This window comes from Strix aluco, chromosome 19 (genome assembly GCF_031877795.1).
Source record: "Strix aluco isolate bStrAlu1 chromosome 19, bStrAlu1.hap1, whole genome shotgun sequence".
NCBI lineage: Eukaryota > Metazoa > Chordata > Aves > Strigiformes > Strigidae > Strix > Strix aluco.
The window spans coordinates 2,858,620-2,982,707 of record NC_133949.1 but is presented as its reverse complement, the minus strand read 5'-3'; the positions used below and the strand labels follow the sequence as shown (position 1 = coordinate 2,982,707).

Sequence of the window (124,088 nt, the reverse complement as noted above, 5' to 3'; positions counted from 1 at the left end):
ACCTTCTCCATGGTAAATCTTACTGTATTTCATTTCCTCTGTGCTTCTGTGACTGCAGCTGGAGCAAGAGAATGAAGTTCTGTCGGGTAAAGTGGCTGAGATGGAGAGAGTAAGGAGCTCTGACCAGGAGAAGCTGAGCTTGTGTGAAGGAACAAATGAAGAGCTCAGTGCAGAGAAAGCCCACCTGGAGCAGCTGCTGAAGAAAGTGGAGGAGCAACGGGAGGGGCTGCAGGAAGAGCTGAGGATACTGGCAGAGGAGAAGGCAGAAACCCAAGAGCAGCTCAGTCAGGTGAGACCAAACACCTGGTGCTTTCCGGGTGGGCTTTTGGCTGCTCGGCTCAGTGAAGCTCCGTCTGTTGGATTCTGCGGTGGTTTTGTCAAGGAGACACTTGGTAGTGCTGGAGGTCAGAAGCTTTGTTTACTGCCTTTTGGAAATGTGTTGGTGGCTGGCAGAGCTGTTCTGCAATTCTCTCAGTTGTCCTCTGCTGCTACAGATGACGTCAACCCACCTGCCTGTGGTGGCCTCTCTTTTGGCTTTTGATAAGCTGCAGAGAGATGATTTGTCTTTCCCATGAATCTGAGTGAGGCTGTTACTCCCCCATGTGGCAAAAGAAGCAAACAGCGTAGCTCTTCACCCTTTTTCTGAGTCAAAAAACCCCGGGGTTGCATGTTTCTATTTATGCTTTTTGTTGTGAAGTCTGCAACTTTCAAAACTCCATTTGTTCAAGCCTGGAGAGCGGGACAAAGCTGCAGGTCAGTGTCTGCTGTCTTGTACTGCTAAGAACGGGCATGAGATCTTGAAATTGTTGAAATTGTATCTTAAGACATACATGCAACTTTGTGGCTGGAAATATGCCTGGGGGAAAAGGACCTGGGGGTGCTGGTCAGCAGCTGGCTGATTATGAGCTGGCAGTGTGCCCAGGTGGCCAAGAAGGCCAATGGCATCCTGGCTTGTGTCCGAACTAGTGTGGCCAGCAGGGACAGGGAAGGGGTTGTCCCTCTGTGCTCAGCACTGGTGAGGCCACACCTTGAGTACTGTGTTCAGTTTTGGGCCCCTCACTACAAGAAAGAGTTTGAGATGCTGGAGCGTGTCCGGAGAAGGGCAACAAAGCTGGTGAATGGTTTAGAGCACAAGTTTTATGAGGAGCAGCTGAGGGAACTGAGGGTGTTTAGTCTGAAGAAGAGGCTGAGGGGAGACCTCATTGCCCTCTACAACTACCCGAGAGGTTGTAGCAAGGTGGGTGTCGGTCTCTTTTCCCAAGTAACAAGTGATAGGACAAGAGGAAAAGGACTCAAGTTGCACCAGCGGAGGTTTAGGTTGGATGTTAGGAAAAACTTCTTCATGGAAAGAGTTGTCAGGCCTTGGAACAGGCTGCCCAGGGAAGTGGTTGAGTCACCATCCCTGGAGATACTTAAAAGCCATGTCGATGTGGTGCTTAGGGACATGGTTAGTGGTGGGCTTGGCAGTGTTGGGTTAAGAGTTGGACTTGATGATTTTAGAGGTCTTTTCCAGCCTAAATGGTTCTGATTCTGTGAGCTGTTAGAGCCTCTTCAGGTTGTGAGGAAGATGAGAAAGAGGTGATCACACAAGACTCTTCACTCGGGACTAACTGATTTTGATACCCTGGAAAAAGAGCTTGGGAGAATCATGTCACTGAAGGAGACCAGGGAGTTTGTCATCATTTAAATGTCAGTTTCATGATGTACAATCTTGGATATTATGGGATAACTTTGAGAGAATTGTTTGTTTCTGATGGTCTGTTCTCTGTTAGATAGTCAGTCTTGGAGTCCACGGTATGTTTGGCAAATACCCAGCAGAGGTGTTATATTGAAGAAAAAAGCTAAAAAATCATGGTTAATCTTCAAGTTTGAATACCAGCAAGGTATATTAGACAACTTCTTTGTGTGAAACAAGCAGACAGTGTTGTTGACATGAACTACTGTACGAATAGAGTCTACCATCTCTCTGGCCGCATCAGCCAGACTTTCATAACTCACCCCAAGGGCTGTTTCCCTGCCCAGCATCACCTCATTGCAGCCAATACACTTGGAGAGGAGAAACCATGTGTATTTTCACTTTCTTCAGCGAGCAAAGTTGGTTTTGCTCAAACTTTTCTGAAAATTTCCAGCACTAGGCTAGATTCTGATAGAATTCCAGTTTGCAAGTGGCAGTTCTGGAAGATGCCGTATTTTTGCGTGCGAACACGTAGTCTGGTGTATTTATGTTTGCTGTGAAGGGGCTGTGTGGTCCCAGGCAGCCCAGCGTGGCCTTACTCATCACTTTCAAGTTAACAGTCCCAGTGCCTTTCGGCAGCCCAGGGTATTAGCGTGGTATGGAGCAGATGCTCTTAAACTTCCAGCCCGCAGTACAGGAGCTCTTTCTCCTCCAGCTGATGCAGAAGTGGCACTGGCTGGCTCTGCACAGAACTCCAGAGAAAGGGCTCTAACTGCCTTTTGTCCTGCTTTCAGGTTTACCGCCAGCAAGAGTCAGCTCGCAGCGGTCTGAGCAGCTGCGCCAGGAGTCCTCTCACCAGGGGCATGCACTGGCCATGGTGTCCAAAGAGAAGGAGTTCCTGGTGCACGAGAAGGCTGCCCTAGAGGTGCGACTGGCAGCCCTGCAGCGGGACAGACAAGGCCTGTCAGAGCAGCTGGCAGAGGCCAGGTAAGGGCGGGGAGGAAACCCTAGGCAGGACATTAGATAATGGCTGTAATTATAAAGGTGGTAATCATTCCATGAAGATTTACTGCATCCTGTGTGCTTTTCAAATGTTTTCACCTTCCACGGGCAGAAAATGAAAGAATCTTGAGCAAAATGAAAAAAAGAATACTATGATTTTAATGTTGTTTTCCTGACAGCTAAAACTAGCAAACATCTCCTGGGCCTCGGGCTCAGGTTTATGCCCCCTTGCACATTCCTGTGTAAAGTCCAAAGCAAGGCAGCTTGGCTCTGAGTTGAGTAATAATTAAACCCTGCAGGCGTTTACTGAAACTGAAGTTTCTCTCTGGTTTTGGTTTCTTGTTCTATGCATTTGAACATAGATCTTTCCTTATCAAGTAGTTTGGCTGTCGATGGCTGTTCCATGCAGACGTTGTGAGTAGGACACTGCCATCTAGGGTGGAGCCAGAGGCTGGTGCTGCAGATCTCGAGGGCCTTCTGGTTGGAAGCTAACTCTTGTTACCTGTGGTGCAGGACCCAGGGCTGGTTACACCAGCAGCTGGGAAACCTCTTTTGAATCCTCACGTCTTTGAGGATTCTTGCCCATCACTGATGTCTGTGCCCTGTACTCCTTACCACCTGCTGTTTAGAGACAGATGTCGTGGAGAAGTTACACAGGGAAGGAGCAAGATTCTGTCCTTCTGCCTTTCTAAGATCATATGTGACAAGTTCTGCTCAGAAAAAAAAAAAAAAAAGTTGTTTGTCCTCCTTGTAGGTGTTTTTTAGAAGACTCCTGAACTTGCAGAGCTGTACAAATGATGTTTTAGACATTGTTTTTCATGTTTATTGACTTTTACACTGCGTTACTCCAAAGTACATCGTTAGGGTGGCTGATAAACACCCATTTTGACTCAGTGTGTTTCTTGAGAGCTGCTGCTTCTTCTGGGCTCCAGCTTCTCTTATTTGATCCAGCTGAGTTACATTTGGTCAATTATTGGGCTGTTACTAAACTCTTAAATGTTCAGCTCCTTTTTAAAATTTTTTTTGAAAAGGGATGCATTATTTTTTTTAAAAAGATACATTAGTTATGAAGAACCTTTGACAATAGATAAAAATCCAGCAACTGTTCTTGCCAGATGTTGTTCTCAAGAGCCTTTTGTTGTCATAGTTTTGGACTCTATCTTTTCTGTTTGGTTTTAGGTTTTTATGGCACTCCCGTCCTAGCGAGGCAGTGCTGTGTGTTATGGGAACCTGGCACACAGGGCGCTGTGTTAGATCAGGGAGGTCACTTCAGCTCCTGGTTCCAGAACCCTGCGTGTCATACGCAGCAGTTGGTTGAAGTCTGTGGCTGTAAGAATTTGGCTCTGCAGTACTACAGCTTCCATTTTAAAGAGCAACAAGTAACTTGGGCTACTGCCTCCTTAGTTAGCAACACTTAGAGAAAAGCAGCAAGTTTTTCTCTTGAACTTTCAACAGTTGAAACTGAAGGCTGCCCGTCTCTCCTTTCAGTGGTCCTTGTTCAGATAAAATCTAGTTCAGGTTTCTTACGAGTGCTGCTCCAGGCGAGAGGTCTTACTATATCATCTGATGTATTTCTTGAGTCCCTTTTAAATACAAGGAGTCTGGAAAGTTACTTACCTATAGCTACACTGTGAACAGCATTCAAAAAGTCACGGGTCATCCAGGGAAATACTCTTGTTCTGTCCCCCTGCAGAGCAGCTTGGAAGCGCTGATGAGCTGAGGGCTGTGAGCAGAGACCGGGCTTTTGCTTGTTGGCCCAGACTTTGGGCACAGCTACCCGCGTGTCAGCCAACAGCAATTCCAGATTTGGCCGTTGAGATCAAATTCGGCTGGGCTTTCTGTGTTGTGCTGGGTCATAAGCAAAGCCTGGGCATCCCCCGGAGGGGCCTGCATTGCTATTTTAAGTGGCAGAAATAGGCTTTCTGTATACAAGTTTCCTTGCAACCCATTTTCCGTACTCAGGGGTAGGGATCTTGAATGACTTCTTACTGGAATAACTCTTAGTGGGTGTCAGGAGCAGCAAACTCATTTCTCTCTGTATTCACAACTCACAGGTCAGTGAAGGAGATGCCGGAATCCAGCCTGTTTGAAGCTCAGCGGCACTTCTCTCAGCTGGAGTCAGCTTGAAATCCACCTTCACACAGTCACGCAGGCCGAGGAGGTGATACAAGGTGAGAGCCTCCTGTCTCTGGTGATCCCCCTGCTAGGGAAGATGGTATAAAAATAGCTCTGTGTCCGCAGTGCTTCTGAGGAGTGAAGGAGATGGAGGCAGATCTCTCCTGCACTGAAGTGCAGATGGCTTAAGGTCAGTGAAGTCAGAACCATTGTGTAGACTCTGAATCTTGCCGTTTGTCCTGTCCAGGGGAAGTGAAGTGCCTTCAGTGTGAGCTGGAAGCAGAGCGATTTCTAATGAGGCAGGAACGGGAAAACATGGCACAACAGCTCCTGCAGACAGAACAGCAGTATAACAATACCCTCAAACTGCAGCAAACTGATCATGAAGTAGAAATAAACCAGCTCCCGCAAGAGCTGGTAGGAAACAACGTGCTTCTGAATTCTTCAAGCAAGCTTTGTGGGCTGGCTTTAGAAGAGTAATAGCCTGAGTGTGTGAAATGGGAGAAACCATCTGTCATAGGTCACACCTTGCTGGGCCAGACAGATAATCCTAACCCTTAACCCCTAACCCGTAACACTAACCCCTATCCCCTGACCATAACGCCTAACCCCCAACTCCTAACCCCTACCCCCCAACCTCTGACACTCTACCCCCAGCCACTAACTCCTACCCCTAACCCCTAACCCTGACCCCTAACCCCTACCCCCGGCCCCTAACCTGTAAACCCTAACCCCTAATCCCCACCCCTAACTCCCAACCCCTAAACCCTGACCCCTACCCTTAACCCCCACCCTCAGCCTCTTACCTCCTAACCCTAATCCCCAACCCATAACCCTAACCCCCAACTCCTAAACCCAACCCCTAACCCCCACCCATCACACCTAACCCTGAACCCCAACCCCTAACCCCCATAAATAAACCCTAACCCTTACCCTTAACCCCAAACCTCAGCCCCTAACCCCAACCCATAACCCCTATCTCTAACCCCAATCCCCAACCCCTAACCCCCACCCCCCACCTAACCCCAAGCCCTTAAGCCCCTAACCCCCAACCCCTACTCCCCCACCCCCCAACCCCCCCCTGCCAACTGCAGTCACGGGAACTTTCTCCCTTTCTTTCTGTCCTGTCACCGTTGTCAGAGGTGTTATCTCTGGGCTTGAAGCATGTGGAACAGGCCCCTTGTTCCTGGTACTTCCGTTCGTGGCCTGTCTTGTGACTGGGGCATCAGGGTACCGGTCTCTTTCTCACCCTGCAGTCCATCTACATCTTTTCACTGATGGAAAGGGATGTGAACTTTGAAAATAGACTCTAAGAATAGAGAGAAATCCTGAGGAGACAGGTGCTAGGAAACAGGCAGCCATCGGAGAGAGGAAGGTAACATCTCCTTTTCATAATGGTTGGACTCAATGCTCTTAAAGGTCTTTTCCAACCTAAATGATTCTATGATTCTTCCACCTGCTGACCCACCTTTTAAGTTCCTTGACAGGACGTGATTTATGGAGAGCACAAAGCCATTGTTGTGCACTGTTGAGGTGGGGGGTTGCGGGAGGGATGAAGCTTCACATTTGTTTTGAGGAGCGTGGCTGGGACTTCACCTTGAAGTCTTTCCCTCCACTCCTCAGGCAAGCGAGCAGGAGGGGCATCAGTCAGAGCTGCAGAAGATACTGGAGCAACGGGAAAAAGAGAAGGCGGAGACAGAAGGGGAGCACGAGGAGAAGCTGTTTGATATGAAGCAGAAAGCTGCTCCCATGCGAGCTCAACAAGAGGAACGAACCAGAGTCGAAAATGCCAAGCAAGAGGTAAAGACTGAAAGGAGAATTTGTGTAGCTTTTTTGCAAGACTAGAGCCGTGGGAGATGTCTGGATGTTGGGCTGTGTGGAGCATGCCCTACATGCTTTCTACATTGAATTTGGTGAGGTGAAAGGCAAGCAGGGTTCTCTTTGGGACTAGGAGTGAGACCTGTCAGAGGAAGCCGGGCAGAAGCATCCCCTTTCAGTTGAGATTTTTGTGCTGCTGTTGTGCTGGGTTTTTTAAGACTTACCTCAGAGTATCTTCACAGTTCTCTTAACAGTTCTCTTTTGATCTTTACTGATACATGCTTATAACCTTAACTCCATTAAAGACCAAACTGAATTTGTAGGACTGAATCCCCATGAGGATGGGGTTTTTGTCTGGGGGGGACAGGGGGACATGGCAAGATTGTTGACAAAAGAAAAAAAAAATTTAAAGACTCCTCTGAAATATTTCTGAGCAGTAAAACAGGGGTGTCTTCTGGGCTGTTTTAAGTCACTTGCTGGTAAGCTCTTTTGTGCCCAGATCTCCTGTGCAACCCTGTCACACAGTGAGAGTCCTCCTTGTGTCCCACCCAAAGTCCTCTTCACGGAGTCTGCCTGGGGACAGCAGTACCCCCAACTGTGTCTACAGGCATTGAAATGCCAGGGCAGTGCTCAGAGATGACAGTGTGTCCCTGTGATGTCAGTACTTTACCAAAGTCTAATGAATACCTTAAAAATGAAGTAATTTTCACCGAACCCCACTTGAAATACATGAGTTTTCTGAAGGAGCTGCTCGCTTCAGCCCTCTGGCAGCCCTGCATTTTCTCTGCTGCTAACTAGGTGCAAAAGTTGCTATTGAAAGACAAACAGGACACAGCAGAAGATGAGGGACACCCTCACCAGCAAGGCGAGACATTTGAGAAGTGCCACACGTTTTCCTGTTAGGTGTTGGATGTTTGTAGGAGGTTCAGTCACAGGGGGACTGTGGCTGGACCACGTTCATACGGCCAGTCTCACTTAGGAAGCTGTGTCTGCAAGTGGGCAGAGTCTGCTGCCTGGGAGAGCAGCAACACAGCGCTTTGAGAACGCGTCAGCCCGTCGGTGTTGGAGCCTTGCCACACAAATTCTGTGTGGGAAGTTTAAACCTGTCTTCTCTTTGTTTCTGTGCAGGTCCTGCAAGAAGAGGAGCGTGAGAAGAGTGCTTTGTTAGAGACACTACTTCAGCCTCAGGGAGAGCTAAGAGAAGCCAACCAGCAGCTGGAGCAGCTCAGGCAGGAGGTGAAAGAGCAGCGCGAGGATGGGCAGGTAAGTCTGACTAGTAGGGTGGGTTGAAGGAAGAGGCCGTTGGCAACTGGACGTAAGCTGAGAGAGGCCGAGAGACCCAGGTAACAGAGTGAAGGGCAGTAACAAGGAAATAAAGCCTAAGTGCTGTGACTGAGGAGGCAGGGACTGGTGCAGGCACTGAAAGCCCAGAGCCTGATGAGCTCCAGAGATCAGCAACAGGAAGGAAGTGTTACAGTGGAAGCAGAGCTGGGTAGAAAAGCAGAAGTGGCTGAATGAATGTGATTTTGAGACAGAAAGAAGAGAAAGCTGAACCTGATGGCAGGTCCCAGCAGCTTGCTCTCCATTTGTGTTTGCAGAACATCCAGAAAAACTGCAAGCAGAGCTGCAGGAAACTCAGAGTAAGATCAAGGCAGTGGAGAAGAGGCACAAGGAAGAAATCAAAACCATGAAAGAAGAAACTAATGTTCTCCTTCAGCAGAGGGATGTTCTACAAAACCAGGTGAGTGAAACAGCAATAGCCACTGCAGTCATCAGCCAGGTGGTCTCTCCCCATGGCAGAGCAGCAGGGGATGGGGTGAGTCCCTCTGGCTGCCATCACACTGTGGTCTCCATCTCAGCTGGGCTGAAGGAGACTGACCGGCCAGCAGCTGCCCTGGACAGATGGGCTGCTCTTTGTGCCTGTTTGCCAGCACTCATCAGAATGGATTTCTGCTGGCCTGTTACTGCCAGCCTTGTTTTTTAAGGTGCTTTTTCAGATGAACATGGTGACCCACTTGGATTTTTAAACAAGCCAGGTGTATCCATTGTGAATCTGGTACTTTCATGAAAGGGTGAAATTTAAAGTTGTTCTTTCCCTTTCCTCACAGTATATGATATGGCTGAAATGGCTGACAGTGGCAAGCTGTAGCCTTTGACTGCTTTGTTGTGTTTTACTTGAGGTGGAAGAGTTGACATCTCAACTAGCAGCCTCCAAAGAGTCCCAGCAAGTGATTGGCCGCAAAGCTCGGCAAGATCTGAGTGAGGCACAGGAACTGTCAAGGCAGAAGGTGCTGGAGGTTGTGCAGCTCCAGAAGATCCTGGAGGAGAAGAGGAGTCAATGGGAGAAGGTAGAACATCAGAACAAAATGCTGCAAGTGTGTTTGCAGTCTTTGGAGGGGGAGAGGAGTCGATGAGGAGAAGTGGAGCGTCACAACACAGAATTTCAGGCTTTGATGAAGGTCCTAGAGAATGAAAAAGCCAGGTAAATGAAAGTCTGTGAAACTCTCTGTTCTGTTTAATGGATTCCCTCTTTCAGATCTTCACATATGCAAGTGGCTCTGGCAGCATTTCCTAAAAAACAGAGTTCTGAACTATCCATGCAGATATGTTTCATTCTCTTGATGTGGTGTTTCATTTTCTTTTCTTTTAATCCTTCAGTTACAGTGTTTCTGAAGACAGTGGCTTTTGGAGTAGTCCTTTCCTTAAAATGAGGTGTTGTTTTGTGAGGTCGGCATGTTAATGCTGTTAAATGAAACTTTCAGGGGTTTCAAACCTGAAACACACCAAAGGAGGCAGAACGAGCTGCAGTGTAATGAGCTGGATACATCCATCAGCTCTGTCTTGGGTCTAGTAAATTTTAAACATTTGGGATCTGTATCAGTTACCTTTGGTTAAAACCATGATTTTGAACTAAGCCAGATTCCCCTCTGAGGCACCCAAGAAATAAGCATGTTTCTTATTGCCATCTGTTTCCTTATTCCTCAGAAAATCCCAACGGGTGTCTGGAAGGGTGTAGGGAGTGGCGCTCGGAAGATCTCGCGATGTACGGAAGGAATAGCTGTAGCCCCCCTTGTTATGAGGTAAGGTGATGGATAGGCTTGTAACACTAAGGGCACGCCCACGAAGGAGGTGCTTGGCGAAGGTATATAGGTAAGATACAAAATGTCCGTTTATTAAACTGTGTATCCACCACATTGGCGTTTGTACTGATGTCCCCGAGAAGGTTTTAACCTCCTGCAGTATTAGTCTCTGCGATCTGAGCGCCACTGACACGTGGAGAGGCAGGTTTAAAGAGGCAGAGCTAACTGCGACAAATGGCGACCCCGACATGGTTTATGATGTGATTTGAGGAGAAACGAACTGTGGCAGTTGGCGGTGCAGAGCAGGAGGTGAAGGAGCTCCACGCAGGACGGGAGACTCCACGACGCGCCATAGATGTCACAGTTAAGGTACTGAAAAGATGGGGTAAACAAGATAAGACTTCTATGAAGTCGAGAACATTAAAAGCAATGCTGCGAAGATTGATAAGGCTCGGCGTTTTAGCAGAGCTGATAGACTGTATGAAGCCAGAGCTCTGGCCACGAATAGAGGCGGAATTAGCAGAACAAGCGAAATTAGGAAAGCCAGAGCGTTTAATGGCTTGGGGGGAGATGCAGGGGGTGGAGACTGAGGTGCGTAGGGGAGAACTAGCAGAAAAATGGAAGGCGTACATGCAGCGTTGGGGGGCGGAGATGTGGGAGGCATTGGCCTGTCAGCCTTGCACAGCCTGTGAGAAAGTGCTGGGCTTTGATGAAAAACAGGCCTTGGATGAAAGATAAGAGGCTGCTGAGTTATGCCAAGGTGGCAGGGAAAAACAACGGACAGCTGCAACACTGAACTGTGGAAAAGTACTGAACCGCGAGAAGATGCTACCGCGAGAACAGCGCATGAATGAGAGGGTGATTGGCCTGCAAGTGCAGAGTTGGCGGTGGCGGCCCCGGGCCTTCCCGAGCCCCCCCCCACTGCCAGAAGTGGCAGTTTTTACGGAAGGTGCTGACACTGGGATGCGGCGTCCCTTGTGTGCCAAGACCACATAATCATTAAGCAATGGCTTTATATATTCTTAACAGCGTTTTGATGTTTGCAGCGTTTATCATTTTATGTTGTGTAAGTAATAAGTGTAAGAGGCCTCTTTGTGTGATTGTTTTGCATGTGCAAGACGCGGCAGCTGCGGACTGCGGACTTCTTTGACAGAATGCCATAGTACCCGCTGGGTCATCAGTGCTGCCTGTTTGTTTGGGCTAAGTGTTTTAAGTGTCATTAGGTGAAATATCTCCTCTAGCAGGAGGCAGTAATTCTGTATTAATTGTTGTCTTGAATTTAGGTGCATGCTCTGTGGGGAGAGTGCACCCTTGTACCATCTATCTGAGAAGGGTATTGTCACAAAAATCATCTACAACCTTACAGGGGTTGTTTGTTTTACCAGAGGTCAAACTTATTCAGCTGCTTTATTTTACTACAGCTGGGGTGACTCAGGATTTGGATCAGCACGTACTCCTCAAACATTTTGAGCTCAGACAGGGAGACAAAGTCGACCTCTGATAAAATGTAACCTCACTAAAGCAGAAGAATCTGTTGAACTGACAGGCATTTTACATACTGGTGCGGATGTGACTGTAATATCTGCGAGCTTCGGTAACTCGAGTGCTTTTCAGGGTTGGTGGTCATGCTGTAACATTTCAAAGCAAAGATCTCATTCATGTAAGGGGCCCAGAAAACTGGGTAGCAAATATTCATGCATTTATATTGGAAACCCCTATTACATTATGGGGTCGTGACTGTATGGCTCAATGGGGAACTCAAATTGGATCAAATTTGTCTTAATTGCCAGCACAGCCCACCCTGAAACCCACCCTGAAACTAACCTGGAAAACAGAATCACCTGTGTGGGTGGGTCAGTGGCCCTCGCCAATGGAAAAGTTGTGAGGATACGGGTACGTTACAGCCAGGAATGCCCTCCCCAACAATGATTCCCTGAAACTGGCATCTTGCAATAATTGATCTAAAGGATTGGTATTTACCATTCTCTTGCATCCAGATGATGCACCGAAATTTGCCTTTTCTGTTCCCAGTATTAATGTTAGTGAACCTGCAAGACGATACCACTGGGTTGTTTTGCCACAAGGCATGAAAAACAGCCCCACGATGTGTCAGTGGTTTGTTGCAAAGGCTTTGAGCCCTGTTAGAACGCAGGTCCCCCAGGCTGTTATATATCATTATATGGCTGACATCCTCATGGAAAAGGCTCTTGCTTTGACCAAAGACTCAGTATCTCAAATGGGGTTGCAAATAGCACCTGAAAAGGTACAGAGATCATCACCGTGGCAGTACCTGGGGTGGAGAATTTGTGAACAGACCATTGTCCCACAACAGGTTGAACTTAAAACTGATGTTAAGACTTTAAATGATTTACAGAAACTGTTTGGAACTATAAATTGGATACAGCCGTTGTTGGGCCTAACTAATGATGATGATCTGCATAGCTTGTTTGATATTTTGTGAGGAGATTCTTCACTGACATCACCCAGAGTACTTACAGAGAAAGCAAAACAAGATCTCCACCAGATAGCTAACGCCATCTCAGAAACACAGGCATCGCGGTGAGTGCCCGGCCATCCATATCAACTGATGTTATTTAATCCTCCAGGGCAGCCCTATGCTCTGCTGTTTCACTGGGATGAAACACTTAGTGACCCTCTTGTTATTATTGAATGGATTTTTTTGTCACACCAAATGGACAAGACGGTCACTACTCGTCCAGAAATGTTTGCCAAACTGATCATGAAAGGTGCCACCAATATTGCATCACTTCTCATCGCAGATACCAGATCAACAAGAAGTCCAGGGCAAGGTTCAAGTCCTGGAAGGTGTTAACTGGGAAGGACCACATCTTTTAATAACCTGGGGAAGAGGTTATGCTTGTGTCTCCACAGGCCACAGTCCCGGTGGTTACCAGCAAGCTGTGTGCGACCACACCCGAGGCGTGAGAGGCAGCTTTTGGTGGACACCCAGGAGCTGGCTGTGGGTGCTGTGGGTGCCCCTGTGCCGACAGTTTGCAGTCACTTCGACTGATCATTTAAGCAGAATGAATGGGTAATGCTTGCTGCTGCAATGGGACAAAACACACTACCGTTGCCAATTCTTTTCAGAGAAAATGCTAACAGTAATTGCAACTTCTTAATGAAATATATAAGCCTATTAATCACCAGTGAAAGATGTAGCTTAGACAAAATGTAGGATGAAATGCTGTAAGAATGTGTGTATTCAACTTTCCTTGTTTAGCAATATTAAGAATTAAGAACTCAAGTGTTTAACCTTATTAGAAACTCCCTTGGTTTTCCCCCTTGAGTGGAGGCCAGGCTCTGGGTGGAACCCAACAGGAGGATGAGATCAGATGTTTCCGCTCAAAGAAAATTGCCAGTTATTTTTGCCTGTTGATTTAGAGGCTGGACCTGCTTGCAGCGATGTTGGATGCCTCACCTACGGATGGACACATCGCGTAGGATTTCCGCTTTGCGAGGAAGGGCACTCTAAATTCTCGCTGCATCCAGGGTTCCCCAGCAATTGCGGATCTGAATGTTAGTACCCCATTAAGTAAGTGTGCTATTCTGTATTTTCCTTACTGTTTATTTTTGTAGTATTTAGTCATATCCCTTAGTTATGGGTAGCGAAATTAGCCTACTCCTTTTAACTAGTAACTGTAACTGCTGTATTGTTTCTAGCCTTCTGTGGAACTATTTTGAGTATGCTGTGTTTTTTCAAGTTTGCTTAACCCTTAATTGATAAAGTCTTGAAATAAGTCTTGCAGGTGCAGCTGCAAAACAAAGCAAAAGCCCACTGTGGGAGGCAGGTGTCAATCCACAGGGTCTCTCTTCCAATCAGATATGGCAAACTGATGTAACAGTATGTGAATTGTTAAAACCAAATAAGTATCTCATAGTAACCATTGACACCTTTAGCTCTACAATATTAGCCACAATGGCTCGTAAGCAAACAGCCAGACACATTCTTGTTCATTGGGAGGGTGTTATCGCCTTGTTAGGGAAGCCACAAGAGATCAAACAGATAACGGCCCTTGTTTTGTTGCTAGGCGCACAAAAGAATGGTGTGCATTGTGGGACATCAAATTAGTACAGGGCCTTCCTTATAACAGTCAAGGACAAGCAATGGTGGAACGTGCACATCGCACCCTGAAAGCAAAGCTCCAACAGCTTGGGGAGGGGGAAGGTCATAGAGGGACAATACCCATAGACCGCCAACAGGCTCTTTTGTCACACGCTTTGTATACCTTAAATCATTTTGTTCGAGGCGATGAGTCTACACCTCCCCTGTGGAAACACTTTATACCAGCCCAGGCGACGAAAAACTATCCTTTGGTCCAGATCAGGGAACCGGGCGCGATAGCTGGGGAGTCAGGGTGGTCACTGAGGGTGTTTGGGCGTGGGTACGCAGCAGTGGAAAAGGACGGCCTACTCAAATGGATACCTGCATGGTGTGTAAAACCTGATCTAACATAAGATGGAGTTTTGTGTTACAGTGTTGGTGGTGGATCACCCTCCTTGGTTGCGTGTTGCCAACTCACGCAGGATATTGGAGAGAGCGGGCACGAGCACATCACCGCGAAGACGTCTGTTTTCCTCTGGATACAGGGGCAGAATCTTGCTATGTCTTCATCACAGCCACCTTTGTAAAACCAGAATGGTTTGGGTGGCTTGACAACGTGTGGGCTTGGATTACTAGTTGGCTTAGTTGGGATTGGCTCATTTGGGGAATTATTAGAATATGTGGTGTGCTTCTTGCTACTTGTATCGCCTTTACATGTATTAGTGCCGTAATTCGTAGATTGTTTAAGAAGGTTAATGTTTTGTTTTTAGACCGACATATGGGTCTTGCTCATCACCGCTTGGAACAGCGCAATAATGACAATCAACCAAGAATAATGATGTTATAAAGCATGGGGAGGGGGAAGTGTAGGGAGTGGCGCTCGGAAGATCTCGCGATGTACGGAAGGAATAGCTGTAGCCCTCCCTTGTTACGAGGTAAGGTGATGGATAGGCTTGTAACACTAAGGGCACACCCACGAAGGAGGTGCTTGGCGAAGGTATATAGGTAAGATACACAGTTTAATAAACGGACATTTTGTATCCACCACATTGGCGTTTGTACTGATGTCCCCGAGAAGGTTTTAACCTCCTGCAGTATTAGTCTCTGCGATCTGAGCGCCACTGACACGTGGAGAGGCAGGTTTAAAGAGGCAGAGCTAACTGCAACACTGGGATATATTGGGGAGTGCTAGGAAGCTCATTGGGACATAGTAGGGGGCACTGGGAGGGTCTCTGATATGTACTGGGGGCACTGGGACATAGTGGGGCAGTTACTGGGATGTACTGCAGAGCACTGGGACATACTGGGATATATTGGGGAGTGCTAGGAGAGTTATTGGCATATACTGGGTGGCACTGGGACATACTGGGGCCACTGGGATGTTTACTGGGACATCCCAGTATGTCCCAGTGCCCTACAATATATGTTAGGGAGCACTAAGAGGGTCATTGGGACATACTGGGGGCACTGGGTGTCGCAGTTGATGGTATTGACGCGGTGATGGTTTAGCAGGAAATCTGGATTTATTAATAACTAACAGCAATTTATCATTACAAAATAATTCAGAGATGCTGAAAGAAAGAAAAGCGACTGATTCACAGACTCTGAACTGCCCAGATTCACACTCCCTCCCTCACCGGTGCCTTCACTGACCCATCGATCCCTGCGCAACCACCAACAGACAGACACCCAGAAACGAGGGTCCGTCCCCCCCGTGAGCAGAGACCGAGCGGGTGACAGAGCAGCGAGCTCAGAGAACATCTCCCTCCTCTCGAGGGCAGAGCCAATCCTCCCGAGGCCTCGGCATTCCCCGACGGGCCATCCCTGAGCCTCGAGCGGGGGGACCTCGCCCCGGCCTGCCCTCAGCTCTGGCAGCAGACGACACCTCCAGGGTCTGGTCCCTGCGAGGCTCCAGCTCAGGGGAGATGCTGGTCACAGGCCGCTGGGATCCAGGGGAGCTCCAAGGGTCTCCCTGGGGGGCGCAGTTTAGAGGGTCCAAGATCATTGACTTTTGCCAGGTCCCTTCTGGTGCCATCCAGCAGCTGCACAAGAACTTGATGAGGGTGCAGCTCTGTTCTTGTTCCCATCTGGCCCCATCCCAGGCCCAGGTGTGCCCGGCCCTGAGGAGATGAGGGGCCATTAGAGCCGATCCCCAGCAGGGGGGAGGGCAGGAGCCAGGCTCGGTGACGTTCTCAGTCCTTATCTCCACAGACCGGGCACAGCTGGGGGAGGTGGGGGGAATCACACCCAGCACCAAGCACCCAACCAGGAGGGGCAGGGAGGGGTGAGAATTGCACCCCCACACCCAGTTATCCCAGTTGTTGAGACAGGAGACAGCAACAATCAGTCACAAACGAGCTGCCGGAGCATCACAGGAGCTCATGGCACTGACACCAAGTCCAAGTGCGCTCTCTGCCAGCCCCGTGCCCTGTCCCTGCGCCAGCCCCCCGCTGCAGAGGATTCCCCAGAACCAACGGGATCGAGCAGCTCCCCACCCCTGCCCCTTCCCTGCTCCCAATGAACACCGCCCCAGCACACCCGCTCCTCTGAGCTCCTCACCCAGCGCAGAGCCCAGCCAGTGCCCCAGGAACAGCACTGCGATGGTTCCAGCAGCGTCACCGCCGTCCCTCTGCAGGACGGGCCGTGGCCTTGAGTGAGCCCTGTCTGATGGCACCGAGGGACTCCTGGTGTGGGGCTCTGCCTGGCTTTTGAGAGGACAGAGGGCAAGAGGCTGATCCAGGGTAATTCTAGTGGTGTAACACAGAAGGAAAATAGCCCCCTTCGAACCACATTAACGCTTCATATTTAAAGTCACATGGGTTGTTTGGTTTTTAATTATCCTACTCAGGTCTGAACGCTCAGGCCAGCAAAACCCCTCTGCACCCCACAGCTTGTTCCCTTCAGACAGCACCACAGCACCTTTCACAGCAATAACTGATTGCCGCGGTTCTCCAGAAGCACTTTTGCTTTGGGGCTCACGACATCACCCTGGAGACTCATTGTAGCTGATAACAAAGGGGTCCCACCGCCGCGCGTACCCGGGGGGGCGGGCAGGGCCGGGCAGCGATCCCTGCTCCAACCATCCGCTGCCCTCCCCGCTCTCTCCTGCAGCGGGGTAAGAAAACCCAACCCCAGCCCGGGAAAGCGCTGCCCGGAGCGGGAGCAGCAGTTCAGTTCCCCCCAGGCCCCGAACTCACAGACACGCCCGCAACGAACTTCGTACTTCTACCCGCCCCCCCGCGGCACCTCCACTCGCGGCCGGCACCGAGGGCACGGACGGGGCGTGCGGCGGCACCGGCACCGGCTGCCCGAGCGACGGCGGGGTGGGAGGGCCGTGCCGGGGGTGGGGAACAAGCTTCCCCGAGCGCGCTGAGCCCGGCTCCGAGAGCCTCGGCCGGCGCCTCGACGGCCCCAGCCGTCCCGGCGGGCTCCCCCCGCCCTCCCCGTGCCGGCAGGGCCGCGACACCGGGGACCGGTCCCGGGGCCAGCAGCGCCGTCGGGGTCCCGTCCCGAGGTGGGCAGTGCGGCACCGGGATCCGGTCCTGAGGCGGGCAGCGCGGTACCGGGATTCGTTCCCCGGGCGGGCAGCGCGGAACCGGGGACCGGTACTGAACCGGCAGCGCGGTGCCGGGGTTCGGTTCCGGGGCGGGGAGCGCGGAACGCGGGGACGTCCCGCTGCCGGCTTCAGTACCGGCCCCCGGTTCCGCCGACGCCTCCTGCTGTGTCGTTCAGAGAGGAAAGGCGCGGGCGTGCAGAAAGGGAGCGATTTGATAGAAACCGAACCCGCAGCCTCCGCGAAGCGCGCACGAACGCCCCGAACGGACTCGTTGACAGCGCGGAAAAAGTGTCGCGCTGCCCGCCCCGGAACCGAACCCCGGTACCGCGCTGCCGGTTCAGTACCGGTCCCCGGTTCCACGCTGCCCGCCCCGGGAACGAACCCTGGTGACGCGCTGCCCGCCTCGGGACCGGACCCCGGTGCCGCGCTGTCCTCCACCGGGACGGGACCGCGACGACGCTGCCCGCCCCGGGACCGGGCCCCGGTGCCACGCTGCCCGCCACGCGACGGGATCCCGACGGCTCTGCCCGCCCCGGGACCGGCCCCCGACGGCGCTGTCCGTCCCGGGACCGGACTCCGACGCCACTACCGGCCCCGGGACCGGACCGCGACGGCGCTGACGGCCCCGGGACCGGCCCCCGGTTCCGCGCTTCCCGTCCCGGGACCGAAACCCGGTGCCGCGCTACCCGCCCCGGGACCGGCCTCCGGTGCCGCGCTGCCCCCCCCCCCCTCCCCTCCCGGACAGGACCCCGACGGCTCTGCCGGCCCCGGGAATGGACCGCGACGGCTCTGGCGCCCACGGGACAGGACCCCGGTGCCGCGCTGCTCGCCCCGGGACCGGCCCCCGCAGCTACTCTGCCGGCCCCGGGACCGTCCCCCAGTACCGCGCTGACCGCCCCAGACGGGACCCCGACGGCGCTGCCGGCCCCGGGACCGACCCTCGGTGCCGCGTTCCCCGCCCCGGGACCGGACCACGGCGCTACAGGCCCCGGAACCGGCCCCCGGGACCGCGCTGTCCCCCCCCACCCCCGGGACGGGACCCCGACGGCGCTGCCCGTCCCGGGACCGGTCGCATTAGCTGCGCTGTCGGCCCCGGGACCGGCCCCCGGTTCCGCGCTGAACAACGCGCGGACTGACTTCGTCGGCGCCTCCTGCTGTGTCGTTCAGGAAAGGCGCGGGCGTGCAGAAAGGGAGCGATTTGACAGAAACCGAACCCGCAGCCTCCGCGAAGCGCGCACGAACGCCCCGAACGGACTCGTTGACAGCGCGGAAAAGGACGGGCGAGCCAGAAACTCCGCGCAGCTGCCGCCCGTCGCAGCGCGGCCTCCCCCACCTACCGAGGTCTGGCCCCCGGCCCCCGCCGCGCTTCCCCCCGCACCCCCCGGGGCTCGTCTTCCGCGCTGCCGCCGGGGACCGACGACCGCTCCGGCGCCGCAGCTCCGCCGGCGCCCGCGGACCCTCCGCCGCTGCCGCCTCCGGGCCGGCGGCGGGGGTGTGGGGCGGGCCGGGGTGTCCGGCGGTGTCCCCGGCCCCCCCGCTCTGCCCGCCGGGCCGGGCCGGGCCGTGCCGCGGCTGGGCTGGCGGTCGCGCCGTGCCTGGTCGCGGCCAGAAACCCCCCCAAGCCCCGCTTGCCTCGCCGTGGCAGCGGCTGTGGGGGCGTCAGGACTGAACTCCAGCGAGGTGCCGTCCGGGCTTAGGTCGGGTTTAGCGCGGGACAAACGGATTATCCCGGGGCTCGGCCCCGCCCCTCGCTCAGTGACGGTCCTGCAGAATCGGCTCCGAGGATTTGAAACAAGGATCAGGGCTTTTAGGGGGAGAAGAACACGGGGCTTGTCCTTCCCTGCAGCTGCTCGAGAGCAGAATTCCCTTTTCCCAAACGGACCGTGTTTAGGCACGGACGGACCAGTCTCCGTTTGCTTTCCTGGGACTCCGCGACGCGTCTCGCATCTCTCGTCAGGCGGAGCTGAAACAAAGGGGGGGCGGGGGGAGATGGAAACACAACGGCGAGTTTAATTAAAGACACCTGGTTAATTAAAGACACCCCGAGGCGCGGGGGTTAATTAGCCCCGCCCGGGGGTGTCGGGCTCTATTTCGGCACCGGAGAAGGGCCCCGGGCGGCTCCGATGCTCCTTTTCCGGCTGAATGAGGAAGGTTTTCTGGCGGCACCCCCCGCCCTGCAGCTGCCTCGCTGCTCCCCCCCTGCGCCCCCGGGGTCCGGGGGATCGCGCTCGGGCTCTGGGCGGCAGCAGGACGGACAAACCGCTCCCGCGGGCCCCGCGCTCCGCCGCCTCCGCCGGGTTTGCTCAGGCGGCGGTGTAGGTCGGGTCTTTGTTTAGGCGGGGGCGGCGGGGGGAGGCTGTGGCAAGCGGGGAAGGTGAACGCGGGGGGGGGTGTGTGTGTGTGTGTCTCGCCGTTTTTTTTGTCGCTGCTGTTGTTGTTGTTGCCGTCTGTGTTCCCCCCCCCCCCCCCGGAGATAACGCTCCCGCGGCGCGCAGGCGGGTTTTGCGCGGGGGGTGAGGCCGCCGAGGCAGGTCCCCGCGCCGCCGAGCCACCCGCTGGGGAACAGAAACTTTCGCTGCCGGCGCTGGGAGCAGAGACCCGGAGCGGGGTCCCGGGGCCGCCCGGGGGATGCGGTAGGGCCGGGCCGTGGGGTGGCAGCGCGACCCGCTGCTGCTCTGCGGCTGGAGGACAAGGACCTGCCCGCGCTCCCCCGCAGCCCGCCCCGACGCGGACTCCTGCTCTCCCCCCGCCGCCCGGTCGCCCTCCTGCTCGCCGCGGTCCGTTGCCTCGGGCCGCGGCCCCGGCCAGTGCGTCTGCAGCATCTGCGGCCTGAGATGGTGGACAAGGACCTGCTGAAGGGGGGAGCGGGGCAGGGGCGCCCGGACCCCGACGGCGCTGCCGGCCTCGGGACAGAACCCCGATGCCTCGCTGCCCGCCCCGGGACCCGACCCGGACGGCGTGCCCGTTCCCGGACCGGACCCCGACGGCGCTGCCGGCCCCGGGACCGGTCCCCGGTGTCGCGGCCCTGCCGGCACGGGGAGGGCGGGGGGAGCCCGCCGGGACGGCTGGGGCTGTCGAGGCGCCGGCCGAGGCTCTCGGAGCCGGGCTCGGCGGGCTCGGGGAAGCTTGTTCCCCACCCCCGGCACGGCCCTCCCCCCGCGCCGTCGCTCGGGCAGCCGGTGCCGCCGCACGCCCCGTCCATGCCCTCGGTGCCGGCCGCGAGTGGAGGTGCCACCGGGGGGTGGGTAGAAGTACGAAGTTCGTTGCGGGCGTGTCTGTGAGTTCGGGGCCTGGGGGGAACTAAACTGCTGCTCCCGCTCCGGGCAGCGCTTTCCCGGGCTGGGGTTGGGTTTTCTTACCCTGCTGCAGGAGAGAGCGGGGAGGGCAGCGGATAGTTGGAGCAGGGATCGCTGCCCGGCCCTGCCCGCCCCCCCGGGTACGCGCGGCGGTGGGACCCCTTTGTTATCAGCTACAATGAGTCTCCAGGGTGATGTCGTGAGCCTCAAAGCAAAAGTGCTTCTGGAGAACCGCGGCAATCAGTTATTGCTGTGAAAGGTGCTGTGGTGCTGTCTGAAGGGAACAAGCTGTGGGGTGCAGAGGGGTTTTGCTGGCCTGAACGTTCAGACCTGAGTAGAATAATTAAAAACCAAACAAACCATGTGACTTTAAATATGAAGCGTTAATGTGGTTCGAAAGGGGCTATTTTCCTTCTGTGTTACACCACTAGAATTACCCTGGATCAGCCTCTTGCCCTCTGTCCTCTCAAAAGCCAGGCAGAGCCCCACACCAGGAGTCCCTCGATGCCATCAGACAGGGCTCACCCAAGGCCATGGCCCGTCCTGCAGAGGGACGGCGGTGACGCTGCTGGAACCATCGCAGTGCTGTTCCTGGGGCACTGGCTGGGCTCTGCGCTGGGTGAGGAGCTCAGAGGAGCAGGTGTGCTGGGGCGGTGTTCATTGGGAGCAGGGAAGGGGCAGGGGTGGGGAGCTGCTCGATCCTGTTGGTTCTAGGGAATCCTCTGCAGCGGGGGGCTGGCGCAGGGGCAGGGCACGGGGCTGGCAGAGAGCGCACTTGGACTTGGGGCCAGTGCCATGAGCTCCTGTGATGCTCCAGTAGCTCGTTTGTGACTGATTGTTGCTGTCTCCTGTCTCAACAACTGGGATAACGTGGCTTGGAGCAAGACACCTCTAAACGATTTAGCCCTAAATGAGCTGTTGGTGCTCCCTGCGCAGGCAGAGGAAGGGATCCGTGCTGATCAGCTGGCACCTTGTGACCATCAGCAGCGCGTCGTCCAACCGAGCCCTGCCGATTGATGAGAGCATAGACTGGCGACATCGGGGGGGCGACTCAGAGCAGTGGGTGTCCTGTTCCACGGAAAAGCGTTGGCTTCCGCAGGCCGGGGGCGAGATGAGCGCGGTGAGGCCGGGCCGTCGGCTCGTGCTCTGCAGAGCGCTGGGGGTCTGGGGGGGGCCTGGGTGGACCCCGTGCGGGCCGGGCCTGGGCCTGGCCCCGGCGCTGCAGCCCTGGAGAAATGCTCGAAGGATCGGCTCGGTGACAGCTGTTACCAACAGCGCCGCGTTACGCCGTGGTGTAAATCTGTCAGCGTGCGGAAGATGGCTGCCAGCAGGGTGACAGTTGGGAGAGGGTTGGGCGACTGCAAACCGCGGTGTCACAGCCTGAAGAATGGCTGAAACGGGGGATTCCAGCGTCAGGGCTGGAGCCGAGACCTCGCTTTCTCTGCGGTTGGTCTGGCAGCGTCTGGTGAAGGGCACATCCCGAATTATCTCAGATCTGCTGCTCTGCCATAGGCAACGTGTGAGCTGTTTGCTATGAGATGAGACATTGGCTCATAAAATTTTTTTAAAAAAAGTAAATCTATGCTTAGTCATTGTTTGGTTTACAAAATTCCTCCTATGCAGCATGCCCTTACCCAAAGGGTTATTGCTTAACTTTTACGGTCACTTGCAGTCTTGGGTTTTCAAAGTATTCAGGTTATTTAGCTGATGTGTGATGTGCAATGTCTGCGCGACAGAGTTCTCTTTATAGGAAAGAAGAAAAAAAATAATTGCACTCAATTTATTTGCTGAAAAATTATATGTGAGTTTTGAAAACTGCTGATTTCTGCTGCTTTCCATGACTCTGCCTGGTTTCACTATGGATGTTACATTCTAAAGAATTGTTGAATTTGTTGTCAAAACAACTGCTGAGATTTTGAAACTCGCACTTTGTTCACTTTGCTTTAGCAGAAACCTGGTAAATCAAGATGTGGTTCATGGTTTATTTCCATTTGACAGACTTTTTTTTTCCCCTCCGATACTCTCATGCTAAAATTTCATATCACTTTGCAAAGTCTGTTCATGGTGAGGCAGGACTTTGTACAGACTGGGAAATAAAAGGGTGTAAGTTAGCTGCCTCCCCGAGGTCAGGCGAGGCCAAAACTTGCTCTGTCACTCTAATGCTCTGACAACAGAACTGGGCACAAAATATCTCTGTGGAACTTGAATCTCTTGCTTCCTCTTCTGGTGCTTTTAATTACAAAACCATGAAAGTTTATTCTGAAAACTCCATCAAATTAGTTAACCCTTAATATGCGTGCTGTAGGAAAAATGTTTTGCCTTGAAGATAGATTTCCTGTGAGTCATGGTAGGTGTAACTTTTGGCCATGGATGGATGGAAAAAACAGCTTTTGTAAATACAAACTATAATATTGGTAGCACAAAGCTTGAGGGGTGTTTTTCTTTTACGTTTTTGCAGGTAAACGACCTCTGCTGGCACGTGCGCTGTCTCTCGTGCAGGGTTTGCAGAACGTCTCTAGGAAGACGTACCAGCTGTTACATCAAAGATATCTTCTGCAAACCTGATTATTTCAGGTGTATCATACAGGAATATAATTTTATTAGACAACATGTTACACTTGCTTATTGCTTTTCACTTAAGCCGCAACTAAAATGCAATCCCAGCTCTTTGGTTTAATTTGCCAGGTTTATTTTCAGTAGTTAAACTCTGGCATCTCTTGCAGAGGGACTTGGGAAACCCCAAGTCGATCTGATGTAACCACTAAACTGTGCCCCCCTCCCCCCCCTGACTCGCCCTGGTCCTCGGTCCCTTCCCTCACACCCCTCCTGGCTGACCCCTCGCCCGCAAGCTCCATAGGCTGCCCCTTCCCCATCCACCCCAGACCCCCTAGAGCCCCCTCCCTCAGCTGCCACCCCCATCCCACTCTATCTGCCCCCCCCCCCCCCCCCGCTCCCATCACCCCTCCCTGTGCCTTGTCACCCCCCTGCCCTTTGCTAACGCCAGCAACCATCCCTGCCCCAGGCCACCTCCCCTCCTCACTCTCCAGTGACCCCTCCCTCCCAAGCTCCCTTGAACCTGCTGCTCCACCCATGGCCTGGCCTCCACCTCCTGACTCTGCTCTGGCCATCCCTGCATCGTCTTCCCCTGCAAATCCTCCCTCGTCCAGGTCCTCCTCTCCCTCAGGTGCACCACCCAACTCGTATTCCCTTCTGAATCCTCTCTCCTCCATGTCCTCCTCTTCATCAGAAATCTCAATCGGTACGAAGTCTATCCCTGCAAATGCTCCCTCCTCCAGGTCCTCCACTCCCACAGACAGAGCACTGGCCACATCTTTCCCTTCAAATCCTCCCTCCTCCAGGTCCTCCTCTCCTTCAGACACAGCACTTGCCACATCATCCTCCCCTGAAAAACCTCCCGCCTTCATTTTCTCCTCTCCCTCCGACTCCTCTACCTCTGAGTCCTCCTCATCACTCTCAGGTCCTCAGCCACCCCCCGCCCCTGAGGGCTGCATTCTGCCTTCCTCCCAGCCAAGCTCTTCCCCTGCCCCTGAAGCTCTTCTTCCCGAGGTCCCTGCTCTTCGAGTTCTGCCTCGCTCTCCATCCCCTCCACCAGAACTCCCTGTTCCCCAGCACCAAACTCCCTTCCTTTCCCTGTCCCTTGTCCTTTGGGATCTCCCTCTGCCATGGCACTCTCCTCGGGTGCAGATTCCTCAGCACAGGCTGGCCTTCTGCTTGCAGCACAGCCACTGCTTCTTCCTCGGGCAGCAAATCTCCCACCCATTCCACTTCTCCTGCCTCTTGGGTGCAAACTTCTTCCTCTTCAACAAAATCTGCCTCCTCAAGTGCTTGTGTCTCCCCTACCGTCTGCCCTTCTCGTGCCACTTTTTCTGCTGCTTCCTGCACATCAAGTGTTCTTGTTCCTTCTGCCAAGAAAGTTCCATCTGGTGCTATTAAAAAATAATCAAAATAATAGTTTTATTGAGAATTGTGTTAGTGTTAAGGCTGTTTTACAGGGTTATTATTAAAGATGCTCTCTCTCCCAAGCAATGAGGGGACATCAGCATGGTGACAAGAAGAAAACTTGCTGTGCTGCTTCTCATCATGCACCTTTGCTCTGACTACGTTTGTAGTGCTGCTGTTCTGGCATCTGGCATAACTAATTTAAGCCAAAATGCCGATGCATGACAGCTCTGTCTGCCCTCCGTACTCTCCCCCCTTCCCTCACCTGCCTAGCAGGGAGCCCAGGTGTGTCTACGAAGTAGCTATAAGCTTGACAGTAACGTTCAAAAGTTAAGAAATAGGTGGTAAATTGCTCACGTAAAATACGCACACACAGGAAAAGGAATACTCAGCCATTTGTGTAATTGCTTCCCATGGTGTCCTGGTTTAGCCAGGACAGGGTTAAGTTTCCCCAGCAGTGGGGGGGAAGCTCTAGCCGGGTTATTCATATATCGTGCTGACGTCACATCCTGGCGCGAGCGCGGGAAGAATCGGTGATCGCGTGGGTTGGCGCAGCCGGTTCTCTCTTTGCTGTATCGGTATATACTTTGCTCTGTTCATTGTTATCACTGTTATTGTTGTTGTTTGTTGTGTTGCTGTTGCACTGTTGTATTAAACCTCTCCTTATCTCAGCCCCGGGGCTTTGTATTTCACTCCCTTTGTGGGGGAGGGGCAGCGGCCGTGTGGTCTCAGACCCCGGCAGGGGCTAAACCATCACACACGGACTCTGTAATTACGTCAGGGCAATAACACAAGGTCGATTCCTGCCCCCTGGGAATGTCACGGCAATGCCCTCACTGAATTCGGTCTGTGGGGTCTGTCCCGGGGCAGCCCCCCCAGCAGCCTGTGCTGCTGCACCAGTGTTCTGTACAAACAGGGCAGGTTCCGGTTCTTTAAGAAAAGAGAAGTTTTGTGCCACCAAAAGGGACAAGAGCAATGTCTTTGCCAAACTGCACAAAGGCTGTCTTGCCCCAAATCATCTCCCACTCTTTTTGATTTGTTTTACCCTCCTGCACTAATGCTGCACTCCACAGTTACTGCTTTCTGCTGCTTGCTGGCACAGCCGCCTGTGCAGCCAGAGCCCGTCTCTGGGGCGGCAGACAGAGAAGACTCCAGGCCTGGAGGACACTATTTGCCCGGCCCGTCTCTGCCAGCCGAGTGGAGCTTGTGTCCGGCTTGCCACATCCCTCCCCCTGGCCCCGCTGCTCCCCGTGCCCACTCCTCCCTTCCTGCCCTTCAGAGCCGGGCTGGACTCGCTCCCAGGTCTCCGCAGAGGGAAGGGGAAGGTGCACAAGGCAGCTCAGGTGGCTGCGGACAGTGCAGGAACCAGGAGGAGGAAGGACAGGCTGGGCAGAGAGTTTCCAGAGAGAGAAGGGAGGTCGGGGAAGGAGAGGAGAGAGCCCAGCAGGTTGCTTCCTCCCACCAGAGCCCACATCGCTGAACACTGGACCACACCTCAAAATTAAAAACTCTACATTTTGCAATACAAGAAATCATGCCTTCGTCCAAGACGCATCTTGCACCAGGTTTGTTGCTTATGCTTACTGCTAGCTTTCTGTACCTTATCTTTTAAATTTTTTCTTCTTTTATACATATATACATCTTATATACATATATACATTATACATCTATACATAGGTAGTCTCCTGGCAGCAGAGATGATGCAGGACTGGACTAAGAAGTAAACGCTGTTACCTACTTACCCTTCGGACTGTCTATCTGTATTGGATAGAGGATCTGTTCAAGCCTAGAGCCATGAAACCGTGTGTGTTGGGTGTAAGCACACAGGAATTGTGCTAATAAAGAACACCACTATTGTCTTAGGCCAGCTCAGTACCAGGTTACTAGCTTGACACATTCCATTGATCTTTCCTTGGCTCTGTATTAGAGCATAATATTCTGTCCTCTAGGTTTTTAAGGTTCTTTCTTCTTCAGTAGTCCTTGCTCAACTCATCTGAGCCTCGTGGTGAAAGTGCCTAAACTGAAGTTTCTCTCACACAAGAGAGGGGTTCCGGAAGCAAACATCTTTGAAGGCTTCAGCATTATTCAATGAACAGCACGTTACTGTCTTTACTGTCTCCGTTCTGAATGCCAACCAAAACAAAAGCAACGCGCAAGACAGTCAGAGCAACCCAGCAGCAACTGCCTGGCAGAGCATTAAGCAGCAGCATTCCAATTGTTTATGCCACACAAGACTATCTTAGATGCACTGCAGTGAACTGACAGCAATAGAAACAGAACCAAAACCTTCTGTTAAAATCAAGGAAACGCACTCTACAGTCCACTGCAAATCCAGCACACAAAGAGACAAGTGAAAGTTTCATCTACCATGGCTTGTGGCTCTCCTTTATGCCAGCACCAGTGCTGACAACTATTCTTTTATGCTGCCTGATTTAACAGCACCTAGGACATTCCCCTGTGACCTGGATGACATTGCAAAACAAGGGCTTACATTTCTTCCCATCCCACAGACACAATAACACAAAGCCTTGCTCATGTGGCCAGCCTTTTATGAATTGCCCCTTATCCGTACAGGTAAGGCTGAAACTGCAAGATGCCCGTTTTATCAACAGTAAAAACGAGGCGTTGCACAACTAATTGATTTGCTCCTCCCCAAGAAATCCACGACAGAGTGAAGCAACACAACCATGGATCAACTGACATAGTTTTGATCTTCATCTGCTGCACTGATTCACACGGTAAGTTTTGGTTTCTTTTTGGATCTAGTATTTCGACATTATAAACAGATTCCCCCAACCTGGCCTACAGACTCTCCTACAGGTAATCAATCACGTTGGGATTTCACAATAATTGCATGACACGTGAACCCCAGCTGCTGGAGTGACAAAGAATAGCCAAAGCCTTACACTGGAAACACTAGAAAAGAAACAACAAACCAAGGCTACGTTCTGGGTGGGTATTTAGCTCACAGCCGTAGAGAGTATTCTAGTAGCCTGAAACCGGCCCAGAAGTGCCTTCCCCGTGCTGCGCCAGGACCTGCTGTACAGACACAGCCACCCTGGGGTGCACTGGGCACTCAGGGCTGTGCAGGTTTGGACTGTTCTCTGCGTAACAGAAAAGAGCTGGAGGAGTCTGTGTATTATAAAAAGCTCCCGCAACTGACTGTAAATAGATCAACCTAAGTTACAAATAGATTGTAAGTAGATAAAACTAAGTTTTGCAGCACCAGTCACTTCAGTTGCCCGAGGGCACTCACAGAATTGCAGTCTGCCGTTGAAGTCTTCATTCGTCGTCGTCCCATCTTAGAGCAGTGCAACAGGTAAGAACTGCGTTTTCTACTTTTGTTTTTAAGAAAAAGGGGGGAGGACCAAAGACACACTTGCCTAGAGCTCTTTGGGCAAAAGGCTTAGGTTTCTGAGATGGTCTACAATAAATAGCACCTCCAGGTCCTGTGTCCACAGACTCTGTTTGGCTCTTCTGCAGGTGGTACCTGGCCCCAAATTGCGGGGCATGACGTCATTGTTTCAGTACGGGGTTTCTTAGATTGGTCAGACCGCCTTGATGATGATTTTTTAGATTCTGAGGATTTTGGCTTGCTGACTATGGTCAGTGTCCATGTCTGTAACAGAGGCAAAAGTTCTCTTTGACATAAGAACGTCGAGAAGCATTCCAGAACGAAAAGAATGGGAGAAATCCTGTCACTTAGTGTCAAAGAAATAACAAAGAACTAAACAGCTGACAAGAATGATTTCAAACAAACAAACCAACCCCAAACTAAACACACAGTGTACAATTTTCCATCAAAACCGTATCGGTATTCCTTTAAACGTCTGCAGAGCTGGTGACTGATGACAGTTCTTACACTTTCATGGGATTTTAACCCATTACAGTGATGAAGACCTTTTTTTTGAGAGGAGGTGTGAGCAGTGGCACATTCCAGTGCTGGCCTGGGGAGATCCGGAGGAGCTGTTTGGCCCATCTTTCCACTCCTGGGAACCGCACACCTCTGAGGATGGGATGCAGCTCCTGCTCACCCGCCCGGGCTCCCCGCCGGCAGCTGAGCCCAGCCCAGCCCAGCCCAGCCCTGCCCGCGGCTCCCACGCGTGTTCCCGGGCGGCGCTGCCCGCGCTGCCGCTGGGCGCCGGCGGTCCCTCAGCGCGGGGCTCCCCGCGGCGGATGCTCCGCTCCGCGGCCGCGGACGGGCGGGCCGGGCAGGTGCGCGCTGCGGCCCCCGCTGCCCCCCCCCAGGTACGGCCCGGAGAGCCCGGGGGGGGGCGGGGGGGGGGCGTGTGTGTCTGTGTGCGCGGGGATGTGCGCGGGGGGTGCGCGCCCGGGCGGCCCCGTCCGGCTGCCGATCCCAGCGGCGGAGGCGGCGGCAGCAGCCGCGGAAGTTCCCGCCGGGGCCGGGGCCGGCGCTGGCGGGGGGGGCTTGGCCGGCAGCGGCGGCGGGGCCGGGAGGGCGGGGGGGGCCGGGACGCTGAGCCCCGGGCGCCGGCGGGGGGAGCGGAGCGGGCGGAGCGGAGCGGCTCTCTCGGTGCCGGCGGCGGCGAACCGGCCGCCTTTGCCGGGCAGAAGCTGCGTCCCGGCCCCGCGCCGAGACACCCCCCCCTGCCGCCCCCACAGCCCCGGCCCCGGGAGGGGGCAGCGGGGAAACTGCCCCCCCCGCGCCCGGCGCCCTCCGAGGGAGCGAAGCGCCGCTCCGTCCTGCTCCCCCCCAGCCCCCGCCGCCTCCGGCCCCCCCGTGGGGACCCCCGGGAGGAGGGAGCCTCGCCCGGCCCCTGCGAGGGAGCAGCCGCTCTGGGTGAGTACAGCGGGACCCTGGAACGGCGGGAGGTTTGGGGGGGAAAAGGGAAAAAAACCAGAAAAGCGGCTTCACCCCCCCTCGGGCTGTCCGGTGGCTCTTGGTGCTGAATTCCCGGGGGAAGCTGAAATGGCGGGGGGGGGGGGGGGGGGGGAAGCAGCGGTTTGGGGCTGGAAAGGCAACGTCCTTCAGCACTGTCCTGGTGGAGGAGCGACCCAGCCTCATCTGGCCGCTTTAATTACATTTTGCCTCTGTCACTGTAAATCCCTGAGCCCGGGAGGTATCTCCAGCAGGTGCCTTTAGTTACAAACTGCTTCCGATGGATTCCGGAGTGAGACTGGGATTGCTGGGAAAGGCCTGAAGGAAACTGCTCTGCTGCCAGATGGCCTTGGCTGGGCACTGGGAGCAGCTTCCCATCCCTACTGCGGCACGGGGTGAGATATTGGTGTGGGGGAAGGAGCCAGTTTATGGTTGAATCCCATCGCTGATGGCAGACAGAGCCCAAGGGAAAAACTGCCTGGGCTGCTTCTCCTGCCAGAGCTTAGGGCAGAGTTTGTCTAATTTTTATGGCATCAGAGTCTAATTAAAAGTTTGAAGTTTCTAGAATTTAAAAACCCAGAGGAAAGGAATAACAAAATCCCTGCCAATGTACCTGTGACAGTTGTATATTACATTTTCTTCCCATTGGTGATCCAAAACAACAACACAGGAGTATTTCACTCTTGTAAAAAGTGCCAATAGCACGTTGCTCCTGACCTGTGCAGCAGTTCCATTCTCAGCTTGTTGAGGTTCAAACGCTTCCTCTCCAGGCCCCAGGATCACACCCAGCCCTGGCTGGCTGGATGCACAGCGTGTCGCTGTCCCAGCTTCAGCCGCGCACGGACTGAGGGGCAACTTTCACTTCAGACCCTAAAAAACGGGCACTTATTAAGCTTCCAGTGAAGGTGAAGCTCAGAACATGGAGTCTGTCCATGAGCTCGGTGGCATTTGTGCACCAAACAAGTGAATTTAGTACTTAAGGTCCAGGCTTCTGCAGTCCCTTCTTTGGACCCAAATTGCGTGAGAGGATTTATGGTGTATGGGTGAGTGGAGTCAGAGGTGGGGGTTTGTGATGGCTGTGTCGGAAATGAGAAGTAGGAATTCTGCTGGGGTGTCTGAAGAGCTGTTGGGAGGCCTGTGCTGAGAGGGGTCTGGATGGCAGGACTGCTGCATCTGATCTGCCTCCACGAGGAGCTGAGGCTTTACTCACCTGCAGGGGTTTGTCTCTGCAACAAGTGTCTCAGGTGTGCGTGTGAGAGAGAACGTGGGGTGTTCTTGTGTCGGTGATACTGGAGGCAGAGAGAGAGGAGTACAACCTGGATAGCATTATAGAAATGAAGTTTTTGGAGCTCTACATCCCTAAGCAGGTTTTGTTCGTGTCAGAAAATAAATAAAAGCAGAGCCTTGCTCCTCTGGCCCAGAGAAGCTGCTCCTCCCTTACGAGGTGACCAAAAGGGAGGGTGGAACTTCCTTGGTAACTTGTGGAAATTACCTGCAGCTTCCTTACTAGATATAATCTGCCCTGGGGAAATAATTTGGGAATGACTGTGATTCACTCAGGTCAGTACTTTGTATTTGCGAGTGCCTGGAAGTTTGTGTTTCTGAGGAGGGGACAAAACCCCTCTGAGGACGGTTATGGAGCAATTGTAGAGATGGGAAGATTTTTTCTTGACTAGAGCACTCAGCTTGGCCCTGTGCTTTGCAGTACTTTCTATCTCTTCCATTAAAGATGTGTAGCAAGTGTTTGGGGATATTTCTTCTCTTCCTGAAAATAATCTCATTAGAATTCATATTTCTGCCATGCTCTGTTATGTGTAGAAATAGGTAAATGGTGAATGTTAATTTTCCTACTGAAAACTCGCAGGAAGAAGATAACCCAAACATGCTTTTTCTTGTTCGGAAAAGACCTCTAATCTTTATGAAGATGAGATTGCTCTCTTTACTGGTGTAGTGCAGTTTGCTGTGTTACAAACACAGACAGATTGATCCAGGTCTCGTGTCTGACTGCAGTGACACTACGGTTGTTGCTGCTGTTCCTGTTTGTGGCTCCTGGTGGCGGATGCTGCACAGGCAGGTTGGTATCACTGCTTTGATGTGTCTGTGCTCTTGGCCAGGCTGTGCTGCCCAGCGCAGGTGTGATCTCTGCTGGAACTGGAAGAAAATGTTGCAGCTGGAGGGTGGTGGTGGTGACGGAAATGAAGCAGCAACTGCACAGTGCCTGTGCTGCTTCAGAAGTGGTGGTGGGGAAGGTAAAAGGAAATGCAAAAGACTGAAAGTGAATCTACCAGCAGCGTATGTGGGTTTTGCGGGTCCTCTGTAGACACCATCCTGTGTTGTGGAGACGTTGCAGACAGTTGCAGAAACAAAGTGCCGAAGCTGGGTGTCTCCCCGGCTCCATTCTGACCGAGAAGCAAACCCAAGAAATGGAAAACCACCTGCCTTCAGTTCTCTCTGTCATGTGTTTCGGCCTTCTCTCAACCTGGCAACAAATGCCCAAGCTGTCATCCTCTGGCGTCTGTCTGTGAGCTTTCCTCTCCCGCATTCCCCGTGCCCGCTGAATTATCTCTGTCCACACGCCTTCCACAGCCACCCGCTGCTGGGGTGCCTGATGCTTGACGTGACAAACCAGAGCTCTTCAGTATCAGAATACTTTCTTTTGTAACGTCTCTGCGGTATTTTGCTCTCTGTTCCGGAGGAGACAATGTTCTGAACTGTGTGCAGAGGTGGAGAATGTGCAGGTTTACATCTATAGAGGGGAATCTGGAGTTTGTGTGTTGGGAGCGCACGCTGGCGCTGGGGCCAGGGACTCCTTCGCCTGAGCTGAGCCCTTTGCTTTTCTGTTCCTGCTGGCATCAGCTACGCACAGAGTATCCCGTGCAGACCCTGGTGATGGAGTTGCACTCTGGGGGATGCAGGGAAGTGTCTGCCGTTTCCCAGGAATAATCCCAAACACTCGTTGTTCCCACAGCCAAATGCTGTGTGGCACTTGGTTTAGGATCTAATGTCCTACAATAAGAAACCATCTTCTGCTGCCGGGAGCAAGGGACTCGCAGCTCTGTGTGCCGAGGGTGGCATTTCAGCTTTGCTCCCCTTGTTAGAATGCTTTCTGTACCTTTGAGGTTTGGTGGTTTTTTTCAGTTTTCTAAGTTCCCACCCCGCCTTCCCCTGCAGGATACATCCCATCTCAGTGTGCACAGGTTAACGGAATTTGAAACTGCTCCCAACCTCCTGCTCACCGCAGGGCTGGCTTCTAACAGCCGTAGTATGTTCACAGATGGTAAAGAAAGGTAGGGGACATTTTCCAGTTTTCAGAATTTTGTTTCCAGTTTGGTTCATCACTTTCACAATGTTTATGCAAGGGGCTTGGACATGCTGGAAGGCAGGACTTTGGTTTCAGGAGGCATGTTGGGGCCGTTGGTTTAGTCCTTTACTGGTATGAAGACAAAGACTTGTGAAAAAATCATACCATAAAATAGAAAAAAACACCTCGTTTATCTTGTTAACTAGTTACTTGCAATGTGGAAAAAGCACTTTTTTTCAAATTGAAATAATCTGTATAGTGGTAGTTTGTTCTCGTCTCAAAGGGAAGACACAGTTGTCTGGTTTATATTGACCTGGTTCATCTGCCTTTGTCGTGCTCCCTGTTATATAGAAGCTCTCTCAACTGTTTGGTGCCAGGCTTCTTTCTTGTCCTTTCAATTCAAAAATCTTTATTCCCTCAAGTCACATTCAGTGCTTGAAATCCTTTTAGTTTTCTTGTTCTTTTCTTCCTCAGGATGATGCCATGGAATTAATTTGTTATACATTACCTTGTGAGGTAGAATATTTTGGGTTCTCTCGTAGACATAACATTGAAAGAGAATTTGGAATTCCTCTGATGTTGATCTCTCAGAGGATTAGGATACACACATGATGTGTAGGAACAACTTCCAAGAGCTGACGCACTTTTTGCTCATTTCATCCCTTCCTTTATTTAACTCTGTTGTTCAGCTGTGATTGTTACTTTCTTCAGTATTATTGTCTGATTAATTTGCATCATTATTAGGAATGACCATATGATTTCTCTGTGAATCCAGACAGCGAGGTGCAAATGGTAAAGCTGAAGAGTTCTTTCTGTGACACTGTCAGGAATTACAGGAGAGTATTTCCTGCAGCAGACCTGTAAAACTGGAGAAGTGCAGGACTTGTGTCCCATCTGTTTGTACCAAAGGGAAGTCAGATCCTCCTCTCCTCTTGGCTATGGGGATTAATAAGCAGATCATCATGGGCTCTGAAAAGGATAACTGCTTTGGAATAAAAGACCATAAACTCTGGGGAAGGAAGCCAGCTAATTATTGCTGTCTTTGCTTTGTAGCATCTTCCTGGGAATGCACCCATCTGTTAGATGTGGGAACCTGCTCTGTCCTCTTCCTTTTTCTTTCTGTGTGCATCGATCCTTCTGTTTACATGGCAGTGACTTGCCTTAGTAGCTATTTCTTCAGATTTATTTGATGTTTGTGAGAGACAGTCATGCCTCGTTACCCCTGTTTTGTTTCCACTCTGGAAGCCAATACCTGTTCTTTCATGCCTTCTTCCCCCGCCATCCCCCACCCCCTATCATCCCCCAGAGACTGAAGGTTTTGTTCTGGATTGGTTTGTTCAACCCTTTAGAAATGAAAAACACTCCCAAGAGATGAGGTAGGAGACCTGAGGCACAGAGCTCGTTGCCTTAGGGATGTTTTAAGACTGGGCTCCTGAGATCCTGTTGGAGTGGGACTGGTCAGATGGTGCCCGGAAGGTCTTAAGTGGATGCATCAGCCCAGCTGGGCGTTTCCCCTGGTAGTCCTGCGTGCATCATGCAGGTGTGCTCTGCCTCCTGAGCTCCTGTGCCTGATTTTTTCTGTCATTTGCACTCTGTTCTTTTGGGAAATGGCACAACATGGTTGAGGAATGGAAGTCCAGATCTAGACGTGTAGCCTGGAAACCCTAGTTCCTTCTTTCCCCCGTTGCATTTGCCAGAAGTTGTTGCTTGAAAGTTGAAATCGTGTTCCTCATCATCAGCCGTAAAGCATTCCTTATTCACAGGTCACACCTGGAAACAGAAACATCACCGATTTCTCCCCCACCAGTGCTGTCCATTCCTGGACCAATTGTGTAGAAATGAGAAAACAGTTCGGTTTCTGTGTCTGCTCATCTCTTGATCTCTTCACCCTCTTCTCTCTCTCTCTCAAAACAAAAATCAAGAGCTACTTAGATTATGGTCAGTGGCACTGTGCAAAATACCTCTGGCCAATATTTTCAAACTGCACCTTGAACATAACGAGATCTTTAATACTGAGACAGGCTTCACTCTTCGCTGGCTGTGCAGAGAGGGCTGTGAAAGGCAGGAGAAGAGCGGGACAGGTTGCGGTGGGCAGAGCCCCGCAGTTCTCTGGGCTTCCCCTGCAGGGGCTGACAGAGCAGTGGTGGCTCCTGAGCTCTAGGAGATGTCTGGGATGGATTTATGAAACCACACTGCCTTTACTGGGCTTTGGGTTAAGAGGCAGTTCGTACGTGAGCGGTTGACAGCTCTTACAAAATGATTTGGCAACCGCTGTGGTAAAGGTGTTCTCTCAGTGTCATCTACTGAAGCGTTTGATACAAATATTTACAGCATCCACAGTATCTAGAGCCTTTGTCTCTCATGTGCTTGATGTTAACAGCACTCCTTGTGTGCTACCAGAGGAAAAGCAGACATGAAATGATTGATTGAATCAGGGGAAAATTATTAAAAGCTTCTGAGTCATTTAGAAATCAAAGGTGACTTAAGTATTGAAAAATAAGGCTTTGACTAGGCAATTAGGAAAAAAAAAAGCTCAGGCCTTTCTCAAATGTTTCTATACAGGATAAATAAAGAACAAGATGTTCATCTTGTGAGGTGTGTTCCTTGTTCTCCTCAAGATTCAGTGACTGACGAAGACTTATAGCTCCTGGAAATAGGTGCCATTCCTCTGTATTTGAGGCCCTGCTGCCCAGGTGAGCTGAGCTGAAAACACGTGCCCTGGTGCTATGTGGGTACCTGCCCAGGTGTCATCAAGTTCCACTTGAAGAACCTGGATTTTCCTGAGGTTTCCCTCTCTCTCTTCCTCACCCGTTGCTCTTGAAGAAGGGCACGTTTCCCCTTGCTCTGCCTTAAGCCTTAGTAGCCCCTGAAACCCTTTTGCTGAAGTTCAGTTTAGTGAGATGAGGCTTCAGGCACAGCCCTGGTTGGGTTCTGTGTCTCAGCCAGAGAAGTTGGCTTTAAACCAGCCGGCAGGCGGCAGGGGAAGGGCAGTGATGTGCGGCCTTGCCTGTCGGCAGGGGATAACTGGCCTTCAGAGCCTTAATGCCGGGGCGATGGCAGCTCCTCTGCCTGCTCTGGGATCTCTTTCAGCACTGGCTGGCAGAGCTGGAGATCTTCGCTGGGATCTTCCCAGCTGCCGTCCATGAGTGTGAACACACTGGAACCACCAACAGTTTCACACCCAGACATGGTGAGGCCGCTGTGAATGCTGATGAAGGGTGGGAAGTGGAGGGGGGAGCCTGTGCAGAACAACGGCACAGCCACGCAGAGAAGTGCTGGAGCTTTTGCCTTCAGGCGTTACAGGAGGAAAGTTCACTTCCTTAGGTTGCATTAATTTTCTCTCGCTCAGCCATGTACAACGGAATGCCAAACTGTCCCCATGTCCCCCCACGGTCCCCATGTCCCACACTGTCCCCACATCCCCATATCCCCCACGGTCCCTGTGCCCCCCAGGTGATCACCTTCAGCCCCAGCCCGGTGCCCACGGCCACCTCCCCTGGCACCACCACTGTCCCCAGTGTCCAGCCTGTGGTCAAACTGGTGTCAGCAGTGCCCACGGTCCCCAGTGCCACTGTCACCGGCAGCGTCCAGAAGTACATCGTGGTGTCCCTGCCCCCCACCAGTGACACCAAGGGGGACACTGGGACCCCCATGGGTGCCCCCACCCCAGGACCCAAACTGTTCCCCTCTGCCACCACGTCCCCCCCTGTCCCCCCCAAATCAGAGCCTGGGACAGTCCACAACCACCCCCCTCCTCCGCTGGGAAAGCCAACAGGACCCCCAGGTGGTGGCACAGTGCCCCCAGTCTGCCCAGTGACCCCACTGGCACCACACTGCTGGGGACCTGGGGGTCCACCGCTGTCCCTGTGTCCCCTCTGCAGTGTTCCCAAGTGTCCCAGGACCTCTCTATGGGGATGGGGGTGGCCTGGGTGGCCCCCAGTGTCCCCCCCAGTGTCTCCCAGTGTCCTGGGACCCCTCTATGGGGACAGGGGGTGGCCTGGTGGTCCATCAGTGTCCTCATGTTCCCCCCCTGCAGTGTCTCCATGTGTCTTAGGGGTACCCATGTGTTCCTGGGACCCCTCTATGAGGACGGGGGTGGTCAGGGGATGTCCCTCAGTGTCTCTGTGGGTCCCCCAGTGTCCCAGGACCTCTCTATGGAGATGCAGAGGGTGGCCTGGCTGTCTCCAGAGTGTCCCTGGATGTCCTGCAGTGTCCCCGTGTCCCCCCCTCAATGTCCCCAGTGTCACTCAGTGTGCTGAGACCCCTCTGGAGGGGGATAGGGGGTTACCTGGGTGCCCCCCTGTGATGGTTTAGCCCCTGCCGGGGTCTGAGACCACATGGCCGCTGCCCCTCCCCCACAAAGGGAGTGAAATACAAAGCCCCGGGGCTGAGATAAGGAGAGGTTTAATACAACAGAGCAACAGCAACACAACAAACAACAATAACAATAACAGTGATAACAATGAACAGAGCAAGATACGTACTGATACAGCAGTAAGGAGAGCGATGGCACGAAACACACATTCACCGATGCTCCCATGCTTCAGTGCACGGAGGTGATGTCAGCATGGTATTGAATAACCCGGCTAGAGCTTCCCCCCACTGCTGGGGAAACTTAACCCTATCCTAGCTGAACCAGGGCACCCCCATGTCCCCAAGGGTCCCGGGACCCCCTTCACTGGCCACCCACCCCAGGGGACCCCCTGTAAATACCTGTGCCCACATGCTGTTAATAACTCAACAAACTCCCAGTGCCCTCTGGTTCATTCCAGTTCATCCCAGTGCCCCCCAGAGCTGCCCAGTGCCCAGCAGTTCATCCCAGTGCCCTCCAGTGCTCTACAGTACATCCCTGTGCCACATTCTGTCAGAGGGCTGTGACACTTTCCTGTAGATATCAGTAGTTAGGAGCTACAGAGGCAGAAGAGATCCTGGTTCTAACCTGTGTGGATGGTATTAATGCACTTAGAATGCACTTTTCAGCTCAGGTTGAGGGTAAATCCTTGAATTCCATAGAAATCTGGATCATGTCAATTATTTCCTGTAAAAGGGTTTTAGCATGTGCTGGATTTGGTTGTTCAGGTAAACCAGTAAGTTTCAGACCCAGGGTGGATGACCCAGAGCAATCAGGATCCTACAGGCCTGTAGTGGGAATGAGAATTGTATCATCATCTTTAGTTTGATTATGGCTTCCTGCAGAATACCCGGTTAGTCTGTCTGCGAACATCCACATAATGTTGGAGTCTTCAGTGCAGGAGAATAATGGACTTGCCAACTCTATGAGCGTTATATCAAGCAAAGCCGTTTATTTTTCCAGTAGTACATACTTATGCTCTTGCCAGAGCTCTTACTTCATAATTAGCAAATCAGCAATTAGACAGCTATCAACCTTTTCTCCTACCAGCATCAGACCACTCTAACACGCGCTGTGCAGACCAATCACCCTCTCGTTCACGCGCTGTTCACGCGGCGGTAACTTCTCACAGCTCAGCACTTTCCCACAGCTCAGTGTTGCAGCTGGCCGTTGTTTTTCCCTGCCACCTCAGCACAACTCGGCAGTTTCTGATCTTTCTCCCAAGGCCTGTTTCTCATCAAAGCCTTGCTGCTTCTCAGGGGCTGTGCAGGGCTGACAGGCCGATGTATCCCACATCTCCCCCTTCTTTGTTTTACAGCTGCACCTGCAAGACTTGTTTCAGAGCTTTATCAATTAAGGTTTAGACAAACTTCAAAAAAACCCACAGTAGACATAAAATAATTCTACAAAAGGCTAAAGATAATACAGCAGTTACAGTTACTAGTTGAAAAGAGTAGGACAGTCTTTTTCACCATCACATTTCCAGGACACAGGGATACACTGGGTTGGCTGAGGACCACAGCTGATTTCATTTACCCAGCATGTTCCCCTATGGCACAGTTCAGCACTCTCATCAGACCCATCCTCGCAGTCCAGATCCCCAGCACACTGCCATCTGTTAGGCACACACTGACCACTGGTGCACACAAAATCAGATTCAGCACACGTCTTCTTCACACAAGCACTCTCATCACTGCCATAAAGCATATGACTAAGTGTTACAAAATAAGGAAGATACAGAATAGCACACTTACTTAATGGGGCACTAATATTCAGATCCGCAATTGCTGGGGAACCCTGGATGCAGCGAGAATTTAGAGTGCCCTTCCTCGCAAACCGGAAATCCTACGCGATGTGTCCATCCGTAGGTGAGGCATCCAACATCGCTGCAAGCAGGTCCAGCCTCTAAATCAACAGGCCAAAATAACTGGCAATTTTCTTTGAGCGGAAATATCTGATCTCATCCTCCTGTTGGGTTCCACCCAGAGCCTGGCCTCCACTCAAGGGGGAAAACCAAGGGAGTTTCTAATAAGGTTTCTCATCAAAGCCTTGAGAAACACTTGAGTTCTTAATTCTTAATATTGTTAAACAAAGAAAGTTGAATACACACATTCTTATACCATTTCATCCTTATTACTAACTATATTTTGTCTAAGCTACATCTTTCACTAGTGACTAGTAAGCCTATATATTTCATTAGGGAGTTGCAATTACCATTAGCATTTTCTCTAAAAAGAGTTGGCAACCGTAGTGTGATTAAGGACAGAGATGGTGTATTTTGACCTATTGCAGTAGCAAGCATTACCCATCCATTCTGCTTAAATGATCAGTCGAAGAGACCACAAACTGTTGGCACAGGGGCACCCACAGCACCCACAGCTGGCTCCTGTGACTTGCGGAAACACGACTCCACAAGCTATAAGGTTATAAAGTAGGTATGTTTATTCAGCGCTGAGACACACGGGGCATCGCTTCACCACAAAACGTGTGCCCCTCCCATGGCACCTTGTCTTGGCTTTATGCTACAAAGCATCACATATTCATAATACACCTATACATATGCATGACCTATCCCCACTTCGTATTATAATGAGCCTGAAAGTCTTTTTCATACGTTCCGCCCCGGTCTCCTCCTAGTCGCGCCTGCGCAGTGTGTCCCGGTGGTCGTGGGCTGGGGTCGCAGAGATGAAGTAGCTCCTCTTCCTCACTGTTGAACTTTTTACTTCCGTTCCTTGCGCAGTCTCTGTCGCCTCCTGGACTCAGGCCGGACCGTAGGGTTGGTTTTGACCAGTTTTTAGGGCTGTCTTCCTATTCCATCAGGAAGCGTTCCCTCACAGCTTCCATTAATCGAGGTTTCCATATTGTTCTGCTCTCTGGCCCATCGACATCTGGAGCACATGTCTTATGAGGAACAGCTGAGGGAACTGGGGTTGTTTAGTCTAGAGAAGAGGAGGCTGAGGGGAGACCTCATTGCCCTCTACAGCTACCTGACAGGAGGTTGCAGAGAGCTGGGGACGAGTCTCTTTAACCAAGTAACAAGTGATAGGACAAGAGGGAATGGCCTCAAATTGTGCCAGGGAAGGTTTAGACTGGATATTAGGAAGCATTTCTTTACAGAACAGGTAGTCAGGCATTGGAATGGGCTGCCCAGGGAGGTGGTGGAGTCCCCATCCCTGGAGGTGTTTAAGAGTAAAGTTGACTTAGCGCTTAGGGATCTGGTGTAGTTGGGAACTGTCAGTGTTAGGTCAATGGTTGGACTGGATGATCTTCTAGGTCTTTTCCAACCTAGACGATTTTGTGTGATTCTGTGTGTGACTATGATCTATTATCCTATTCTATCTTAGTTATCTTTTAAGTAATGGGCCTCTAGCCCCCAGCCTGATCTCTAAGTCTTCCATCTTTATCTCGAAACTAAGTTATACCTTCATTTCCTGAGTGCCTAATTTCTATATCCTATTTTAATTTCCTAGCTCCTTATCTCACCTGAGTGTCCACCAAAAGCTGCCTCTCACGCCTCAGGTATGGTTGCACCCACCTAGTGGTGAAGGGAAGGCAGTGGATGTAGTTTTTGTGGATTCTAGTAAAAGTTTTTGATAGTGTCCCTCACAGCATCCTTCTGGACAAGTCGTCCAACTGTGGGATGAGCAGGTTCACGGTGCACTGGGTGAAGAACTGGCTCAAAGCCTTGTAGTGACTGAGGCTACATCTGGTTGGAGACAAGCCACCATGGGCGTTCCTCAGGATTCAGTCCTAGGGCCAGCTCTGTTCAGTGTTTTATCAATGATCTGGATGGAGGAGTTGAACGTACCATTCGCCAGTTTGCCAGTGATACCAAACTGGGAGGTGCTGACGACTCTCTTGAGGGCCAGGAGGCCTTGCAGAGGGATCTAGATAGATTGGAGCACTGGGCAATCATTAATGGGATGAAATTTAACAAATGAAAATGCCGGATTCTGCACTTGGGAGGGCGCTATGGCAGGCACAAGCATAATGGGGAGAGGAGTGGCTGGAGAGCATCCCTGCAGGAAGGGATGCAGGGGCGCTGGCGGACAGCAGGCTCAGTGTGAGCCAGCAGCGTGCACCCTGGCAGCCAAGAGGGCAAACCGCCCCCGGGGGTGCATCAACCACAGCATGAGCAGCCGGGCAAAAGAGGGGATTATCCCGCTGTACTCAGCGTTGGTGCGGCCTCACCTCGAGTGCTGTGGCAGTTCTGGGACCCACCATTTGGGAAGGCTGTGAAGGTCCTGGAATGTGTCTCGAGGAGGGCACCCAAGCTGGTGAAAGGTCTGGAAGGACTGTCCTGTGAGGAGCAGCTGGGGACTTTGGGTTTGTCTAGCTTGGTGAGAAGGAGGCTGAGGGGTGATCTCATTGCTCTCTAGAGCTTCCTGAGGAGGGGAAGGGGAGGGGGAGGTGCTGATCTCTTCTCCCTGGTAATCAGGGACAGGGTGTGTGGGTATGTGAAGGAATTTTCCCCCGGGGCACATTGGTGGGTCAATTCGACCCCTGCTTGGGGGGCCGCCTGGTGCTTGGTGTGATTCCAACCCCTCTCCTGGGCCACACACTAGCCGAGGGTGGTGTGGATTGTACATGGCAGGGAACTAAAGCCTGCAGCTCGTCGAGGCTGAACTGGAGTTCAACTGCCCCTTGGCCAGGATCCCGCAGTCCTCGTCATGATGGTGCCTGGGACACACACACACACAGAGTGACAGAGGGGGGTGTCTTGGGAGGAACCAGGCACCTGGGGAGTCCCCAGCCCCACTCTGAGGAGACCCAGGTGTCCGGGGGGTATCCTGGTGTGTATGTGTAATGGGCAGGTTTTGAGATGATTTGTGGGGATACGGGGAGATATGGAGGGTTTGGACGAGGTTGGGTGGATATGGGGGGTTTGAGGGCATATGGGGATGTTTTTGGGGTGATTTAGGGGATGTGGGGAGGTTTTGGGGTGATCTGGGGGATATAGAGGATGTTTGGGGGTAATATAAGGGATATGGGGAAGTTTTTGGTGTGATTTGGGGGCTTATGGGGTTTTTGGGTGATTTGGTGGGATATGGGGGTGTTTGGTGGAGATATGGTGTGATTTGGGGGCATAAGGGGGGGTTTAGGGGTGATTTGGGGGGATATGGGGGTTTGGGGGGATATTGCAGGGTGATTTGGGGAGGTATGGGTAGTTTTTGGGGTGATTTGGGGGGATATGGGTGGGTTTGGGGCCATATGGGGAGGTTTTGGGGTTGATTTAGGGTATATAAGGGGTTTTCGAGGTTTGGGGGAATATGCGGGGATATGGGAGGGGTTGGAGGGATATGGCCGGTGATTTGGGGGGATATGGGTGGTTTTGGGGGTGATTTGGTGGGATATGAGGAGGTTTGGGGGGATATCGGGTGGTGATTTGGGGGTGATATGGGGGTGTTTGGGGGTATATGGGGGATAGAAGTGGTATTTTGGAAGGATATGGGGGATTTGGGGTGATATGGAAGGTTTTGAGGTGATTTGGGTGTATTTGGGGAGATATGGGGGATTTAGGGGGGATTTGGTGAGATACGGGGGGGTTTGGGGGCATATGGGGAGGTTTGGGGGGTGATTTAGGGGATATGGGGGGTTTTGGGTTGATTTGGGGCTATAGGGGAGGTTTAGGGGGTATAGTAAGTTTGGGGGTGATATGGGGGTGGTTGAGGGGATATAGGGTTTTTTGGGGGTGATTTGGGGTTTATGGGGGTTTTGGGGGCATATGGGGGTGGTTGAGGGGATATGGGGAATTTTAGGGGTGATTTGAGTGTATATGGGGGGTTTGTGGTGATATGGGGGTATGTGGGGGGGTTGGGGGTATATGGAGGTTATTTGGGGGCATATGGGGTGTTTTGGGGTGATTTGGTTGGATATGGAGTGGTTTGGGGGGATATGTGGGATATAAGAGCTGTTTTGAAATGTTTTGGGGAGGTTTATCCTCCACAAGATCCCTCCCAGTACCTTAGTAGCCCCCACTGGACCCTTCTTGCACCCCATTACTGACCCCCAGGACCCCAATATCTCCCTCAGAAACTACTCCCAGGAGCCTATTAGACACCACCCCCCCAACCCCCCACCTCGGACACCAATATCTCCCTCAAGACCCCCCCCGAGGACCCCAAATACCTTCCCAAACCCCTCCAGGACACCCCCCCCCCCCCCCCCCCAACTCCATTACACTGCCTCTAGGACCAAAATACCCCCCCCAGGACCCCAATAACCCCCACAGAACCCCAATAACACACCCCCAATAATCCCCACAGGTCCCCAATCCCCCCTCACGGCACAGGCAGGAGTGTGGGCAGGTGCTGGGGGGGGACAATGTGCTGGAGCCCCCCTGGGGGTCCCCCTGGCCCCCACAGGGCCTACTTCCTGCCGACAGTCTGCCAGGGCTCTATGGTCTGCAGTGAGGTGGCTGTAAGGAACTGTGTTAGACTTTGTTTGTCTCAACATTGCTGCTTCACGACTACCACTTCTTGGCCTCAGCATCCTGTTGCTCTGAGGAAGGGCGCTTTGGAGGAGATGCAGAGTCCTGGTTGAAACCACGACATCCGCTCAAAGCAAGAACAACGACAGCCTTGGCAGTGCCTGCCAAGCTGTACCTGCGCGCGAGCTGGGTGAAGAGGAAGTCGGGACGAGGAAGATGTGCAAAGGCTGAAGGCACCGCAGGTTGACCCCCCCCTGCCAGCACGGCCACCATGAACACCTGGCACGCGTGCATGGAGGACCATGGGGCGGCACATATTACAATGAGCTCCGTGGAAATGGGCGGACTCTTCGGAGAAATCGTGGGGACTGGGACAATAAAAGGACTGCGTACTCCTCTCTTGGGGCAACCTTCTTTGACACCTGTTACCTGGAGGCGGGACTTCAGCGGAGCTTGGAGCTTGGAGCACCATCACCTGCAACGAGCCCGGGCCAACGGAACATCGCTGGATCCCTGGTGGTGGCGGTAATTAGCTGCATATCTACCGTTTTCTTGCTCAGGGATTCTGACTTTCCCTTCCTCTTCCTCTCTGTCCTATCACTATTATCAATTGTTATAGAAAATAAAGTTCACAAGGTTATACAGCATCTGACCTTGTTTGTGTCTTAATCTCGCTCTTGGGATCGTTTAAGAACCTGCCCCGATATTGGATTGGGACAGCGGCCTAGGCAGGAGGTCCTCCAGCTCTCTGTGGTCTGCACTGAGGGATGTTCCAGGCAGAGATTTGGTTCACCCAGCAAGTGGGAATTCCTCCTTTTAAACACTCGCTTTGTTCTGGATGGCTGAAGGAATTTTTCTCCTGCAAAGGTGGCACCAGCCCCAGCCCCAGCCCCAGCCCCAGTGGTGGTGTCCCCGGCCTAGCAGTGGGTGAGTGCAGGGCCTGGGGCCGATTTCCCTGGAGGGGGTGGTGGGATCACTGGGGAAGGGGAAAGCTTTCGTCTAAAAACCCAAACTTTTTCATGGTTCTGAATTTTTTTCAAAAAAAGGTTTGTTGTCACAGTTGGGGCTGTGCAGACGTTCTGATGTGTGACTGTGCTTGTCCTTTTACCTTGAACTTGGTGGTTTTGCTGTCTGTAAGGGCCTGTTGTGTCTGCGGGGTTTATCTGTCAGGTTACCCCAGGGAAGTGAATTTTAGCCCTTTATTTTTACTTCAAGTGTGACAGAAGTGACGCATTTAATATTTTCTGCTCTCTGTGGTGATTTGGGCTGGGTGGGTTCAGTCTGATGAAACCCCTCAGAGTGGTGCTTCAGAGGGTGCCAGTCACCAGAGCCAAGAGGTGCTGATCAGACATCGGCATTAAGCCCGAGGGCGAGAGCTGGCCCAGGCGGGCTCTTGCCTTCTGGCTGTGGGACAGTTTTTCCCAGCTCGGAGGTGCTGGGAGAGATGTGGGGGGGTGAGCAGGGGGGTGTGCTGGAGCCCAGCCCCTTTGCAGAGCCCTGCTGCTCCTCTGGCTTTCTGGACAAAGTTCAGGTTCTGAGCTGAGCTTCTAATTTGCACCTTTCCCAAAAGACAAATCCTGTTTGTTTCAAGCTGGAACGACCTGCTCCGCTTTCAGAAAAGTATCTCTTGAGATCTGCAGGCAGAGCAGAAGTCTCACACAATGAAGGTACAAGAAGTAATTGAAAAGCAATTAAAGGACAAGTTTCTGTGTGCTGGGATCCTGGGAGTGCTTCTGGTTGGGAAATCCGGCAGCACCACTTGCTCTGAGCCTGCAAACAGCCGGCAGAGCTCCTGCCGTGGGTGGCACTGCTTCAGCCTCCCCCGTCAGCTGCTCCTTCACCTCCACCTCTCTGCTCTGCACCAGCTCTGCAGAAAATAGTCGCTTTTCACTGCCTGTGGCTGTGGATTGCTGTAAATGTCCTGTAACCGGTTGCCATCGTGTTTCTTTGCCAGCTTGTCCCGCCCGATGTGCTGTCAGTCTGCAGATCGTCACCTCGTTCCTAGGTGAGTGTTGGGGCTTCTCCTGGGGTCTCCTGTGCATCTTCTTAAATGTTGACAAAATGTCCATGTGAAAATAGAATTAATCACCAGAATAATTGATAAGTAAGAATTAATCAAGATTTAAACAAAAGCAGGCTCCTGTCCAGAACACTTGTGTAGTTCATCTTATGAAGAATATGGTGGTGATTCGTGTTAAAATATGATGACTTTGTTAAAGAGTTTACCATGTACACAAGTTAAAGGAGATTTGTCATAGTTTTATTGTTGAAAGAAGTTTGGAGGTTTTTTTTCCTTAGTGACAGATGCTAAGCAGGTGGAAAATTACTGGCGGGACCCCTGTCAGAAGTCCCCAGCAACACCGGATTGCGCAGGTGAAATATGATTGGAGGAATCCCTGCCAGGAGCACCAGCAACATCAGAAAGCCCGGGAAAGTTTGAGGGACCCTGCTGCGCATGTGAAGGAGGGACTATAAAAGAGAGTGACGTAGCACCACCCAGTGCTCATCGGTGCGGAGTGGGAACCCCCCCCTGCCCCCTGGCGTGCCTAGTTTTTTTTGCTTGTTCTTATTGCAAATAAATTTATTAAAGATATTTTCGCCTCTGCCTCGGCATTTATAACAATTTGGTGACCCCGACGTGATACTTCGGGACCCGTGGAGTGTTGGTTTTCAGGGGTGGCGCCCCACCTTTTAGGTGGCCCCTGGACTCCGGTACTTCCTCGGACCGACAGTATCACGAACAGAAGGCAATAAGAACAAGCAAAAGAAAATCGGGATTCCCAGACGACGCTCCCCGGAGATTCCCCGCGAAGGATCCAGGCGAAGACCTCGGACTGTGAGTGACGCCTGGTGCGGGAGGGTTTTCTGCCTGAGTGAGTGTGGTGTGACTGAGACGTGACTGCGTCACGAAGCGAGTGTGGAGCCCTTCTAGCCGCGTTTCCAGAGTCTCGCGAGAGGCCTGGCCGGCGAAGGGGCGAAGCGAAAGGAGTGAGTGCGGTGTGACTGAGACGTGACAGTGTCACAAAGCGAGTGTGGAGCCCTTCTAGCCGCGGTTCCAGAGTCTCGCGAGAGGCCTGGCCGGCGAAGGGGCAAAGCGAAAGAAAAAAAAAGGTTTGAAAGGACTCAGGCAAGGGTTTTCAGGATAGGCATTATCCTAGGGTTGATATGGGATTAGTTTTATCCCAGGGTTGCCGGCAAGAGATTCGGGATAGGTTTTATCCCAGGGTTAATATGGGCCAGAAAGGGAGTAAATCCCGCGGCTCGGGGAACCCATGGAGAGGTTCCCAGAGAGGGAGCGATTTGCTCGATATTTCTCAGGACAGTCCCCTGGGTTGTATGCTAAAAAATTGGAATAATTGGCCTGAAACAAAAGGAAAAAGCAAAGAAAAAATGATTCAGTATTGCATGATCGAGTGGACTAAAGAACCTATTAAATCTGATCATTTATTTTGGCCAAAATTTGGAACTACTGACGATTGGACATGTCAGGCATTAAATTCATATGTAAGCAATAAAAAACCCTATAATCAAGAAGAATGTAACTATGCTCAGGTGTGGAGAGGTTCCCGAATAACATCAAAAATCCTATTACTAAAGAATAAAAACACTAATAACAAAACTTTCTAAGAAAAAGAATGGGAACCTTTAGAAAATCTTCCTCCTCCTCAAGAGGGAAGCTCAGAGGATGAGGAACCAAAGCCTACCGCTCCTTCCCCTCCATCAACTAGCAGAACCAGCAACCAAGAAAAACAGAAACAAACAACAAATAGTGGGGTAGAGGTTTGGGAAGGCGTTGGCGGCGGCGGGCGGCCCCTAGGACCGCGGCACGACCCCGCACCAGGACCCGGCCCCCCCCGCGGCACCACAGGGAGGGGGCCCAACGGCGGCTGCACCCCCGCAGGGGCTGCGCCGAGCGCTGCGGTCTGAGCGCGGTGCTGGAGGAGCCCGGCCGGGGAATAAAGCAGAGAGCGAGCAACAGATTCTACAAATATGTTCGGGGGTAGACCCGACCTCCCCGGTGGGAGAGGCTTTACTAAAAATTCAATTCGTAGCCAAATCGTGGGGTGATATCAGAAAGAAATTAGAAAAGTTAGACGACTGGCAAGATCGGGGTCTGCAGGAGCTGTTGAGAGAAGCACAGAAGGTGTATGTTAGAAGGGACGAAGAAAAGCAGAAAGTGAAGGCGAAGATATTTGTTGCAGCAGTCAGAGAAACTCAGCGGAGAGAGGAGAAGCCTCAGAAATCTCGCTCTAATGAATCACCTGGAGCATTAGGTGGTGAAAAGAGAGGGACAGTAATTAGGGAAAACACATTAGCCTGCTATTATTGTGGAAAGAAGGGACATTTACAACAGAATTGTAGAAAGCAGAGTGGGATGAAAGGATGTTTAAAGAAGAATAGGGGTGTCAGGGGCTCTATTTCCTGGGGACAAAGACATCAGAGGAGCCCTTGATAAAATTGAAATTAGGTCCCCAGGGAGAAGAGTTTGAGTTTTTAGTAGATACGGGTGCTGAGAAATCAACTGTAAAAAGTATTCCGAGGGGATGTAAAGTAAAAAAAAAAGAAACTGCTCTAGTAATAGGAGCTAAAGAGGAACCATTTAAAGTACCAATTGTCAGGGATGTAGAAATAGAATCCCAACACCGTATCATTATAGGGGATTTATTGTTGCTACCAGAGGCTGAAAATAACCTTCTGGGAAGAGATTTAATTACGGAGTTAAAATTAATAATAATACAAGAAAAAGAAATAAAAATTTATACATTAACGGAAAAAGACGAACAACAAATAGATCCGAAGGTCTGGTATACAAAAGGAGAGACTGGAAAACCTGAAATAAAACCTATTAAAATTAATTTAATTGATCCGGAGACACCAATTCGGATAAAACAATACCCCATTCCCCTAAAGGGTCGAGAGGGGTTGAAACCAATAATAGACGAATTACTAAGTAAAGGCACATTGGAACCTTGCATGTCTCCACATAATACACCTATTTTACCAGTTCTAAAATCAGACGGATCTTACAGATCGGTGCAAGATTTAAGGGCTGTGAATCAGCGAACTGTGGCTCATTTCCCTGTGGTAGCAAACCCCTATATGCTACTTAACCAACTATCCCCTGACTATATTTGGTAAAGTAATGATTAAAACCTGGAAGGAGGAAAGCTTATCTTCTAGGTGGGAAGGACCATTCCTGGTATTGTTGACTACGGAGACAGCTGTAAGAACTGCTGAAAGAGGATGGACTCATATTTCCAGGGTGAAAGGACCAGTCACAGGTGAATCAAATTGGAAGATCGAGTCAACGCCTGGAGATTTGAAGCTCCGAATGCGACGGAGTTAAAATAGGACTGGACTTACCAAGGCAGACAGAGCGACATCAACAGTAGTAAAGATCTTGAATCGTCCACATGAAACCTGTGTGTATGTATATATGTTAAAAAGTTGTAACATTCACAGGTTTTTTTTTTTCAGTTTTAGACTGTTTTGCATGAAAACATAAGTCAGTTTATATAGTTGGACAAAGAAACTGAAAGAAAAGGGAAGTAATAGAGTGAGGGAAAAGCTGAGAGTAAGTCCAAGTGGGGGCAAGACCGGATTGGCCCCATTTTTGCTGTTAAGAAGACACAAACTCGACCGTTGGCAGCAACCCAATGGGTCCAGGGATAAACAGAAAAATGTGCCATACCGGACCTCACTATGGCGACTGGCTTTTTCTCCTCATTTTGTGTGTTGGCCTCATGATGGCTAAAAAGGGTCAAAACACTACCAGCTTATATGACCCCTTTGAAGAGAATGAGTTTGTTCTGTTAGCGAAAACTATAAGTAAAACTTTCAATTTAAGTCATTGCTGGGTTTGTGGGGGACCTTTGGGATTGTCAAGTTGGTCGTGGGTTTCTGTGCCGCTTTCCCCATCACAAATTGTAAGTAACTATAGTGATGTTAATAATACTACCTGGGAAGATAGTGAAAAATGGCCAGTTCAATTTCCTAACAAGGGTAAATTTTGTCTGAACCGAACTCAGAAAGGAGGAGTTGATGTGGGAGAGAGTAAGTGTCAATGGACACTTACACATAAATTAATTAACAAAGATAGAGGTATCTATATATGGTTGTGGCTTAATGAACAAGGACGCAGCAGAGGATTCAAGGGGTTCTGGTCAGACAAAAATGAAACCGAATATGCCAAACTACGAGGAAACAGTTTTTATAATCGAACTTGCGAATGGAAAAATGACACTGGGTCCTGGTATTGTACTATACGGATAAATAACAATTTAAACGAAGTTTTCAGCCCTTTGGGTGACAAAAATACGACTTATTTTCAAACCCCAAGGACTGCAGAGGGACCATTTGCCAAAGGTACGAAGGCCAAAAAAGGCCACTATTGGATATGCAGACATACTGCCTACAAACAATTACCGACAAACTGGTCAGGAATTTGTTATACAGGGATTATCCGACCTCTATTTTTCCTTCTTCCAGAGGCGGATGGCCCCCAATTAGGAATAAAATTATATGATAAATTAGGAAATAAGAGTATTACCCGTCGTAAGTGATCCATTGATTTCAAAATAGGTGGAACACAAAAGTGGGGGGAAAATGAGTGGCCTCCTGAGAGAATAATTAAACACTATGGACCTGCCACCTGGAACCCTAATGAACCAATATCAGGGGCAAGAGAACCAATTTATAATTTGAATCGTATAATTAGACTGCAAGCAGTTTTAGAAATTATTACGAATAAAACTGCTAATGCCATAGATCTTTTAGCTCAACAGGCTCAACAGATGCGCACCGCGATCCTCCAACATCGCATGGTCCTGGACTACCTGCTTGCTGAAGAGGGAGGGGTATGTGGAAAATTAAATGTCTCCAATTGTTGCCTAGAAATAGATGATGTAGGAGAAGTGGTCCTTCAATTGACCACAGATATCAGAAAACTGGCTCATGTCCATGTCCAAACATGGAGTGGCTGGAATGGCGATCTATGGTCCTGGTTACCTGGAGCCCCGTGGGTAAAACAGCTTTTATTTTACTTGTTGTGTGCATTTGCTGCCCTAATGTTTATACCATGTATGATTCCATGTTTTATTAGATTGATTCATTCAGTTGTTCAAGGGATGCAAATCTCTGCAATACCAATAGATCCTGAATTAGCCAAAGGAGGAGAGGTACACCCACTAATGATAGTTGAAATAAAGAAAACAGAATACCCAAATCCCATACAACAAACCCTAGCACGTTTTGAAACCGAAACACGAATCAATTTAATAAAACAAAAGGCGAGGGATTGTGAAGAATATGGTGGTGATTCGTGTTAAAATATGATGACTTTGTTAAAGAGTTTACCATGTACACAAGTTAAAGGAGATTTGTCATAGTTTTATTGTTGAAAGAAGTTTGGAGGTTTTTTTTCCTTAGTGACAGATGCTAAGCAGGTGGAAAATTACTGGCGGGACCCCTGTCAGAAGTCCCCAGCAACACCGGATTGCGCAGGTGAAATATGATTGGAGGAATCCCTGCCAGGAGCCCCAGCAACATCAGAAAGCCCGGGAAAGTTTGAGGGACCCTGCTGCGCATGTGAAGGAGGGACTATAAAAGAGAGTGACGTAGCACCACCCGGTGCTTGTCGGTGTGGAGTGGGAACCCCCGCCTGCCCCCCGGCGTGCCTAGTCTTTTTTGCTTGTTCTTATTGCAAATAAATTTATTAAAGATATTTTCGCCTCTGCCTCGGCATTTATAACAAAAGGGTCCGAAATCTCCACGACGAACAGCAGACGAGCCCCAGATGTCTTCAGCACAGGGTTGGCTGGATTATTCACAGCCAGGGAATCAGCTAAATGCAGTTTAACTCATTTGCCTGCTTAATCCAGAGCGCTTTTAAATCCCCATAGAGTGATCCAAGTTGCCAGAGGTATTTTAATCCCTGAGACCCCAAGATGCTAAAGTGGTTAAGAAAGCAATTTTTAATATACAAATCAAATTTCCTTCAGTGTTGACGTAACTCTGAATGAACTGCTCATCTATCCTGGCTACCAGGTCTTGCTAGAGGAAAATTTATTTGGTTCCATCTTGCTTAAAATACTGAGCTGAATCAGCAGATCCTGTCCTGGAGGTAACCTGCCCTGAACCTCTGTGCATCATGCAGCCCCAATCTGCTGCTCCAGATTAAGGGCCAGAAGCAGAACAGAAACAGGACAAAGAATAAACTGACAAACTGCTGGATTTGGAGGCCTGGTATCCCCCTCCCCAAAGACACGTCCAAAGACACCTGGGCTAAAGGATTGTTCCTTCAAGTACAAGAGGTAATACAGGAAACCCTCTTGTCTTCTGAATTTGGTCACCAGAGCGCTGCCCACCAGCCCCTGCCCAGAAGAGCACACATCCTAATTAAGGGCAACACGTCAAAGCCCAAAGCAACAAACGTAGAGATTCATTGGTGGCATTTGGCAAGTGACAAAGATACAGCAGCTTTTGGTAACAATTCCTTGAAGGGAAAGCCAGAGTTGATAGGCATCCCCGCTGGAAGGCTCTTACAGAGGAGAGTGTTAAATAGCGTCAACTGGCAGGTTTAAGCATTGTCTGGGAAATGTCAAACACTGTCAAGATACCACAGAGCTCTCTGCAGCCAAGCCCCAGCGAGGGACTCCTGTGGGCTCATCTCTGAGAACACAGACTGATGGGCCACCAGCCCTGCCGACAGAAAACACCTTATTAGCAGCTGGTGCAGAGAGTACAGCACCCTCAAAACCACCAAACCAGCCAGGTCAGCCCACCCAGACACCCAGCATCTCCCCGCAGTACCTGCAGCCACATCTGCAGCCCAGCCCTGCTGTCAGGAGTCCTCTCAGACAGGTCGGGTCAGCGCTCCCAGCCTTCCAAACCCTGGCCTTCTGGGAGCTGCACTCAGCCCAGCTCAGGGAAGAAAGACAAAGACACCCCTTAACTCCATTTGGAGACTTCCAGGAATTCTCCCACCTCAGGGAAAAGGAAATGGAACAAAAATTTTTGTTCAGTTTTTGCAAAGCAAAATAAAACCCAACCACTGCCGCAGCGAGACAGCTGTCACAGCAGTCGAGATCTTCAAAGCCCTGAAATAAATAGTCTTGCCTCTGGCTTCCAGCTGCATGGGATTGCTTTATAGCACCTTACACAAAACCCACAATAAAATACCTCCAGCAGGTTATCAAACAAACAGCATTAAGGCTGTCCACGGGATTAGGCATTGGCTTCTAAACCCCCCATTCTTTGGTACCTTCAGAAAAACGCCAGCTCTGATTCAGCCCTCGGCTGGTTTTCTGAAAGGGTGACAAAAGCAGCTTCAGCAAGATCAGAGTCAGACCACAAAATCTGCTTCCTTTAGAGATCAGGCCCTGCTGGCTCTGAGCAGCTCAGATCCCCCAACAGCCGCTGGGCCTGCAGGAACTGAACAGCTCGAGTCTGACCAGGGGACGAGGCAAAGCCTGGGGAAGAAGGCCAGCTGTGAAACAGTCTGACAGAGAAGAGGGGAGAGAGAAAATGTGGGGCAATAGAGCTTCCAAAGGAGATTAAAAGAATCAGGGCTTCGTGAACCCAATCCATGAACTAGAGGTTTTGTATCTGTACAGATGTTACTGTACTCGGAATGGCAGAACACTAAAATCCACTGCCCAGGGGAACAGAGAAGCTTTGGAGATGAGCACAGAGCACAGCGCTGCCAACTCTTTAACAGCCAGCAGAGCACACCTCCTCCCAGGGGGGGCAGCTCTAACTGCCACACTGCTGCCCAGGGAGGACAGGGGAGGAGAGTCAGGACAGCTGCAAAAAGTCCATGAGACTTCTCAAAGGGGAAAAAAAGGAAAGAGAAGATAACCAAGATCTTTTTACCAGGCTGTCTGTGACACGAGCCATCAAAACATGAGAGTGGGTGATGGACAGCTGGGGAGAACAGTCAGGATTCGACAAAACAGTTCAGACAGCATGAAATCAGAAGGAAAATGAACATTCATTAAAAAAATCTCAGTATTTTGCTTTGCCCGAGAGATACCTCTGTGTCACAAGGTAAATATCCCATTCCACTGCCCAGATGCAGATTTATTCCAACAGAGAATTATTCCACTAACCGAGGGCTTTTCTGCACAATAACCTCTGCAGCCTGGGGCAATGCAGCCGTGCATTCGAGTACATGCACACCCAGTGTGTGCAGGCTGGCAGCTCAAACCTTTGCATACTTCTCTCTTCATTGCTGCTGAAACATTTTGACTCCCCAACCCTACACTCTGGTTCTGCAACAATTCCCCACACGGTCAAACTACAGTTTCAGGCACATCCCATCGCCTGCCCAGGATGGAATCCCCAAAGTGCGACTGTTCCCAATTCCATTTTTCCCGTAGGAAACAACGGGATAGAGAGGAATGTGTGCAGGCACTTCAGCAATGCACACAGCCGAACCACACAGGAACAGCTGGTGTGAGGTGGAAGGTGGTGAGACAGGAGCGAGACCTCTGGGGTTGTCAGCTGCCAATTCAACACCTGGGAATGACAGAAGTGGTAGAGGAAATTCAACTGCTTTTAAAATACCAAGAAATAACTGCTACTTGCCTGAGGTTTAGAGTGGAAAATCCCTTTATAACACAAAATTAATCTTCATGATGTCCTGGTGACCCTGTGTGACCCCTCTTCAAACAAATCACCATTCTGAAACCCCTCAGCTGCTTCTCCTGTGACACTGAACACCTGACAACTCTTTCACTGCCAGTGGTCCTGCTGCCTCTCCTGATCCATCACATTTTCATCACCACCTTCAGATGCCTGCCTGGCTACATGAAATCGGGATGAGAACGAGCAGAGACGCAGGGCACAGCAGAACTGAACAGGAGCTTGAAGGCGACAGGAAGAAAAAACAGGCAAGATGAACTACACTGGTGTTCTCGACAGGAGCCTGCTTTTGTTTAAATCTTGATGAATTCTTCCTTATCAATTATTCTGATGATTAATTCTATTTCCACACTGGCATTTTGTCAACATTTAAGAAGATGCACAGGAGACCCCAGGAGAAGCCCCAACACTCACCTAGGAACGAGGTGACAATCTGCAGACTGACAGCACATCGGGCAGGACAAGCTGGCAAAGAAACACGATGGCAACCGGTTACATCACATTTACAGCAATCCACAGCCACAGGCAGTGAAAAGCGACTATTTTCTGCAGAGCTGGTGCAGAGCAGAGAGGTGGAGGTGAAGGAGCAGCTGACGGGGGAGGCTGAAGCAGTGCCACCCACGGCAGGAGCTCTGCCGGCTGTTTGCAGGCTCAGAGCAAGTGGTGCTGCCGGATTTCCCAACCAGAAGCACTCCCAGGATCCCAGCACACAGAAACTTGTCCTTTAATTGCTTTTCAATTACTTCTTGTACCTTCATTGTGTGAGACTTCTGCTCTGCCTGCAGATCTCAAGAGATACTTTTCTGAAAGCGGAGCAGGTCGTTCCAGCTTGAAACAAACAGGATTTGTCTTTTGGGAAAGGTGCAAATTAGAAGCTCAGCTCAGAACCTGAACTTTGTCCAGAAAGCCAGAGGAGCAGCAGGGCTCTGCAAAGGGGCTGGGCTCCAGCACACCCCCCTGCTCACCCCCCCACATCTCTCCCAGCACCTCCGAGCTGGGAAAAACTGTCCCACAGCCAGAAGGCAAGAGCCCGCCTGGGCCAGCTCTCGCCCTCGGGCTTAATGCCGATGTCTGATCAGCACCTCTTGGCTCTGGTGACTGGCACCCTCTGAAGCACCACTCTGAGGGGTTTCATCAGACTGAACCCACCCAGCCCAAATCACCACAGAGAGCAGAAAATATTAAATGCGTCACTTCTGTCACACTTGAAGTAAAAATAAAGGGCTAAAATTCACTTCCCTGGGGTAACCTGACAGATAAACCCCGCAGACACAACAGGCCCTTACAGACAGCAAAACCCACCAAGTTCAAGGTAAAAGGACAAGCACAGTCACACATCAGAACGTCTGAACAGCCCCAACTGTGACAACAAACCTCTTTTTGAAAAAAATTCAGAACCATGAAAAAGTTTGGGTGTTTAGACGAAAGCTTTCCCCTTCCCCAGCGATCCCACCACCCCCTCCAGGGGAATCGGCCCCAGCCCCTGCACTCACCCACTGCTAGGCCAGGGACACCACCACTAGTGCTGGGGCTGGGGCTGGGGCTGGGGCTGGTGCCACCTTTGCAGGAGAAAAATTCCTTCAGCCATCCAGAACAAAGCGAGTGTTTAAAAGGAGGAATTCCCACTTGCTGGGTGAACCAAGTCTCTGCCTGGAACATCCCTCAGTGCAGACCACAGAGAGCTGGAGGACCTCCTGCCTAGGCCGCCTCACTGCAGACCATAGAGCCCTGGCAGACTGTCGGCAGGAAGTAGGCCCTGTGGGGGCCAGGGGGACCCCCGGGGGGGCTCCAGCACGTTGTCCCCCCCCCAGCACCTGCCCACACTCCTGCCTGTGCCGTGAGGGGGGATTGGGGACCTGTGGGGATTCTTGGGGGGGTGTTATTGGGGTTCTGTGGGAGTTGTGGGGTTTATTGGGGTCCTGGGGGTGTTATTTGGGTCCTAGAGGGAGTGTAATGGAGTCGTGGGTGGGTGGGGGTCCTGGAGGGATTTGGGAGGGTTATTGGTGTCTTGGGGGGGGTCTTAAGGGAGATATTGGTGTCCTAGGTGGGGGGACTGGGGACATCCTGGAGGGGGTTCTGGGGGAGGTATTGGAGTCCTGGGGGTGTCATGAGGGAGGTATTGGGGTCTGGGGGGAGGGTCTTGCTGCTTGGGGGGTGTTATTGGGGTCCTGGGGGTCTCCTGGGGGGCTAATGGAGCTTAGGGGAGTCTTGGAGGTGGGCTGGTAGGGTCCCAGGGAGATATTTGGGGTTTTAGGGGGTTAAATGGAGAACTGGGGGGCAATAGGATCTGGGGGGGCACTAATGCGGTTGGGGGGGTTTGGTGGGACTGAGGGTGTTTTGGAGGGACCTGTGGGTGGCAAATGCAGTTTGGGTGGATTGCAGGGGGGATTTAGGATTCCTGGGGGTCCCAGGGGTACCTGTCCCCCCTCACGCGGGAGCTGCTGCCCCAGGGGTACCCCGAGAGCGTCAGCCCTGACTGCCTCCAGTACCAGTGCTGGGACGCCGTGGGGGTGGGGGATGGCACCTCCACCATCACCGGGGCCACCCTCACCTGGGTGCTGCGGGGTGAGTCCCCCCAATTCCACCACCCCCCTTTTCACCCCAAAATGGTCCTTGGTCCCCAGATCGATGTTTGACCACCAAATCCCCCAGTTTTACCCCAGAATTTCTGTTTGACCTGATTTGCGGAAACAGACTCTACAACTCAGAGAGAGTTATACAGCAGGTATGTTTACTCTGGCGCCGGGGTGCAAGGGGATTTCTCCACAAAGCTTGCACCCCAACAGCACATTTTACCAGAAACTTATCGAGTGTGGATATACATATTCATTGATTACATAACACAAATACCCATATGCATGAGTGAGGCTGGGTTAGCTCTAGAGGCTGGTGTCAGCAGTTTATGTTCTATTTGTGCCTGCGCATTGCCTCCTGGTGGGCGTCTTCGGGGGTCTGTTGGAGGAAGGCTCACAGTCCTCCTCACCTTGTACTTTTCCTCGGAGCATGTGCAGATTCTCTTAGCCAATTTCTTGAACAACAAGAGTGGTTCCCACTGGTTTACCACCTCTATCTTATCTAAAAGCACCAGTCTATTAGTTTCTACCACCCATATATGTCTATCTATCCACTACAAAGACTAAACTTGTTAGAACCCATCTGCTTTCCAAGAACATGTCTCTTATTTTTGCTGAACATTGTAGTTCTCTGTAAGTTTCCACAGAACAGTCAGGGCAAGCAGGATTATTAAGCAATATTCAGAAAACATTGTAAGTTGCTATAAGTTGCTATAAGTAAATAAGGTGCAAAGCAGGTGATCATTTCCTTGTATCAGTACACTTCTCCCCTGCCCGTGGTTTGAGAATAAGTCAGCTGTATCAGAAAGCAAGTCCCTAGGAGCCTCACTTTAATCTTAGGTCTAGTAAGGGGCAGGAAGAGGAAGGGGCAGCCTGAAAGCTGAGACAGTTGAAGGTGATGTGGAAAGGCTTCTGTCAGCGCCTTTGCCGTGGTGTCCCTCTGGATGCACTTTAGAACCTCTAGTTCATTCTCCCCTGGTCCTGTTCCTCTCTGACCACTCAGCCCCAGACGTTGCGGAAGGGACGCACGCTGTCAGCTTGATGTAAGGTGAGTAGGGGCTGTGCTGTGAACGTGCAGACTGCTTTGTAAAATAACCCCTGGGTGATGTATTGCGCACCTCGCCTGTGACACTGAGCTCCTGAGAAGTGTTCCTTAGCCTGGGCTTCCTCGTGCAGACATTTGGACAGACTTCATGTGCCCAGCGAATGAGCCTTTGCGGGGATGACTGTCCCCTGAGAATAGACTCTCAGTGGGCTGCGGCACAGTTCTGACAAGGGGTCTGCAGCACTGAAAACTGTCCCATAAGGTATCTGGCAGCCCCTCAGGCACAGTAGAAAATCAAAATAAGGAAGGCTAGTGCGCACTGTCAGATGTGGACTGAACTTTTTTGATTTCTCTGGATGTTAACCAGTGATGAGATAGCTACAGAAATCTCTGACTTTTCTTCCTCACTGCCAAGGTAAGTGCCTTACCAGCACTGACACTGATGGCTCGTTGTGCACCGCTGGTTCATTACAGCACAGGATCAGCCTCTGAATCTCTTGGCTAAGGAACTTTTTAAAGCCAGTATTAGACCGTATTAGTGCCATACTGCTTGCAGCTTGCTAAGAATTTTTTTGGTTCAGAAGCAATTCAGTCTTTATACTAAGTAGTTTAGCAGTGTAAATTCTGTAGTTTATCACAGTTTAGGAAGAACATGAAAGTAGCAAAAAATATTTTCTTACACAGTTATCTGCTCCTTTATAGGCAGTTGAAGATGCGTATGTACCCGTTGTCAAGTTTGAGTTTGATGGCGTTGAGGTAAGCATGTTGGTTTTTTTCTTCCTTTGGAACAGGAGAACTTCTCCAGGGAGCTGTGACCATGCTGTTTTACAAGGTTATTGATACTTTATTTAGGAAACTGTAACTAAACGGCCTGACCACAGCCTGTCCCAGGAGAAGATGCTGCAGTAAAATGGGAGCTGATAGAAAAATAAGCCCCCAGGAAGCCTGGCAGGTGGGGGGACATGAGGGACACCCCTTTCTGCCCTGTGCTTAGAGCGGGGGAGCCTGCTGGAACGGCACTTACCTCCCAGGGACTGTGCAGAGTGGGAGCAGAGGCAGGGTCCTTGCTGACTCCTCCCAGCTCTGAGAAGCTGGCTTTCGACAGAGGGATGGGTGTGGGGTAGTTCACTGCGTGAATCATGTCAGCAGACTAAATGCTTTGTTGCGAATCAAAAATGAAGTGGTCATGAGACAAACAATCTGGAAAATGGCAAGTAAAATACTCATGTGACTACTGCCTGGGTTTGTCAGCTGCAGGAATCCTTGTATCTTGACTGCCTCTTATACGGTGACTGGAGACCTGCGTGCTGTAGTACCTAAGCAAGTCACTGCTTGGTACCACTCTCATGAAGTCACTTGTTCCGTGACCTTCTTGTGGCCTTTGTCTGGTGCAGACATTCACAAAATAACTTTCTTGCCTCAGTCTGTGCTATGAACCAGGTGCTTCAGGATCAAAAGGGCTTACTGCATAGAGAAAATGCTCTCTCCTTTGCTGAAGTACAGCTGAGATGATTGAACTTACGTCTTAATTCTATGATTAATTTTAAGTTCCCTTCTAATGGAAATTCTAAGTTTAGAGTAATCTTTTTCAACTTAAAAACCCTTCCTTTCCCTAGCTTAAAAAGAAAGGGGGGCTTGTAAATGAAGGGTTTTGTAAATAAAATATGAAACTTCTAGCAATTTTCTTAATTTTTTTGGCAAATAAATCTCTTGGGAGATGTATCTATAGTCACATAGTTCTAAATACAAATGTTAACCACTCTTTTTAGACTTGACTAACTGTCCCCCACTGGTCTGCCGTTCACAAACAGTGCAGCATTCTAACTCACAGTTGGCACTTTTTCTCCTCTTAAGATTGATCTGGTGTTTGCAAGACCGTCTGTGCAAACTGTTTCTGATACTCTTGATCTCGGAGATGACTGGCAGCTGAGAAGCCTGGATAGGAGATGTATACTGAGCTTAAATGGTGAGCATATTTACACATCTTTAAGAAGAAAGTGTTACCTAAGTTGGTCTAGAATGCACGTGACACAACTCCAGTTTCTGTACAAGGTGCATAAGCTGATCTCCTGTGTACTTGAGATCTGAGGAGGTGCCGAGTGGGCATAAATTTAGATGTTTCAAGGAGCTGTGTGTTCAGATAGACCTGTATTTCATGTTTCTTGGATCAGGGTGTGTGCATTGTTCCAGTTTGCCGCAGAGACTGCTTCAGATGAATAGGCAGAGCACTTGATAGAGAAGAATGTGTGGTAGTTCATACAAAAAATAAAGATATTTAAAATACCCGAAGCCTAACTTGCTCACTGTTTAACAGTGACTGGTTTAATTGCTCCTGGCTGTCAAAAGAAACCTGGCTTTTGGAATCCTCTAGAACGGCCTTATTAAAAATGGTTGGCGATAGTCTATAAACTATGACAAAGCTGTTGAGGGCACCAGTTACCTGGAGGGATACTGAATGTTATGTGTAATCTGTAATTTTTAATGTTCTACAAAGTGAGTAATCTAAACTTGTTTTCATAGATTTGAACAATAAACTGTAAGCTATTGATCCAGCCTAGCATAAAACAGACCTGTACCTCTTACTAGGAACTTCTGTCCTTCAACTCTTTTCTTAGAGTTACCGATGAAATGCTACCTCTAGTGTCAAGTGAAGAGAACTTCAGGCTCACACTCCGTGCAATTAAACTGTGGGCAAAACGTGAGTAAGGTGATTGTTTGTAATCTTTAAGCTTTTGAGAGGCACCTCATGCTGAAAAGATAAGACCGTTAGAAGTACTTCAGCCATGCATAGCCACTTCAATGAGAGTTTTCAAACAAAAGCCAGTTTTTTAGTTTAGATTCAAGGTCTGTCCGTGGGGTAGGGTGGGTGTGTTTTTTAATGGGAGTAGAGTGGGGAGAAGAGGGGAGTGCCTGCAAGACAAGGTGCTTTACTGCTTATCAGGAACCTGACTACAGATGATAAAAAAGCCAAGTTAAGTATAAAAGCTTGATCTGTAAGGAATAAGAAAGTATTGTTTGTGCATGTGACTAGAGCAAGTACTAGAAGAATGGCAGAATTTTTTTCTTAAGGGAAGTTGGAGTGAAGCAGTAGCTGTAGCAGTGTAGGCAAATTTCAGAGTAGCAGTATTTTGGGAAGTGGTGTGGTAATGATTCTTCTTCTCATCCCTGTTAAGGGCCAACAGTTTTGGCCTCATCGCACTGCAGTAACAACTGACTTTGAGGCTGAAGTGTACTGAGTATTCTATAGGTTGTGAAGTTGGTGCTGCAAATTTGAAGGAATATCCTTGGGTATTGAAAGACTGCAGGCTAACTCCAGTGTGTCCGCTCTAGGACATGGCATTTACTCCAACATGCTGGGACTTCTTGGTGGGGTTTCCTGGGCAATGCTGGTAGCAAGCACATGTCCACTCTATCCAAATGCTTTGGCTTCTGCTCTTGTGAACAAGTTCTTTTTTTTTTTTTTTTTTTTTCAAAATTATAAGAGCTATTGTTTATTTTAATTTGCAGAAAGAAGTAACACTTCTAGAGGTAGTTCTTCATATAAGATTTATGTCGACAACATTCAGTCCTACCCTGAATTACATGGCAGAGTTTTAGATGGACAGTTACTGGGTTTTCTTATATAGGAAATGGCCAAATCCTGCACTGCTGAAGCAACCCAAAGACAGCAATCTTGATTTACCACTGTAGGACCCTAGGGTGTGTAAATTGAATTCAGAAGCCTTTAAACTTTTTTCTAACCTAAACTGATGCTAAGCACAATTGTTTTAACATCCCAGGTGAACCCCTCAGACCAGTACCATGTAACGGGGATCCTCGTCCCAGGCTTTCCACAGCAGAACTCTGCACACAAGGGATCTGCATCAATGCCAGCGGTAACGGGAGAGGAGTTCAAACATGGTAAAGTCCTTCCCGTGCTTGTTAACTGGTTAAAAAGTGTAATTCTTGCTATAGGAAACCACATTATCTGAGTTGGTACCTAAGCACAATTCACAAGTGAAACAATCCTGCCAGCATAGCGCTTTTTGCTATCAAAATACTTGATCAGTAACAGTTCAGTGTTTCAAACAAGAGGACATCAGAGCAATTAAAAAGTGAAGAGGGAACATGTATCTTGAAAGGCAGTGCCTGCAGAGGCAGTTAATTTGGAGGAAGGAGAGATTGGAAAAGATCTCCAGGCCCATCAAAAGGTTACTGAACCCCATAGTAAGCAATAAGGGGTTGGCTGGTTACTTCCTCCTTTCTTTCTTTCCCTTGGAAGGCTCTTGCAGAACCCAAGTCTTCTAAGCATTAAAGTTTTCTTCCAGTTTGCAGCTTAAAGTTACTCCGGGCCAGGCAGTACACACTTTTTATGGTGCCCACACGCTTCAATGTTAGTAACTGTTCTCCCTAAGTGTTATTTCCCTCTTCTGCATTTACAGCAGTCACCCCACTCTTCTCCCACTTGCTTTTCTAGCCTAAGCAAATCCCGCACTCCTGACGTCAGCACGCGTGTCCATCTCCCATGTCCCAGCGATCTCCGCAGCTCTCCTCGACAGTTCTTCCAGGGACAGTTCATCGTTCGGTACGTGAAGGACCAGCAGGGCCACCACGTCAGACGAGCTGTGCTCTCGTCAGTGGCATTAACTCTGCTCTGCAGTTCCTGAAAACACTGTGCCTGACACACGGCAGTGCACCGCTGCCTTATGCCCCCATCATGCTGTTGGCTCCCAGATGCTCTCTTGTGCTTCCCTTGAGCTCCCTGTAGGGCTTCTTCCCCCTCCTCAGTTTTGGACAGCCAAAGAACATCCAACTTATGACTCTCAAATTCTTTCCACTCTTCTAAATATCTTCTTGGGGGTCTCAGCCTTCTGCCCTTCAGATCAGTAGCTTATCATAACAGGAGAAGGATAGCACTGTTTTTCTCCAAGTAAGCAAATACTTAAACTGTTTGTTTAAATATAAAAATTAAGAGGAAGGGAAAAAACATAACAGCCAAGTGGAAAATGAGAGTTTAATTTGGTGCTGAAACAACTTGAATACTGCTGCAGCTGTAGCAGGGGGCTGGCACTTAGATGTGTGATCAGGATAAAAGCAAAAATCCTTCCACTAAGGTTTCAAATTACAAAATAACTTCATCTAAGGGAAGACAAAATGTCTATATGTAAATATTGCGGTATGTTCATAGTGCTTTCTCAGCACAATGCTTCTCTTACGACACCAAGAACTTACTGGTATGAAAAGTTAAGAATTTTAAGTGTTACTTTGAAGCAATTTACACTTAAATCAGCAGTAGTGAGAAAATAGTCAAGAATTTGACTTGCAGAATGAGAGATGATTCGTGACTTTCTCCACAGCTTTTACTATGAATGAAGTTTACAGCTTTCACTGTTTGGGAATGCCAGACTTTGTTAGTAGTAGTCTGGTTAGGAACTCAGCAGGCTGCCTTGTTCATCATTGCGATTTTTCAATCCGAGGAACGACAGAAAGAAGGCTGGCAGGTCCCAGTTTCAGCTGACTTTTACCTGGGTGCAGAGTGAAGCTTCTTTCTGAAAACAAAAATTGTGTCTCTGTCAGGATATTGGCTGTTATAGGAAGTGTCTTTTTCCACCCTTTGCTTCACCAAAAAGCTTTTTGGCCCAGATGGTTTTCTCCTGATGCAGAAATGTGCAAGTACTGAGAATCTTGCACATTTGTATAGGAAAGTTGTTGCCCACTGAGCTCTGTAGCCATGAGGGTAGATGCTGCGATGGTCATGTCCACTTGCAATGGCAGTTGTCTTTGTCTTGTGCCCTCACATACCACAGGTGAGCATGTCATGAGGAAAACAGGCTCAATAGCAGCGTCGTGGCTGGGTGAGCAGGGACACCATCAGCGGGTCTGCTGGCCAGAAGCTGTCAGACCCCGGCGGTGACACCGGACTGGCCTCTGCCAGTGGTGATGCCTGGGGCAGGTGCTCCCACCCAATGAAAACAGGGCTTCTTGGCTGCTCAGGGGTAGCAGCTGCTGATTGCCTTTGTTCTCAGGGCTTCGTGGCAGTTGGGGTGCTGGGGTTATGCAGTGCTGGGGTAACGGTTTTTGAGGGTTATTATACACTAGTTTTAGGGAGAGCCAGTGTGTGGCATCTCTGGAGAACAACGGACATGTTGTGAGCAATCCAGACCAAGGGGCCTCACTGTAACAGCAAGCTGCAGCTGTGTTCAAGGACATAAACAAGGCTGAGACGGCCTGAGAAACTACATTCCTGCCCAACAGATAAAGATGTTGGAATGTCAAAAACAGGGGGCCTACCTGGTGGGAGAGCAGCGCGTGGACACCACACCGGGACCAATCATAGAGGGAAAAAGGGCGCATGAACAAGTAGCTTTAGCCTATTAGCAATAATAGCGGCGCGTGAAGCCTGTGATAGTGTATAAATTGCTGTGTAGCCTTTAATAAAGTGGCATCAACTTGATCATGTTGGTCGTCTAAGTTGTGTCCAAGACTTCCGTGTTCAGCACCAGTGTTATTGGGTGCTAGGGTTATGGGGGTGTAGGCTTACAGTGAGCTGGGGTTATGGGGTGTTAGGGTTAGGGGATACCAGAGTGTAGGTAGAATAGTGTTAAAGTGTGTTATTTTTAGGGACAAAATCTGGTAAGGCCGCACCTTGAATACTGTGTTCAGTTTTGGGCCCCTCACTACAAAAAGGACATTGAATTACTCGAGCGTGTCCAGAGAAGGGCAACGGAGCTGGTGCAGGGTCTGGAGCACAGGTCTGATGGGGAGCGGCTGAGGGAACAGGGGGGGTTTAGTTTGGAGAAGAGGAGGCTGAGGGGAGACCTCATCGCCCTCTACAACTCCCTGAAAGGAGGTTGCAGAGAGCTGGGGATGAGTCTCTTTAACCAAGTAATGAGAGATAAGACAAGAGGGAATGGCCTCAAGTTGCGCCAGGGAAGGTTTAGACTGGATATTAGGAAGTATTTCTTTACAGAACGGGTAGTCAGGCATTGGAATGGGCTGCCCAAGGAGGTGGTGGAGTCCCCATCCCTGGAGGTGTTTAAGAGTAGGATCGACATAGCGCTGAGGGATATGGTGTAGTTCGAAACTGTCAGTGCTAGGTTAACGGTTGGACTAGATGATCTTCAAGGTCCTTTCCAACCTAGATGATTCTGTGATTCTGTGATATAGTGAATTATTTCAGGATGTGCTATTTCCACATGCATTTCCCTTGTGAGGTCCTTTGCAAAGAGTAAAACACGGTCTTAAAATGCACAGGCTACCCATTCGTTTTCAAGTGTAACTCAAAACACAGGTTTCAGATTATAAATTCCATGTAGCGTGAAATCCTTGCTACTTAAAGACTGCTTTTTCCTTAAAAGCCATCTGGACCGGGTGCCCTCCTGGCAAGGGAATTTGTCTCTAGCCTCGCTCTGCCTGCTGATCCATTAGATCCACATTTGGACACATGCAAGGATCTGTCTCATCACACTGAGCTTGCATCAAAATGTTGAGAATCTGTAACTGAGTAGACATAGTCTGGCAGCTTTTTGCACTCAATGCACCAGTTTTGCAAACTAATTACCAAGTGTGTGCTAGAAGATTGTTCTTCATAGTTTCAATTATTAATTAAAAAAACAAACAATGAAGTTCCTTTGTATCTGAATGATGTCGTCAGTAAATTCATCACACTGATGTTCTCAGATAGTTTCAGATGGGCATATAAAAGCCAAGATCTTCAGTCCTTCTTTGCAGCTATCTTCCAGGTGCGTAGGGACTCTTAGAGAGAGGCAGTTGCTCTTCAGTGTCAGATGGCCACCTCCTTACCCACATCAGCATTACCAGCAACAACCTTCCTCTTCACTAAATGCCTGCCGAATTAATTTAAAACTCGGTGACCTTTATTCACACTCCTGAAGAGTAAAGCGTATCCCCACAGACAGCAGTGCCATAAACTGCATCGCACTGACCCACCAGTGTTTTGTCTCTTGGAGCTTTTTCAGCACCTGAGGTGATTTGGCTCTTTCTCCCATGAAACTTCCTAAATGGGAGCTCAGTTAATGCCAGCCTGTGGTTATTTTCTTCCCTAGGAGGCAGACATCCATTTTGAAAGTGACTGGACTGACACCACCTGTTGTGAGAGGATATTGGACCTGCACAACTCTATGAGAGTTATAACAAGCAAAGCCGTTTATTTTTCCAGTAGTACATACTTATGCTCTTGCCAGAGCTCTTACTTCATAATTAGCAAATCAGCAATTAGACAGCTATCAACCTTTTCTCCTATCAGCATCAGACCACTCTAACACGCGCTGTGCCGACCAATCACCTTCTCGTTCACGTGCTGTTCACGCAGCAGTAACTTCTCACAGCTCAGCACTTTCCCACAGCTCAGTGTTGCAGCTGTCCGTTGTTTTTCCCCGCCACCTTGGCACAGCTCAGCAGTTTCTTATCTTTCTCCCAAGGCCTGTTTTTCATCAAAGCCTTTCTGTTTCTCAGAGGCTGTGCGAAGCTGACAGGCCGCGGTCTCCCACATCTCCCCCTTTTTGTTTTACAGCTGCTCCTGCTGACTTGCGGAAAAAGAACTTTACAACTTTGGAGTTGTAAAGCAGGTATGTTTATTCAGCGCTGGGCGCACGGGGGATCACTCCTCCACAAGCATGCGCGCGCTCCTGTAGTTATTGCCTTGCTTTTATGGTACAAAGTATTGTATATTCATAAGACGCCTATACATATTCATAGCCTATCACTGTCTCCCCTCGCTTCTCATGGTAATTAGGTCTCCTCCCCTTGCGCCTGCGCATTTGACCTCCTCAAGTCCCGGGCAGTGGTCGTAAATTCCTGGGCGGGGGTCGTATAGATGAAGTATCTCCTCTTCCTTGCTGGTGAACTTTTCACCCAGTCGTTCTGCGCAGCCTCAGTCATTCCCTGTTCCCTGGCCAAACTACCGGGCCAGTTTGTACCGGAATCCGGGGTAATCTTGCTGCTGACACACACATCTTCAAGGCTTCTGCCCGGACCAGGAGATAGTAGCCTAGCAACACTATCAGCACCTGGTATGTCTCTGCACATAGCCCTCCTTGTCTCTGCACGAGTCCCTCTGTCTTGTGCCATCTAACTACAATTTGTTTGCATTCCCTGTCTCACTGCAAGACTTGTTTCAGAGCTTTTTCAGTTAAGGGTTAGGCAAACTTCAAAAAACACAGCATGCTTAAAATAATGTCACAGAAAGCTAGAAACAATACAGCAGTTACAGCTACTAGTTAAAAGGAGTAGGCTAATTTCACTACCCATAATTAGGAGATATGACTAAATACTACAAAAATAAACAGTAAGGAAAATACAGAATAGCACACTTACTTAATGGGGCACTAATATTCAGATCCGCAATTGCTGGGGAACCCTGGATGCAGCGAGAATTTAGAGTGCCCTTCCTCGCAAAGCGGAAATCCTACGTGATGTGTCCATCCGTAGGTGAGGCATCCAACATCGCTGCAAGCAGGTCCAGCCTCTAAATCAACAGGCCAAAATAACTGGCAATTTTCTTTGAGCGGAAACATCTGATCTCATCCTCCTGTTGGGTTCCACCCAGAGCCTGGCCTCCACTCAAGGGGGAAAACCAAGGGAGTTTCTAATAAGGTTAAACACTTGAGTTCTTAATTCTTAATATTGCTAAACGATGTTGAATACACACAATCTTATAGCATTTCATCCTTATTAATAACTACGTTTTGTCTAAGCTACATCTTTCGCTAATGACTAGTAAACTTACAGGTTTCATTAATGATCAAATACTCTTTCATTGAGGGGTCCGTGGCATCGGATGGGAGGGTTATTCCTTCCACCTCACGATATGGCTTGACCTTCCTTGCCGGCATCCACCGGGGACCTGTGGGCGACAAAACACAAACATACCCCTCCCCCATACCCACAGATCCACTCTCCAGGTCGGGCCTCCTTCGGGATCCTTATACAAGACCCGTAGTTTGGTTGTAGAATCTGTTATAGTGGTAAAATGATGTTCTGTTGCTGTCAAAACAGAATGATTTCTGTTAAGGAAGTTAAGAGTATATGAAGTCATTGGCAGTTGATTATGTGGTGTGCCCAAAGAATTCCCCCTTCTTTGTTTTAAAATCGAGGCCTTTAATGTACTGACCATCTGAAAGATTTAAAGTGAGTCCTTTTAGAGTATGTATACCTGTTATATATTCAGAACCAGGGGGAAATATGACTAAATGCAATTATCTGGGGGGATTTCCTGCTTTCGTTTCTCCTGAGATTCCCACGTGTTTGTGCGGAGGTGCAACCCAGGGCTTTATCCATTTAGCTGGTAGCCATCGCGTCCCGTGATCTGTCATAACACAAGCATACCCTCGTCCCCATGTTATCAACTGAAAAGGACCTTCCCATTGGTTAGTTTCTGAGTTTCTCACCTTTACTTGGACATTTCTTACAAGGTCAAACAATTCCCCTGTCATGCCTTGCACATGTTTTACCATGGGTGGCACCATTTCCCCATCTGCCAGGCGCAGATAATTTAGCACATAGATTGCTTTTTGAAGTCATTCAGGAGGAGATGCGGCAGGCTCTCCCCCTTTTTGTTTTTGCAATTGTCTCTTTAAAGTTTGATTCATGCGCTCGATGATGGCTTGCCCTGTTGGGAAGTGGGGAATACCAGTGATATGGGAAACTCGCCACAGATTGAGAAACTGTCGAATTGATTGTGCTATATAACATGGGCCATTGTCTGTTTTAATACAAACGGGAATACCAAGTACTGCAAAGGCGGATTTCAGGTGGCGTTGAACGTGGCGACTTGACTCTCCTGTTTGAGCAGTGGCCCACATGACTGCTGAAAAGCAGTCAACTGAGAGGTGTACATATTTGAGCTTTTCAAATTCTGGGACATAAGTAACGTCCATCTGCCAGAGTTGGAGCGAGTGCAGGCCCCGAGGATTTACCGCCCCGGGCATGGAGGTTCCAATGATCTGGCAATCTGGACATGTTTGTATTATTGCTTTGGCATCTCCAATGGATATGCCGAATTGTTTCACAAGCACTTTTGCAGACTGGTGAAAGAATGCATGTGATTTTTTAGCTTGACCCAATTTATGTGGTGTTGGACCCATCCATGCTGGAGCCACCAACTGATCCGCCATTGCATTACCTTCTGCTATTTCACCTGGTAAATTAGTATGGCTCCTAATGTGCGTAATGAAGTAGGGATTTTGTCTGTTGTTTAATAAGTACCACAGCATCCGAAACTGGTGATATAACTGTTGTTGTTTGCAATGTTTCAATACTGCTCTTTCTATTCGTTGAACAACCCCTACCACGTGTAGAGAGTCAGAGACAACATTAAGAGGTGTGTGTTCCCACAGTTTAAAAGCCTCTATTACTGCTTGTAATTCTACTTGCTGCACAGAGCCAGAGGATTGGACTACGTGTTTTTCCCATTGTTCTCCATTCCGCCAAACCACTGCTGCCTTTCCAGTCTTACCACCTCCGTCGGTAAACACTGTTGGTCCATCAACTGGCTGCAAGCTGTGCATGGGCATTCGTTCTAGCCCAGTGTTTTTGAGAAAGGTGAACATGCGATGTGCAGGATAATGGATGCTTATCGTTCCTGTATATCCCTTTAATGCAATCTACAATTCCATTGAATTTTGTAAACCCCATTCGAGATAGTCTTGCTGCAATGGGAGCAATAGTGTTGCTGGTTCTTCTCCTGATATTTCTACAATTCGAGACCGACCTTTGATTATGAGTGATGACAGTATCTCTAATCTTGTTCTAATGGTTTGTTTTGGCTGAAAGGGAACAAAGACCCATTCTAATATTCGCAAGGGATCTGCGTCTGTCTCCAACCATTGCATAATAATAGCATATGGGTGCTGATCATGGTTTACCAATGCTAATTTTAGATCCTTGTTTGGCTCTCGTCTGTCTCCTTAGGTGGTTTTCAATCGTGCTACAATGTTCTTTAATGCTCTTTCTGCTTCAGGTATTAAGTTTCTAGGCAAATTTAAGTCACCATCTCCTGCTAAAAGGGATATTAATGGGCCTAATTCCTCATTCGTGACTCCACAAATGTTTTGAACCCAGTTCAGGTCACCTACTAATTTTTGAACGTCATTCAGGGTCTTTACATTAGTTCTAATTTGTATTTTTTGTGGAAAGACAGCGGTCTGTGTGATTTTCCACCCTAGATAGCTCCATGGCGTCTGTTGTTGAATTTTTTCTGGTGCAATCTGCAACCCGCCTTTGCTCAATTCATTTGTTAACTCCTTGATTAATTGGTCTTTGTCTAGTTTATTTCCTGCAATCAGTATATCATCCATATAATGATAGATGAGGTATTGAGGCCATTGTCTCCTAATTGGTCCCAGTGCCCAATCCACATAAATTTGGCACATCGTGGGTGAATTTTTCATGCCTTGTGGCAATACTGTCCAATGATATCTTTTCATCGGCTCAGCCTTATTAATTGTTGGCATAGAGAAGGCGAAGCACTCGGCGTCCTGCTTGTGTAAAGGTATTGTGAAAAAACAATCTTTAAAATCTATTATCAATATGTCCCAATTTCGGGGAATCATGCTGGGGGATGGTAGGCCAGGTTGCAATGCTCCCATGTCGTCAATGACCTCGTTTACTTTTCTTAAGTCATGCAGAAGTCTCCATTTACCAGTCTTTTTTGGGATAACAAATACGGGCATGTTCCATGGACTCGTAGTGGCCTTAATGTGACCCTTAGCCAATTGTTCTTGTACCAATTCCTGCAATTTAGCGGCCATCGATCCACCCAAACCAGAGTGTCAGTTTTCCACTTCAGTTTAAGTATTGGTCACTTTTCAATGCCCGCTCCGCAAAATGTTCCAGGTTGCTTACAATGGTGCAATTCATCTGACCCAAGACATCCCGGCCCAGAAGGCTGATTGGTATAGGAGCAACATAGGGCCACACTGAGCAGACAAGGCCGTCAGGGTTTTCACACAATAGTGTAACCATGCTCTGCATTGTGGTTGACACTCCGCCCACCCCCATTAGCCCATGAGCAGGATTAATCAGTGGCCATGTACTAGGCCATTCTGTTTGTGCTATAATTGTGCTATAATCTGCTCCAGTATCAACCAAAATACCACACACCAAAACCTTTGGCTGAGCCTGGGGGAGCGTAAGCCTAATCGTCAGTGTGGGCTTCCTTCTTCCTATTTCTAGTGCCCAAAAAACATTTGGTTCCCCTGTGGATCCAAAGCTACCCTCACCCCTATCTTGTTCCAGCGCATGCGGAACACATGCTTTAAATGGCACAAGTTGGGCAATGCGGCTGGCAGCAGGGATGTTAACTGGTGGCATGGGTGTCCAGACCATAATCTGGATTTGTCCAGTAAAATCAGATCTATGACTCCGGGTAATACAAAAAGCCCTTTTCTTGTTGCAGATGATCATCCCAACAAAAGGGCACTCAAACCATATCCAAGTGGCCCTTTTGTGGTAGTTAGAATACAGTGCACTGTAGAGTCCCAGAGGGTGGTCTCTACTGGTGTTGCCAGGTCCACTCCGGCACTCCCTGTGGTGCTGGCGCTGAGGCTTGCCAGGCTGCCTGATTGTTTACTGCCATTTGTGTCGACGCGCTCTGCTGGCCGTTTCCCAAATACGACCCATTTTGATGATACTTGGAACAACAGACCGCAGCCACATGACCTGGTTTATGACATTGGTGACAAACCACTTTTCCGGCCCCCTGCTGTTTCACCGTATTCAAAGGCTGTTTGTTCTTCAGTCTTGCTCGGCTTTGAGCCTTAAAATGACCAGGCTTTCCACAATTATAACATTTTCTGTCACAGTTAGAACATTTTCTATCAGACATGTCCGGTTTGATTGCAGTCACAAAAGCTTCTGCAAGTGCTGTCATCTGATGAGTTGTTGAACCCACGCGATTGCAAGCCTCCACCATATCCACTAAGGAGACGTCTCTCGGTAATGCCAATAAAATCCTTTTACAGTCCTCATTGGCATTTTCAATTGCTAGGTTCATAAGTATAGCCATTTTTGCTTCTTCATTAGCAAATTGTCTGTTAAGTGCGTCCCTCAGTTTATCAATGAAAGCCATATACGGCTCTTGATTACCCTGCCGTATTTGTGTGTAAGACCGTTGCACCCATCCTTCCTCGGGCAGCATCATCAAAGCCTTTAGAGCTAAACGGGCAGTTGTCCGTAAAGCTTCTGTTGGCAGCCGGGCTTGTAACTGGATATCAAGAAAAGCTCCGGTTCCCGTCAACTGCTCAAAGCCGATCAGATACAGAGGATCTCCTTGCTGCCGGGCTAAATTTGCCAGAGCAGCATCGGCACATAATTTATGCCATCTGTCCTTCCATAGCAGTCTCTGGGTCGGGGTGAACGGCATATCAGCCATTTGCTGACAGTCATATGGTGTTAATATCTGTGCCCCGAAGATATTGTCAAGCAGAGCTTGTGTGAATGGGGCCATTAGACCATAACTCTGTACTGATTTACGAACCTCTTTAATCATGTCCCAGTGAAACGGAACCCACTTATTTGGCTGACCTTGGGTCACAGTAACCGGGAAGGCGGATGACAAAATGACCCTCTCACTCATCGCTTTTCTGTGTATATCTGTCCATCTATTCCTTGGATCATACTCCACACATTTCTGTGATACTATCTGTTTTTTATGGTCGGCAAGCACGTCATCATTGGAATGAACCATCTGATTTTCATCAGAGGGGAGGTCAGACCACTCCTCCTCGCTATCATCCGACAGCGGTGGGTACAGGAATTCAGCGGGTGGGGCGCTGGGCTCCACGTGATAGGTATGCACAGCGCGGGGGGATTTCGGCGGGGGCATTTTTGATATAGCCCCCACTTCTTGATTTTTTCAGTTATCATGGTGACAAGGGCAACCCGGAGGGCAATGCGAGCACTCATTTTTGCAATCCCCTGACACACTTGAGGCGGAACTTGCGGTCTTGCCCGCCAGGCTTCCAGGGGTTTGCTCCAGAAGCATGCTAGCCTGCTGAGCAGCCTTTCGGTCTGCTCTCAGAGCTTTAAGAGTATCCGAAAGCAACTTCCAAGTAGTCGCTAGCTCACTGGCATGCTGATCCCCCATAGCCATAGCATCCCACAATCGTTCACCTACTTCAGCCCATTTTGCTGGTTCAAGGGCTGTGACAGCATCGGCAGGATAGCCATGATTTCTGCACCATTTAAGTAACCTTCGTACAGAAGTTTCATTATAAGATATCCCTCTCTTAGAGAGCATATGCAGCAGGAGTCTGACAGTGGCCGTCTCCTCTGCGGACTTGTTCTGCCCCATGCTGCCCCCAGTTGATCACCTCTTCCGGGTGAGTTTCCATTGATCGACTGTTCTCCTACCTCCCTGCCACAGTCCCGCTACGGACAGTACCTCCAGTCAGGGATCCTCCCGCAGCGTCTTCCGCGCTCAGTCCTGGGACATTGAGGTCACCATTTGTTGCGAGAGGATATTGGACCTGCACAACTCTATGAGAGTTATAACAAGAAAAGCCGTTTATTTTTCCAAATAGTCCATACTTATGCTCTTGCCAAAGCTCTTGCTTCCTAATTAACAAATCAGCAATTAGACAGTTATCAACTTTTTCTCCTATCAGCATAAGAACACTCTAACAGGCGCTATGCAGACCAATCAACTTCTTGTTCACGTGGCAGTAACTTTTCACAGTTCAGTACTTTTCCACAGTTTTAGTGTTGCAGCTGTCCATTGTTTTTCCCTGCCACCTTAGCACCGCTCAGCAGTTTCTTATCTTTCTCCCAAGGCCTGTTTTTCATCAAAGCCTGGCTGTTTCTCAGAGGCTGTGCGAAGCTGACAGGCCGCAGTCTCCCACACTGCACTGATGCTTCCTTTGTCTGCGGCGCTGAATTCCTGTTTCATGACATTTAGGCATTAAACTGAGAGGGCTCCCTGGTCACAAAGACCTGCCTCGGCCTCAGGGAGGAAGAGGCTGCCGTGGTGGTGGTGGTGGGATTCAGCGGTAGCAGCAGCGGGCGCGGGGCAGAGCGGGATGCTCGCCGGGGTGGGATCGTCTCCCAGCTGGAATTCTGACAGGGCTGGGGGATTTCCTACAGGGTCCGGCGAGTCCCACAGTGAGCTGCATCCCAAGCCTTTCTGTGTATTTCTTCTAACATTTACATTAGTCCAGCAGAATGTTGGTGTAAATGATACTGGAACTGAAACATGAACCGAGCAGAACGGGAAGTAACTGCTGGGTGGAACCAGGGGCTGGCGGCAGATCTGCAACACGTGGCGTAAGGCTTTAGTTCCCATTCTCCCCCACTGAATTTTTCAGAAAGTGAAACAAAGCAAATGAAAAAACACCTGCAACCTTGCAAAGTTAAATCTTCCCCACTTTTATTGCTTTAGGATTGTGAAATTAACGGCACATGCACATGCCTACTTCGCATTTGTGGTTCACGTGTGTGGCGCTGTACGGGGGAAGCAGGGAAGATTTGTAAGGGAGGACGATGAGGAAGGTGCTGTATCTGAGGCAGAGGAGGATGCAGAGGATTCCAACTTGACAGAAGAAGGGACTGCCTGTACAGTGGTCCCTGAAAGAGAAGAGGCTGCAGAGGAAGGCAGTTCTGAAGGGGAGGAGGATGTGGAGTCAGCTGGGCCTCTCCTGGGAGCAGCATCGTTCAGGGTAGTGGAGGAGTCTGTGGAGCCTGGCAAGGGTCGTGTTTTGCAAGTAGCACCTGGAGTAGAGGCAGTGGTGGATGCTGGAGGGGATCCCTCAAGCGAAGGGTCATCTCTGTTTGAGGTGACCCCAACAGCGGAGGAGGAGGAGGACTCCACAGACACAGTTTTGTGTAGAAGCCCATCTCTAGGCAGCACAGCAGGAACACAGAGTGCAGAGAACAACCTGATGGAGAGGTGAGGGGTGTATTTGCGGGGATGACCAGAGCAGAGTCAGGAGGTGGAGGCGAGGCCATGGGTGGAGCAGCGGGTTCAAGGGAGCTTGGGAGGGAGGGGTCACTGGAGAGTGGGGTGGAGAGGTGGCCTGGGGCAGGGATGGTTGCTGGGGTTAGCACGGGGGCTGACAGAGCACAGGGAGGGGTGATGGGAGCAGGGGGGGGCAGATAGAGTGGGGTGGGGATGGCAGCTGAGGGAGGGGGCTCTAGGGGGTCTGGGGGGGATGGGGAAGGGGCAGCCTATGGAGCTTGCAGGCGAGGGGTCAGCCAGGAGGGGTGTGAGGGAAGGGACCGAGGACCAGGGCGAGGCGGGAGGGGGAGGGGGGCACAGTTTAGTGGTTACATCAGATCGACTTGGGGTTTCCCAAGTCCCTCTGCAAGAGATGCCAGAGTTTAACTACTGAAAATAAACCTGGCAAATTAAACCAAAGAGCTGGGATTGCATTTTAGTTGCGGCTTAAGTGAAAAGTAATAAGCAAGTGTAACATGTTGTCTAATAAAATTATATTCCTGTATGATACACCTGAAATAATCAGGTTTGCAGAAGATATCTTTGATGTAACAGCTGGTACGTCTTCCTAGAGACGTTCTGCAAACCCTGCACGAGAGACAGCGCACGTGCCAGCAGAGGTCGTTTACCTGCAAAAACGTAAAAGAAAAACACCCCTCAAGCTTTGTGCTACCAATATTATAGTTTGTATTTACAAAAGCTGTTTTTTCCATCCATCCATGGCCAAAAGTTACACCTACCATGACTCACAGGAAATCTATCTTCAAGGCAAAACATTTTTCCTACAGCACGCATATTAAGGGTTAACTAATTTGATGGAGTTTTCAGAATAAACTTTCATGGTTTTGTAATTAAAAGCACCAGAAGAGGAAGCAAGAGATTCAAGTTCCACAGAGATATTTTGTGCCCAGTTCTGTTGTCAGAGCATTAGAGTGACAGAGCAAGTTTTGGCCTCGCCTGACCTCGGGGAGGCAGCTAACTTACACCCTTTTATTTCCCAGTCTGTACAAAGTCCTGCCTCACCATGAACAGACTTTGCAAAGTGATATGAAATTTTAGCATGAGAGTATCGGAGGGGAAAAAAAAAGTCTGTCAAATGGAAATAAACCATGAACCACATCTTGATTTACCAGGTTTCTGCTAAAGCAAAGTGAACAAAGTGCGAGTTTCAAAATCTCAGCAGTTGTTTTGACAACAAATTCAACAATTCTTTAGAATGTAACATCCATAGTGAAACCAGGCAGAGTCATGGAAAGCAGCAGAAATCAGCAGTTTTCAAAACTCACATATAATTTTTCAGCAAATAAATTGAGTGCAATTATTTTTTTTCTTCTTTCCTATAAAGAGAACTCTGTCGCGCAGACATTGCACATCACACATCAGCTAAATAACCTGAATACTTTGAAAACCCAAGACTGCAAGTGACCGTAAAAGTTAAGCAATAACCCTTTGGGTAAGGGCATGCTGCATAGGAGGAATTTTGTAAACCAAACAATGACTAAGCATAGATTTACTTTTTTTAAAAAAATTTTATGAGCCAATGTCTCATCTCATAGCAAACAGCTCACACGTTGCCTATGGCAGAGCAGCAGATCTGAGATAATTCGGGATGTGCCCTTCACCAGACGCTGCCAGACCAACCGCAGAGAAAGCGAGGTCTCGGCTCCAGCCCTGACGCTGGAATCCCCCGTTTCAGCCATTCTTCAGGCTGTGACACCGCGGTTTGCAGTCGCCCAACCCTCTCCCAACTGTCACCCTGCTGGCAGCCATCTTCCGCACGCTGACAGATTTACACCACGGCGTAACGCGGCGCTGTTGGTAACAGCTGTCACCGAGCCGATCCTTCGAGCATTTCTCCAGGGCTGCAGCGCCGGGGCCAGGCCCAGGCCCGGCCCGCACGGGGTCCACCCAGGCCCCCCCCAGACCCCCAGCGCTCTGCAGAGCACGAGCCGACGGCCCGGCCTCACCGCGCTCATCTCGCCCCCGGCCTGCGGAAGCCAACGCTTTTCCGTGGAACAGGACACCCACTGCTCTGAGTCGCCCCCCCGATGTCGCCAGTCTATGCTCTCATCAATCGGCAGGGCTCGGTTGGACGACGCGCTGCTGATGGTCACAAGGTGCCAGCTGATCAGCACGGATCCCTTCCTCTGCCTGCGCAGGGAGCACCAACAGCTCATTTAGGGCTAAATCGTTTAGAGGTGTCTTGCTCCAAGCCACGTTATCCCAGTTGTTGAGACAGGAGACAGCAACAATCAGTCACAAACGAGCTACTGGAGCATCACAGGAGCTCATGGCACTGGCCCCAAGTCCAAGTGCGCTCTCTGCCAGCCCCGTGCCCTGCCCCTGCGCCAGCCCCCCGCTGCAGAGGATTCCCTAGAACCAACAGGATCGAGCAGCTCCCCACCCCTGCCCCTTCCCTGCTCCCAATGAACACCGCCCCAGCACACCTGCTCCTCTGAGCTCCTCACCCAGCGCAGAGCCCAGCCAGTGCCCCAGGAACAGCACTGCGATGGTTCCAGCAGCGTCACCGCCGTCCCTCTGCAGGACGGGCCATGGCCTTGGGTGAGCCCTGTCTGATGGCATCGAGGGACTCCTGGTGTGGGGCTCTGCCTGGCTTTTGAGAGGACAGAGGGCAAGAGGCTGATCCAGGGTAATTCTAGTGGTGTAACACAGAAGGAAAATAGCCCCTTTCGAACCACATTAACGCTTCATATTTAAAGTCACATGGTTTGTTTGGTTTTTAATTATTCTACTCAGGTCTGAACGTTCAGGCCAGCAAAACCCCTCTGCACCCCACAGCTTGTTCCCTTCAGACAGCACCAGACCACCCTTCACAGGAATAACTGATTGCCACGTTTCTCAAGAAGCACTTTTGCTTTGGGGCTCACGACATCACCCTGGAGACTCATTGTAGCTGATAACAAAGGGGTCCCACCGCCGCGCGTACCCGGGGGGGCGGGCAGGGCCGGGCAGCGATCCCTGCTCCAACTATCCGCTGCCCTCCCCGCTCTCTCCTGCAGCAGGGTAAGAAAACCCAACCCCAGCCCGGGAAAGCGCTGCCCGGAGCGGGAGCAGCAGTTTAGTTCCCCCCAGGCCCCGAACTCACAGACACGCCCGCAACGAACTTCGTACTTCTACCCACCCCCCGGTGGCACCTCCACTCGCGGCCGGCACCGAGGGCATGGACGGGGCGTGCGGCGGCACCGGCTGCCCGAGCGACGGCGCGGGGGGAGGGCCGTGCCGGGGGTGGGGAACAAGCTTCCCCGAGCCCGCCGAGCCCGGCTCCGAGAGCCTCGGCCGGCGCCTCGACAGCCCCAGCCGTCCCGGCGGGCTCCCCCCGCCCTCCCCGTGCCGGCAGGGCCGCGACACCGGGGACCGGTCCCGGGGCCGGCAGCGCCGTCGGGGTCCGGTCCGGGAACGGGCACGCCGTCCGGGTCGGGTCCCGGGGCGGGCAGCGAGGCATCGGGGTTCTGTCCCGAGGCCGGCAGCGCCGTCGGGGTCTGGGCGCCCCTGCCCCGCTCCCCCCTTCAGCAGGTCCTTGTCCACCATCTCAGGCCGCAGATGCTGCAGACGCACTGGCCGGGGCCGCGGCCCGAGGCAACGGACCGCGGCAAGCAGGAGGGTGACCGGGCGGCGGGGGGAGAGCAGGAGTCCACGCCAGGGCGGGCTGCGGGGGAGTGCGGGGAGAGCGCGGTCAGCGCCCGGCCCCCGCCGGCCTCACCCAGGGTTCTGCGCCAGCCCGGGCTGCCGGCACCCGCGGGCTCCCGCCACGACTCCTCCATGGGGCCGAGCGGAGGTGCCGCGCCCACGGCCGCACTGGAGCCGAGCAGGGAGCACCTGGACCGCGCAGCGGCGGGAGCGGCCGCCTCCGCCCCGGGCACCGGCGCCGCGCCCGCTCCGTGCCCCACGCAGCTTCTCCACGGGGCCGTCGGGCGCGGGCAGCGTGTCCTCCAGCTGCAGAGCAGCAGCGGGTTGCGCTGCCACCCCACAGCCCGGCCCTACTGCACCCTCCAGGTGGCCCCGGGACCCCGCTCCGGGTCTCTGCTCCCAGTGCCGGCAGCGAAAGTTTCTGTTTCCCAGCAGGTGGCCCGGTGGCGCGGGGACCTGCCTCGGTGGCCTCACCCCCCCGCGCAAAACCCGCCTGCGTGCTGCGGGAGCGTTATCTCCGCCAGCACCCTGCAGGGCTCTGCAGGGGCGGGGGGGGAAGGGGAAAACACAGACGACAACAGCGACAAAAAAACCCCGTTCTCCTTCCCCGCTTGCCACAGCCTCCCCCCGCCGCCCCCGCCTAAACAAAGACCTGACCTACACCGCGGCCTGAGCAAACCCGGCGGAGGCGGCGGAGCGCGGGGCCCGCGGGAGCGGTTTGTCTGTCCTGCTGCCGCCCAGAGCCCGAGCACGCCCCCCCGGAACCGGCACCCCCCGCCCTACATCTGCCTCGCCACTCCCCCCCGCGCCCCTGGGGTCCGGCCATAAAACCTTCCTCATTCAGCTGAAAAAGGAGCATCGGAGCCGCCCGGGGCCCTTCTCCAGTGCCGAAATGGAGCCCGACACCCCCGGGCGGGGCTAATTAACCCTTGCGCCTCGGCCGCGATGCGGGCAGAGGGTGCTCAGCGCCAGCTGCCTTCAGGTACCTGCAGACCCGGGACAATCCCCAGCAGGAGGTGCCGCAGGCTGCTGGCGCCTTCCCCCGCCAGCCCAGCCCTCCCCGCAGAGTTCCCTCACCCCAAACGCTGCTGCTGCCACTCCTGGTACATCCCGGGGGAATAAAGCAGCAGTGTGTCCGTCGCAGGGGCCGTAAATACCTGGGGGCTGCTTCTCGGCGCTTATTTAACTCGCCAGGTGTCTTTAGTTAAACTCGCCGTTGTGTTTCCATCTCCCCCCGCCCCCCCTTTGTTTCAGCTCCGCCTGACGAGAGATGCGAGACGCGTCGCGGAGTCCCAGGAAAGCAAACGGAGACTGGTCCGTCCGTGCCTAAACACGGTCCGTTTGGGAAAAGGGAATTCTGCTCTCGAGCAGCTGCAGGGAAGGACAAGCCCCGTGTTCTTCTCCCCCTAAAAGCCCTGATCCTTGTTTCAAATCCTCGGAGCCGATTCTGCAGGACCATCACTGAGCGAGGGGCGGGGCCGAGCCCCGGGATAATCCGTTTGTCCCGCGCTAAACCTGACCTAAGCCCGGACGGCACCTCGCTGGAGTTTAGTCCTGACGCCCCCACAGCTGCTGCCAGGGCGAGGCAAGCGGGGCTTGGGGGGTTTTCTGGCCGTGACCAGGCATGGTGCGACTGCTAGCCCAGCCGCGGCACGGCATGGCCCGGCACGGCAGGCAGAGCGGGGGGGCCGGGGACACCGCCGGACACCCTGGCCCGCCCCACCCCCCCGCCGCCGGCCTGGAGGGTTTAGGCTTGGGTGTTTGGTGTTAGGATTAATGCTTGGGTGTTTGGTGTTAGGATTAAGTGTTAGGGGATAAGGTTGTGGGTTTGGTGGTAGGATTAAGGCTTGGGGGTTTGGTGTTAGGTTAATGCTTTGGGGGTTGGTGTTAGTATTAAGGGTTGGGAGTTTGGTGTTTGGATTAAGTTTTGGGGGTTTGGTGTTAGGATTAAGGCTTGGGGATTTAGTGTTAGGATTAAGTCTTGGGGGTTTGGTGTTAGAATTAAGTCTTGGGGGTGTGGTGTTAGGATTAAGTGTTAGGGGATAAGGTTGTGGGTTTGGTGGTAGGATTAAGGTTTGGGGGTTTGTTGTTAGGATTAATGCTTGGGGGTTTGATGTCAGGATTAAGGGTTGGGGGTTTCCTGTTAGGATTAAGGGTTGGGAGTTTGTTGGTAGGATTAAGGGTTGGGAGTTTGGTGTTAGGATTAAGGCTTGGGGGTTTGATGTTAGGATTAAATCTTGGGGGTATGGTGTTAGGATTAAGGCTTGTGTGTTTGGTATTAGGATTAAGGTTTAGTGTCTTAGGCTTGGGTGTTTGGTGTTAGGATTAAATGTTGGGGATTTGGTTTTAGGATTAAGGGTTGTGAGTTTGATGTTAGGATTAAGGGTAAGGGGCTTAGTCTTGGGAGTTTGGTATTAGGATTAAGGGTGAGGGGTTTAGGGTTGGGAGTTTGGTGTTAGGATTAATGCTTGGGTGTTTGGTATTATGATTAAAGCTTGGTGATTTGTTGTTAGTATTAAGTCTTTTGGGGTTGGTTAAAGGATTAAGTGTTAGGGGATAAGATTGTGGGTTTGAGTTTTGGTTTAAGCATTGGGGGTTTGGTGTTAGGATTAAGGCTTTGAAGTCTGGTGTTAGGATTTAGGCTTGGGGGTTTGTTCTTAGTTTTAAGGCTTGGGGGATACAGTTGTGGGTTTGGTGTTAGGATTAAGGCTTGGTAGTTCGGTATCAGAATTAAGGGTTAGGGGCTTAGACTTGGGGGTTTGCGGTTAGGATTAATTCTTGGGGGTTTAGTGTTAGGATTAAGTCTTGGCAGTTTCGTGTTAGGATTAAGTGTTAGGGGAGAAGGTTGTGCATTTGGTGTTCAGATTAAGGTTTGGGGGTTTGGTGTTAGGATTAATGTTTAGGGGCTTAGGTTTAGGTGTTTGGTGTTAGGGTTAATGCTTGGGGGTTTGGTGTTAGTATTAAGGGTTGGGAGTTTGGTGTTAAGATTAAGGTTTGGGGGTTTGGTGTTAGGATTAAGGCTTGGGGGTTTGGTGTTAGGATTAATGGTTAGGGGTTTAGGCTTGGATGTTTGGTGTTAGGATTAAACCTTGCGGTTTTGGTGTTAGGATTAAGATTTGGGTGTTTGGTGTTAGGATTAAGCTTGGGGATTAGGTTTGGGGGTTTGGTGTTAGGATTAATGGTTAGGGGTTTAGGCTTGGATGTTTGGTGTTAGGATTAAACCTTGCGGTTTTGGTGTTAGGATTAAGATTTGGGTGTTTGGTGTTAGGATTAAGCTTGGGGATTAGGTTTGGGGGTTTGGTGTTAGGATTAAGGTTTAGGGGTTTAGGCTTCGGGGTTTTGTGTTAGGATTAAGGCTTGTGGGATTGATGTTAAGATTAAGGTTTAGGGGTTTAGGCTTTGGTGTTTAGTGTTAGGGTTACTGCTTGTGGGTTTGGTTTTAGTATTAAATCTTATGGATTTCCTGTTAGGATTAAGTTTTAGGGGATAAAGTTGTGGGTTTGGTGTTAGGATTAAGGCTTGGGGTTTTGGTGTTAGGATTAAAGCTTGGGGGTTTGTTGTTAGGATTAAAGCTTGGGGGTTTGTTGTTAGGATTAAGGCTTGGGGGTTTAGTGTTAGGATTAAGGCTTGGCGGTTGCGTATTAGGATTAAGGGTTGGGTTTTGGTGTTGGGATTAAGTGTTGGGCATTTGTTGTTAATATTAAGAGTCATGGCATATGGTTGGGGCTTTGATATTGGGATTAAGAGTAATGGGATTAGTCTTGGGAGGTTGGTGTTAGGATTAAGGGTAAGGGGTTTAGGCTTGGCAGTTTGTTGGTAGGATTAATGCCTGGGTGTTTGGTGTTAGGATTAAATGTTAGGGGAAAAGGTTGTGGATGTGGTGTTTGGATTAAGGCTTGGGGGTTTTGTGTTAGAATTAAAAGTTAGGGATTTAGGCTTGGGGTTTGCTGTTAGGATTCATTCTTGGGGGTTTAGTGTTAGGATTAAGGCTTGGTGATTTGGTATTAGGCTTAAGTCTTGGGAGGTTTGTGTTAGGATTAAATGTTAGGGGATAAGGTTGTGCGTTTGGTGGTAGGATTAAGGCTTGGGGGTTTGGTGTTAGGATTAAGGCTTGGGTGTTGTGTGTTAGGATTAAGGTTTAGGGGTTTAGGGTTGGGGGTTTGGTTTTAGGATTAATGCTTGGGGGTATAGTGTTAGGAATAAATTTTGGGCTTTTCTTGGTAGGATTAAGTGTTAGGAGATAAGGTTGTGTGTTTGGTGTTATGATTAATGCTTGGGGGTTTGGCATTAGGTTTAAGGCTTGGGGGTTTGGTGTTAGGATTAAGGGTTGGGTTTTGGTGTTAGGCTTAAGGGTTGGGGGTTTGGTGTTAGGATTAAGGGTTAGGGGCTAAGGTTGGGGCTTTGATATTAGGATTAAGAGTAAAGGGATTAGCCTTGGGAGTTTGGTGTTAGGATTAAGGGAAAAGGGATAGGCTTGGCGGTTTGTTGGTAGGATTAATGCTTGGGTGTTTGGTGTTAGGATTAAGGCTTGGTGATTTGGTGTTAGGATTAAATCTTGGGGGTTTGGTGTTAGGATTAAGGGTTGGGGGTTTGGTGTTAGCCTTAAGGGTTGGGGGTTTGGTGTTAGCATTAAGGCTTGGCGGTTTGGTGTTATGATTAAGGCTTGGGCGTTTGGTGTTAGAATTAAGGGTTGGGTTTTGGTGTTATCCTTAAGGGTTGGGGGGTTGGTGTTAGTATTAAGTGTTAGGGGATAAGGTTGGGGGTTATATATTAGGATTAAGAGTAAGGGGATTAGGCTTGGGAGTTTGGTGTTAGGAGTAAGGAAAAGGGGCTTAGGTTTGTCGGTTTGTTGGTAGGGTTAATGCTTGGGTGTTTGGTGTTCGGATTAAGGCTTGGTGATTTCGTGTTAGGATTAAGACTTGGGGGTTTGCTGTTAGGATTAAGTGTTAGGGGATAAGGTTGTGGGTGTGGTGGTTGGATTAAGGCTTGGGGGTTTGGTGTTAGGATTAAGGCTTGGATGTTTGGTGGTATGATTAAGGGTTGGGGGTGTGTTGTTATGATTAAGGTTTGGGAGTTTGGTGTTTGGATTAAGGTTTGGGGGTTTTGTGTTAGGATTAATGGTTAGGATCTAAGGCTTGTGTGTTTGGTGTTAGGATTAATGCTTGTGTGTTTGGTGTTAGGATTAAGGATTGGTGATTTGGTGTTAGGATTAAGTCTTTGGGGTTTGGTGTTAGATTAAGTGTTAGTGAATAAGGTTGTGGTTTTGGTGTTAGGATTGAGACTTGGGGGTTTGGTGTTAGGATTAAAGGTTTTGGGTTTGGTGGTAGGATTAAGGGTTGTTTTTTTTGTGTTTGTATTAAGGCTTGGGTGTTTGGTGTTAGTATTAAGGCTTGGGGGTTTGGTGGTAGGATTAATGCTTGGGTGTTTGATATTAGGATTAATGCTTGGTTATTTGTTGTTAGTATTAAGTCTTTGGGACTTGGTGTTAGGATTACGTGTTAGGGGATAAGATTGTGGGTTTGGCGGTTGGTTTAAGCCTTGGGGATCAGATTGTCCATCTTTATTTTTCCAGTCCTGGTTACATTTATATTCTACTAAGTTCCGTACACGCACTCATCTATCTTCTAATAGGCTACAGGTTATCTACACGCGCTGTTCATGCGCCTCTGCAAGCATTTGCATTGGTTAATTGCAATTAGCACGTAAAGCCCAAAACTTGCCAAAAATTCCCTTGTCTCATACCCTGTTTTGCTCAGACTTGTGTGCTTTTGCTGACCACAGGTGTTTCTCCCTTATCTGCTATCTTGTGTGTTTTTGGCAGCCTTATTTTGCTGGCCTTGTCTTCGTCCTTGCATTCTTCTGTCTGCACTAACTTTCCCCCAGCGCGGCCCAGACTCCTACAGGGGTTTGGTGTTAGGAGTAAGGCTTGGGGGTTTGGTGTTAGGATTAAGGGTTGGGAGTTTAGTATTAGGATTTAGGATTGGGGGTTTGGTGTTAGGATTAAGGGTTGGGAGTTTAGTATTAGGATTTAGGATTGGGGATTTGGTGTTAGCATTAAGGCTTGTGTGTTTGGTGTTAGGATTAAGGCTTGGGGGTTTGGTGTTAGGATTAAAGGTTAGGGGTTTAGGGTTTGGGGTTTGGTGTTAGGATTAAGGGTTGGGTTTTGGTGTTAGGGTTAAGGGTTGGGGGTTTGGTGTTAGCATTAAGTTTCAGGGAGTTGTTGTTAGGATTAAGGTTTAGGGGATAAATTTGCAGGTTTGATATTAGGAATAAGAGTAAGGGGATTAGGCTTGGGAATTTGGTTTTAGGATTAAGGGTAAGGGGTTTAGGCTTGGGGGTCTGGTGTTAGGATTAATGCTTGAGTGTTTAATGTTAGGATTAAGGCTTGGTGATTTGGTGTTAGGATTAAGGATTGGTGATTTGGTGTTAGGATTAAGTGTTAGGGGATAAGGTTGTGGGTTTGGTGGTAGGATTAAGGTTTGGGGGTTTGGTGTTAGGATTAAGGCTTTGGGGTTTGGTGTTAAGATTAAGGCTTGGGGGTTTGGTGTTAGGATTAATGGTTAGGTTCTTAGGCTTGGGCGTTTGGTGTTAGGTTTAAGGCTTGGGGGTTTGGTATTAGGATTAAGTGTTGGGGGTTTGCTGTTTAGGATTAAAGGTTAGAGGATAAGGTTGGGATTTTGATATTAGGATTAAGAATAAGGGGATTAGTCTTGGGAGTTTTGTGTTAGGATTAATGGTAAAGGGTTTAGGCTTGGCGGTTTGGTGTTAGGATTGATGCTTGGGTGTTTCGTGTTAGGATTAAGGCTTGGTGATTTGGTATTAGGATTAAGTATTGGGGGTTTGCTGTTAGGATTAAGTGTTAAGGGATAAATTTGTGAGTTTGGTGTTAGGATTAAGATTTTGGGGTTTGGTTTTAGGATTAAGGTTTGGGGGTTTGGTGTTAGGATTAAGGGTTGGGGGTTTTGTGTTAGGATTAAGGTTTGGGGGCTTAAACTTGGACGTTTGGTGTTAGGATTAAAGTTTAGGGTTTTAGACTTGGGGGTTTGTTGTTGGGATTAAGTCTTGGGCGTTTAGGTTTGGGGGGTTGATGTTGGGATTAAGGCTTGGGGGTTTGGTGCTAGGAGTAAGGTTTTGGGGTTTGGTATTAGGATTAAGGTTGGGGGTTTGGTGTTAGGATTAACAGTTGCAGGTTTGTTGTTAGGATTAAGGCTTTGGGGTTTAGGGTTGGGGGTTTGGTGTTAGGATTAAGTGTTGGGGATTTGCTTTTATGAATAAGGGTTGGGGGTTTGGTGTTAGGATTAATGGTTAGGGGATAAGGTTGTGAGTTTGATGTTAGGGTTAAGGGTAAGGTGACTTGCGGAAAAATAACTCTACAACTTTGGAGTTGTAAAGCAGGTATGTTTATCCAGCGCTGGGCGCATGGGGGATCGCTCCACCACAAGCATGCGTGCCCTCCTGTAGCTATTGTCTTGCTTATATGGTACAAAGTATTGCATATTCATAAGACGCCTATACTTATTCATAATCTATCCCCGCCTCCCCTCACTTCTTATGGTAATCAGGTCTCCTCCCCTTGCGTCTGCGCATTGACCTCCTCAAGTCCTGGGCAGTGGTTGCAAATTCCTGGGCGGGGGTCGTATAGATGAAGTATCTCCTCTTCCTCACTGATGAACTTTTCACCCAGTCGTTCTGCGCAGCCTCAGTGGTTGTCTGTTCCCTGGCCAAACTACCGGGCCAGTTTGTGCCGGAATCTGGGGTAATCTGTTGCTGACACATACATTTTCAAGGGTAGAGGAGGCTTCTGCCCGGCCTAGGAGATAGTAGCCTAGCAACACTATCAGCACCTGGTATGTTTCTGCACATAGCCCTCCTCATCTTTGCGCAAGTTCTTCTGTCTTGCGCCATCTAACTACAATTGTTTGCATTCCCTGTCTCAAAGGGGCTTAGTTTTGGGGGTTTTGGGGGTTTGCTATTAGCATTAAGGCTCGGTGATTTGTTGTTAGGATTAAGTCTTTGGGGGTTGGTGTTAGGATTAAGTGTTAGGGGATAATATTGTGGGTTTGGCGGTTGGTTTAAGCCTTGGGCATTTGGTGTTAGGATTAATGCTTGGGGGTTTGGTGTTAGGATTAAAGTTTGGGAGTTTGGTATTAGGATTACGATTGGGGGTTTGATGTTAGGATTAAGGCTTTGGAGTCTGGTGTTAGGATTTAGGACTGTGGGTTTGGTGTTAGTATTAAGGTTTGGGGGATACAGTTGTGGGTTTGGTGTTAGGTTTAAGGCTTGGCAGTTTGGTATTAGAATTAAGGGTTAGGGGTTTAGGCTTGGGGGTTTGCTGTTAGGATCAATTCTTGGGGGTTCAGTGTTAGGATTAAGTCTTGGGAGTTTCATGTTAGGATTAAGTGTTAGGGGATAAAGTTGTGGATTTGGTGTTCAGATTAAGGCTTGGGGGTTTGATGTTAGCATTAAGGCTTGGGGGTTTGATGTTAGCATTAAGGCTTGGGGGTTTGGTGTTAGGATTAAGGGTTGGGAGTTTGGTGTTTGTAGTAAATTTTGGGGGTTTGGTGTTAGGATTAAGGCTTGGAGTTTTTATGTTAGGATTAATGGTTAGGGGCTTATGCTTGGGTATTTGGTGTTAGGATCAACGCTTGGGTGTTTGGTGTTAGGATTAAGGCTTGGGGGTTTGGTGTTAAGATTAAGGGTTGGGGGTGTGGTGTTAGGATTAAGGCTTGGGAGTTTGGTGTTAAGATTAAGGTTTGAGGGTTTGGTGTTAGGATTAATTCTTGGGGGTTTTGTGTTAGTATTAAGGGTTAGGGTTTTAGGCTTGGGTGTTTGGTGTTACGATTAATGCTTTTGTGTTTGGTGTTAGGATTAAGGCTTGGTGATTTGGTGTTAGGATTAAGTCTTTGGTGTTTGGTGTTAGGGTTATGTTTTAGTGGATAAGGTTGTGGGTTTGGTGGTAGGATTTAGACTTGGGAGTTTGGTGTTAGGGTTAAGGGTTGGGGGTTTGGTGTTAGGATTAAGGGTTAGGGGATATGGTTGGGGGTTTGGTGTTAGGATTTAGAGTTAAGGGTTCAGTGTTAGGATTAAGGATTAGGGGATAATTTTATGGGTTTGGTGTTAGTATTACGGTTAGGCGATAAGTTTGGGAGTTTGGTTTTAGGTTTAAGGGTTAGGGGATAAGGTTGGGGGTTTGTGTCCCGATCCAATATCGGGCCGGGTTCTTAAACGATCCCAAGAGCGAGACTAAGGCACAAACGAGGTCAGATGCTGTACAACGTTGTGAACTTTATTTTCTATAACAACTGATAATAGCGGTAGGACAGAGAGGAAAAGAAAGAGAAAGTCAGAATCCCTAAGCAAGAAAATGGTAGAGATGCAGCTAGTTACCGCCACCACCAGGGATCCAGCGATGTTCTGTTGATTCGGGCTCGGTGTAGGTGATGGTGCTCCAAGCTCCAAGCTCCGCTGAGGTCCCAGCTCCAAGAAACAAGCATAACAGCGCCGAAGAAGGATGCACTACGAGGGAGGAGTACGCAGTCCTTTTATTGTCCCAGTCCCCACAATTTCTCCGAAGAGTCCGCCCATTTCCATGGAGCTCATTGTAATATGTGCTGCCCCACGGTCCTCCATGCACTCGTGCCAGGTGTTTGTGGTTGTCGTGCTGGTGGGGGAGGGGGTCGACCTGCAGTCCCTTCAGCTTTTGCACATCTTCCTCGCCCCGACTTCCTCTTCAGCCAGCTCACGCGCAGGTACAGCTTGGCAGGCACTGCCAAGGCTGTTGTTGTTCTAGCTTTGAGCAGATGTCGTGGTTTCATCTGGGACCCTTCGTCTCCTTCGGAACGTACTCCTCCATGGCAACAGGATGCTGAGGCCAGGAAGTGGTAGTCGTGAAACAGCAATGTTGAGACAATAAAGTCTAACACAGTTCCTTACACCACCCCGTGGCTCAACATTGCTGTCTTTGTGGTGGCGTTAAAGATAACAGTACAGAGAGAGAGAGAAAGACCAGAAAAAGCACAAAATACAATAACAAACAAGATTTCCGGCAAATTGTCATCAATAAACATGTCCTTAACATTATCCTTAACAAACATAAACATTTTTATCTAACAAACATATAACAAATAACATTCTTTAACAGATATATCATGCTTAAAACTAAGTAATTTTATAAAACCAAAACATCTTATAAACCAGTTTTAAGGCTCCAATGAATCAACAAAAGAACACGACAGCAGTTTAAATGATTGACATTCACAGGGACAAAAAAGTTGTATTATAAGAACAAATAAGAGAATGATTATCAAGGCTAAGGTTATAAAGTGAATTAAAAGTATTACTAACATATTCGCGCGATTCTTAACAAAATACCACAAAATATCTGAGGCCCTGGCAGTCCACGTGGTCTGCTGGAGTTGGGGTCAGCATGTGCGGCAGGAAAATCCCTTTCCATGCCCCCTTATCCTAAAGCGCATGCATCGTTTGGGCCTAGGAACTTCTGTTCCAAATTTAAACAAAGGTAAATAAACAACACTATCTGTAACAATGTTAAAAATATTCTAAACAAACATGAAAAGGTAACAGTAACACTATCAACTAACAGTTTTTTAACCAAACAAAGTTAAACAAGATGTGTCTCAGACTGGGCAGAGGAATGTGCTCTCGGTCTTTGGGGACGGGGAGGGGAAGGAGGTGGTTGTTTACATGAACAGGTACAACTACAAGACGGTTTACATGGACACTTACAGGACGAACACATACATGCCGCAAGAGAAAATATAGCAAGAGCTAACATAGTAACAGCCACAAAATTCAATATTAAAAGGGTGTACATTCTGGTTGCTGTCGCAGACTGCGGAGCTGAAGGTAGATGGTGGTCTGACTTGCCTGAGTCGGGGATCCACCAAAATGGACGCCCCCAGCCCAGAGCGCATGTGCTGTTTAGGCCTTGGTACTTTTATTTTGCCTTCATGGGTAGATCCCTGCTATGCTTATCCCCAATGAGGTAATGGGTTGTTATACCACCCCGTGACTGGAGTGGTGGCCTGCAATAGGGGTCATAATAATCAAAGCCTGGGGATAAAGCCCATTCACAAACACTCTCCCCAACTCGTACTCCTCTCTCTTTTGTCCAGTTAAGGCACTAAATACCTTTTCTAGGAAAATGGAGTTGCCAGGGGTCAGCATCCTCAGTCCAGAATCTCATCCCATTATGGACTGTATTGAAATTGCTGACCCACCATTCTCGGTTAGCACTTAGAGAGCTGGAGCTTCCTCCGGAACCAAGGGAGAGGAGAACGGTTGCCCAAAACAGTTTCGACGATGATACACAACACATCCTACAAATATTAATAAGGCAATAGACATCAATACTATACAAAGAATCAAAATCCACATAAGGATCCCCCGTCGTGACTCAGGATATCGTTCTCTGGGGGAGGTTTCACCTGCAAGAGAAAAGAAAAGAAAAATCTTCTCGTTTCGTTTTGAGAACCAGAAGTGAGTTATAATCAAAAAGATGGAATGATCCACCTTGTATTAATTTTGTGCTCCTTTCTATAAGCATCTTTGGCCTTCCAGGTGTACTTATTAAGGGGTGTGTCCAATACCAGTGGCACTGTGCCCACTGTAGGAAGTGCGACTGTGGTGGTTTAGCCCCTGCCGGGGTCTGAGACCACGCGGCCGCTGCCCCTTCCCCACAAAGGGAGTGAAAATACAAAGCCCCAAGACTGAAATAAGGAAAGGTTTAATACAACAATGCAATAGCAACACAACAAAAAACAGCAATAACAATAACAGTAATAGTGATAGCAATGAACAGAGCAAAATAGCTACCAAATACAGCAGTTTGAAGCACGATGTACAAAACCACAAGTGCACCGCGCTCCCGCGCCAGGAAAATGTGACCTGCCAGGATGTGACGTCCGCATGGTAGCTGAATAACCCGGCTAGAGCTCCCCCCCAACTGTTGGGGAAACTTAACCCTATCCTGGTTAAACCAGGACATAATCCACCCCTTTATTCTATACCATGTGCGTCACATCCAGCTGCCACTTAGCAATTAGCATTGACAAAGAAAAATTAACAAAAGCACAGTATAACTCACGGTGTGTTTTCACCCACAATCAAGTCCCCTTGTGGCACGCATCGGACCTCTCCATCCTTCTGCATCACCCACCAGGTGCACCCAGGTCCTTGAGCAAAAACAATCCCGTGGATGGGTTTGCCTTTGCCCGGCGCAGGACTAACCCAGACCATTTTTCCCAGCAGGTCCCTCATGCGCACCACAGGGACTCTATCCCCGTCCACAACACGTGGAAGTTTTGACTGAGCCGGGCCAGCTCGATTGGCAGATCCTCTTGTGTTCACTAACCAAGTGGCCTTTGTCAGATGTGTGTCCCAGTGTTTGAAGGTTCCACCCCCCATTGCCCTCAATGTAGTTTTTAACAGTCCATTGTAGCCCTCGATCTTCCCGGAGGCTGGTGCGTGGTAGGGGATGTGGTAGACCCACTCAATGCCGTGTTCTGCCCAGGCATCTATGAGATTATTTTGGAAGTGAGTCCCGTTGTCCGACTCAATCCTCTCTGGGGTGCCGTGTCGCTACAGGACTCGCTCTTCAAGGCCCAGGATGGTATTTCGGGCGGTGGCGTGGGACACTGGATAAGTTTTGAGCCACCCAGTGGTTGCTTCCACCATTGTGAGCACGTGGCGCTTGCCTCGGCGGGTCTGTGGCAGTGTGATGTAGTCGATCTGCCAGGCCTCTCCATATTTATATTTCATCCATCGATCTTCATTCTGCTGGGGCTTCACCCATTTGGCTTGTTTGATTGCAGCACACGTCTCACATCCGTGGATGATCTCTGCGATGGTGTCAATGGTGAGGTCCACCCCTTGATCTCGAGCCCACCTGTATGTTGCATCTCTGCCTTGGTGGCCCGAGGTCTCATGGGCCCACCGGGCTATGAACAGTTCACCTTTATGCTGCCAGTCCAAGTCCACCTGAGCCACCTCGATCTTAGCAGCTTGGTCCGCCTGCTGGTTATGCTGATGTTCATCAGTGGCTCGACTCTTGGGTATATGGGTGTCCACATGGCGCACCTTCACAACGAGGTTCTCCACCCGGGCTGCAATGTCCTGCCATACTTCAGCGTCCCAGATGGGTCTGCCCTTGCGTTGCCAGTTGTTCTGTTTCCATTGCTGCAACCACATCCACAGGGCACTTGCCATCACCCACGAGTCAGTGTAGATATAGAGCCTCAGCCACTTTTCTCGCTCAGCTATCTCCAAAGCCAATTGGATGGCTTTCACCTCTGTGAACTGGCTCGATTCACCTTGTCCCTCAACAGCTTCAGTGGTTTCTCTTGTGGGATGCCACACTGCAGCCTTCCATCATCGATGTTTTCCCACAATGCGACAAGACCCATCAGTGAACAGGGCATATTGTTTTTCTTCCTCTGGCAGCTCGTTATATGGTGGGGCCTCCTCAGCATGTTTCACCTCTTGTTCTGGTGACATCCCAGCATCTTTGCTCTCTGGCCAGTTCATGATCATTTCCACTAATCCTGGGGGGTCGCGGTTCCCTATTCGAGCCCGTTGTGTTATCAACGCAACCCATTTACTCCAGGTGGCATCTGTTGCATGATGTGTGGAGGGAGCCTTTCCTTTGAACATCCATCCCAGCACCGGCAGTCGAGGTGCCAGGAGGAGCTGTGTCTCAGTGCCGACCACTTCTGAGGCAGCTCGAATTCCTTCATACGCTGCCAGTATCTCCTTCTCAGTCAGGGTATAGTTAGCTTCAGAGCCTTTGTATCCCCGGCTCCAAAAGCCTAGAGGTCGGCCTCGGGATTCCCCATCTGCTCTTTGCCAAAGGCTCCAGGAAGGGCCATTCTCCCCGGCTGCGGTGTAGAGCATGTTCTTAATCTCCTGCCCTGTCCGGACTGGCCCGAGAGCCACTGGCTGGGTAATCTCCTGCTTAATTTGTTCAAAGGCTTGTTGTTGCTCTGGGCCCCATTTAAAATCATTCTTCTTGCGGGTTACGTGGTAGAGAGGGCTCACAATCAGGCTGTAGTTTGGGATGTGCATCCTCCAGAACCCCACAGCGCCCAGGAAAGACTGAGTCTCTTTTTTGGTGGTTGGTGGGGCCATGGCTGTTATCTTGTTTATCACCTCCATTGGGATGTGGCGACGCCCATCTTGCCATTTTATTCCTAGGAACTGAATCTCCCTTCCAGGCCCCTTAACCTTCTGTCGCTTGATGGTAAAACCAGCCTTCAGGAGGATTTCAATTATCTTCTTACCTTTCTCAAAGACTTCCTCAGCTGTGTCCCCCCATACAATGATATCATCAATGAACTGCAGGTGTTCTGGAGCCCCACCTTTCTCCAGTGCAGTATGGACCAGTCTATGGCAAATGGTGGAGCTGTGTTTCCACCCCTGGGGCAATCGATTCCAGGTGTACTGGATACCCCTCCAAGTGAACGCAAACTGTGGCCTGCACTCTGGTGCTATTGGAATGGAGAAAAACGCGTTAGCGATGTCAATCGTGGCGTACCACTTGGCTGCCTTTGACTCCAGCTCATACTGGAGCTCTAGCATGTCCGGCACTGCAGCACTCATCGCTGGTGTAACTTCATTCAGGCCACGGTAGTCCACGGTCAGTCTCCATTCGCCATTAGGTTTTCTCCCTGGCCATATAGGGCTGTTGAAAGGTGAGTGAGTCTTGCTGATCACCTTCTGGCTTTCTAGTTGACGGATCACCTGATGGATGGGGACCAGGGAATCTCGGTTAGTACGGTACTGCCACCGGTGCACCGTCTTGGTAGCAATTGGCACTCGCTGCTCTTCAACCTTAAGCGACCCCACCACCGAGGGGTCCTCTGAGAGGCCGGGTAAAGTGAACAATTGCTCAACCTCCTCCAGGGCAGCTATACCAAGGGCCCACCGGTACCCTTTTGCGTCTTTAAAGTACCCTCTCCTGAGGTAATCTATACCTAGGATGCACGGGGCATCTGGGCCAGTCACAATGGGGTGCTTATGCCAGTCCTTCCCAGTTAAGCTTACTTCAGCTTCTAATAGGGTCAGCTGTTGGGACCCCCCTGTCACTCCGGAGATGCAGATGGATTCAACCCCACTGTGGCTTGATGGCATCAAGGTGCACTGTGCGCCAGTGTCTACCAAGGTCTTATATTCTTGTGGTTCTGATGTGCCAGGCCATCGGATCCACACCTTCCAGTAAATCCGATTATCCCTTTCCTCCACCTGGCTGGAGGCAGGGCCCCTCTAGTCCTGCTCACCATCACTCACTTGATCTAAGAGTGACTCCTGCAGGAATGACTTCCTGGTCCCCTCAAGAGGGTCAAGCATACTATTGGCCATTCTATTCTGTTTGGGGGATTTCTGACTAGACACTGGAGCTGCATCTCTCTTGGAAGACTCCCCTTTCATGGTGGTCTTCCCTTTCAGTTGCTGTACTCGTGCAGCTAGGGCGGAAGTGGGCTGCCCATGCCACCTTCTCATGTTCTCCCCATTGTCGCGGAGGAAGAACCACAGGGTGCCCTGTGGTGTGTACCTTCTACTGCCCTTCTCTTGGGTGGGGAAATACCTGCTTCTAATAGCTGAGACATCGGCCTGTGCAGGCGGAACATAGGACATGTCCTGTTCCATTTTTTGGAGCCTCTGAGACAGTTCCTCTACGGCTGAAACCAAAGCATGTTGGGAGGAAGGGAGACTTCCCTCATAGTGCCGGAGCTGCATTGTCACTTCATCCACTGTCTGAGTATCTCACCACCAGGATGCTGCTGCTAATGCTTTGGAATGTCCCTCTGGTCCACTTTGCAGGAACTTCCGCCACATCAGCTGTGTGCAAGGGACCAGATCTGGATCCATTGGTGACTGCTCATCATTCAGATCACCATAGATCATGTCAAACACAGCCATTACCCTGAGGTTTTGGATGCCTTTCTCCATGTCGGTCCACTTGCCTAACCGACATAGAGAATCATCCTTGTAGGGGTACCTCTCCCTCACAGCAAGCAGGAGTCGCTTCCAAAGGCTGAGGGTTTGAGCCTGTTTCCCTATTGCCTTGTCAATACCAGCCTGCTTGGCTAAAGGTCCCACCTGCTTGGCCTCTCTCCCCTCCAATTCCAAACCAGCAGCTCCAGTATCCCAGCACTGGAGCAACCAGGTGCAAATTTGCTCGCCTGCAATGCGGCTGTAATCCTTCCGCATATCTCGCAACTCACTGAGGGATAGAGATCGGATGGTTACCTCCGGCTCTTCCTCCTGCTCTCGTGATGGGCCTGGTTCATTATCACCCTGTGCACTGCGAGGGGATTTTTTGGTATATTTGGTTTTCTGTATCGGGGCAACTGATATTGGTACTGCTTGTCCCTCCGGCTCAGCTGCTGTGCTGGTGGAGGTGACCGGTACTGGCACTGCCTGTCCCCCTGGCCCAGCTGCTGTACCAGCAGGCTCACTTTCAGACCCTGCAGCTCTTTCGCCCCCCTGAGGGCAGTGAACAGTGTTAAAGATGACAAGGTAAGCATGGGCAAGCCCCCAGCACATCGCAAGGATTTGTGTCTCCTGGGGTTTGTCAGATTGGCAGCACACCTTTTCCAAACACTCCACCAGTTTATCAGGACTCTGCACTTGTTCGGCAGTGAGATCCCAAAGCATTGGGGGTGACTACTGACTCAGGCACTTGCCCATCTTTTCCCACACACCTTGCCATTTATAACTATCTGCCCCCGGGGCAGGTTTCCGGGTGGTGCTACTGTTGGAGAAATACCGCATGGCCCAAAACAAGATCTGGCAGGTATTTAGAAAGCATTGTGCCGCAAACACACTGGCCTGGATGCTCCAGGGATAGCTGAAACTCTCAAAAACCGAGAGAATCTCTTCCCCTGGCTCACCCATAGAGGGGGTGAGACCACAAACAAAAGACCAGGCAGCAAACAGGTAGCGGTGCACCCCCACAAGCAGCGAAACGAGCCCATTATAAGCAGACAGTAACCAGTAGAGCAGAACAAGACCCTTGATACATTTTCCACCAAGAACAAACACCAGCACTAGGAACACAGAGTGGAGATGAGGATTAATCCAGCCCCACCACGCAAGCAAATTGCCCAGCATTGCAAACATTTCTTATCAAACAATACAAGTAAAAACACAAAAAAATTACACCTAACAGATTGCTCTAACACACTTCTCCTTTTGTCCTTATTTCAGTCTTCTCCAGCCCCACGTTGGGCGCCAAAGTTGTGGTGGTTTAGCCCCTGCCAGGGTCTGAGACCACGCGGCCGCTGCCCCTCCCCCACAAAGGGAGTGAAATACAAAGCCCCAAGACTGAAATAAGGAAAGGTTTAATACAACAATGCAATAGCAACACAACAAACAACAGCAATAACAATAACAGTAATAGTGATAGCAATGAACAGAGCAAAATAGCTACCAAATACAGCAGTTTGAAGCACGATGTACAAAACCACGAGTGCACCGCGCTCCCGCGCCGGGAAAATGTGACCTGCCAGGATGTGACGTCCGCATGGTAGCTGAATAACCCGGCTAGAGCTCCGCCCCCCACTGCTGGGGAAACTTAACCCTATCCTGGTTAAACCAGGACAGCGACAAAGACAGCTTGTCCTGGAAGATGAGATGGATTGATGGGGGTGGAGGTGTAACACCTGCGAGCTGTCCTCCAGGCCAGGCAGGAGGAAACTGACCTCGCCATCTTCCTTAAGGACCTGGAGACCTTGTGCGGTGATATCCGCCAGTTCTGCACAAGCCATTCTAATTTTTGGATGGGGAGTCCGTCCATCAAGTCACGGGGAACGCCTTTCTAAAGTCCTAGTTGCCACAGCCCCTCTCGAGTTAGGGGCCTCTCTCCCAGAATTCTGACATTGGAGTGATCCCAAGCCTTGGCCCTTCCTCATGGCTGATTGTCATCCATTAATTTACTCTGCAGCCCGTACGACCCTGGTTTCAGTTCTTTGGGATGATCCATCAACAGGGCCATATTTTCTCCCAAAATTAATCAATTCCTGGGCTACCTCTCCCCATGTCCATACTTTCCTCCCTGGCTGTCGGTGGTCAGGGGTCACTATCTCCTCCAGAGTGGCCGTCATTCTTTCTGCATTGGGGGTATTTTGAATCTTCCCTTGCAACTGAACGCCAATGGGTTTCAGGGAGTCAGGAAGTCCTCATATCAGGGGAGTCATCCTCTCTGGGTCCACAGGCATCATCATCGGGGAGCCCTGGTTGGGCTTGAGCTCCCGATCATACATCATCTGCAGACAGGCTGCCTTCTGCACACTTTCCACTAACTGATCCACCATACCTGTTATGGCAAGGGGATCCCCCCTCTCTATGGGGTTCAGCCCTCCAGCCCAGTATGCAGCTCTCTGAGTCAATGACCATGGAGCTCAGCGGTCGCTGGTAGTTAAAAATATGCCCGGACCCCAACATCCTTCTGCTTCTTTCTCTGACTACAAGATTCCATCCCCTCCTGACAAGGACACTCTCCACACATACTCCGTCTCTGATTCTTTTGCAGTCCTCTCAAAATCTTTTTTCAACTTTGCCAATTCGGTTGCTGTAAATGGGACTTCTTTGGTGATAACCTGAGGACAGTTATCGCTATTGTCCTCACACACATACTCTGTTTTAACCAGCGGATACGTATGAGGGGGGGTTTATACAGTTTCTTTTGCCTTTTGCAAATCTCCTTGGGGATAAATTTGCCGTATCCCCTTCTCCAGAAGTTTCACCTCTGCCTCTGCCAGTGTATCCATCTCCGCCAAGAGTTGTTCCCTCAACTCGTTCTTCAATATTATATTTTGATTCCTTTCCTCCTCTAGTAATTCTTTGGCTTCTCTCAATTGATTCTGCAGGGTCTGTATGACCGTCTGCAGGGAGACTATTACAATATCAGCTTGACTAGACTTCTCCTTTCTCTCTTCCTTTGCAGCTGCCAGACTCGCTCCTAACACTGCACAAATTATAGCTTTTCCTTTTCCCTTCTTAACCTTAACTTCCTTCTGCAATACCCTTATCCTATCCACCACACTCTGTGGTTGAAATCAGTGGTTTTTCACCCAGTCTTGTCCCTGAAATGACGGGCGAGATCGGTGTGCTTCCAAAAGATCATATAATTTATCTATTCCTTCACCCCGTGAGGGCACATCATCACAAACATCGACTGCCTTCAGGGTAGCCATTAATTTTCCCTTTCCTAATGAAAAAGGGTTTTCGTCCTGAGAGGGTCACACCTTAATGTCAAACTTCTCCTGTTCACCCTTAGGAGGCCAGACCAATGCAAAGGGGATTATCGTCCTGAGAGGGCCACACCTTGGCATGCATGTTTCCCCTGTCCAGTCTCAGGAGGTCACACCTAACCCAAACACAAATGCAATATCACTGTCCACAACTTCCCCTGTTCACTCTCAGGAGGTCACAATTTAATGTAACACAAAGGGAGTTATTTCATCCTGAGAGGTTTGCATCCGACACAGCAAGGTAGTACAGCACTCTTGTCTCTAGGGATCCCGTCTGTGATGCCAATTTAAAATGTCCCAATCCAATATCGGGGCGGGTTCTTAAACGATCCCAAGAGTGAGATTAAGACACAAACGAGGTCAGATGCTGTACAACCTTGTGAACTTTATTTTCTATAACAACTGATAACAGCGATAGGACAGAGGGGAAAAGAAAGAGAAAGTCAGAATCCCTAAGCAAGAAAACGGTAGAGATGCAGCTAGTTACCGCCACCACCAGGGATCCAGCGATGTTCCGTAGGCTCAGACTCGGTGTAGGTGATGGTGCTCCAAGCTCCAAGCTCCGCTGAGGTCCCAGCTCCAAGAAACAAGCATAACAGCGTCGAAGAAGGATGCACTACGAGGGAGGAGTACGCAGTCCTTTTATTGTCCCAGTCCCCACAATTTCTCCGAAGAGTCCGCCCATTTCCACGGAGCTCATTGTAATATGTGCTGCCCCGCGGTCCTCCATGCACGCATGCCCAGGTGTTTGTGGTTGTCGTGCTGGTGGGGGAGGGGGTCGACCTGCGGTCCCTTCAGCTTTTGCACATCTTCCTCACCCCGACTTCCTCTTCAGCCAGCTCACGTGCAGGTACAGCTTGGCAGGCACTGCCAAGGCTGTCGTTGTTCTATCTTTGAGCAGATGTCATGGTTTCGTCTGGGCCCCTTCGTCTCCTTCGGAACGTACTCCTCCATGGCAACAGGATGCTGAGGCCAGGAAGTGGTAGTCATGAAACAGCAATGTTGAGACAATAAAGTCTAACACAGTTCCTTACATTTGGGATTAGGATTAAGGGTTAGGGGATAAATTTGGGGGTTAAGTTTTAGGATTAATGGTTAGGGGATAATGTTGGGGGTTTGGTGTTAGGATTAAGTGTTAGGTATTTGGTGTTAGGATTAAGGGTTAGGGTATGTACTGGGTCTGGCTGAGCCAGAATTGGTTTTCCCCTATAGCAGCCCTCATGGTGCTGTGTTTTATGTTGGGAGCTGGCAGGGTGTTGATAGCACACTGGTGTTGTGGCTACTGCTGAGTAGTACTTACATAGCACCAAGGCTCTTTCCAACATTTCCCTGTCCCAGTGGGACGGGGTGGGCAAGATCTTGGGAGGGGACACAACCAGGACAGCTGACCCAAACTGACCAAAGGGATATCCCATACCATATGACGTCTGCTCAAGTATAAAGCTGTGAAAAAGGAGGAAGGGGGTGGGGTCACTCTTGGTCCTCCGAGGCAACCAATACGCGTATTGGAGCCCTGCTTCCTGAGAAGGCCAGACATCGCATGTTAATCGGAAGAAGAGAAAAAATCTGTTTTCTTTTTTTTTGCTTCGACAAGCGGATTTTCCTTCGCATTGCTTGTACCCACAAGGGTTGTTTTATTTTTCCTATTTTATTTGCTTTCCCCTCTTAGCCCCGATGTGGAAAAAAAAAGGGGAATGGGGGGAAAAAGTGATAGAGAGACTTCGTGAGTACATGGCATTTAGCCAGGTTAAACCACCACAAGTTGCTAGCAGGGAATTCTCTGCCTGCCTTTCCCCAGTGCTCTGCAAGCTCTCCAGGACAACATAAAATCTGGGGCTCTGTGCTTTCTTTCGTTCTGAACAAGTGTTACTGTTTTCTGCACAAAAGCGATTCTGCGAAGCAATGTGAACACTTCTGCTTCCCAGGCACAGAGAAGGTGCTAGCAGGGAATTCTCAGCCTGCCTTTCCCCAGTGCTCTGCAAGCTCTCCAGGACAACAGCAAATCTGGGGCTCTGTGCTTTCTTTCGTTCTGAACAAGTCTTAATGTTTTCTGCACAAAAGCGATTCTGCGAAGCAATGTGAACACTTCTGCTTCCCAGGCACAGAGAAGGTGCTAGCAGGGAATTCTCTGCCTGCCTTTCCCCAGTGCTCTGCAAGCTCTCCAGGACAACATAAAATCTGGGGCTCTGTGCTTTCTTTCGTTCTGAACAAGTGTTACTGTTTTCTGCACAAAAGCGATTCTGCGAAGCAATGTGAACACTTCTGCTTCCCAGGCACAGAGAAGGCGCTAGCAGGGAATTCTCTGCCTGCCTTTCCCCAGTGCTCTGCAAGCTCTCCAGGACAACATAAAATCTGGGGCTCTGTGCTTTCTTTCGTTCTGAACAAGTGTTACTGTTTTCTGCACAAAAGCGATTCTGCGAAGCAATGTGAACAGGCACAGAGAAGGTGCTAGCAGGGAATTCTCTGCCTGCCTTTCCCCAGTGCTCTGCAAGCTCTCCAGGACAACATCAAATCTGGGGCTCTCTGCTTTCTTTCGTTCTGAACAAGTGTTACTGTTTTCTGCACAAAAGCGATTCTGCGAAGCAATGTGAACACTTCTGCTTCCCAGGCACAGAGAAGGTGCTATCAGGGAATTCTCTGCCTGCCTGTCCCCAGTGCTCTGCAAGCTCTCCAAGACAACATAAAAACTGGGGCTCTGTGCTTTCTTTCGTTCTGAACAAGTGTTACAGTTTTCTGCACAAAAGCTATTCTGCGAAGCAATGTGAACAGGCACAGAGAAGGTGCTAGCAGGGAATTCTCTGCCTGCCTTTCCCCAGTGCTCTGCAAGCTCTCCAGGACAACATAAAATCTGGGGCTCTGTGCTTTCTTTCGTTCTGAACAAGTGTTACTGTTTTCTGCACAAAAGCGATTCTGCGAAGCAATGTGAACACTTCTGCTTCCCAGGCACAGAGAAGGTGCTAGCAAGGAATTCTCTGCCTGCCTTTCCCCAGTGCTCTGCAAGCTCTCCAGGACAACATAAAATCTGGGGCTCTGTGCTTTCTTTCGTTCTGAACAAGTGTTACTGTTTTCTGCACAAAAGCGATTCTGCGAAGCAATGTGAACACTTCTGCTTCCCAGGCACAGAGAAGGTGCTAGCAGGGAATTCTCTGCCTGCCTTTCCCCAGTGCTCTGCAAGCTCTCCAGGACAACATAAAATCTGGGGCTCTGTGCTTTCTTTCGTTCTGAACAAGTGTTACTGTTTTCTGCACAAAAGCGATTCTGCGAAGCAATGTGAACACTTCTGCTTCCCAGGCACAGAGAAGGCGCTAGCAGGGAATTCTCTGCCTGCCTTTCCCCAGTGCTCTGCAAGCTCTCCAGGACAACATAAAATCTGGGGCTCTGTGCTTTCTTTCGTTCTGAACAAGTGTTACTGTTTTCTGCACAAAAGCGATTCTGCGAAGCAATGTGAACAGGCACAGAGAAGGTGCTAGCAGGGAATTCTCTGCCTGCCTTTCCCCAGTGCTCTGCAAGCTCTCCAGGACAACATCAAATCTGGGGCTCTCTGCTTTCTTTCGTTCTGAACAAGTGTTACTGTTTTCTGCACAAAAGCGATTCTGCGAAGCAATGTGAACACTTCTGCTTCCCAGGCACAGAGAAGGTGCTATCAGGGAATTCTCTGCCTGCCTGTCCCCAGTGCTCTGCAAGCTCTCCAAGACAACATAAAAACTGGGGCTCTGTGCTTTCTTTCGTTCTGAACAAGTGTTACAGTTTTCTGCACAAAAGCTATTCTGCGAAGCAATGTGAACAGGCACAGAGAAGGTGCTAGCAGGGAATTCTCTGCCTGCCTTTCCCCAGTGCTCTGCAAGCTCTCCAGGACAACATAGAATCTGGGGCTCTGTGCTTTCTTTCGTTCTGAACAAGTGTTACTGTTTTCTGCACAAAAGCGATTCTGCAAAGCAATGTGAACACACTGCTTCCCAGGCACAGAGAAGGTGCTAGCAGGGAATTCTCTGCCTGCCTTTCCCCAGTGCTCTGCAAGCTCTCCAGGACAACATAAAATCTGGGGCTCTGTGCTTTCTTTCGTTCGGAACAAGTGTTACTGTTTTCTGCACAAAAGCGATTCTGCGAAGCAATGTGAACACTTCTGCTTCCCAGGCACAGAGAAGGTGCTAGCAGGGAATTCTCTGCCTGCCTTTCCCCAGTGCTCTGCAAGCTCTCCAGGACAACAGCAAATCTGGGGCTCTGTGCTTTCTTTCGTTCGGAACAAGTGTTACTGTTTTCTGCACAAAAGCGATTCTGCAAAGCAATGTGAACACACTGCTTCCCAGGCACAGAGAAGGTGCTAGCAGGGAATTCTCTGCCTGCCTTTCCCCAGTGCTCTGCAAGCTCTCCAGGACAACATAAAATCTGGGGCTCTGTGCTTTCTTTCGTTCGGAACAAGTGTTACTGTTTTCTGCACAAAAGCGATTCTGCGAAGCAATGTGAACAGGCACAGAGAAGGTGCTATCAGGGAATTCTCTGCCTGCCTTTCCCCAGTGCTCTGCAAGCTCTCCAGGACAACAGCAAATCTGGGGCTCTGTGCTTTCTTTCGTTCTGAACAAGTGTTACTGTTTTCTGCACAAAAGCGATTCTGCGAAGCAATGTGAACAGGCACAGAGAAGGTGCTAGCAGGGAATTCTCTGCCTGCCTTTCCCCAGTGCTCTGCAAGCTCTCCAGGACAACATAGAATCTGGGGCTCTGTGCTTTCTTTCGTTCTGAACAAGTGTTACTGTTTTCTGCACAAAAGCGATTCTGCGAAGCAATGTGAACACTTCTGCTTCCCAGGCACAGAGAAGGTGCTAGCAGGGAATTCTCTGCCTGCCTTTCCCCAGTGCTCTGCAAGCTCTCCAGGACAACATAAAATCTGGGGCTCTGTGCTTTCTTTCGTTCTGAACAAGTGTTACTGTTTTCTGCACAAAAGCGATTCTGCGAAGCAATGTGAACAGGCACAGAGAAGGTGCTATCAGGGAATTCTCTGCCTGCCTTTCCCCAGTGCTCTGCAAGCTCTCCAGGACAACAGCAAATCTGGGGCTCTGTGCTTTCTTTCGTTCGGAACAAGTGTTAGTGTTTTCTGCACAAAAGCGATTCTGCGAAGCAATGTGAACAGGCACAGAGAAGGTGCTAGCAGGGAATTCTCTGCCTGCCTTTCCCCAGTGCTCTGCAAGCTCTCCAGGACAAGATAAAATCTGGGGCTCTGTGCTTTCTTTCGTTCTGAACAAGTGTTACTGTTTTCTGCACAAAAGCGATTCTGCGAAGCAATGTGAACACTTCTGCTTCCCAGGCACAGAGAAGGTGCTAGCAGTGAATTCTCTGCCTGCCTTTCCCCAGTGCTCTGCAAGCTCTCCAGGACAACATAAAATCTGGGGCTCTGTGCTTTCTTTCGTTCTGAACAAGTGTTACTGTTTTCTGCACAAAAGCGATTCTGCGAAGCAATGTGAACACTTCTACTTCCCAGGCACAGAGAAGGTGCTAGCAAGGAATTCTCTGCCTGCCTTTCCCCAGTGCTCTGCAAGCTCTCCAGAACAACATAAAATCTGGGGCTCTGTGCTTTCTTTCGTTCTGAACAAGTGTTACTGTTTTCTGCACAAAAGCGATTCTGCGAAGCAATGTGAACACTTCTGCTTCCCAGGCACAGAGAAGGTGCTAGCAGGGAATTCTCTGTCTGCCTTTCCCCAGTGCTCTGCAAGCTCTCCAGGACAACATAAAATCTGGGGCTCTGTGCTTTCTTTCGTTCTGAACAAGTGTTACTGTTTTCTGCACAAAAGCGATTCTGCGAAGCAATGTGAACAGGCACAGAGAAGGTGCTAGCAGGGAATTCTCTGCCTGCCTTTCCCCAGTGCTCTGCAAGCTCTCCAGGACAAGATAAAATCTGGGGCTCTGTGCTTTCTTTCGTTCTGAACAAGTGTTACTGTTTTCTGCACAAAAGCGATTCTGCGAAGCAATGTGAACAGGCACAGAGAAGGTGCTAGCAGGGAATTCTCTGCCTGCCTTTCCCCAGTGCTCTGCAAGCTCTCCAGGACAACATAAAATCTGGGGCTCTGTGCTTTCTTTCGTTCGGAACAAGTGTTACTGTTTTCTGCACAAAAGCGATTCTGCGAAGCAATGTGAACACTTCTGCTTCCCAGGCACAGAGAAGGTGCTAGCAGGGAATTCTCTGCCTGCCTTTCCCCAGTGCTCTGCAAGCTCTCCAGGACAAGATAAAATCTGGGGCTCTGTGCTTTCTTTCGTTCTGAACAAGTGTTACTGTTTTCAGCACAAAAGCGATTCTGCGAAGCAATGTGAACACTTCTGCTTCCCAGGCACAGAGAAGGTGCTAGCAGGGAATTCTCTGCCTGCCTTTCCCCAGTGCTCTGCAAGCTCTCCAGGACAACAGCAAATCTGGGGCTCTGTGCTTTCTTTCCTTCTGAACAAGTGTTACTGTTCACTGCACAAAAGCTATTCTTGCGAAGCAATGTGAACACTTCTGCTTCCCAGGCACAGAGAATTTGCTAGCAAGGAAATATATGCCTGCCTTTCCCCAGTGCTCTGCAAGCTCTCCAGGACAACATAAAATCTGGGGCTCTGTGCTTTCTTTCCTTCTGAACAAGTGTTACTGTTTTCTGCACAAAAGCGATTCTGCAAAGCAATGTGAACACTTCTGCTTCCCAGGCACAGAGAAGGTGCTAGCAAGGAAATATCTGCCTGCCTTTCCCCAGTGCTCTGCAAGCTCTCCAGGACAACATAGAATCTGGGGCTCTGTGCTTTCTTTCCATCTGAACAAGTGTTACTGTTTTCTGCACAAAAGCGATTCTTGCGAAGCAATGTGAACAGGCACAGAGAAGGTGCTATCAGGGAATTCTCTGCCTGCCTTTCCCCAGTGCTCTGCAAGCTCACCAGGACAACATAAAATCTGGGGCTCTGTGCTTTCTTTTGTTCTGAACAAGTGTTACTGTTTTCTGCACAAAAGCGATTCTGCGAAGAAATGTGAACACTTCTGCTTCCCAGGCGCAGAGAAGGTGCTATCAGGGAATTCTCTGCCTGCCTTTCCCCAGTGCTCTGCAAGCTCTCCAGGACAACATAAAATCTGGGGCTCTGTGCTTTCTTTCGTTCTGAACAAGTGTTACTGTTTTCTGCACAAAAGCGATTCTGCGAAGCAATGTGAACAGGCACAGAGAAGGTGCTATCAGGGAATTCTCTGCCTGCCTTTCCCCAGTGCTCTGCAAGCTCTCCAGGACAACATAGAATCTGGGGCTCTGTGCTTTCTTTCGTTCTGAACAACTGTTACTGTTTTCTGCACAAAAGCGATTCTTGCGAAGCAATGTGAACACTACTGCTTCCCAGGCACAGAGAAGGTGCTATCAGGGAATTCTCTGCCTGCCTTTCCCCAGTGCTCTGCAAGCTCTCCAGGACAACATAGAATCTGGGGCTCTGTGCTTTCTTTCCTTCTGAACAAGTGTTACTGTTCACTGCACAAAAGCGATTCTTGCGAAGCAATGTGAACACTTCTGCTTCCCAGGCACAGAGAAGTTGCTAGCAAGGAAATATCTGCCTGCCTTTCCCCAGTGCTCTGCAAGCTCTCCAGGACAACATAAAATCTGGGGCTCTGTGCTTTCTTTCGTTCGGAACAAGTGTTACTGTTTTCTGCACAAAAGCGATTCTGCGAAGCAATGTGAACAGGCACAGAGAAGGTGCTAGCAGGGAATTCTCTGCCTGCCTTTCCCCAGTGCTCTGCAAGCTCTCCAGGACAACATAGAATCTGGGGCTCTGTGCTTTCTTTCGTTCTGAACAAGTGTTACTGTTTTCTGCACAAAAGCGATTCTGCGAAGCAATGTGAACAATTCTGCTTCCCAGGCACAGAGAAGGTGCTAGCAGGGAATTCTCTGCCTGCCTTTCCCCAGTGCTCTGCAAGCTCTCCAGGACAACATAAAATCTGGGGCTCTGTGCTTTCTTTCCTTCTGAACAAGTGTTACTGTTTCTGCACAAAAGCGATTCTGCGAAGCAATGTGAACACTTCTGCTTCCCAGGCACAGAGAAGGTGCTAGCAGGGAATTCTCTGCCTGCCTTTCCCCAGTGCTCTGCAAGCTCTCCAGGACAACATAAAATCTGGGGCTCTGTGCTTTCTTTCGTTCTGAACAAGTGTTACTGTTTTCTGCACAAAAGCGATTCTGCGAAGCAATGTGAACAGGCACAGAGAAGGTGCTATCAGGGAATTCTCTGCCTGCCTTTCCCCAGTGCTCTGCAAGCTCTCCAGGACAACATAGAATCTGGGGCTCTGTGCTTTCTTTCGTTCTGAACAACTGTTACTGTTTTCTGCACAAAAGCGATTCTTGCGAAGCAATGTGAACACTTCTGCTTCCCAGGCACAGAGAAGGTGCTATCAGGGAATTCTCTGCCTGCCTTTCCCCAGTGCTCTGCAAGCTCTCCAGGACAACATAGAATCTGGGGCTCTGTGCTTTCTTTCCTTCTGAACAAGTGTTACTGTTCACTGCACAAAAGCTATTCTTGCGAAGCAATGTGAACACTTCTGCTTCCCAGGCACAGAGAAGTTGCTAGCAAGGAAATATCTGCCTGCCTTTCCCCAGTGCTCTGCAAGCTCTCCAGGACAACATAAAATCTGGGGCTCTGTGCTTTCTTTCGTTCTGAACAAGTGTTACTGTTTTCTGCACAAAAGCGATTCTGCGAAGCAACGTGAACAGGCACAGAGAAGGTGCTAGCAGGGAATTCTCTGCCTGCCTTTCCCCAGTGCTCTGCAAGCTCTCCAGGACAAGAGCAAATCTGGGGCTCTGTGCTTTCTTTCGTTCTGAACAAGTGTTACTGTTTTCTGCACAAAAGCGATTCTGCAAAGCAATGTGAACACTTCTGCTTCCCAGGCACAGAGAAGGTGCTAGCAGGGAATTCTCTGCCTGCCTTTCCCCAGTGCTCTGCAAGCTCTCCAGGACAACAGCAAATCTGGGGCTCTGTGCTTTCTTTCGTTCGGAACAAGTGTTAGTGTTTTCTGCACAAAAGCGATTCTGCGAAGCAATGTGAACAGGCACAGAGAAGGTGCTAGCAGGGAATTCTCTGCCTGCCTTTCCCCAGTGCTCTGCAAGCTCTCCAGGACAAGATAAAATCTGGGGCTCTGTGCTTTCTTTCGTTCTGAACAAGTGTTACTGTTTTCTGCACAAAAGTGATTCTGCGAAGCAATGTGAACAGGCACAGAGAAGGTGCTAGCAGGGAATTCTCTGCCTGCCTTTCCCCAGTGCTCTGCAAGCTCTCCAGGACAAGATAAAATCTGGGGCTCTGTGCTTTCTTTCGTTCTGAACAAGTGTTACTGTTTTCTGCACAAAAGCGATTCTGCGAAGCAATGTGAACACTTCTGCTTCCCAGGCACAGAGAAGGTGCTAGCAGGGAATTCTCTGCCTGCCTTTCCCCAGTGCTCTGCAAGCTCTCCAGGACAACAGCAAATCTGGGGCTCTGTGCTTTCTTTCCTTCTGAACAAGTGTTACTGTTCACTGCACAAAAGCTATTCTTGCAAAGCAATGTGAACACTTCTGCTTCCCAGGCACAGAGAATTTGCTAGCAAGGAAATATATGCCTGCCTTTCCCCAGTGCTCTGCAAGCTCTCCAGGACAACATAAAATCTGGGGCTCTGTGCTTTCTTTCCTTCTGAACAAGTGTTACTGTTTTCTGCACAAAAGCGATTCTGCAAAGCAATGTGAACACTTCTGCTTCCCAGGCACAGAGAAGGTGCTAGCAAGGAAATATCTGCCTGCCTTTCCCCAGTGCTCTGCAAGCTCTCCAGGACAACATAAAATCTGGGGCTCTGTGCTTTCTTTCGTTCTGAACAAGTGTTAGTGTTTTCTGCACAAAAGCGATTCTGCGAAGCAACGTGAATACTTATGCTTCCCAGGCACAGAGAAGGTGCTAGCAGGGAATTCTCTGCCTGCCTTTCCCCAGTGCTCTGCAAGCTCACCAGGACAACATAAAATCTGGGGCTCTGTGCTTTCTTTTGTTCTGAACAAGTGTTACTGTTTTCTGCACAAAAGCGATTCTGCGAAGAAATGTGAACACTTCTGCTTCCCAGGCGCAGAGAAGGTGCTATCAGGGAATTCTCTGCCTGCCTTTCCCCAGTGCTCTGCAAGCTCTCCAGGACAACATAAAATCTGGGGCTCTGTGCTTTCTTTCGTTCTGAACAAGTGTTACTGTTTTCTGCACAAAAGCGATTCTGCGAAGCAATGTGAACAGGCACAGAGAAGGTGCTATCAGGGAATTCTCTGCCTGCCTTTCCCCAGTGCTCTGCAAGCTCTCCAGGACAACATAGAATCTGGGGCTCTGTGCTTTCTTTCCTTCTGAACAAGTGTTAGTGTTTTCTGCACAAAAGCGATTCTTGCGAAGCAATGTGAACACTTCTGCTTCCCAGGCACAGAGAAGGTGCTAGCAGGGAATTCTCTGCCTGCCTTTCCCCAGTGCTCTGCAAGCTCTCCAGGACAACATAGAATCTGGGGCTCTGTGCTTTCTTTCCTTCTGAACAAGTGTTACTGTTTTCTGCACAAAAGCGATTCTTGCGAAGCAATGTGAACACTTCTGCTTCCCAGGCACAGAGAAGGTGCTAGCAGGGAATTCTCTGCCTGCCTTTCCCCAGTGCTCTGCAAGCTCTCCAGGACAACATAAAATCTGGGGCTCTGTGCTTTCTTTCCTTCTGAACAAGTGTTACTGTTTTCTGCACAAAAGCGATTCTGCAAAGCAATGTGAACAGGCGCAGAGAAGGTGCTATCAGGGAATTCTCTGCCTGCCTTTCCCCAGTGCTCTGCAAGCTCTCCAGGACAACATAGAATCTGGGGCTCTGTGCTTTCTTTCGTTCTGAACAACTGTTACTGTTTTCTGCACAAAAGCGATTCTTGCGAAGCAATGTGAACACTTCTGCTTCCCAGGCACAGAGAAGGTGCTAGCAGGGAATTCTCTGCCTGCCTTTCCCCAGTGCTCTGCAAGCTCTCCAGGACAACATAGAATCTGGGGCTCTGTGCTTTCTTTCGTTCTGAACAAGTGTTACTGTTTTCTGCACAAAAGCGATTCTGCGAAGCAATGTGAACACTTCTGCTTCCCAGGCACAGAGAAGGTGCTAGCAAGGAATTCTCTGCCTGCCTTTCCCCAGTGCTCTGCAAGCTCTCCAGGACAACATAGAATCTGGGGCTCTGTGCTTTCTTTCCTTCTGAACAAGTGTTAGTGTTTTCTGCACAAAAGCGATTCTTGCGAAGCAATGTGAACACTTCTGCTTCCCAGGCACAGAGAAGGTGCTAGCAGGGAATTCTCTGCCTGCCTTTCCCCAGTGCTCTGCAAGCTCTCCAGGACAACATAGAATCTGGGGCTCTGTGCTTTCTTTCCTTCTGAACAAGTGTTACTGTTTTCTGCACAAAAGCGATTCTGCAAAGCAATGTGAACAGGCACAGAGAAGGTGCTATCAGGGAATTCTCTGCCTGCCTTTCCCCAGTGCTCTGCAAGCTCTCCAGGACAACATAGAATCTGGGGCTCTGTGCTTTCTTTCGTTCTGAACAACTGTTACTGTTTTCTGCACAAAAGCTATTCTTGCGAAGCAATGTGAACACTTCTGCTTCCCAGGCACAGAGAAGTTGCTAGCAAGGAAATATCTGCCTGCCTTTCCCCAGTGCTCTGCAAGCTCTCCAGGACAACATAAAATCTGGCGCTCTGTGCTTTCTTTCGTTCTGAACAAGTGTTACTGTTTTCTGCACAAAAGCGATTCTGCGAAGCAATGTGAACAGGCACAGAGAAGGTGCTAGCAGGGAATTCTCTGCCTGCCTTTCCCCAGTGCTCTGCAAGCTCTCCAGGACAACATCAAATCTGGGGCTCTGTGCTTTCTTTCGTTCTGAACAAGTGTTACTGTTTTCTGCACAAAAGCGATTCTGCGAAGCAATGTGAACACTTCTGCTTCCCAGGCACAGAGAAGGTGCTATCAGGGAATTCTCTGCCTGCCTTTCCCCAGTGCTCTGCAAGCTCTCCAGGACAACATAGAATCTGGGGCTCTGTGCTTTCTTTCCTTGTGAACAATTGTTAGTGTTTTCTGCACAAAAGCGATTCTTGCGAAGCAATGTGAACACTTCTGCTTCCCAGGCACAGAGAAGGTGCTAGCAAGGAATTCTCTGCCTGCCTTTCCCCAGTGCTCTGCAAGCTCTCCAGGACAACATAGAATCTGGTGCTCTGTGCTTTCTTTCGTTCTGAACAAGTGTTACTGTTTCCTGCACAAAAGCGATTCTGCGAAGCAATGTGAACACTTCTGCTTCCCAGGCACAGAGAAGGTGCTAGCAAGGAATTCTCTGTCTGCCTTTCCCCAGTGCTCTGCAAGCTCTCCAGGACAACACAGAATCTGGTGCTCTGTGCTTTCTTTCGTTCTGAACAAGTGTTACTGTTTTCTGCACAAAAGCGATTCTGCGAAGCAATGTGAACAGGCACAGAGAAGGTGCTATCAGGGAATTCTCTGCCTGCCTTTCCCCAGTGCTCTGCAAGCTCTCCAGGACAACATAAAATCTGGGGCTCTGTGCTTTCTTTCGTTCTGAACAAGTGTTACTGTTTTCTGCACAAAAGCGATTCTGCGAAGCAATGTGAACAGGCACAGAGAAGGTGCTATCAGGGAATTCTCTGCCTGCCTTTCCCCAGTGCTCTGCAAGCTCTCCAGGACAACATAGAATCTGGGGCTCTGTGCTTTCTTTCGTTCTGAACAAGTGTTAGTGTTTTCTGCACAAAAGCGATTCTTGCGAAGCAATGTGAACAGGCACAGAGAAGGTGCTATCAGGGAATTCTCTGCCTGCCTTTCCCCAGTGCTCTGCAAGCTCTCCAGGACAACATAGAATCTGGGGCTCTGTGCTTTCTTTCCTTCTGAACAATTGTTAGTGTTTTCTGCACAAAAGCGATTCTTGCGAAGCAATGTGAACACTTCTGCTTCCCAGGCACAGACAAGGTGCTAGCAGGGAATTCTCTGCCTGCCTTTCCCCAGTGCTCTGCAAGCTCTCCAGGACAACATAGAATCTGGGGCTCTGTGCTTTCTTTCGTTCTGAACAAGTGTTACTGTTTTCTGCACAAAAGCGATTCTGCGAAGCAATGTGAACAGGCACAGAGAAGGTGCTAGCAGGGAATTCTCTGCCTGCCTTTCCCCAGTGCTCTGCAAGCTCTCCAGGACAACATAAAATCTGGGGCTCTGTGCTTTCTTTCGTTCTGAACAAGTGTTAGTGTTTTCTGCACAAAAGCGATTCTGCGAAGCAATGTGAACACTTCTGCTTCCCAGGCACAGAGAAGGTGCTAGCAAGGAATTCTCTGCCTGCCTTTCCCCAGTGCTCTGCAAGCTCTCCAGGACAACATAGAATCTGGGGCTCTGTGCTTTCTTTCCTTCTGAACAATTGTTAGTGTTTTCTGCACAAAAGCGATTCTTGCGAAGCAATGTGAACAATTCTGCTTCCCAGGCACAGAGAAGGTGCTAGCAAGGAATTCTCTGCCTGCCTTTCCCCAGTGCTCTGCAAGCTCTCCAGGACAACATAGAATCTGGTGCTCTGTGCTTTCTTTCGTTCTGAACAAGTGTTACTGTTTTCTGCACAAAAGCGATTCTGCGAAGCAATGTGAACAGGCACAGAGAAGGTGCTAGCAGGGAATTCTCTGCCTGCCTTTCCCCAGTGCTCTGCAAGCTCTCCAGGACAACATCAAATCTGGGGCTCTGTGCTTTCTTTCGTTCTGAACAAGTGTTAGTGTTTTCTGCACAAAAGCGATTCTGCGAAGCAATGTGAACACTTCTGCTTCCCAGGCACAGAGAAGGTGCTAGCAAGGAATTCTCTGCCTGCCTTTCCCCAGTGCTCTGCAAGCTCTCCAGGACAACATAGAATCTGGGGCTCTGTGCTTTCTTTCCTTCTGAACAAGTGTTACTGTTTTCTGCACAAAAGCGATTCTTGCGAAGCAATGTGAACACTTCTGCTTCCCAGGCACAGAGAAGGTGCTAGCAGGGAATTCTCTGCCTGCCTTTCCCCAGTGCTCTCTAAGCTCTCCAGGACAACATAAAATCTGGGGCTCTGTGCTTTCTTTCGTTCTGAACAAGTGTTACTGTTTTCTGCACTAAAGCGATTCTGCGAAACAATGTGAACAGGCACAGAGAAGGTGCTAGCAGCGAATTCTCTGTCTGCCTTTCCCCAGTGCTCTGCAAGCTCTCCAGGACAACACAGAATCTGGGGCTCTGTGCTTTCTTTCGTTCTGAACAAGTGTTACTGTTTTCTGCACAAAAGCGATTCTGCGAAGCAATGTGAACAGGCACAGAGAAGGTGCTATCAGGGAATTCTCTGCCTGCCTTTCCCCAGTGCTCTGCAAGCTCTCCAGGACAACATAGAATCTGGGGCTCTGTGCTTTCTTTCCTTCTGAACAATTGTTAGTGTTTTCTGCACAAAAGCGATTCTTGCGAAGCAATGTGAACAATTCTGCTTCCCAGGCACAGAGAAGGTGCTAGCAAGGAATTCTCTGCCTGCCTTTCCCCAGTGCTCTGCAAGCTCTCCAGGACAACATAGAATCTGATGCTCTGTGCTTTCTTTCGTTCTGAACAAGTGTTACTGTTTTCTGCACAAAAGCGATTCTGCGAAGCAATGTGAACAGGCACAGAGAAGGTGCTAGCAGGGAATTCTCTGCCTGCCTTTCCCCAGTGCTCTGCAAGCTCTCCAGGACAACATCAAATCTGGGGCTCTGTGCTTTCTTTCGTTCTGAACAAGTGTTAGTGTTTTCTGCACAAAAGCAATTCTTGCGAAGCAATGTGAACACTTCTGCTTCCCAGGCACAGAGAAGGTGCTAGCAGGGAATTCTCTGCCTGCCTTTCCCCAGTGCTCTGCAAGCTCTCCAGGACAACATAGAATCTGGGGCTCTGTGCTTTCTTTCGTTCTGAACAACTGTTACTGTTTTCTGCACAAAAGCGATTCTTGCGAAGCAATGTGAACACTTCTGCTTCCCAGGCACAGAGAAGGTGCTAGCAAGGAATTCTCTGTCTGCCTTTCCCCAGTGCTCTCTAAGCTCTCCAGGACAACATAAAATCTGGCGCTCTGTGCTTTCTTTCGTTCTGAACAAGTGTTACTGTTTTCTGCACAAAAGCGATTCTGCGAAGCAATGTGAACACTTCTGCTTCCCAGGCACAGAGAAGGTGCTAGCAAGGAATTCTCTGCCTGCCTTTCCCCAGTGCTCTGCAAGCTCTCCAGGACAACATAAAATCTGGGGCTCTGTGCTTTCTTTCGTTCTGAACAAGTGTTACTGTTTTCTGCACTAAAGCGATTCTGCGAAACAATGTGAACAGGCACAGAGAAGGTGCTAGCAGCGAATTCTCTGTCTGCCTTTCCCCAGTGCTCTGCAAGCTCTCCAGGACAACACAGAATCTGGGGCTCTGTGCTTTCTTTCGTTCTGAACAAGTGTTACTGTTTTCTGCACAAAAGCGATTCTGCGAAGCAATGTGAACAGGCACAGAGAAGGTGCTATCAGGGAATTCTCTGCCTGCCTTTCCCCAGTGCTCTGCAAGCTCTCCAGGACAACATAGAATCTGGGGCTCTGTGCTTTCTTTCCTTCTGAACAAGTGTTAGTGTTTTCTGCACAAAAGCGATTCTTGCGAAGCAATGTGAACAATTCTGCTTCCCAGGCACAGAGAAGGTGCTAGCAAGGAATTCTCTGCCTGCCTTTCCCCAGTGCTCTGCAAGCTCTCCAGGACAACATAGAATCTGGTGCTCTGTGCTTTCTTTCGTTCTGAACAAGTGTTACTGTTTTCTGCACAAAAGCGATTCTGCGAAGCAATGTGAACAGGCACAGAGAAGGTGCTAGCAGGGAATTCTCTGCCTGCCTTTCCCCAGTGCTCTGCAAGCTCTCCAGGACAACAGCAAATCTGGGGCTCTGTGCTTTCTTTCGTTCTGAACAAGTGTTAGTGTTTTCTGCACAAAAGCGATTCTGCGAAGCAATGTGAACACTTCTGCTTCCCAGGCACAGAGAAGGTGCTAGCAAGGAATTCTCTGCCTGCCTTTCCCCAGTGCTCTGCAAGCTCTCCAGGACAACATAGAATCTGGGGCTCTGTGCTTTCTTTCGTTCTGAACAAGTGTTACTGTTTTCTGCACAAAAGCGATTCTGCGAAGCAATGTGAACAGGCACAGAGAAGGTGCTAGCAGGGAATTCTCTGCCTGCCTTTCCCCAGTGCTCTGCAAGCTCTCCAGGACAACATAAAATCTGGGGCTCTGTGCTTTCTTTCGTTCTGAACAAGTGTTAGTGTTTTCTGCACAAAAGCGATTCTGCGAAGCAATGTGAACACTTCTGCTTCCCAGGCACAGAGAAGGTGCTAGCAAGGAATTCTCTGCCTGCCTTTCCCCAGTGCTCTGCAAGCTCTCCAGGACAACATAAAATCTGGGGCTCTGTGCTTTCTTTCGTTCTGAACAAGTGTTACTGTTTTCTGCACAAAAGCGATTCTGCGAAGCAATGTGAACAGGCACAGAGAAGGTGCTATCAGGGAATTCTCTGCCTGCCTTTCCCCAGTGCTCTGCAAGCTCTCCAGGACAACATAGAATCTGGGGCTCTGTGCTTTCTTTCGTTCTGAACAAGTGTTAGTGTTTTCTGCACAAAAGCGATTCTTGCGAAGCAATGTGAACAGGCACAGAGAAGGTGCTATCAGGGAATTCTCTGCCTGCCTTTCCCCAGTGCTCTGCAAGCTCTCCAGGACAACATAGAATCTGGGGCTCTGTGCTTTCTTTCCTTCTGAACAATTGTTAGTGTTTTCTGCACAAAAGAGATTCTTGCGAAGCAATGTGAACAATTCTGCTTCCCAGGCACAGAGAAGGTGCTAGCAAGGAATTCTCTGCCTGCCTTTCCCCAGTGCTCTGCAAGCTCTCCAGGACAACATAGAATCTGGTGCTCTGTGCTTTCTTTCGTTCTGAACAAGTGTTACTGTTTTCTGCACAAAAGCGATTCTGCGAAGCAATGTGAACAGGCACAGAGAAGGTGCTAGCAGGGAATTCTCTGCCTGCCTTTCCCCAGTGCTCTGCAAGCTCTCCAGGACAACATAAAATCTGGGGCTCTGTGCTTTCTTTCCTTCTGAACAAGTGTTAGTGTTTTCTGCACAAAAGCGATTCTGCGAAGCAATGTGAACACTTCTGCTTCCCAGGCACAGAGAAGGTGCTAGCAAGGAATTCTCTGCCTGCCTTTCCCCAGTGCTCTGCAAGCTCTCCAGGACAACATAAAATCTGGGGCTCTGTGCTTTCTTTCGTTCTGAACAAGTGTTACTGTTTTCTGCACTAAAGCGATTCTGCGAAACAATGTGAACAGGCACAGAGAAGGTGCTAGCAGCGAATTCTCTGTCTGCCTTTCCCCAGTGCTCTGCAAGCTCTCCAGGACAACACAGAATCTGGGGCTCTGTGCTTTCTTTCGTTCTGAACAAGTGTTACTGTTTTCTGCACAAAAGCGATTCTGCGAAGCAATGTGAACAGGCACAGAGAAGGTGCTATCAGGGAATTCTCTGCCTGCCTTTCCCCAGTGCTCTGCAAGCTCTCCAGGACAACATAGAATCTGGGGCTCTGTGCTTTCTTTCCTTCTGAACAAGTGTTAGTGTTTTCTGCACAAAAGCGATTCTTGCGAAGCAATGTGAACAATTCTGCTTCCCAGGCACAGAGAAGGTGCTAGCAAGGAATTCTCTGCCTGCCTTTCCCCAGTGCTCTGCAAGCTCTCCAGGACAACATAGAATCTGGTGCTCTGTGCTTTCTTTCGTTCTGAACAAGTGTTACTGTTTTCTGCACAAAAGCGATTCTGCGAAGCAATGTGAACAGGCACAGAGAAGGTGCTAGCAGGGAATTCTCTGCCTGCCTTTCCCCAGTGCTCTGCAAGCTCTCCAGGACAACAGCAAATCTGGGGCTCTGTGCTTTCTTTCGTTCTGAACAAGTGTTAGTGTTTTCTGCACAAAAGCGATTCTGCGAAGCAATGTGAACACTTCTGCTTCCCAGGCACAGAGAAGGTGCTAGCAAGGAATTCTCTGCCTGCCTTTCCCCAGTGCTCTGCAAGCTCTCCAGGACAACATAGAATCTGGGGCTCTGTGCTTTCTTTCGTTCTGAACAAGTGTTACTGTTTTCTGCACAAAAGCGATTCTGCGAAGCAATGTGAACAGGCACAGAGAAGGTGCTAGCAGGGAATTCTCTGCCTGCCTTTCCCCAGTGCTCTGCAAGCTCTCCAGGACAACATAAAATCTGGGGCTCTGTGCTTTCTTTCGTTCTGAACAAGTGTTAGTGTTTTCTGCACAAAAGCGATTCTGCGAAGCAATGTGAACACTTCTGCTTCCCAGGCACAGAGAAGGTGCTAGCAAGGAATTCTCTGCCTGCCTTTCCCCAGTGCTCTGCAAGCTCTCCAGGACAACATAAAATCTGGGGCTCTGTGCTTTCTTTCGTTCTGAACAAGTGTTACTGTTTTCTGCACAAAAGCGATTCTGCGAAGCAATGTGAACAGGCACAGAGAAGGTGCTATCAGGGAATTCTCTGCCTGCCTTTCCCCAGTGCTCTGCAAGCTCTCCAGGACAACATAGAATCTGGGGCTCTGTGCTTTCTTTCGTTCTGAACAAGTGTTAGTGTTTTCTGCACAAAAGCGATTCTTGCGAAGCAATGTGAACAGGCACAGAGAAGGTGCTATCAGGGAATTCTCTGCCTGCCTTTCCCCAGTGCTCTGCAAGCTCTCCAGGACAACATAGAATCTGGGGCTCTGTGCTTTCTTTCCTTCTGAACAATTGTTAGTGTTTTCTGCACAAAAGCGATTCTTGCGAAGCAATGTGAACAATTCTGCTTCCCAGGCACAGAGAAGGTGCTAGCAAGGAATTCTCTGCCTGCCTTTCCCCAGTGCTCTGCAAGCTCTCCAGGACAACATAGAATCTGGTGCTCTGTGCTTTCTTTCGTTCTGAACAAGTGTTACTGTTTTCTGCACAAAAGCGATTCTGCGAAGCAATGTGAACAGGCACAGAGAAGGTGCTAGCAGGGAATTCTCTGCCTGCCTTTCCCCAGTGCTCTGCAAGCTCTCCAGGACAACATCAAATCTGGGGCTCTGTGCTTTCTTTCGTTCTGAACAAGTGTTAGTGTTTTCTGCACAAAAGCGATTCTGCGAAGCAATGTGAACACTTCTGCTTCCCAGGCACAGAGAAGGTGCTAGCAAGGAATTCTCTGCCTGCCTTTCCCCAGTGCTCTGCAAGCTCTCCAGGACAACATAAAATCTGGGGCTCTGTGCTTTCTTTCGTTCTGAACAAGTGTTACTGTTTTCTGCACAAAAGCGATTCTGCGAAGCAATGTGAACAGGCACAGAGAAGGTGCTAGCAGCGAATTCTCTGCCTGCCTTTCCCCAGTGCTCTGCAAGCTCTCCAGGACAACATAGAATCTGGGGCTCTGTGCTTTCTTTCGTTCTGAACAAGTGTTACTGTTTTCTGCACAAAAGCGATTCTGCGAAGCAATGTGAACACTTCTGCTTCCCAGGCACAGAGAAGGTGCTAGCAGGGAATTCTCTGCCTGCCTTTCCCCAGTGCTCTGCAAGCTCTCCAGGACAACAGCAAATCTGGGGCTCTGTGCTTTCTTTCCTTCTGAACAAGTGTTACTGTTCACTGCACAAAAGCTATTCTTGCGAAGCAATGTGAACACTTCTGCTTCCCAGGCACAGAGAATTTGCTAGCAAGGAAATATATGCCTGCCTTTCCCCAGTGCTCTGCAAGCTCTCCAGGACAACATAAAATCTGGGGCTCTGTGCTTTCTTTCCTTCTGAACAAGTGTTACTGTTTTCTGCACAAAAGCGATTCTGCAAAGCAATGTGAACACTTCTGCTTCCCAGGCACAGAGAAGGTGCTAGCAAGGAAATATCTGCCTGCCTTTCCCCAGTGCTCTGCAAGCTCTCCAGGACAACATAGAATCTGGGGCTCTGTGCTTTCTTTCCTTCTGAACAACTGTTACTGTTTTCTGCACAAAAGCTATTCTTGCGAAGCAATGTGAACAGGCACAGAGAAGGTGCTATCAGGGAATTCTCTGCCTGCCTTTCCCCAGTGCTCTGCAAGCTCTCCAGGACAACATAAAATCTGGGGCTCTGTGCTTTCTTTCGTTCTGAACAAGTGTTAGTGTTTTCTGCACAAAAGCGATTCTGCGAAGCAACGTGAAAACTTATGCTTCCCAGGCACAGAGAAGGTGCTAGCAGGGAATTCTCTGCCTGCCTTTCCCCAGTGCTCTGCAAGCTCACCAGGACAACATAAAATCTGGGGCTCTGTGCTTTCTTTTGTTCTGAACAAGTGTTACTGTTTTCTGCACAAAAGCGATTCTGCGAAGAAATGTGAACACTTCTGCTTCCCAGGCGCAGAGAAGGTGCTATCAGGGAATTCTCTGCCTGCCTTTCCCCAGTGCTCTGCAAGCTCTCCAGGACAACATAAAATCTGGGGCTCTGTGCTTTCTTTCGTTCTGAACAAGTGTTACTGTTTTCTGCACAAAAGCGATTCTGCGAAGCAATGTGAACAGGCACAGAGAAGGTGCTATCAGGGAATTCTCTGCCTGCCTTTCCCCAGTGCTCTGCAAGCTCTCCAGGACAACATAGAATCTGGGGCTCTGTGCTTTCTTTCGTTCTGAACAACTGTTACTGTTTTCTGCACAAAAGCGATTCTTGCGAAGCAATGTGAACACTTCTGCTTCCCAGGCACAGAGAAGGTGCTATCAGGGAATTCTCTGCCTGCCTTTCCCCAGTGCTCTGCAAGCTCTCCAGGACAACATAGAATCTGGGGCTCTGTGCTTTCTTTCCTTCTGAACAAGTGTTACTGTTTTCTGCACAAAAGCGATTCTTGCGAAGCAATGTGAACACTTCTGCTTCCCAGGCACAGAGAAGGTGCTATCAGGGAATTCTCTGCCTGCCTTTCCCCAGTGCTCTGCAAGCTCTCCAGGACAACATAGAATCTGGGGCTCTGTGCTTTCTTTCCTTCTGAACAAGTGTTACTGTTTTCTGCACAAAAGCGATTCTGCAAAGCAATGTGAACAGGCACAGAGAAGGTGCTATCAGGGAATTCTCTGCCTGCCTTTCCCCAGTGCTCTGCAAGCTCTCCAGGACAACATAGAATCTGGGGCTCTGTGCTTTCTTTCGTTCTGAACAACTGTTACTGTTTTCTGCACAAAAGCGATTCTTGCGAAGCAATGTGAACACTTCTGCTTCCCAGGCACAGAGAAGGTGCTAGCAGGGAATTCTCTGCCTGCCTTTCCCCAGTGCTCTGCAAGCTCTCCAGGACAACATAGAATCTGGGGCTCTGTGCTTTCTTTCGTTCTGAACAACTGTTACTGTTTTCTGCACAAAAGCGATTCTGCGAAGCAATGTGAACACTTCTGCTTCCCAGGCACAGAGAAGGTGCTAGCAAGGAATTCTCTGCCTGCCTTTCCCCAGTGCTCTGCAAGCTCTCCAGGACAACATAGAATCTGGGGCTCTGTGCTTTCTTTCCTTCTGAACAACAGTTACTGTTTCCTGCACAAAAGCGATTCTTGCGAAGCAATGTGAACACTTCTGCTTCCCAGGCACAGAGAAGGTGCTAGCAAGGAATTCTCTGCCTGCCTTTCCCCAGTGCTCTGCAAGCTCTCCAGGACAACATAAAATCTGGGGCTCTGTGCTTTCTTTCCTTCTGAACAAGTGTTAGTGTTTTCTGCACAAAAGCGATTCTGCAAAGCAATGTGAACAGGCACAGAGAAGGTGCTATCAGGGAATTCTCTGCCTGCCTTTCCCCAGTGCTCTGCAAGCTCTCCAGGACAACATAGAATCTGGGGCTCTGTGCTTTCTTTCGTTCTGAACAACTGTTACTGTTTTCTGCACAAAAGCGATTCTTGCGAAGCAATGTGAACACTTCTGCTTCCCAGGCACAGAGAAGGTGCTAGCAAGGAATTCTCTGCCTGCCTTTCCCCAGTGCTCTGCAAGCTCTCCAGGACAACATAAAATCTGGGGCTCTGTGCTTTCTTTCCTTCTGAACAAGTGTTACTGTTTTCTGCACAAAAGCGATTCTGCGAAGCAATGTGAACAGGCACAGAGAAGGTGCTATCAGGGAATTCTCTGCCTGCCTTTCCCCAGTGCTCTGCAAGCTCTCCAGGACAACATAGAATCTGGGGCTCTGTGCTTTCTTTCCTTCTGAACAAGTGTTACTCTTCACTGCACAAAAGCTATTCTTGCGAAGCAATGTGAACACTTCTGCTTCCCAGGCACAGAGAAGTTGCTAGCAAGGAAATATCTGCCTGCCTTTCCCCAGTGCTCTGCAAGCTCTCCAGGACAACATAAAATCTGGGGCTCTGTGCTTTCTTTCCTTCTGAACAAGTGTTACTGTTTTCTGCACAAAAGCGATTCTGCGAAGCAATGTGAACAGGCACAGAGAAGGTGCTATCAGGGAATTCTCTGCCTGCCTTTCCCCAGTGCTCTGCAAGCTCTCCAGGACAACATAGAATCTGGGGCTCTGTGCTTTCTTTCGTTCTGAACAACTGTTACTGTTTTCTGCACAAAAGCGATTCTGTGAAGCAATGTGAACACTTCTGCTTCCCAGGCACAGAGAAGGTGCTAGCAAGGAATTCTCTGCCTGCCTTTCCCCAGTGCTCTGCAAGCTCTCCAGGACAACATAAAATCTGGGGCTCTGTGCTTTCTTTCGTTCTGAACAAGTGTTACTGTTTTCTGCACAAAAGCGATTCTGCGAAGCAATGTGAACAGGCACAGAGAAGGTGCTATCAGGGAATTCTCTGCCTGCCTTTCCCCAGTGCTCTGCAAGCTCTCCAGGACAACATAAAATCTGGGGCTCTGTGCTTTCTTTCGTTCTGAACAAGTGTTACTGTTTTCTGCACAAAAGCGATTCTGCGAAGCAATGTGAACACTTCTGCTTCCCAGGCACAGAGAAGGTGCTATCAGGGAATTCTCTGCCTGCCTTTCCCCAGTGCTCTGCAAGCTCTCCAGGACAACATAGAATCTGGGGCTCTGTGCTTTCTTTCCTTGTGAACAATTGTTAGTGTTTTCTGCACAAAAGCGATTCTTGCGAAGCAATGTGAACACTTCTGCTTCCCAGGCACAGAGAAGGTGCTAGCAAGGAATTCTCTGCCTGCCTTTCCCCAGTGCTCTGCAAGCTCTCCAGGACAACATAGAATCTGGGGCTCTGTGCTTTCTTTCGTTCTGAACAAGTGTTACTGTTTTCTGCACAAAAGCGATTCTGCGAAGCAATGTGAACAGGCACAGAGAAGGTGCTATCAGGGAATTCTCTGCCTGCCTTTCCCCAGTGCTCTGCAAGCTCTCCAGGACAACATAAAATCTGGGGCTCTGTGCTTTCTTTCGTTCTGAACAAGTGTTAGTGTTTTCTGCACAAAAGCGATTCTGCGAAGCAATGTGAACACTTCTGCTTCCCAGGCACAGAGAAGGTGCTAGCAAGGAATTCTCTGCCTGCCTTTCCCCAGTGCTCTGCAAGCTCTCCAGGACAACATAGAATCTGGGGCTCTGTGCTTTCTTTCCTTCTGAACAATTGTTAGTGTTTTCTGCACAAAAGCGATTCTGCGAAGCAATGTGAACACTTCTGCTTCCCAGGCACAGAGAAGGTGCTATCAGGGAATTCTCTGCCTGCCTTTCCCCAGTGCTCTGCAAGCTCTCCAGGACAACATAGAATCTGGGGCTCTGTGCTTTCTTTCCTTCTGAACAATTGTTAGTGTTTTCTGCACAAAAGCGATTCTTGCGAAGCAATGTGAACACTTCTGCTTCCCAGGCACAGACAAGGTGCTAGCAGGGAATTCTCTGCCTGCCTTTCCCCAGTGCTCTGCAAGCTCTCCAGGACAACATAGAATCTGGGGCTCTGTGCTTTCTTTCGTTCTGAACAAGTGTTACTGTTTTCTGCACAAAAGCGATTCTGCGAAGCAATGTGAACAGGCACAGAGAAGGTGCTAGCAGGGAATTCTCTGCCTGCCTTTCCCCAGTGCTCTGCAAGCTCTCCAGGACAACATAAAATCTGGGGCTCTGTGCTTTCTTTCGTTCTGAACAAGTGTTAGTGTTTTCTGCACAAAAGCGATTCTGCGAAGCAATGTGAACACTTCTGCTTCCCAGGCACAGAGAAGGTGCTAGCAAGGAATTCTCTGCCTGCCTTTCCCCAGTGCTCTGCAAGCTCTCCAGGACAACATAGAATCTGGGGCTCTGTGCTTTCTTTCGTTCTGAACAAGTGTTACTGTTTTCTGCACAAAAGCGATTCTGCGAAGCAATGTGAACAGGCACAGAGAAGGTGCTATCAGGGAATTCTCTGCCTGCCTTTCCCCAGTGCTCTGCAAGCTCTCCAGGACAACATAGAATCTGGGGCTCTGTGCTTTCTTTCCTTCTGAACAATTGTTAGTGTTTTCTGCACAAAAGCGATTCTTGCGAAGCAATGTGAACAATTCTGCTTCCCAGGCACAGAGAAGGTGCTAGCAAGGAATTCTCTGCCTGCCTTTCCCCAGTGCTCTGCAAGCTCTCCAGGACAACATAGAATCTGGTGCTCTGTGCTTTCTTTCGTTCTGAACAAGTGTTACTGTTTTCTGCACAAAAGCGATTCTGCGAAGCAATGTGAACAGGCACAGAGAAGGTGCTAGCAGGGAATTCTCTGCCTGCCTTTCCCCAGTGCTCTGCAAGCTCTCCAGGACAACATCAAATCTGGGGCTCTGTGCTTTCTTTCGTTCTGAACAAGTGTTAGTGTTTTCTGCACAAAAGCGATTCTGCGAAGCAATGTGAACACTTCTGCTTCCCAGGCACAGAGAAGGTGCTAGCAAAGAATTCTCTGCCTGCCTTTCCCCAGTGCTCTGCAAGCTCTCCAGGACAACATAGAATCTGGGGCTCTGTGCTTTCTTTCCTTCTGAACAATTGTTAGTGTTTTCTGCACAAAAGCGATTCTTGCGAAGCAATGTGAACACTTCTGCTTCCCAGGCACAGAGAAGGTGCTAGCAGGGAATTCTCTGCCTGCCTTTCCCCAGTGCTCTGCAAGCTCTCCAGGACAACATAGAATCTGGGGCTCTGTGCTTTCTTTCGTTCTGAACAAGTGTTACTGTTTTCTGCACAAAAGCGATTCTGCGAAGCAATGTGAACAGGCACAGAGAAGGTGCTATCAGGGAATTCTCTGCCTGCCTTTCCCCAGTGCTCTGCAAGCTCTCCAGGACAACATAAAATCTGGGGCTCTGTGCTTTCTTTCGTTCTGAACAAGTGTTAGTGTTTTCTGCACAAAAGCGATTCTGCGAAGCAATGTGAACACTTCTGCTTCCCAGGCACAGAGAAGGTGCTAGCAAGGAATTCTCTGCCTGCCTTTCCCCAGTGCTCTGCAAGCTCTCCAGGACAACATAAAATCTGGGGCTCTGTGCTTTCTTTCGTTCTGAACAAGTGTTACTGTTTTCTGCACAAAAGCGATTCTGCGAAGCAATGTGAACAGGCACAGAGAAGGTGCTATCAGGGAATTCTCTGCCTGCCTTTCCCCAGTGCTCTGCAAGCTCTCCAGGACAACATAGAATCTGGGGCTCTGTGCTTTCTTTCCTTCTGAACAATTGTTAGTGTTTTCTGCACAAAAGCGATTCTTGCGAAGCAATGTGAACACTTCTGCTTCCCAGGCACAGACAAGGTGCTAGCAGGGAATTCTCTGCCTGCCTTTCCCCAGTGCTCTGCAAGCTCTCCAGGACAACATAGAATCTGGGGCTCTGTGCTTTCTTTCGTTCTGAACAAGTGTTACTGTTTTCTGCACAAAAGCGATTCTGCGAAGCAATGTGAACAGGCACAGAGAAGGTGCTAGCAGGGAATTCTCTGCCTGCCTTTCCCCAGTGCTCTGCAAGCTCTCCAGGACAACATAAAATCTGGGGCTCTGTGCTTTCTTTCGTTCTGAACAAGTGTTAGTGTTTTCTGCACAAAAGCGATTCTGCGAAGCAATGTGAACACTTCTGCTTCCCAGGCACAGAGAAGGTGCTAGCAAGGAATTCTCTGCCTGCCTTTCCCCAGTGCTCTGCAAGCTCTCCAGGACAACATAAAATCTGGGGCTCTGTGCTTTCTTTCGTTCTGAACAAGTGTTACTGTTTTCTGCACAAAAGCGATTCTGCGAAGCAATGTGAACAGGCACAGAGAAGGTGCTATCAGGGAATTCTCTGCCTGCCTTTCCCCAGTGCTCTGCAAGCTCTCCAGGACAACATAAAATCTGGGGCTCTGTGCTTTCTTTCCTTCTGAACAATTGTTAGTGTTTTCTGCACAAAAGCGATTCTTGCGAAGCAATGTGAACAATTCTGCTTCCCAGGCACAGAGAAGGTGCTAGCAAGGAATTCTCTGCCTGCCTTTCCCCAGTGCTCTGCAAGCTCTCCAGGACAACATAGAATCTGGTGCTCTGTGCTTTCTTTCGTTCTGAACAAGTGTTACTGTTTTCTGCACAAAAGCGATTCTGCGAAGCAATGTGAACAGGCACAGAGAAGGTGCTAGCAGGGAATTCTCTGCCTGCCTTTCCCCAGTGCTCTGCAAGCTCTCCAGGACAACATAGAA

General features: G+C 49.8%; 1 protein-coding gene and 2 pseudogenes across 1 annotated transcript; 2 read left to right on the top strand and 1 right to left on the bottom strand.

Annotated features, from left to right (window-relative positions):
• Positions 1 to 27,099: 27,099 nt before the first annotated feature.
• Positions 27,100 to 41,802, top strand: LOC141932305 (uncharacterized). The gene is made up of 8 exons (XM_074845704.1): positions 27,100 to 27,139; positions 27,223 to 27,303; positions 28,049 to 28,112; positions 28,456 to 28,813; positions 29,189 to 29,366; positions 35,269 to 35,399; positions 35,797 to 35,896; positions 40,528 to 41,802. Exons 1-6 carry the CDS (start codon positions 27,100 to 27,102, stop codon positions 35,271 to 35,273), a joined length of 726 nt encoding a protein of 241 aa, XP_074701805.1. The 3' UTR covers positions 35,274 to 35,399; positions 35,797 to 35,896; positions 40,528 to 41,802.
• Positions 41,803 to 56,238: 14,436 nt separating this feature from the next.
• Positions 56,239 to 66,311, top strand: LOC141932304 (poly(A) polymerase gamma-like; annotated as a pseudogene).
• A 22,973-nt stretch (positions 66,312 to 89,284) lies between these two features.
• Positions 89,285 to 97,541, bottom strand: LOC141932303 (uncharacterized; annotated as a pseudogene).
• Between the last annotated feature and the right edge of the window lie 26,547 nt (positions 97,542 to 124,088).

Bases quoted from the DNA above. Each gene is read 5' to 3' on its own strand.
- LOC141932305 (XM_074845704.1), top strand. From the start codon at position 27,100: ATGTGGCCAGCCTTTTATGAATTGCCCCTTATCCGTACAG. The intron at 27,140-27,222 runs GTAAGGCTGAAA...CTCCTCCCCAAG, and splicing joins ATTGCCCCTTATCCGTACAG to AAATCCACGACAGAGTGAAG. The intron at 27,304-28,048 runs GTAAGTTTTGGT...GCTCTTCTGCAG, and splicing joins CTGCTGCACTGATTCACACG to GTGGTACCTGGCCCCAAATT.